The 103,346-nt window shown below is 49.8% G+C and overlaps 8 protein-coding genes and 4 non-coding genes across 21 annotated transcripts; 7 read left to right on the plus strand and 5 right to left on the minus strand.

The window, feature by feature from the left end:
- Positions 1–15,829: 15,829 nt before the first annotated feature.
- fgf20a (fibroblast growth factor 20a) lies at positions 15,830–17,286 on the minus strand. The gene is made up of 3 exons (XM_018735713.2): positions 16,987–17,286; positions 16,467–16,570; positions 15,830–16,075 (listed from the first exon to the last, which is right to left on the minus strand). The coding sequence occupies exons 1-3, from the start codon at positions 17,273–17,275 to the stop codon at positions 15,830–15,832; spliced, it is 639 nt and encodes a 212-aa protein (XP_018591229.2). The 5' UTR covers positions 17,276–17,286.
- Positions 17,287–20,008: 2,722 nt separating this feature from the next.
- On the plus strand, positions 20,009–41,107 carry micu3a (mitochondrial calcium uptake family, member 3a). Of its 2 annotated transcripts, XM_029258909.1 has the most exons (15): positions 20,009–20,568; positions 23,298–23,445; positions 26,024–26,055; positions 26,245–26,323; positions 29,020–29,067; positions 29,577–29,659; positions 30,343–30,414; positions 31,548–31,589; positions 34,305–34,400; positions 37,198–37,292; positions 37,422–37,593; positions 39,270–39,378; positions 39,481–39,638; positions 40,207–40,275; positions 41,028–41,106. In XM_029258909.1, the coding sequence occupies exons 1-14, from the start codon at positions 20,284–20,286 to the stop codon at positions 40,273–40,275; spliced, it is 1,488 nt and encodes a 495-aa protein (XP_029114742.1). In that variant the 5' UTR covers positions 20,009–20,283; the 3' UTR covers positions 41,028–41,106. The 2 variants fall into 2 exon arrangements, with proteins under 2 accessions (XP_029114742.1, XP_029114741.1); XM_029258908.1 differs by having other exon boundaries at positions 40,207–41,107.
- Positions 41,108–41,183: 76 nt separating this feature from the next.
- On the plus strand, positions 41,184–52,275 carry LOC108924466 (palmitoyltransferase ZDHHC2-like). Of its 3 annotated transcripts, none has more exons than XM_018735817.2 (13): positions 41,184–43,740; positions 45,398–45,424; positions 45,983–46,077; positions 46,219–46,339; positions 47,247–47,316; positions 47,519–47,551; positions 48,103–48,223; positions 48,926–49,058; positions 49,690–49,816; positions 49,902–49,994; positions 50,089–50,213; positions 50,766–50,846; positions 51,729–52,275. In XM_018735817.2, the coding sequence occupies exons 1-12, from the start codon at positions 43,215–43,217 to the stop codon at positions 50,804–50,806; spliced, it is 1,512 nt and encodes a 503-aa protein (XP_018591333.2). In that variant the 5' UTR covers positions 41,184–43,214; the 3' UTR covers positions 50,807–50,846; positions 51,729–52,275. The 3 variants fall into 3 exon arrangements, 2 of the variants coding, with proteins under 2 accessions (XP_018591333.2, XP_018591334.2); XM_018735818.2 differs by lacking the exon at positions 41,184–43,740 and adding an exon at positions 43,755–45,299; XR_003798233.1 differs by lacking the exons at positions 48,103–48,223; positions 51,729–52,275 and having other exon boundaries at positions 48,851–49,058.
- Positions 52,276–53,576: 1,301 nt separating this feature from the next.
- LOC108924323 (uncharacterized) lies at positions 53,577–60,352 on the minus strand. 3 transcript variants are annotated; one of them, XM_018735631.2, is made up of 7 exons: positions 60,282–60,352; positions 59,080–59,243; positions 57,548–57,636; positions 56,740–57,078; positions 54,903–55,199; positions 54,215–54,508; positions 53,577–54,124 (listed from the first exon to the last, which is right to left on the minus strand). In XM_018735631.2, the coding sequence occupies exons 3-7, from the start codon at positions 57,600–57,602 to the stop codon at positions 53,679–53,681; spliced, it is 1,431 nt and encodes a 476-aa protein (XP_018591147.2). In that variant the 5' UTR covers positions 57,603–57,636; positions 59,080–59,243; positions 60,282–60,352; the 3' UTR covers positions 53,577–53,678. The 3 variants fall into 3 exon arrangements, with proteins under 3 accessions (XP_018591147.2, XP_029114743.1, XP_029114744.1); XM_029258910.1 differs by having other exon boundaries at positions 59,080–59,284; XM_029258911.1 differs by lacking the exon at positions 59,080–59,243.
- Positions 60,353–62,024: 1,672 nt separating this feature from the next.
- trnak-uuu (transfer RNA lysine (anticodon UUU)) lies at positions 62,025–62,097 on the plus strand. Its single transcript has one exon. It is a non-coding gene; the product is annotated as a tRNA-Lys (tRNA).
- A 1,322-nt stretch (positions 62,098–63,419) lies between these two features.
- On the plus strand, positions 63,420–63,492 carry trnak-uuu (transfer RNA lysine (anticodon UUU)). The gene has a single exon. It is a non-coding gene; the product is annotated as a tRNA-Lys (tRNA).
- Positions 63,493–66,286: 2,794 nt separating this feature from the next.
- Positions 66,287–68,402, minus strand: LOC114912448 (uncharacterized). The gene is made up of 4 exons (XM_029259281.1): positions 68,045–68,402; positions 67,352–67,672; positions 66,731–67,024; positions 66,287–66,645 (listed from the first exon to the last, which is right to left on the minus strand). The coding sequence occupies exons 1-4, from the start codon at positions 68,400–68,402 to the stop codon at positions 66,287–66,289; spliced, it is 1,332 nt and encodes a 443-aa protein (XP_029115114.1).
- A 7,856-nt stretch (positions 68,403–76,258) lies between these two features.
- trnak-uuu (transfer RNA lysine (anticodon UUU)) lies at positions 76,259–76,331 on the plus strand. Its single transcript has one exon. It is a non-coding gene; the product is annotated as a tRNA-Lys (tRNA).
- Positions 76,332–78,290: 1,959 nt separating this feature from the next.
- trnak-uuu (transfer RNA lysine (anticodon UUU)) lies at positions 78,291–78,363 on the plus strand. Its single transcript has one exon. It is a non-coding gene; the product is annotated as a tRNA-Lys (tRNA).
- Positions 78,364–79,943: 1,580 nt separating this feature from the next.
- Positions 79,944–83,039, minus strand: LOC114912376 (uncharacterized). 3 transcript variants are annotated; one of them, XM_029258917.1, is made up of 6 exons: positions 82,898–83,039; positions 82,463–82,549; positions 81,573–81,893; positions 80,880–81,200; positions 80,259–80,552; positions 79,944–80,177 (listed from the first exon to the last, which is right to left on the minus strand). In XM_029258917.1, the coding sequence occupies exons 2-6, from the start codon at positions 82,518–82,520 to the stop codon at positions 80,095–80,097; spliced, it is 1,077 nt and encodes a 358-aa protein (XP_029114750.1). In that variant the 5' UTR covers positions 82,521–82,549; positions 82,898–83,039; the 3' UTR covers positions 79,944–80,094. The 3 variants fall into 3 exon arrangements, with proteins under 3 accessions (XP_029114750.1, XP_029114751.1, XP_029114752.1); XM_029258918.1 differs by having other exon boundaries at positions 82,463–82,568; XM_029258919.1 differs by lacking the exon at positions 82,898–83,039 and having other exon boundaries at positions 81,573–81,934; positions 82,463–82,514.
- A 2,184-nt stretch (positions 83,040–85,223) lies between these two features.
- Positions 85,224–89,733, plus strand: vps37a (VPS37A subunit of ESCRT-I). Its single transcript, XM_029258916.1, has 12 exons — positions 85,224–85,799; positions 86,046–86,120; positions 86,279–86,396; positions 86,490–86,590; positions 86,744–86,972; positions 87,103–87,173; positions 87,860–87,987; positions 88,480–88,538; positions 88,644–88,712; positions 88,876–89,019; positions 89,234–89,339; positions 89,463–89,733. Exons 1-11 carry the CDS (start codon positions 85,690–85,692, stop codon positions 89,312–89,314), a joined length of 1,185 nt encoding a protein of 394 aa, XP_029114749.1. The 5' UTR covers positions 85,224–85,689; the 3' UTR covers positions 89,315–89,339; positions 89,463–89,733.
- Positions 89,734–90,003: 270 nt separating this feature from the next.
- Positions 90,004–100,340, minus strand: mtmr7b (myotubularin related protein 7b). 3 transcript variants are annotated; one of them, XM_018736107.2, is made up of 15 exons: positions 100,325–100,340; positions 99,803–100,023; positions 98,726–98,848; positions 97,530–97,692; positions 97,093–97,250; positions 96,118–96,246; positions 95,855–95,989; positions 95,466–95,598; positions 94,796–94,905; positions 94,560–94,685; positions 93,956–94,005; positions 92,742–92,942; positions 92,488–92,622; positions 91,976–92,102; positions 90,004–91,600 (listed from the first exon to the last, which is right to left on the minus strand). In XM_018736107.2, exons 2-15 carry the CDS (start codon positions 99,824–99,826, stop codon positions 91,295–91,297), a joined length of 1,920 nt encoding a protein of 639 aa, XP_018591623.2. In that variant the 5' UTR covers positions 99,827–100,023; positions 100,325–100,340; the 3' UTR covers positions 90,004–91,294. The 3 variants fall into 3 exon arrangements, with proteins under 3 accessions (XP_018591623.2, XP_018591621.2, XP_018591624.2); XM_018736105.2 differs by lacking the exon at positions 100,325–100,340 and having other exon boundaries at positions 99,803–100,140; XM_018736108.2 differs by lacking the exon at positions 100,325–100,340 and having other exon boundaries at positions 91,447–91,600; positions 91,939–92,102; positions 99,803–100,142.
- Positions 100,341–103,346: the final 3,006 nt, after the last annotated feature.

The following is a 103,346-nucleotide window of genomic DNA, read 5'->3' on the forward strand; positions in this document are numbered from 1 at the left end:
GAACTTGTCCGCATCTCACCTGAGAGAGCAGCAGGTCCTGCCAATCCAACAATACTTTATGAACACTGACAGGTCCCCTGACTCTCTCTCATTGTTCACAGCTGTTCATTTGTGTGGCTTCGAATCCACGCCTTTGCTTCCCTTTAGAAATGTTTCCGTGGCTCTTGCCGGTCTGTACAAATTCGCAATCGTTCCCTTCGATCTCTGCAGCGCTCCTCCTATATAAAACAGCCATAATGAAACTAGCAGCACGCTTTCGTCCGTTATGCTTAATATTTACTGAGGAAATGGGTTGGAAATGCTTCAAAAGGACCTTGACTTCTAGACCAAAAAACACACACACACACACACAGGAATGCACAAGAACCTGAGGCCTGAAAGTGGGAGGCAGCATCTCTGATTGCAGAGACAATTAGAAATGCTGCAGTGTACTTATTAGACTTGAGTTCCTCTAAGATGCTATTCCTGTCTGGCAAGTCGGCCCCCAGATGGGTACGTTTCAATTACAAGAAAATGAAGTCTAAGCTTCTGAGGAGCACAGAGGGTAATTCTTCATGACTTCCTCAAGGGTTGCGATTCCGCACCGTAGGCCCCAGGCCAGAACAAGATCATATCAAACCACACCAGGTTTTTCACAAAGATTTTTAAGCAATTATTGTTTTCTTCTTTCTTAGAGAAAGTTTTTTTTTTTTATTAATTGGGCATACGAAAAGTTCAGACTGAAATAGGAACTGCAGGTGGCATCGTGGTTAAGGAACCACGAGCGCATGCCCGAGGGTGGTACAATTATCTCTCAGTACATGCCCTTGAGCAAAGTACGTATCCTGAAGTGCACCGTTAAATATACCGCAGTATAAACATGAATGCTTCAGTTAAGCAACAAAATAAAATAAAGTAACTCTAGAAAGCAGAGTGTGGAATAATGATGAGCTGGACTCTGTGTGCGCAGATAATTAGGATGACTGAAGGTGGCAGTGTAATTGATATAAGCTCACTTGCAAATCCCCCCTCCTGGATTCTACCACACGTACTTTGTGCTTGTAACGCTTCAGATTGCCCTTGTTCCTTCTCATTACAGGCCGAGTTTGCGCTGCCTGTGCCGTCTGCACTTAGTCTTCTTCGCAGGCTGCAAAGCAGCGGCTGAAAGGGCCTTCGGCCGCCCGCGGATTGAGGCTGAGGGCCAGCTCTCGGTTCTCGATTGCGGCCCGGGATGAGAATGTACAAATTACTTCCAGGATGCGAAGAACATCAGGAGGTTAAACGGGTTCTCAAAACAAACAAAACAAAAAACCCAAGAAGACGCCAAAATGAGAAGCTGCCAGAATGGACGAGATGTTATTAAAGCAGTGCAGCTCATGCAAAATGTAATCCTTCATATTAACACATGCAGATGACACAGCTTTGGGGTAAAGGCTGCGTGTTTATCAATGACTTTTCTGGCATTTTCTTTGCTGAAGAACGTGTGCTCCGGGGACCCTTGTCCTTTACGGTCCCTCGGTCCGGAATGACCTTTAACCGGCCACAAGGTCATTGTCATCTTGCGCGTTTGCGGCGACCGTCGGTGGCGCGCGGCTGACCTTTTCGCCCCCGGACTGGCCTGGGACCCGCGACCAGGGGCCTTTGTTATGGAATACGAGCCGGGTCTGGCAGCCGGAGCCCAAGCGGGTTTGACAGTCGGCGCACGTCCGCGGCCGTAATGAATTCTGTATGAGGGATTCACACAGGCACACCTTGCGCGGTCTGAGAAAACAAATGGAAATTGCTTCGGAATGCCACGGCTCATATTCATCACATTTTCTCTGTCGTGGTGTTACAGAGAGAGGGATTCGATCCAGGTCCACTCCTATTCCATCTTCACCTGGTATTTCACATGCTGCGCGGCTTCCCTCGGGCCGGCCTGCCACGTGAGCTCCGCTCGCTCCGCTCATTCCATTTGTTCAGGGGGCCCCGCAAGAGAAACGGAGCAGAGAAGGTGGTGACCTCCCGCTCCAGCAGTACCGTGGTAACTTACCGAGAAGAGCCGTTCTCTCCGTTTTTCCTCGCCCAGGACCATGAAGAGGACAGGCGTTGCAGTCATGTCATATGTGGAAAAAATACCCACATCAGCAGTTCCATCAGGTTTGAGGACAACATCCCGCTCAGCCGTGTTAAAGTGTCTCCTAGTGTAGCGTTTACCACGGTGTTCCCAACACTACGTGACCTTCGCAGATCGGCCGGGTTCCTGTTCGCAGGGTGCGTTCCCAGGTGCCGAATTTCTCGTCTGCTGACGCCAGGCTTACAGCCAGAGGTGCCGTTGAAAGGTGTTTTCAGTTTTCCAGCGTTGCAGTGGTGTAACAGGAGCACAAGTTAGCGCACTGGACCCGGTGGCTATAAAGGGGTAAATCAAGGTAAGGTCTGGCTGAGGGCAAAACCAAGAGATGGGCCAATGACGTTAAGTAGAGCAGGGACGACCCAATGCCAGAGACGCAGGCCGGTAGCAGAAGGTTCCACCAGGAAGGTACAGATCAACCTTAATACGTCCACAGGAGTTCTAAAAGTGGCCATTTGGGGACGCTGTCCTAATAACTGTAAACTCTCCATTTTCAGGCACTCTCTTTGGAAGCAGAAAAAAGACAAACGTGATGTATTCAGTTGTTCCCCTTTTATGCTCATAAATCTAGAATTAGCGGCCTGTCACTGAGATGTATGGCCGAGCCAAGAGGAGAACACAGCGTCACTGCTGTCCTCGCCGCTTCCTTGGGCTCCGGTCCTCGGTGTTGCGCTGCCCCCTGCAGGTCACTGCGGCTCCGCTCTCAAAATGGAGCGGCTTTGCACCGACAGGGGGCGCTGTTGACTGCTGGCCGTGTGAAAAGAGGAGTCGTCGTCCACAGCCGGGGGCATGAAGCGAGCGAACGGGAGGTGGCTCTGCGGTCGAGCTCCTCGGTAACTCCGCCCACCGTCTTCCTCTGTCCATCGGCTACTGATCACAGCGTTTACTTTGCTTTACGCTGTTTCCGCACGGCGCGGTGCTCGCGCTCCATCTCGCCTTGTGGAGTCACAGGACGCACACAGACACACGCAGCATCGGGAGCCTCGCGCCTGCAGAAAACGGGCTTTCCGACATGACGGGACACGTCTGCGGGATGCTGGGTATTTCCTCCCTGTGGCCCACTCTCCCACTCCCAGCCATTGTTCCCGAGTCGAGGGGGGGGGCGGGGGGGCCGGGTCGTCCATGGGTTCCCAGCAGCGCCAGGCGCCTCCTGCACATGGAGCACAGGACACAGATGAGGGATGATGTGTTGTGCTGGGGGAGGAATTCCACAGTGTGGGGTAACCTCAGTAGCCCCCCCACAGTGTGGGCTCCACTGATAGGTCACACCCTTCCTTAAATTTATTCCTTTATCTGCGGCAACATTTACGTTAATCTCCACTTTTCTCCAAGACGGCTGACAGTGTGAAGCTACTTACACTGATTTAGCCACTTATACAGCAGGGTCTTTATTACACTATCGGTTCAGGGTAAGTACCGTGATCATTTGTGATCATCTGATCATACGGTGGGATTTGAACCTGCAGCTTCTGAGTCCAAAGGCAGAAGCCCCAACCGCTGTGGTGCCTGCTGCCCTTTGCACCCCCCACTCGTGGGAGAAACGTGTGGACAGAGGATCACAGTGATGGTCTGTTATTCAAACCCAGGTGCACAGGTGCCACCCGCCCTCTGTAAAAACCAACACGCTCGTGACCACATATGGTTGCGGTGCAGTCCTGAGAGCAACCCCACATCACTATGGTGTTTGCCCAGAAAACACACGGCCAGCCTAGGTGGAGAGAAACACAAATCAGAGCTTTACTATGGTCCATGTGAACTGTGGGGCCATCGCCTTCAACTCAAAGGATCCAGGTTTGAATCACACTTCCTGCTGTAGTGCCCTTGATCAAGGTACTTACCTTGAACTGATAAAGTAAAAATGACCATGCTGTGTAAATGGGTAAATCGGTGTAAGTCATTTTGGAGGAAAGTGTCATGTAAATAAGGTTAACATTATTATTATTATTATTACTCCAGCAAGTACAAAGAGACCGTAACTGACATGTTCACACTGTGGCTGTGCGGTCCAGTCCGGTCCTGCGAACTAGACACGGTCTCATTACAGAACTTGGGTTCGTTTCTTCCGATCACGTGACGAGTGATGTCATTTCTTATTCATACAGCAAAACAGAGCAACTTACTTGTATAGCTTCAATAGGCCCAAATTAAAATTAATTAATGAGACGGTTGCGGGGGTCGGGGTGGGTGGGGGGGAGCTGGAGTTAAATAAATGTGCCCCGCAGGCGCCCTGGAAACGAACGCGATCACAGTGGGTCGCACAATTATGTTAATTGGCTCAAGTTTACAAACTAGGGAACATGTTTAATTGCACTGTGCAGTCATAATGAGTGATATTTGCATATTCAAATTGGGATCAGAATGAAACTTCTACCTCCACTGACCTCATTGCTTTTTGCCCCTAAAGGCTGAAAGACTAAAAGATATAACACTATTCCCCCACCCCCCCAAGTCAAAGTGGCATGTTGACAAATGTCTGCCCCCCCTCCCCCACTCCCTCACTTGCATTAGCAAAGTTAACCGTCATCTGCTTTCATTGCGGACAAAGCGCTACGTTTCCCAAAAGAGGAGAGAAGTGGTCGGGTCCTTCCAGGATTCTCTAAGCTTACAGTCCCCCCCACCCCACCCCACCCCACCCCACCCCACCCCACCCCAAGGCCCGTCTCTGAGCCCTGCGTGCGAACCGTGGGCGAGGACAGGTCTGCACTGCTATACTGCTGAACGAACGAAAGGTGCGCGGCAGCGAGTGGTCCAGTGGTCACGGTCAGCAACGTCTTCATCTCCATGGCAACATCCCAGGCACAGACAGGAACCGATTCCAGGTCGCCCTGACCGCGTGGATCCAACCGAACTCTGTTCTCAGTCAGGGACAATGACAGGCAGGCTGGGAGGGGGCTTGTATCAGCTGGGGGGGTCACCTCCCCTTCCCCCGTTGCTCTATAATTGGCAGGAAATGGCTAACAATGGCTGCCTTTGCAGAGGCTCCCCAGTCGAGTACATGGTGGCTTCCTGGAGGGTGTGGGGGACCTGTGTGTCGAACCCCCGCGCACGGCAGCAAATCGGTTTGGCAAATATGGGACTTACACACCTTCTCTCACCGGGACCCACCTGTAGGTGTCACACCAGCGTTGTTTCCTGGGAAAGTGGAGAAAGCGGATTGGAGGTTCACTGCACTCGATCGGGTCGGGTCGGAGAGGACGAGAGCAACTGAGTGCGACAGCAGGGGGCGTAGTGGTCACAGCTGCTGCCTGTGGACTCAAAAGACCTGGGTTTGAATCCCACCTCGAGTCAGTTTGAAGAAAAGTGTCAGATAAGTGTAAATACTGGCCACCAGACGCACCCGCAAAGCCCTTGACCATACTGCACTAGAGACCGCAGAATCGACCTGCTCTCTGTGTTCAATTGCTCTGGGACCGCGGGGGTCGACCAACTTCCCGACCGCGCTGCTGACCGACGCTTGCTAACAATAGGTGGCAATTGGTGGAAACGGCGTCTCTGTCCAGACAAAGTGGGACTCACCCGCCGTCAGTCGTCCCACGTCCCTCAGGGCCTTTGTGTCGGCCCGCCGGGGAGGACCACCCTGAGGCGCGGTGAAGAATGGAGCTGGCAAAGGGAGACTGCGAACGTGACCGCTGCCCGCCAAGCCCCACCTGCAGCACACGCTCGCAGCACAGGGCCAAATTTCCCCATGGAGGACGCTGTCCAAGCGGGACCGCTGACCCAAGACGTGCTTCGATAACAGAAGAGCGTCTGCAGTGTCCTGGATTCACTGACCAGTCAGTCCTCCTTTCTCGAGGTGGGGGGAAGGGGGGCAATGGATTTGAGCATGCAGAAGCTGCAGGATGCTGGGATTGGAGTGTCCTTCGCTGCCACGGCGGAGGGCAAGAAGAGTTCAGCACGACCGCACTGCGCTTAGTGGTGTCGCGTCCCTGTCACTTTGGACTGGATCCTACGTTTACGGTCGTTGACAGTAGAGTAACAAACAATCCCCAGTGTTTAACTGCCTCCTCATCACTTATTTCCTAAAATAGTCAATCAATCACTCACCCACCTATTGCTCCCTGAGGTGAGAGGTGGCAGCAAGGAGCACCCCAAGAGAAGAGGAGTGTGGGACCGCCCTGATTCAACTCGCTTCCACAGCGTTTACGGCTCATGTTTGCGCCAAACACTCCGCGCCGGACAGCAGTTTGTGAAAACAGCGGGTTTTGATTTTCTCTCAGGGTAAAAGAGTTTCACTTTTAATAGAGACTGAAGTTCATAACTTCTATAAAAAAAGTAAAATGCTGAATATTTTCAATTTTTTACCGCAAGGTCCCTGATGTTTTACAGTAGATAACCAGCAAATAATTCAAGGGGTATCTGCGGTGTTGTATGTGTGGTAAAAGTGGTGGTAAAAGTGGTGATAAAAGTGACTCTGGAGTTACGAACAACCTGAGGTTGGGACTGGGGGGGCCGTTCCTAGTGTCAGATCTACTAAGAACAGGCTCACACCTGATGAGGGGCGATGAGAGCCCGGAGCTCCGCAGGCCGGCACGCGCTCCTTCGCCGTCATCATCATCACCTCGGCACGTTCACAGGAAACGACCGGCCGGTGACTAAAGACGGGCCGTTGGCAGGCGTCTCACGCACGTGTTTCGGACGAGGCCGCCAGCCTGGGATTATCTCATCGTACGCATCTCATCACGGCTGAAGACATTGTGTTTGTGTGTGTGTGTGTGGGGAAGTGCAACACCTGTATGGCGTGTGTCCCGCCCAGATAATTCCTGCTTTTGATGTAGCACTAAGGAACATAAAGGGACAACTTCCAGAACTTTCCGAGCTCTCGACGCGTCGCGAACTTCAGATGCTGCTGTTTTACTGTTTACATTTACTGTTTGCATACTGTTTACCGTGTTGGGTCAGAATGAGCCCTGAATGCAGCTGCAGGCGCTTTTTGGAGACACACACATACACACGCGCACACGACACACAGGGAAACACACGGGATCTGCGTGTCCCACACGTGTTCCTACTCAGCGCTGATTAAAGCTCATGTGGCTGCACTTGTGGGCACAAACGGAAGCACTTTGGCAGAATTAGCAGGCGACCGGGGCCCGGACAAACACAGGGTGACACACGCACGCGCACACACACACACACACACACACACACACACACACACATACACACACACGGCTTGGCGTGACACTGAGCCGTTAGGGTTCAAACACGCTTGCCCTCCCCCTCCCTGTCGAGTGTAGAGAACACGGACGACTGCGAGGGATTTAAAAAGTCATCAGTCATACGTGTGTGTCGAACCCCCTGCCCCCACCACCAGATGGCACACCAGGCGTGGCCCCCCAGGGAGGATAAGGGTAGCGAACCCATGTGCACTGGGAACACATGGCGCCTCCTTGTTAACTTTCCCCAAGGGGGCGCCGTCAACAGGGTCGCAGCAGGTGAGCGAACGGCACAGCGGTGCAGCGGTGACACACCTGTCCGCTTTACGAGGGGCTTGTGGAAGTGGGGGGGCTGACGGTCTTTAACATCACATCACATCCCATAGTGGCGCGGGGGGGCACCCTCGGGTCTCTGCTGTGTGTGATGACTCAGGCCGGTGAGGCGTGTGTGATGACTGCAAACGTTTCAAAAAACCCCACATAGCGAGCGTGTTCCGCCCATCAGGCCACGCCCCCCATCCCTCCCCGGTGTCGGGCTCTTTCATGACACCATCTAGCTGGTGATCTCAGACAAGTTATGACTGTTTTCTCGGTCGATGGGCGTGGTGGGCGTCTGCCCATTGGGTCGGGGAGGAGCGGGACCCCTCGTCGTCTCTCGTGTCGCACAGTGGCGTCCTGATGGCGTCTGTCCAGCACGAGCTCATTGAGGGTCATTCTTGCCGGATGTTTTCGCCACTATTTTACGGGGTTCTGGTACAATAGGGGTCCCCGGAAGGAGCCTCCCAATTCCACCGCAGGCCCTCGAGGCACAACATCTGTCTTCTTCCTGTTACAGCAGGTCATCGAAACGTATCCCTCACCCCCACTAGCCCACTGACCCACTTGTCCTGATCGCAGTCCTGCAGCCCAGGTCACTGGTGTGCACTGTCCCTTTAAGAGACCCTGGACTCTTTAATGAACTATTGCAATAATGGTGGGGGGGGGATGGTCCGGTGGCGCAGCAGGTTTGGCCGGGTCCTGCTCTCCAGTGGGTCTGGGGCTCAAGTCCAGCTTGGGGTGCCTTGTGACAGACTGGTGTCCCGTCCTGGGTGTGTCCCCTCCCCCTCCAGCCCTACGCCCTGTGTTGCCGGGTTAGGCTCCGGCTCACCGCAATAAGCGGCTCCACCCAGTGTGTTCGTGTATAATAATGTGATGACACGATGAAGGCAAACGCTATACTAAGTCGATGGTTTTTGTTCAAAGAAATGACCCCACGAGTCACTCTATTTTTACATTAGTAAGGGTGGGCGTACAAGTAAGAACTTAATCCCACACCCTTCTGGATACAAACCCAGCTCCTTAAACATGAAGCCACCTGCTGGCCTTGAGAGGTACAGCTCAGGGAGTTAATCTTGAGTCATCAGTGATGGACCCACATCTTAGAGGGGCAGGTGGCGCTGCCTTCGCACATCAGAGGCTCGGCGGCTTTGACACCAGAGGGGGTGTTACTCGCGGCCCTTTGGTTCGAGCCGCCGCCGCCGTTGCTGCGCGAGGTGACGGAATTCCCCGTCGCCGTATCAAAGCACCTTGAGCCGCTCTCCAATTTTGCCTGCATTGAAGCAGCTTGTTTGAGTCGCAGATTTACGACTCCCAGTTTTGAACCCGTGCCCACAGGGCGCACGGCCTTCTGCTTTCAGCGCCGAGTTCAAAATGAGCGGAGAAGCCGGAGGATCAGAAAAAAAGCAGGTGAAGAAACGAGTCCGCAGTGCAGCTAAGGACAGAAAGAAGGTCCAGAACCTGGACGCTGCTCCACACACAGCTTGAGACACACACACACACACACACACACACACACACACACACACGGTGAACTTTCATTTCCAGCGCTTTGAGCAGCAGCCAATCAGAGCGAGCCGAACGCCCGCTGCCGGCCAATGGGAGCGCGAGCTGTGTCCGAAAGGAAGGCCCGCGACGAAGGTGCAGGTGGGTTCAGCTCAGAGAGCAAAGTCGGCAAAAACATGGTAAAACATGGTGCGGTGCTGTAAATACACGCAATAGTCAAGCATCAGTCACATGCGGTACAAAAAACAGTTGTGCCGTTACCGTGACGCCCCATGTTGGAGGAAGTTGCTTCGTAGTTATTTGGATTAAAACACTTTTTACTCACTTACGACACAGTGTTTATTCAGCCGACCGAGCCGTAAACACCGGGGAAGCGAGTTGAATTGAGGCGGTGCCGTGGCTCCCGTGTTCATCCACACCCCCGACGAGGAGGATGGAGATGAGCTTGAAGCCCTGCGGTTCTGGGAGGAAAACGGCCCGTGATCAGCGCGGTCGGGGCTACAGGAAGTGGAAGTCGGGTTCGAGGGAGCGGTACCGCGTGTCGCAGTATGTGCGAGTGGCAGAAAGCGGCTCCGCTCTGTGCCCCGACACACCCCCCGTCAGACACTCGGGTGCGAGAGGCAGCTCTCTGAGCTCTGGGCTCACATCCCAGCTCCGAGGTGTTTTCCTGCAGGGGGTGGATGTGTGGGTTCGCATCCCCCTCGTCCCGAGCTCCTCTGCCATGTCCTCACGTCTGCAGTCCGAGCAAGTCACGGAGACGTGTTTGGCTCCCCTTTGAAGTGCCCCACCCCACCAGGCGGCTCCTTGTTCATATCCCTCCCGCCTCCTTGACATCAGGCAGACAGGAAGCGTGGAGGTGGTGTGTTTGTAGACCGTTCACGCACGCGCACGCACGCAACCGCTTGTCCCATATGGGGTTGTGATGAGCCAGAGCCAAACCCAGCAACACAGGGCGAAGGGCTGGAGGGGGAGGGGACACACCCAGGGCGGGACGCCAGTCCATCGCAAGACACCCAAAGTGGGACTCAAACCCCAGACCCATTGGAGAGCAGAACCCGGTCCAACCTACTGCACTACCGCGCCACCGTGACCCCCCCATTTGTAGACCCGCAGAGTCTTATTAATAACTTATCTATTGATCAATGACAAAAGTGCATCACTAATCAATAGTACAGTTTAATTGGCTGTTCCCTCTCCTGAAGGCACTGTATTTTTGCAGTAATGGACCATACTCTGTGTGTGTGTGTGTGTGTGTGTGTGTGTGTGTGTGTGTGTTGCTCCGCTCCCAGCATGCCTTGGCTTGCCCCATGTGACAGCCTCCCTCCGAATCGCAGCTGGTCACAGGTCCTGATCATGGTCTCACTCTTAAGGAGGCAGACGAATCGAACGCGTACTGTACCGTACCACAGTAAGTTACACTTCAGGGTGACGGCAGGGGGTTCAGACCCGTAACCCCCCATAGAATATTTGGGAGTGCAGCACCCCCCAGAGTAGCCTCATGTTCTGCAGCTGACAGTCCACAGAAGTGTGTGTGTGTGCGTGTGCGTACGCTCACTGTTTGTGCTCCATTGCTGTGGTCATGGCCCGTTTCACCACGGTCACTTTCGGAAAGGAGGGACTTTGCACACTGCGATCAGGTTCCTGCAGCAAGAGCCCAAACGTGTCGATACGCAGAGATCAGCCAGTCGTCCGCAGCGCTGCTGACCAGCAAGGGGCCCCTGGGGGCCAAGAGGGTTGGAACACACTCGTTGGGAGCGCCCAGCTGATGTCGAACCTGCGCCACTTTGCTCAATTGCAGTTCCTCAGATCGATCAACGGCTTTCGGCAAGATCATCAATATGGTGCAGGATCTCTTCTGGAAACTTCTCCCGGTAATTATTGGGTTCAATACTCACCATGTTCGGCACACCTGGTTTGTTTCTCCTTAATTCATTCTTCATTTCAGTCGCCGACTCTGTGTTGGGCGTCACCTCCGCGCTCCCGTGTCCAGCGGTCCTGCTGCTCCAAAACCTGTACAAGTGTTCACACCCCCAGACTCCCAGGTTTCACCACATTGGCTTCCGATACATTTCACTGCGCCTTTCCAACCCTCGTCATGGCAAAAACACACTTTCACGTCACACCGGAGACATAGTCTTACAAAGGAGTGTTGAATTATATATATAATACTCTAAATTTCGGAGAGCAGAAGTATTCACACCCTTCAATGCAACACTCCGGAAACAGCTGTGATGCAACTTATATTCATTTTTCTCCAAACAAACTTACAATAATTTACCTATTTATACAGCTGGGTAATATTTCTTTGGGAGCAGTTTAGGGTAAGAGTTCTACAGCTGGAGGTGGGATCTGAACCTGTAACCTTTGGGTCAGCACTTCCAAAAGGCAGCAGATCTCACCATTATTTTATTACTTTTTATCCTCCGCTGACACTTTTATCCAATGGATCAAAATTTATCCCACTTACAGCCATTTATCCCATGCAAACAGCTGGATATTCGACTGAAGGAAAGTAGGTGTTGCTAAAGGTACAATGACAGGGAACCTCCTGGGCTTTGAACCAGCAGCCTTCGGGTTACAAGCAAGTCCTGAACTGCTGTGTGTTTTACCAACCATTAAGAGAAGAAGGAGCCGTGGAGGGAGGGTCAAGCACCCCTGCCCCACACACACACACACACACACACACACGGTCCTCCTTTTGTCGGGACACGGACCCCCTGCGCTCATTAGCAATTTAAAGGACCGCGATCCATAGCATCGACACGCATGTAAATTAGCGCTGGAAGGAGAAGCGTGTCCCGGGGGGGCGCAATGACAGCCGCCATCCATCTCCTGGTGCGGTCCCGTCCTGCGGCCCCTGCGTCCAAACGCGGTCATCCATGTGTCCGCAGTGTCTGAGATGTCCGCTGGGGTCCAGGGTACCATGTGTCCTCCAGTCCAGCTCCACTGCTTCACCAGCCGTGGACTCAGTGTGTGTGGAGCGTAACGGAAGGTTTGCTGAGCTGCTTACACTGATCTACCCATGTATGTAGCAGGGTGCATTTTTACTGGTACGGAGGTACTATAGCAGGAGTTGGGATGTGATCCCAGGACCATCTGACCATAAGGCTCTAACCACTAGGCTGCCTGTACAAGGTTACCTCTCAATGTGCTCCCACCTCCTCCCCCCCGCTGTCATCATGTTCTTAAAGTTCCTCTTTGTTGGAGGCGGGGCTCTGCTCTGCCTGGACCCTGAGCGGCGATTCGCACCTGTGCTGCTGCATGATGGGAAGCGATGGTGTTACACAGGGACAGGACCACATACCCCACAGTGCTTCCCCCATCAGTACTTTGCATTTGTGACGACGGGTGTTAGTGATGTGGGCGGAGCCTCGCATTCCTGCATCCAATGAGAGAGGTGAAAGGTGTGCTAATGAAGCGGGGTTATGACAGCCCCTCCACCGTCCAGATGTTTCTTGTGTTACATTTCAGATCGTGGTTCCATTCGGCCCGAATGCAACTATTAATTAGCATCATAACTAGTGATTAAGTTATCATTCTCATTTGAGAGATGGGAAATAGCAAAAAAAAGAGTGACCACTGGGGGGTGTGGTGATAAAACACTATGTTGTGTCTGTGGTAAAGGGACAAAAGTACATCTTATACCCCCCAACCCCCCCAGACCAGTGTTGTCCCCACAAGAACTTAAGAAGACAAAGCAATAAACAAACAAACAAACAAACAAAAAGCCTGTGACCCTGGATGACCTTACCGGGGTCATGAGTGTAAGAAGCCAAAAGGTTACAAAACTATTGCTACATTTAACGGTGGGGGGAATATGGGAAATACAGTAACAATGGAGGAAATATGGTACTTTTTGAATTGTGTTACAAAAAAGTGGTTCCCGTGGTGTGAAGGACCCTCAGCCCACCCGTAACACGGAACCCTTAACCGCACTACGCTGTGACCCCTGATGCTAGAGCACCTGCTTCTCCGTGTTATTTATTTAATGACGCGCCTCTGCACTTACTCAGTGTGACTTGAAAGGGTTACAAATCACAGAGTAAAACACAGTAAATGTGCTTTGCTACAGCAGCTCTGGCTCCATTATGGGATTAATCCATTACTGTGTGCTGGAGGATTCTGGGAAAACTGATGCCTTCGGGGCAAGAGAAGAGACCCGTGGGCGGGGCATCATTAGCGCGGTGGCTAACGTCTGCTGGGGGGGGGGGTCATATGTTCGGACGTGTGTGTGTGTGTGTGTGTGTGTGTGTGTCTCTCTCTCTCTCTCTCTCTCTCTCTCTCTCTCTCTCTCTCTCTCTCTCTCTCTCTCTCTCTCTCTGTCTCTCTGTCTCTCTGTCTGTCTGTCTGTCTCAGTCTCAGTCTCAGATGAGTCCACCACTTGCCCCCTGGCTGTGTCAGGGCCTCGAACCCCACCATGAGTCAGCATCCCCCAGGGTGTCCTCACTGTGCTCTGACGTGGACTGGACATCCGGCCCAGGTGTGTCAACACAGGTGAGCAGGACAGGAGCTGAGAGATTGGGGGGGGGGTGTCTGGAGCACAAACACACACATACGCACGCACTCATACCACACCTGAACCATCTGACTGCACCGCAAACACACACACACATATTTTTCTCCGACTGCAACGTATCAATAAATTGATTGATTTTCACCCTCATCGATTAGGAGTTTCTTAAACTCTTTTAATAATCTTTTATTAAATTGTACTTTGTTAAAATTTCCTTCTGCAGTTCAGCGGTTCTGCTGTGTTGCTCCGACAGTGTAGGGTCCCCGTGGCCCCGGGGCCTCTGCACCGCAGCTCTGGACCTCCCGACGCAACGACACGCGTGTTTCCCGTGTTCTGTGTCCTCGTCACCCTGGCAAATGGGGCTGATTGCAGAGGGGCCTGCACCATGTTTTTACCCTGTTTGCTGTCGTTTTCTCTCCTCTCACCCAGCTGTGGTAATGGGGATGAGCACCTTGCGGGGGGGGGGGGGGGTCTATAATCACCACCCCAGTGTCCTCAGCAGGACGTCCTCCTCTTCCTCGTCTGTACTTCGTTTTACAGCTTTTAAAAACACTTCCATTTGTGCCTCGCACGAGAAAACACACCTTTCACCATGCTTCACCATGTTTACCCGAGGAAACTTCTCTCCCCACCCCCATCCCTGTGCGCCGGGTTTTTTCGACATGGGAAAGCCCCGGTGTGAGTGAGACGCGGCGGATGCAGACGGTCAAGCTCCGCCCCCTCCCTGGCTCTGCATCAGAGGGACGGCGAGATCACAGGGCCTCGGATGACGGCGCGCGGGGACCCGACCCCAGAACCCCCTGCCTGCCGCTGCCGCAGACCCCACCTCCCCCACCCGCAGGACGGAACTGTTTCCCTCATGCGGGTGGCGGGACGTCTCGTCAGGGCGATCAGGAGAAGCCCCCATCGTACCCTGTTTTGGATCCGCTCGACGGAGCGAAGGTGTCCAAGTGCCGGGGGGACGGGGAGATGGTGAGATGGAGAGGAGCTGCGGCCAGGGATCCGGTGTCTCGGGATTTTTCGACACACCTGAGCTTGAGCCTCGAACCCGCGGAACCCACGGAACAGCGCAGCTGCAGTGAATCCCGGCTAAGCAGTTAGTTACAAAGTGGAAGTGGAGAGCGACCCCAACACCTACTGTCCACCGTCTCCGAGGCCTCCTGCTTGGGAAGTTGACTGTGTCTCAGGAGAACGAGGCCCAAAAGAAAAGGAATCTCTGCCCTGGGAACCTGGACACACACACACACACACACACAGGCTAACACATGTCTTTGGACTGTGGGAGGTAACCAGAGCACCCAAAAAAACCCACATGAGCACGGGGAGAACAAGCAAACTCCACACAGACTGAGTCAGAATCGATTCCACATCCAAACGCAGAGCCTCCGAGATGCAAAGGCACCGGCACTACCTGCCGTTCAACCCGACCCGGCGCTCACACGCTGCGCTGAATCACACACACACACAGTATTTGACAGGAATGAGGAGACAAAGCGCAGAACAGGAAACGGCAGGTGAGCAACGAAAAGGATTTTATTTCTCAGGTGAGCGAGCCCCGCGCTCCACACGGGCGTGAAACAGAGCGGGGGAAACACATTCGTCACGGCACACGCGTGACACTCCGCCACTGAATAACTCCTGTCCTCAAACCTTTTTCATTTTGAATATTCATCTTCAAAAAATATATTCTCAAATAAATAAATATCTAAAATAAATATATATGTCCAGGGGAAAAAAAGCATAAATAGAAGCCTTTGAAATGGAAACATCTGTGAGTCTCTTTCCCGGGGATTTCCCAGAGTCCTTTGCATAGTCCCGCCAGGTGTCGGGTCGCTTCACTACAATTCCTTCACAGTTCTCCTGGGAGCAGTGCATGTCCAGCGTCCAGCGTCCGGCGTCCGGCGTACTGTGGTACCAAAGTTAAAAGAGCGCAATCCGGCAGATCCTCCTCGTCTCTCTCCCCCCTACGAGGCACTGAGGTCGAACCCCAGCTCGCGTGGGGTCAAATTGCAGCCCACGCCTGAGTCCCACACAAAAGCCACCCGCGAGGGTCAAGGGTGCGACGTCCAGCCGTACGGCTCTGCGGTCCTCGCACCCGAGCGCATTACAGTCCACGGGCCCCTCCGTCATGTCCCACCTCACTCCCACCCGTCCCAGCGTCCCCTCTGGCCTTCAGCTGCCCTGCAGAGTCTAGATGCCCCCGTCCTGGGTTTCCATGGAAACAAGGAAGCTGCCGCGGGCGGCGCAACCTCAGCTGGGTCCCAGGATGTCTGCGTAGAGTTCCGGAACCCGCTCGGGGTCCACGGGCCGCGGCAGGAAGTGCGTGAAGCGCTGGTGGCGTCGTGACCTCGCGCCATCTCTCGACGTGCCGTCCTTGTTCAAGGCCACAAAGTAGTACGTGCCGCGCTCCCCGTGCCGGTACAGGTTCGAGGAGTACGTGTTGTACCAGTTCTCCTCAAACTGCTCGCGGAAGACGCACTCGGCGGTGAGCTTCTCCTGCAAGGGGACAGAGGGACGGCTGGTCAGAGACCTTCACGGGAGACACTTCCACAAGAGCTCCGACACTCGGGGGGGGGGGGGGTTGTGCGCCACCTGCTGGCCGATACAGGTATTGACGAGTTTGACAGGAGAGAAAGAGCTAATGAATGGAGTTTGAAAACACCTTGGTCCATATTTCTCACGCCACTAAAAGTAAAAAGGTGAGCAGATACTGAGATGGTACCTCTGCACGACCCCTGGAATCCAAGGGGACGGTTTCTTACATTATTACAGTGCTTCTTATTAACACAGGCTTGTGCATGAGGGACTGTGCTATGCTGGGCTGTGCTGGGCTGTGCTGCTCACAGGGGTATTTTACCACTGAGACACGGTACTGTACTGTACTTACCGAGCCATAGAGCTCTCCTCGGTCGTTCATGCCCAGGTACAGGCCGGTGTCCACTCCACGGATGCTCACCAGTCCCACAGCCAGGCTGATGAACTCCAGGATACCTGTGGGAACAAGGAGCGGTGATTTCGGGTCTCTCTCTCCACACCTCACACTTATTCAAACAGACACACACACACACACCATTTCCCTTTGCTTGGGGCATTAAATTTATATATTGCATACATATCGTGAATTAATTCTTTAAATAAACGCACAGGTGCAATAAAAGAGTTTTACAGAAACATTATTATATACATACGTACATACATATTTGTAAATATTGAGTGCATTAAAGATCAATTAAAGACATGAATGTAACGGGTGGTGACATAAAATAAGAGGGAATAAACACTTAAATGTAACGGATGGTTATATAAAGTAACACGCAACGAGCGCACATGTTCAGCACGCGCGGCGGCAAGAATAAGAGCAACACGGGGGACGCGGCGGTGCCCACGGCGTGGCCCACGGTACTGACCGAACCTGCTGTGGTCCCTCCTCGTGCCCCGCACCGTGCCGTCCGGCAGGATCTCCAGGTGGAAGCCGGTGCGACAGTACAGCTGCCTCCTGCGCAGGACGCCCTCCATGTGCGCCAGGTCCGGCGCCGCGCTACGCGACAGCCGCTCTGCCGCGGGTGCCAGGTGCTCGTGCAGCAGGGGGAGGGTGGCCCCGGTGGGCGCCATGCCCAGGTGGGGCCCCAGCGCGAGCCCGTCCAGCTCCAGCCCCTGGAAGAAGGGGCCCACCTCGCTCACGGGACCCATTGCCATCGGCAGGAAGAGGCGAAAGTGTTCGCGCGCGTTGCGCTCCGCGTGCCGATGCGTGCCACTGCCAGTCCCGCGCGCCAACTGCAACTCTGTCGTCGATGTCGCTCGCGCGCGCCTCGCGCCCCGTCGCCGCTCCCTCGTGCGCTCCTGCGGAATGAAGCGGTCACCCCGCGCTCCCTCTTTAAGTACGCGCTCTATGTAAATTGGCTCGAGACGTATTCTAATGAGGCTCTTTGTGGATCGTCTCGAGCGAAACTCGTGGATCCCCGCGCGCTACCGCCTTTGATGTGAACTTCTCACCTGGATGATGAGCAGGTCCCTCGCGCTGGAGGTGGTGGTGGTCGGCGGGGGGGTTCGCGAGCAGCGCTGTGCCTTCCAGCCTCGCGCATGAAGGATGAGGGTCCGAGGAGTCCTCAGATAGGAGCATCAGCACAGGGAGGCATGCGTGGACCCTTGGTTCCAGGAGCTGCTGCAGCAGGTGGGGGGTGGGGGGCGGTACTCCGAGTGCACAACCCCCCAACCACCCCCGCCCAACCAGCGCAGTGTTCAGTTTCATGTGAAACTAGGAGCTGAAACCCTGAGCGCCTCTTGTAGCCCAGCAGACTGATGAAGGACATTGAGTGATGAGTGAGGGAACATCTGGAGATGGGACACTGAGGACATCTGGAGATGAGACACTAGGGACATCTGGAGATGGGACACTGGGGACATCTGGAGACGAGACACTAGGGACATCTGGAGATGGGACATTTGGAGCTGACACTGCAGAAGGACTCGAAGCTCCACAGGTCTGGGATGAGCGCGGTGAGGAGGACAAGGAGGAGGAGGAGGAGGACCCTTCGACAATCAAAGAGCTGTTAGTGGAACCCGTGCCAAATCGCACTGCTGAGTGCAGGGCCGAAATCCCCCCCGCTCCCCCCCTCCCCCACGCCTTCCTTCACATGCAGGTGTGATTCATGCGACCCGACTTCTGTCATAACCCTGTAATGTGGTGCACTCCAAAACAAGCATCAGAGAGCACCACGGAGGTGTGTGAGCCCATCTGCGCAGATGCTGTCAGTGGCGAGTCAAACACACACTGATCAACCGCCCCCCCCCACTTTGAACAGCACAACCCTGATGGAGTCGTCAAAAAATCAAAGGGCCGCGATCAAAGTGGCGAAAGCGGAACCTCCGAGCTGCTCGTGTTTCACACACCGTCACTTATCAGCGGCACAACAGGCAGCAACCGGCCTCATTATGACCGCTCTGCTCCTCGAACCCTCGCAGTATCGCCCTGAACGTGCTGTGTCACATGACTCTCATGAAACTCAGTGGTGCAGGGAGCCCTTGATGAACAAACGACTATTTAACGAGGTCAGCAGAAGAACAATGGGAATATGAAGGAGATAAGAGAGCGAAACCAGAGCGGCCCAGCGATCTGGGGGTGTTCATTGCTGGGGGGGTTACACACCCAAAGCGCTGCGCCTTCGCTGCAGTGCTCCGCATCGATTCCTGCAGGATTCGAACCCCAGCGCGTCCTCAGGAGGCCATCGACCAGCTCGCGCCCACACATTGCTGATCCATCAGCAGAAATGTCCACGGAGGGCCTGTCCCTCCCCCGCCGCCCCCACCACCCCCACCTCCCCCGCCCTCATTAGTATTTATGATTCCCCCAAATACGTTAAAACGAAATCAATGTAGCCATTACTCCACATGAAGATGGATGGTGGAGAGCGAAGGTGTCAGATGCTCCGGGTTCTCGAGAAGGTGGAGCGAACATGTGTTTGGTCAGATAGATAGATAGATAGATAGATAGATATACTTTATTGATCCCACAAGGGAAATTATGTCAGATGTTCTTACGCTTATTTATTTACCTGATGCTTTTCTCCAAAGCAACTTACAGTGTTTACTTACTGACAGTTATTTACCATTTTACAGCTGGGTCATTAATTCAGGGTAAAGTACCTGTACCGGAGGTGGGATTCAAATCTACAACTTTTGGGTCCAGCTCTAATCACCTGTTGTCCCCCTTCTTCCTTAATAACTGTGTCTCATCCCACTTGGGGTTGGGTGGGTGGTGGGGGGAGGGGCGCACTGTGCAGGTAATCAGCCGCTAATAAACACATAAACAATATGTCATCATCATATCAGTGTGAGGGTTTCTTCCAGTTTCTGTTGCTTTCAGGCCCATTTGGACTGTTGAGGAAACGGCTGATTGATTTAACATCTCTGTGTCTATAGAGTCTGCGAGGGGGGGGAGGGGGGCACTAGGAAGCACAAATCCACCTTTTGGAAAAAAAATGTTTGGTTCGTCTTGGTTTAACTGTTCATGCTATGGTCAGTAATTTGTACACACACACACATATATATATCTATGTACACAGAATTCTTATTATATTGTATTTTTATTATATGCATAAGAAAAAATATATATCAAAAGACATGTTTGACATCCAAAGTCCTGGTACAGGTCCGAAAAAATTTGTCATTCAGCAATTAATTAAATTAAATTGCATTAAATTAAATTATATCAAGCCCAGAAATTAATCAAACATTAAAGCCGATTAAGAAATCAGTTACATGAAGTAACATTTAAAATGAAATGTATATGAAATAATGTCATACTTTAGTAAAAAACTGAGTACATAGAAATTGAAATAATGTGCAAGAATAAATTAAGTAAATAAAAAAAATAAGTGCATAAAAATAAAAAATAGAAACAAAATTAAAAAACAAATAGCCGAGCTGTGTGTGTGTCGGTGTTGTATTGTTACAGTGTTTTACTGTGTTTTTACTCTCAGCGTTATACTGTCGCAGTTCTGCGGTACCGGCTTACAGCGTTACCGTGTTTTACTGTCAGTGCCATACTCAGTCTGGTACAGCACTATAGTATTACCGCACCGCCGCCGTTACCGCGTCCCGCGCCGCACGTCTCGCGATGTGCGCGTTCTGCAGCATCATCACCGGCATCATCAGCATCATCATCGCGGCACCGACAGCCCGAGCCAGGCCCTCGCGCCGCAGCAATGGCCGCCGTCCGCAGGCTCCTGTCCTCGATCCGCCGATCGCGCGCTCTGCGCTTCCCGGAGCCGAACCCGGAGCCGAGCGCGAGCCGCGGGACTCGGAGGCGCGCGGTGGCCGCCGCCGCCGCCGCGTGCGTGGCGGCGGGGGGGGCCGCTCTCCTCTACTGGCGGCGCGCGGCGGAGGAGGTGCGGCGGGGGGATCGTCGTCATCATCACCGTGTGGCGCGCGGACTGCCGGCTTTGGGACCGCGCGCCGCCCTGCTGCCCGCGGTGGTGGCCGAAGACCGGGTACAGTACCGTGTTTTACCCGTGTACTCTCTCTCTCTGTCAGTCACTCAGTGCGCCGTACGGTATTTACTCCGACTGTGCGTGTGTCACTGTGTGTGTGTGTGTGTGTGTGTGTGTGTCCGTCAGTCAGTCAGTCAGTCCGTCCGTCCGTCCGTCCACACAGCGTGTGTGTCCTGGCTGCTCTTATTTTCTTGACACGCACTGACTCTCTGATCTCTTGGCTCCACCAGCAATAAGTTTCTCAGCTCCCCGATCGCCGCTGTTGGTGCGAGTCGCACGAACCAAGGTGTGTGACAGAGCCGGACACTGCGGGGAGGTGTTGCCCCCCCCCCCCGGGGCCATGACCACGACCACGACCACGACCACGACCACACACACTCACTCACTCACTCACTACAGAGAGCGTTTCCCACAGTGCACTGCAGTGACCCCGGGGAACCCACTTCAGGGAGAAACGCCCCCGGCGGAGTGTGTCTCTTCCCCTGTTTCCGGAACATTCTTAGCGGGTCACTTTGTAACGCCCATAAGGAGGGTTCAGTCCCCCCGAGGGAGGCTCGTGAGCGCCAGTCATGAACAATTTTGAAAATATGAATGTGCTCCGGTGTCCCCCCTGCAGCAGGACGCTTCACTGGACACAAGAGTTATTTACGAGAGAATATACCGGAATGTACCGGACACCGTACTAAGGTGGAGATATTTACCACAGGCGGGGGTGCGGTGGTGCGGTGGTGCAGCAGGTTTGGCCAGATCCTGCTCTCCGGTGGGTTTGGGGTTCGAGTCCCGAATGGGGTGCCTTGCGATGGACTGGCGTCCCGCCCCGGGTGCGTCCCCTCCCCTTCCGGCCTCGCGCCACATGTTGCCGGGTTAGGCTCCGGCTCCCCGCGATCCCGTATGGGACAATCAGTTTAAGACTGTCTGTGTGTGTATTTACCACAGTAACTATAGTAGGTATTACGTAGTTATTAAACATTAAATAATAGAACCCTTTATTATTATTAGTAATAGTAGTAGTGGTAGCGTGGACACTTATTACTATTATTTATGTAAACGTGCGGTTTTGTACACTGAGCCACTTACTCAAATACCCATTTCTATTCCTCAGTCATTTTTACTGCATCCGGTACCGTGTTTTACCTTGATCGAGTGACAGCGGCTTTCCAGCACAAGGCCCGCTGGCTGCAAAGTGACGCCTCTAACCGCTGCGCCCCCCGCTGGCCCTGAACAAACACTTCCTGCGACTCACTTTTAATGGCACCGTCTCCGTCGCGCAGGGAATATTAATATTGACCAAGTGATCATATTTGTGCTTTTTTTGCTTCTTTTTTCCACTTGGCGCAACGCTCTAATTTGCAAATCCGACCACATTGCGTCTGTAATGAGGGTCCCTCCTATTTTTACCATCATCTCTAATTACATCCTGAAGAGTGTGTGTGTGTGTGTGTGTGTGTGCGCGTGTGTGTGTGTGCGTGCGCCCTTCCTGCACTCTAATCGCCCCACTGTCGCCGTGGCACGGTTAACGCACCCTGCCCCGGCTATTCTTAGCGATGCAGAAATAGAAGGGGCCGAGGACACACTCTGAAGTGTCGAACCGCTGGGGTTCAGCGCGTCTCCGTGCGGCGCCCCACCCCCACCCAGGAAAAAGAGTCATATTTGCGGCTCCAGTTATTTTTGGTTGCCATGGAAGTCGGGCAAAACAGAGAGTGAGTCAGCAGCGGTCAGCGGCGTACGCGTCCAGCGGCGGGATCGGCTGAACTTGGCCCGTTTCGCCATCTGTGGACCCATAATAATAATAATAATAATAATAATAAATAAATTACATTTGCACAATGTGTAGCCGGTGCTTTTCTCCAAAGCAACTGACAGTGTTCAGCTACTTACACTTCTTAATACAGCAGGGTAATTTTTACTGCATCACTACAGGGTCCGTACCTTGATCAAGGGCACTACAGCAGGAGGTGGGACTTGAACCTATAACCTTCAGGTACAAGGCACCTACTACCCATAAAAATAATAGCAATGATGTCCTGAGAAGAATGTCGAGCTTGTCGTGAATCGTTCGTCTAATTTTCCAGAAAAAAAGCTGAGAAGCTGCTTATTAATACAGTGTCAAAATAAATACCACGGTACGATAAAGGCCACTGATTCTAACCGCCCCAGCAGTGTGAGTCTCTAGAAATGGTCCCGGGGTCTCTGGAAGAAGGGGTGTGGCCAGACCTGCCACAGGCTGGGGAGCACAGACACTGTATCTGTTTACCTGCTTTACCTGCAGTGTCCAAAGTGTACCGGTGTAACTCTGTCATGTTCTGCTGGCAGGGATTCGAACCTGCAGCCTTCAGGTTCCTCAGTCACAGCTCTGCTGTCTCAAAGAGAGTCGATGCTCCGTCGGGCTGTTTGTGTCTGAGGGGGGGTCGCACACTGACACCAGCTGCGTTCTCTTATCCTGAGAGCTGTCAGTCGGTGACGAGATGATGACAGTGTCACCTGCCAAGATGTGCAGCAGAGAGAGAGAGTCATGTATCGCTGTGATGACACACACTGACACGCACACGCTAACACCTCCTAGTGTCGGTGCTCCCGGCAGGGAGGCGGTTCCACTCGCGTCGCAGATACACCTGAACATTCGCTCACCTGTGCGTTTGCTTAAGAGCCCCTCCCCAGAGCACAGGTAGGCCACAGCCGGCGTTGCCGTGGCAACCAAAGGGGTGTCCGTCTGTGTGTCCACCCTGCAGGCCGGCGCGATGGAGTTCGACGACGCCGACGTCTACATGTCGTCCCACGAGCACCGATTCCACCTCTTCAGCTCGGTGGAGTACGAGGGCCAGCTGTACATGACCCCCGAGAACTTCATCGAGTCGGTGACGATGAGCGAACCCCGCGGTGAGCGCACCTTCCGGAAGGGGCCGTTGGCGATCGCTGGCATCGTGGTTTCTCTCCTCCCTTTCTCCCGCACCGATGAGGGGAGAGAGAACGAACGCTGTGATCCATCTCCGTCGGCGCTACGTTTCATATCCACGAGCGTAAACGTAGCAGTGAAAAAGATCTACCCCCCCCCCCCCCCCCCCCGACCTTTGACCTTCGTGCATGCGGTTCCTCTGCACCGAGTGTGTTCACTTTGTGCTACAGCAGCGCTGGGTTCGCCTTCCGAAGATTAATACATGTTCAGAAAACTCACTGAAGACCCCTGATGTACTGGGACGACACAGCTCTAATTACCATGGTAACGTTACCATGGACACCAGCAGTTTCATGTGGTATAGTGGTGTGTGTTATTGAGTAAAACTAACGTCTGAGCAGCATCTCTCTCAACTTCGTTCACTTAAAGGTGCAGAAAAAACTTTTAATAACAATAATAATAATAATGTATCATCATTAATAACTGCCAGATATCGGCACGCGTTGCAGGGAACGGGTTCGAATCTTCATAAGGTTATGGAAATATGATCGGCGCCATGAGCCTCTGCTCCCAGGGCGTTCGCGGCCCCAGTGGCGCGAGGCGAATACTGCAGGCCGCCGCTCAGACTTTGGGAAAATGTTTGTCGGCCACATCTGGGCCGTCGCCAGAGAGGGGCGGCTCGCGGACGCATGTTTCCGACGGATGGCTGCGGGTTCGCGTGGGTTCGTCGCCCCGGAGGAGGCGCTCCCGGGGTCTGGCCGAGGCGCTTCTTGTTGGAATGCCGTCCTCGTTCGGCGGAAGGGCGATAAGAGGCGGCCCTCCTGCGTGCCGAACTAAATAAAAATATGTATGATATCTCCACAAAGTCCCATTCGGTAGCGACAGTTGACTCGTTCATCCCATAAACGCTGACATCGTTGCTCGGCAACAGCAGGCAGGAGCTGTAAACACCGGGGAAGCGAGTTGAATGAAAGCGGTCCGTCCAGCTCTTTACATCCCGCTGTTGAGCCGGCGAATTTCAGAAAATAAAGTGAAGAAAACATGCAAATTTCCAGCAAAATAAATAAATAAATGGGGAGAAATGTCTGAAAATGGAAACAAGGAGCCGTTGTGTTCTGTTTCCGTTGCTTGTACCTCCCAGTGCACCTGGGACGGGTTCCCTTCAGCACCGCTGACTGTAGGGAAGCGTCGCGCTTGGACGATGAACTCGGCGGCGCTGTAATCGGAGGTATTAACCTCTAATCATCTCTCCTAGTATTAAATTGTATTTAATTTTTTTAAAATGAAGCACAAATTCATAGAGGAAAATCGAGTCTTTCGCTGACTTTTACTAACCCCTTCCATCTAAAATATGATTTGTATGCGATGCACAGCTGGTTGGACATGTGCAAAACCCCCGTGTCCCTTAGTTTCACCACAAAATGGTTATTTAGTGAGACTCAGTTTTTCTCATGTGACATAATAGGTGTGTAATAATAATAATAACAATAAGAGCTTTTGACATAATGAGTGTGTAACGACCAATTCTGTATGTTGCTTTACAGGAAATGATGTGTGTAACAGAAACACGCAAGTAGTTCAGGTGTAAAAATAAGTGAAGCCCAAGTTGTATCGGTAAAACCAAGTAGTAAGTGGAGTCAGGGGTGTAAATCACAGTCATTTACTCATTTTATAAGTGTAAGGTTTAACATTTGGATGTGATGAATTGATTTAGTAATGACCCTCCCTGTAGGGTTCACACGCGTTCATATAGACGGCGATGGGAGCAGACTGACGCCGCTCAGGTGACGCTGCATCTGCACCCAGATGTGCAGCTCTGTGCCCGTCGCTGGACGTGGAACTCCTCCAAGACAGCTCCCTTTTAAAATGTTGAATATAATAAAACATAAAATGGTCCCATATTTGCTGATTTACAGCTTCATCTGGAAGGGAAGAGGTTTCCTCACGTTGATCGTTGGCGCCATGACATCATGTACCTGCTCTTGGGCTCAGTGTCACCAGAAGACGACTGTCCCCTCTTTTCCATTCGTACCCAGGCCTCTTAGTGAGCTCTTAGTGAGCGGTTAACGCACCGCCCCCCTTAGCAGGCTAAACTCCACCGCTTTGGATCGGGTGTTGAGTTCCATGTCCCTCCTTCATGGGCTCATGATCTCCTCAGCCCTTTGGAGATGATCACCGTCCAACACTGGGGACTGGCTGGCTTTACACTTTTACCACACCCTACCGTGCTCCTTACCCCATGACCTCAGCCCTTCGCTCTTGGGGCACTTTGCTGAAGGACTCTGATTTCATTGTCCTTCGTTCAGTAGCATGTGTGTAGAGGTCACGATGGGGGTCACGGTGTTGGCTGCTGGAGCTCTGAGTGACACTGGTGTCCCTCACCGTAATTGTACCTTGTTTTTAAACTCTCCTTCTGCGTTCATCCCAAAGGTACTTTGAACGAGCAGGAGGCCCTCGCTTTGTGTGCGAAAGTGCCGTGAAATGAGTGACATGTTTACCCGCGACCGAGGACGTCGCCACGGCAGCACACCTCACACAATGGCCTCTTCTCTTCTTTTCCAGGCAAGAAGGCGTGGAGGTCCCTCAGCAAGCAGGTCGGGTCCTGTTGCGCTGCCGTCGCGCACGACGTGAATGGAAGCGCATCCCGAGACGCCTTGACCAATGACACAGCCGCTCACACACACACACACACACACACACACACACACACACACACAGAGCAGTGCGCCTTTCACAGTGTTTGTCTGCGTGTCTGAGCTCCCGTTCTTCTCTGTTCCCTGCAGGAGCTGGAGAAGATCCTGTCGGACACCCCTCCTGTGTGGAAGGGAACATCGAAGCTCTTCCGCAACTTGCGTAACCAGGGTGAGAGCTCAGCAACACCACGAAACCGAATGTGTGTGTGTGTGTGTGTGTGTGTTCTTGCACAGTGTCGCAGTCAGGGAGCAGGACCCAGCAGGGGGCGCAGTGGTTAGCGCTGCCACTGTTCACTCAAAGGACCTGGGTTCAGAGCCCATGTCCTGCTGCAGTACCCACGACCGTGGTACTTACCCTGAAGTGATACGGTAAACATGACCCAGCTGTATACATGAGTAAATCAGTGTAAGGAGCTTCACGCTGTAAGTCGCTTTGGGGAAAAGTGTCTGAAAAATGAGTGAATGTATCTGATGCTGATATGTGACTGGACTCTGCGTGGCTGTATGTGATGAGCGGCAACTCCATGCAGTCTGCGGGGGGTCAAGGGTCACACCGCGAGAAGGCCGTTCGAAAAGGGCTGCCCGCCGATGAGCGACTTGCATCGACAGGCCCCCGCCCTCGTACCCCAGCGACTCCACGCTCCCCGAAAACGTGGCTCGTCGCCGCAGGCCGCGCTCTTCGTGCGTCCAGATCACCGCGGTGTGAAGGAGGACGTTGTGTCTGTCTCTGCAGAAGTGCCCACGTGGGCGCGATTGTGAGGAATTAGACACCTGGCTAAATTAGCACGTTGCGCATAGTTAGAAATCTCCCCGGGGGCTCCGCTCCAATCCACCGGCGGTTAAAGCATTGGCTGCCGGCGTCGTTATGAGATCCAGTCTGTTTCTTCTGAACGTCCTGCGCTTTTCCCTTTGGTGCGAATCGCGCAAAAAAACACACGACGGAGCCCACGCGGCTGAGACCTCGCTAAGCCGCGATGTGCCCGAAACGGAGGAAGCGGAAGAGCGAGGCCGGGGACCGCCGTTCACCATAAAAGAGTGGCAGAAGCGGGGTGGCTGGGATGACGTGATTGGGCGTGGATTTGAACCAGAGTTTGATGTTCACGCAGGTTTCCTCCCACACGCTGTAAGCCAGAGCAATACTAGTGAATTACAGCAGTGACTGAACGTAACCGGTCACCTTGGAATGGAAAGGGGGGTCCTGGGGGGCCCCTGTGAGGCGTGCCAATGCAGGATGGGCCCTCGTCAGCCCCTCTCGCACCACGGAGCTCATTCCCACCCTCCCCTGGCGCACGATCCTTCCCCTTCGCGCCTGTTTTCTTTAGCGCAGCGCCAGCGCTCGCGTTCAGCCCTTTAATCCAGGTGTGAGATGTTGATTCCGCGAGTGGCAGCACTGATGGGCGAACAAAGCGGCGCGGTAAAAAGAGACGCTCCCCTTCCGAAAGGTCGGCTCCGTCGGATCCCTGCCGCCGGAACGGGGGCCCGGAGCAGGATTAGCTCGCGCCGCAGAGACACGGTGACGCGTCGCCCAGGAATTCGCCGCATTGTCCCGCCGCGTTCGCCGCGGAGCAGGATTGGTACCTCGGGCGCTTCCGCCGGCTCCGGCTTCCGGGTCCTCGCGAGGCTTTGAAGCGAATGCCCCCGCGGGACCGTGCGCTTCGGCCGAGTTCCACGCGCCGCGCAAAAGTATGTAAACGCAGTCGGCTTTCTCGTGAGTCGGGCCGTCGCTGGGAAATCCGGCGAAAGCTTTGAAGGCCTCGCACAGAAGACGTCGTGGTGGTCCTGGCCCTTCGGGGCCCGACGTGCATTAAGCCCCATTGAGAGCCGCCCCTGAGCCGAAATACCCATTTATTACAATTTGTTTTCTCACTCGCCGTTTTCCTTCTTCCTCCCCCCGGAGCTGAAAGCGTTCCGCCGTGTCAGTTTGGGCAGCCGCCCGGGGCTATCGGTGATGGGGTCGCCCCCCGTGGCCCTCCGCACAAAAGCCGGGGGATGCTTTCAGTGTGTGTCAGACAGCTGCGTTCGGATCGCCCCCCCCCCCGACGCCCCGTCACACAACAAAGGGATCGGCGGTGGCCCTCGCCGAGGCGCGGCCCGTGCGTGAGAGGCAACTCGAGACGGTTTTACACCTCCTTGCACAAACAGCACGGCTTCCCGAGCGGGCCCCCCGGGCCGGTCCTAATTGTGTTTGGGTTTGCGGTCGGGTCGCTCGCCCGCGACGCTCAGGACACCAGGGACGAGTGGAAAGGAACCTTTTTAGATGTTATCGACACGCGATGCGGGGCTTCGCTTCACTTCTGGTGAAAGTGCGCCCGGCGGCCTCGCCTTCGCAGCGCTCCCGGGAGAGTCGGCGAATGCTGTAAACGCTGCCGTGTTCCGGACGCACGTCAAAGGTGCGCCGGCACCACGCTCGGAGCTCCCGAGTGTTAAGAAAATGTGCTCTGACTGTTTCGCTTTTTCATTTGCATGTATTTACCTGCCAGACACTTTTCTCCAATGTGACATCCAGCTCAGAGTGAACAAAGAGCTTTAGACACAGACACTGGATCACGGACGCAGTTTGTGTGTGTTTGACACCGCCGTGTTGCTGGTTCACATCCTACAAAAGCGACATTCAGGTAGATAATACATAGATAATCGTAGCAGATGGTGTTGGACTCGTTTCTGGAGCTGTCAGGAGATCAGGAGAGAAGCAGCTCTGAAATAGAGGGGAGGGATTCAGCAGCTCTGAGGGACACGGGGAGTTCATTCCATCACATGAGGGACAGAACGAGTAGCGTACAGACTTGTGATGTTGGAGTCACCGGGGTCGGCGCTCTCGGAGGGGTGCGGCTGGTCTTTAAACGCTCGTTTTAATTTCTTCCCCAGGCATCATCGCCTACACGGAGTACCTCTTCCTGCTCTGCATTCTGACGAGTGAGTACGTTCACCCAGCGACGCGCTGTGCGAGCCGCCCTCACTGTACGCCGGAGCCATTAGCGGGGCGTCCCGCCCGGGCCCGCACAGAACGAGAGCGCGAAGAGCACGATGCGGCTGACAGCTAAATAAATGGACGCGGGGAATGTCGTGTTTTCCCCCTTCCTTGGCTCTTCGTGGTTCTGTTTACGCTGTCGGCTCGATCCGCCACTGAGCTGCGGGACTTTTTCTCCTCCTTCTTAAAACAAAACCCAGGGGAGCGAAAGTCCCCGAGTCCCGATAAAAGGGAACATCTTGATGAGGGTGCAGAGCGCAGGGCTGTGCGCGTTCGGCGCTCTCGCAGTGGCCTCACGCGAAGAAGAGTCGCTCGTCACACCTGTCCGAGGACCCGACCGCACGCTCGCGTTCATCGTTTAGCGTCGCTCTCGCTTTTACCGATCCCTTTAATTGCTTCGCACGGCGCTCCCTGACCGCCTAACGGTTCACAACGGCCTCTTGTCGCGTTCCAGAGCCGCACGCAGGATTCAAAATCGCATTCAACATGTTCGACGCCGACGGGAACCAGATGGTGGACAAGCGGGAGTTCCTCGTGGTAGGTATCACCCCGATATTCGCGCTTCTCCAGAAGTAAGGAAGCACTCGCAGAACATCACTCGCAGCTGTATCGACAACGGTACGAAATTTAAACGCGGAAACATCTCGACCTCAGGCCTCTCTTATCGCGTCAGAACGTAAAGAAATGACACGTACGGTGTCATGTGACTCACACTTTCGCGTAACACTGGAAATCATTGGACGTGGGATGGTACGCATTGACACGTGATTGGACGGAGGACAGCCAATGGCAAATTAGCTGTTTTCGGTTTGGTTTGGCTTTTGTCTAATAATGTAATCGGCTGATTTGTCATTGGTCGACTTCTGTCCAATCACACGCCTTCATGTATACCCCTCCGTGTCCAATGATTTTCCTCGTTCCATAAGCCTGCGAGACACACCACGTCGTGCTTTCCGTTCATTTGTGCCTTTCGTTAATGGCTGTTCGCGGCCGAAGGCCCGAGGGCAAGACGGGTTCCTGTTTGAATAGCATGTTTAAAGTTCATACCGTAATAAATACGCGCTCCTCCTAGCTGCGACGAGCGCAGATGATGTCTCTGACTTCACTCTTCGCCGAAGGCCACTTGGCTAGATCCCGATTTTGCCCTTGAATGTGGAAGAGGCCTCGGCCGTCCGCCTCCGCCGCCGCCTCTTTCCGAGCCCCTCTTTGTGCCCGTACAGCTGCAGGAAATCTTCCGAAAGAAGAACGAGAAGAAAGGCCGAAAAGGAGACGCCGAGAAGTCCGCGCAGCTGGTAAGACGGGGCTCGCAAGCCGTGTTTCCTGCATCGCCGAACAAACGGGCCGCCGGATACGAGTTGTGGTCAGAGGGGCTGTTGCCTTACGCCGGTCGTCACTATCGATATCTTGTCATCCTTATTCTCATTATTGTTATTAGTGCTTATAGTGTTTATACGACGCTCCCTCTCGCTAAAGTTAATTGTAGCTAACGCTAATTGGTAGCTAATGCTAATTGGTAAAGCATGAGGTAAATCGGCGCGCTACGGTACGCAGATCAGCGTATGGATGTTTACTGTGTTCCACCAGCCAGGTTTTAGCCAAGTGAACGCCACTCGGACGATGTGTGTGCGTGTACGTGTGTGTGTGAGCGAGAGAGAGAGAGAGAGAGGACTCCGAATGATGTTTAACGTAATGCAGAAACGAAGCGTGTTTTTTCCCTCCGAAAACAACAGGAAGTAGCGCTCAGTGGGCAGATGAGAGCGCAGCACCCGGAGTCGAGCGCGAGCACTCGACGCGCGGCGCTACGCTCTTCATCGCCTCCTTGTGGTCCTCGGTCGCTCTCGGTGGAGGCGGCTGCCAGTCAGGACGGCTTCCTTTGCTCTCAAGGGGTCAGGGGTCAGAGGTCATTCTCGGTGGCAAACTCGAGCTAACGGAGAGAAGGTCACCTGGGATATAAGTACTATGTTTTACAAAAACATGAATACCTTGTTTTGTGGCCAAGTTTACTGCATTTATCATGCACTGCCTTCAGTAATGTTGCAAATGTAATACTTTGCACACGAGGTTGAATTTTTTTTTGTCTATCCTAAAGCACGAAAAACATACCGTTCGTAACGGAATGAGACGAGGGACCAGGCCGATGAGCGCCAGCGTGTTTTGTAATGAAGGCAGCGCGCAGCAGGTGTGCGAGAGCAGCAGAGTGTGTGCCGTGTTGTGGCACAGCGAGGGAAGCGCTCCTCTGGCAGGGCTGCAGGATGAGCGATGCTCTTCGCTCGCGTGTCCCGGGGCAGCCGTGTCGCTCGCGGCGCCGCCCCGCTGGGGAGCAGAAGCAGTGTCGCCGAGCACGTCCTAACATGCTGTGTTCTTCTTCTCCCTCCTCTTCACCGCATGCCGTGCGCTCCGCTCCCTCCCTCTCACTGTGTGTAAGAGTTTGCAGCTGTACGGCTATCAGGTTGCCCCTGTGAACAGCGTATGTATCTCCTCTCCGTACCTCCCTTCCACCTCCTCGCACCCGTGTGTGTGTGTGTGTGTGTGTGTGTGTGTGTGTGTGTGTGTGTTGGGTGGGTACGTGAGCGTGCTTGCCCTGACACCACAGCTGTAAGGTGTGGGTAGAGAGTGGACTGTCATAGTGCAGACGCAGGAGCAGGCCTGAGTGCACGGGATCCAGTCAAACACCGTCCGGGGATTCGACCCAGCGACCTTCTGGTCGCACGTCCGCTTCCCTGATCCCTCGACTTGATTTATTTGTGCTTTGCGAAGGCAGGGAAACAGGAGAGGGGAGGGCGAACCTTTTCATCCTCAGATGACAAGAGGCGCTTCCTTGAAGACGAGCGCCTGGGCTTTCCCCACCGCTCTCATTACACACGGCGCTCTGTTCGCGATCCTTGGACGGGAACATCGGCGCGCATTAAAGGCTGCGGTCCTTATTAGCTGTCGGAGTGCCTCGTAAATCTTCCTGGCAGGATTCATGAAACACTTAGGAAGAGCCGTGTTTTATCAGGTGCGCTGGCGGTCGCTCTCCTGCGGGGAGGGGGGCGTGGAAAGGTGAGCCGTCACGGGGGAGATGTTGCAAAACGCAGCGGTGGGGTGGCACGTCGTGACGAGGCTCCGCTCGTACCCCGAACGTCTCGCATGTGCCAGGGAGACTTGTGCGATCCTATTTACAGTTAGCCTCGCTCCCCCGCGGTGTTTGACTGAACCCCTCTCCTGCCACCTGCTGCTCTTGTGATCCTCAGAGTCATTTGCATAGCAAATCAGTGCCATTTCACTGCGTGCTCAGAACCTGAAGGTCACATAGGTCCTCCGCCCTCGACTGAGCTTTACACACAGACCCCACACGCGCTTCTTATTACTTTCAGGCCCATCAGCCCATGAGAAATACTAACCTGCACAGTGTGTTTTAATGCTCTTGGTTCATTGTAGACCCCCCCCCAGCCATCACATGTTCCAGGGCGAAAAGGCAAACAACAAGACACACAATCAGCTTCTTCCCCTCCACCAGGGTCCCTGATGAACCTCCGAAGGGTAGATTTTAATCCATGTCCATACTTGAATGGACATTAAGATTCTACTATTGGCCTCCAGCTATAAGCTAATTTAATGTCAGTGAACTTTGCACTGGTAAATCAGTGTATATCTTGAAGTAATACTGTATATGGCACCTATTTGTATTGAGTCCCTCTGCTTTTTCCACCTCTGTGAACATATTACATAGATTTTCCCTCTAAATAATTGTACTGTTTGTGCAGTATTCATGGTTATTTTCTTCAAAATGTGTCACTGTCGACTTACTTTAATGTTGTTCTCCGTGTTAATTTGTTTGAATGAGCATCCGTCACACACATTCTGCTTATGCGCGAGCAGACTTGGGCATTAAAGTGTTAATGGAATGTCCAATATTTGCATTTTTACAAGGGGTGGACAAAATAGCAGAAACATTATTAAATAATGTACTCATGTAAAACATTAATATCAGCTGATATGGCACCTGGTCCTCTGAAATGCCCTCCTTCCCTGGCTGTGACACGACCATTGAGAGCAGTCGTCACACCCAGTGACCGCGCCACCACGGGTCCCCCGCCACGTTCCACAGCTGGAAACACACACTACGGGGCGAAGGCATCTTTGGCTTTTCTCCCAACTTAAACTGGTGCGGATGTTGCGAACGGTGGAAGGCGACTCGTCGGACCCCGTTACCGTTTCTCATCGCTCAGGGCTCCAGGGTTTGTGCTCCTTTTACCAGGTTTTACACCACGTTACGAGGCTTCTGAAAATCAGCCCTGCCGGAAATTGCTGCAGTCCTCGTTGACTCCGGGTCACCGAAGCGCTCATGTAATACCGTGGTAATTTCTGAGGCCGAAATTTTGGGGCATTGAGGAACTTACCTCCATCCGTCCCTGTCGATGTGCTTCCCCTCGCGACCCTTATTCGTCTTTGCCGATGCAGGTTACCACGTTTACCACACGCTGCCGTTGTTTTTGAGACTGTTCCTTGTGACACATTAGGTAATTGTGCAGTTTTTGTGACTGACGCACCTGTTATTTGGACATTGACTCTTTATCCTCTTGGAACTCTGTTTCCACACGTTGCTTTGAAAACTCGCAAATCAAAGCAATAATTGTCAGTTGAGCTTTTTTATAGCGACACACACACACACACACACACTACTAACTGGCAATAACCTAATATGACTCACCTCTGCAGCTGTGTTTGTAACTGTAATTTAGTCACTTCAGCTGCTTTTTCATTTGGTGTTTCCATTATTTTGTCCACCCCGTGTATTTGTCCGTTTTGTTCAAGACGTTTTTCAGTGATTGCTATATCGTAGCTTGGTCCATTTCTCATGCTAGTACATAAAACTTAGGCAGATGAACAGAGATATTCATCCTTTGGGACGAATGGGACCTCAGTTCCGGTGAAAGGGGACAACGGGGCGGAGCTTCAGCAACAACAGGGAAAATGGGCACGTTTTGCTATTTGGGGAATGTTGTCAAAAGTAGGGCTTTTGAACACATTATTTGCTGTTACAAATGATCTGAGAGAGAGAAGGTAGAGGCCATGGCACAAAGTAGATTTTCTAGGAGCTCATGTTCTCGCTGGGATTGATGTTTCTCTTGTTTGCCACTAATAGCTTTGCCTCTGAAACCCCCCCCACACCCCGACCCCAAACCCGACCCCCCAACAGGTTCTTAAAAAAGACCCCCAGGACTTTGCCCCCAGGAGCTACTGGGACGTCCTGAGGCGCAGGACGAGTCAGGCTTTGTTTTCGGACCTCGCCGAGGTACCACCGGCTGCCCCGCGAGCGGCCTTCAGCCCCGGACGCCCCGTTTCACCCCATCGTCCTTACGAAAGAGTAGTCGGAGAGCGTTCCCAATCCATGTCCGCTGTGGCACCTCCTGTGAATATGCTGCTTCACGTTAACATTCGGATTAAATGTAAAATGTACTGCCGCTACATGTTGCCATAGTGAGCAGTAAACAAATATTTCCTGCAGCGTCGTATTGAATCTGTATCGTTCAATACGTGAGTAAAGGTGCCAGTAAAAGCTGATAAATAAAACTTTTAAAAGAGAGCTAAAGGTCTGTATTGCGATTGCATTACATTTTGAATGGTTATTAAGAAGTATTACTTTTTCGTAAGGGTTCCTCCATCCCTACACCCAGCTCTATTTTTACCCCATTGTACCCCCATCCACAAAGTTGTGTTACCTGCACTAAACCATGTTTTCATTTTTTTTACCATGACATTTGCTTTTTTAATATCACGTCCAGTTCATTCGATGTGACCCGTCGTCCCGATGCGCTTCTGTGTCCGTGTCCGTGTGTCCCGATCGGCGGCCCCCTCGCCGTTAGACGCCCTCTCGGGGCCACGGTGCACATAGTCCGGAGAGCATTATGGGAGTGCTGGCACTGTGCCCGGGCTGCACAAGTACCAGTTTACACGTGTCTGGTGTAAGGATGACGTGTATTTGTCTCTTTATCATAGCAATTTTCCAAAAGTAATGAATGAGGGAGAATCAGAGATTAGAGATGGCTCCCGTCGACACGTCTCTTAGGACGGCCGTTCGTTTCATCCTCGAGTCACTCTGTGTAATGACGGTTGCGCTCGGCGTTACTCACCACCAGACACGGTTCGCCCGCACGTCCGTAATCACTGTTCTTCCCCGTGAGGCCACAGATCAAAGACTGTGCCTCAACCGCCGGCATGCGTGTTTTGGGGGGCGGGGCCACGGTCGCGGAGCGAGGCACCGAGCTCCTCTCTCAGACATCCAGGAATCTGGAGCGTAAACTGTGACCTCAGCATTTGGCAAACGGAAATGTACAGTGGGCATCAGGCTCGATATGAGAATATATTTAGTTTTTACAGCTGACAGGAGAATCAGCACATTGCAATTAAATTCCCTCACTACTGGATTTTTTTCCTCGCAATACAGCAGCTCTTAAACGAACACACAAATTGGGAGAAGAAGTCTGTTCATAACTCGTTCTGTCCTTATCTCCAGAGTCGCTTTAACCCCCAAGTCATCAGTAAGTCATTTCAATTATGAATGAAATAGCACAGAAATGCCTGGATTTCGGCACTGGATAGTTGTTTAAAAACCATTTATTTAGTGCTTTTTCTTTTTAAGACTTTTTAAGACTCATCCCATAAACTTGTGTATCGTTCCTCATTTTATTATTGATCACCGATACTCAAGAACACCGGACAGAAGCTGCAGACACTGTGGGCGCGAGCTAAATTCAGGCTGTCCCACAGTCATCTCGGCATCCTCTTTACTGCCATGTATCAGCTCGGAGGGTAAACACAGGTCACGTTTGCTCCATTGCTAATTTTAGAAAGTAGAGAAGTGAAGAAAAACCGGAAAGTGCTCTTCTTAACTCTTCGTTCTTAACTGTTTGTAACATGAGGAGCCAGTGTACAGAGAATCCCTCAGCGCTGCTCTACGTGAAGGTTTGCTTGTCTCCTGTGCTGCTTGACCCCATGTAAGAGAAGTAAACACCATGCATTGAAACTGACATCTGATTCCCGTAATGCAAACGTAGCACTGTGTTGGAGTCCGTTTTATATCCGATCAGTCCAATAGAACAATGCCTTCTCTCTTTCTTTTATTTGACCCTTCCTGCACCCCTAGGACTTTAGGCTAGAGGTATAGAAGTAGCATGAGCACAGAGAGTTTGATTGCAACCAGCCCATGGGGTTAGGACCGTGGTTTGCTGACGCGGTTTAGCATGGGTGGCACTCCTCTGCCAGGGGCATGGTAATTCAGTGAGCGGTCTCCACACGGCACCTTTATCCTAACGTGCCGTATCATTCGTCCACCTGTACCTGTTGACAGAACCCAAAAAGCTTCTCAGGAACATTCTCTGAGGGATTATGGTTACGTGTATCGCTGGATTTCAAACCTGATTGGTGTCAGAAGTGTAATCCTTTCAGATCGCAATCACGTGGTCATGACTGCTGGAGCCTAAAGCCAAACTGTTCACATTTGTGAACCTCGTAGTCCAAACTAAATCCTTTCTCTCAACTGCCTTCCGAAAATTTCCCAGTTGGATGTTTCTGTAAGGTTCGGTGTGACCTTTGCGACTGATCAGTTTGAGTCCGGCTCTACACGTCCCTGGCTGTGATTCCGGTCCATTTAGAGAATACCTCTTGCTTTTCGGATGCGTTGTCTCACGTGAGCGCAGGCGAGCGCTCGGTGAAGACAACATGTACGAGAGGCTGAGATTCCGCCGCTGGGAAAAGTGGAATCGGCGCTCATGCGGCACATCCCCGTATGTGCGCAGATGCATGGGACGCAGCTGAGTCTTTGCTCCATGTTGTGCGTTCCTGTGGCGCCTCGTGCTTTCTGTCTGTTGCCGTACGTGCACGCATGTGTCCGTGTGTGTTGCTGCAGCACGTTGCGTGCGGCCCGCTGTTGGAACATGTTTTGTCCGTCTGTCCAGAAGACCCGAATGTGTGTCCCTTACACTAAGAAGCTCTGCAGCCCATTCCGTTCCGTGACGTTTCCCGCAAGGGGTGGAGGATGTGGGCGTCGTTCCCTGTCACAGCCATGTTTTCCGACCCTTTCCCTCCCGCAGCGTGCAGACGAGAACATGATGATAGACACCACACTTCTGGTGCACTTCTTTGGCAAGAAAGGAAAAGCCGAGCTGACGTTTGACGACTTTTACAGGTAAGCCGCCAGTTTCCAGTTGGACGCAATCTCGTGTGAAGGCTCGTCTTGCCGAGTCCGGTGTGTCTGCGAGATGAAACCGACTTACTAGGTTACTCACTTTTCCACCCCTTACATGTTTCTTTTCAGATTCATGGACAACCTGCAGACAGAAGTGCTTGAGATCGAGTTCCTCTCCTACTCCAAGGGGATGACCACCATCAGCGAGGAGGACTTTGCCCGCATCCTCTTGCGTTACACCAACGTGGAGAACATCAGCAGCTACCTGGAGAATGTCCGACAGTGCATCCCAGACGAGAAGGTAACGCCCGATACCCCATTCTCACGGGGTTCCCGTTCCTGGTCGCCATGACCAGTCCAACGCTGCTACACTTGACCTCCCCTCAATGCTTTACTAATTCAATGATCTGAGGACACTTCCGATGCTTCTTTCCACTTTAGCCGTGTCCTTCACAGCTCTTATTTCCGCAAGGCTCATATAACGACCTGGTTCCTTACTTGTAACATGTGCAAGGCTGTTCCCACGTGGTATTTAACATTAAAAGTGTGCAATTGGGTTTATTTCATTGCGCTCTGTTTTAATGAATGTGTCTCATTGTTCCGTTTTCAGTCTGAACTGTTTAAGATGCCTGTATGCAAATGAGTTGTGCTATACTGAAAAATAGCTCTTTGTATTTCCGTGTGATTATTACTATGTATATTCAGAGATACTGCTGCAGCTTTCAATAGTGCACTGTATTCTGCATCGTTGAGTGGGTCTCGAGACCATATTCGAGTGCTTGTGCAGCAGACAACGTTGCACACGCCGTCTCACTGTGCGTCGCTGTTTGTTTTTCACGCTCGGGAAGAGACCACAGGTTTGTCCACTTAAATGTGCACATGGCTCTGCACTTTTCATCTCGTCCCCTTCCTCCTCCTCCTCCTCCTCCTCCTCCTCTTCGTAGCACCACCGGGAGGAAGCCCAAGGGTGTGCAGGGGTTGGGGTCGGTGATGCTCAGCGATCGCTTGTCACTGAGTTTGGTCCACTGGGGTAGAGACCAGATTTTATAGAGCAGTTCTCTCAGAAGGGACGTAGAAGACCCCCAGCCCTCGAGGCCTCCGAGCAGGAGGCAGAACATTCTGAAAGCTGCGCTTGGTTGAACATCAACAGGGCCTATGCTGGGGCTGCCTCCAGGCCAGGGGCCACCGAGCGGGATTCCAGCACTCTGTTTGTTTGTGTTTCTGTTAGTGTCATGTTCACCTGCCCGAGGTGTCGGCGAGCCAGCGAGCCATCGCGTCCGCACCAGGAAGTGCGCTGTGGCTCGCTCACCGCTCGGGGCTGGGCGGCTTTCCTGCCGTTTGTTGTCCTGTTGTCTTTAGCGGTGACCTCGGGGGTCAGGGGTCTCCCGATGGGCTTCCTCCTCCTTTCTGCGTGTTTGGTGGCTACACTCCTCTTATCTGGGACCAAGTGTAAGAAGGGCAGGTGGATTTGTCTTGTCGGCCAGAGTTCTAGAAGCATCCCCAATGTTGGAGGAGGTGGGGGGGGGGGGGGGGGTTGGCATGGCGGGATGGAGGGATCTGCATGCGTCTAGGGTGGGCAGAGCGGAAGGGAGGTGCCATGCATGTAGCCAAAGCTGAGTTGTGCCTATTTTTTTTTTTATTTTACATTTTTTCCTCCCTCCATAAGGAGACGACCACAAGGTCTGGCTGCTCTTTTTGGGTGTTTCTTCCGCATGGTGCTTGCCTTGTAAACCACAGTAATCTCAGGACATGCCAGCAGTGCCGGTTCTGTTCGGTGACCTCAGAAAAAACATGCTTTGAACACACGCGTGAGCACCGGATCATGCTGACTCCATCCGCCAGGCCATCCTACCTGTACTCCTTTCATGGTTCTGCAGCTGATTTTGCGGGCGCATTTAAATATGCAGATGCATTTCAACTGAGCTCATGTTTTATTTAGATGAATTATTTGATTTGTTGCTTTTCTTCACCCGGCAGGGCATCACTTTTGAAGAGTTCAGATCCTTTTTCCAGTTCCTCAACAACCTGGAGGACTTTGCCATCGCCATGCAGATGTACAACTTTGCCAGTCGCTCCATCGGCCAAGGTTGGTTCGCCTGCTTTGCCGCATTCTGAGGTCGAGGGGTGGGGACGCGGACACGTCGGCAGACTTTCTCCTTCAATTTCCCCGCAACGTCGCCCCCTGCAGACGAGTTTGCCCGCGCCGTGTACGTGGCGACGGGGCTGAAGCTCACGCGCCACCTGGTGAACACCATCTTCAAGATCTTCGACGTGGACCACGACGACCAGCTGAGCTACAAGGAGTTCATCGGCATCATGAAAGACCGGCTGCACCGCGGGGCTCGGGTGAGACACCAGGGGAGGGGGGGGCACGTTGATGGAGTAATGCCTTTTAAATCTGAACCGCTACATGGCTCTCTGTCGGCAACAATAATCCATGTAAATTTACACGGCAATAATGATGAGAAAGATTCATCTTCCAACAAGCGCGCTGTACCTGTACTCAGTGCCAATCGCATTATTGCCACCTAGTGGTGGGGGTTGACAGACACACTCAGTAGCAGAGCACCAGTCATTTCAGGGGTTTCTGTCTAATCAGCTGACGGAGACTTTCTTTTCAGCCATTGAACCTAAAATATTGTTTCCATGCATTTATACTTGGATTTTACCATTAAAGCGGACTGTGTCCACTTGTCTCACTTGATCCTGAATGTGAAACTGATGCAGTGATCCTCCGAGATGCTAACGCTCTTCATTAACCTCTCATGTTTCTTGTCTTCTCTCTGTGTAACCCACCGCCCTGCTCGGTCACCTTGCCTCTGCTTCGGTGTCTGCTGGCTTCCGTTTCCCACGTTTGACCCAAACCCCACCCGAACCGCTGCTTCCCCCCCGCAATTCCGCTCTCTAACACCAGGGGTACAAAACTGTAGAGCGGTTCACTTCCTTCAGATCCTGTCTGAAGAAGGAGCTGTCCAGCAGATAAGTATGTCCTCCACACACTCACCTGTACCTGCAGCGGTCACGACCCGCTCACCACACCTACCTGCCTGCCCTGATTGGCTGGAGAAATGAGTGACATTGACTCTATTTAACACACTTCTAACCTTGTAGGACTCGGTAACTAACACAGTGCACAGTAACAAAGGTACTTAACATCTGTGACTCCATCTATGCGACCAGTTATTGAACAGACTGCAGCTGTAGGTGTATTTCTGTGATATGATCCTCGTTTTGTTGGCATGAATATTTTTCATTAAGTCCTTAACCACTCAGTTCCCTAAGTAAACGTGTTGGTTGGTCACCCTGCAGGAACTTGTACACAGTTACCTTTTAGTTTCTTTAACCACATTCTGTAGTTTTTGTAGGTATGGCGTTGGGGGGGGTGCTGGGGTCAAGTCCCACCTCCTGCTGTAGTACCTTTCATCAAGGCACTTACCCTTACTGGTAATATAAGAATATAAGATTTATAAAAATTATACACTGTAAGTAAACTGAATAAATTGTAAAAAAGGAACTTATACATGGGCGAATGAGTGTAAGGGGAGTAGTGTACAAACTCAGGTAACTATTGGTAAAGAAATGTGATTGGAAACAGGTAAAAGGACAGAAGCCGCTGCACATGAAAGCACAGATCATGTGGACTGTAACGGTTATCAGATGTCAGATCCAACTGAGGTGCCTTTGTGCTACACGTCCACTTTACCTGTGTGACCTTTGCCCTCTGACCTCCACCAGGTAAGCGGCCTGCGCGGGGCGTCCTTCTCCTCTTGCGTACACGCCCAAGCCGGGAAACACCTGAGGCAGCTGTGGAGTAGGTTTGAGGAGAAGCCGTAGGGGGCGAACAAAGACCTTCTGTTTCCTGTAACGCGACCCCTGCGGAGCCCCCCCCCCCCCGACTCATTCATGAATATTCATCTCAGAAAATAATCGTGGACAGAGTTTTCATCCTCGCCGATCGGCAGTTCCTGCACAAGCCGTAATTTAAGTTGCGACTGCGTTCTAACCCAAATCAAAAGTGATGTTTCAGATTAGCATGGAGAGGCATCGTGTCCCCGAGGCGCCGGCATGCAGCAGCAGCACAAGAGCTCCTTCTCGCTCAACATGTGACCGCATCCTGGTCCTGAGCTCCCCAGCACCACCGTGGCTCCAGCTGTGTCCTCACCGTGGCCGAATCCAGCGTTACATCATCCTCCTGCAGCCTTGTGGGGATTTCTGTGCCTCCCCCACCCCTCACCCCCCACCCCCCAGGGAGCTAAACTGTCTTGTTTATTTAATCCCAGATGAAGCATTAACAGTGAAAGCAAAGCGACGCATCTGCGGTGGTGGGGGGGGTCTCCGCAACACGGACAGCGTGTCTTCTGGTCACACGATGGACACGGGTCCTTTGGGGGAGTCCCCGTGTCAGCATGATGTCCGACGTGGATACGATCGCTCCCGATTCCTAAGCGATGTGTGTTTATGTGCAGTTGGTGCGATGTTCCGCTCTTTAAAGGGACGAACAGTGGACGTTTGCCTTAAACTGACGACCTGCACGACCTGCATGTTTCTCAGCAACCGTCATCATGGGCAACCGAGTGTCCATGGTGCTATTAGAGGCATTCTCAAAACAAGTTTGTATTTTCAAACAGTGTAACAGATCTGCGGTGTGGGGGTTGGGGGGTTGGGGGGGTTGGGCAGGGCTGTATCGCCACTGCTGTGTGATTTGTCGCCTAAAGTGGTCACATGTCTGACATCTCCTTTCTAAGTTCATGCGGTAAAAGCAATAAGCTGATGCTGACAGTCTGGCGGGGGGGAGGGGCACAGGAGACAGGTGGGGGTCCCTCCCCCCACACCCCACCCCACCCCACCCCACTTCAACTCACCTCACCTCACCTCACCTCACCTGGACCGCATGTCAGCCTGCGCAGCCTTCGGGGCCTGGGTGCAGCGAGGGGTCCGTTTGGATCAGAACCCAGAGTGGCGTCTCCAGGGAGCCAAACACATTCCTGATATTTCATAGTAACAGAACACTTTGTACTCGTCTACAACTGCTACTGTATTTATTTTAATTACTCTGTTCGGGAATGGAAGCATTTTATGTAACAAATGAGAATGAGTAGAAACACAACAACAGTAGATGACCTCAGTAGCCTTGCAATGAAGTTCATTATTATTATTATTATTATTATTATTATTTTTATGTGTTTCATGTTTTAGGTCTCATTAGGCAGCATTGTGTATCTTTCTGCTCTTTACTGTTTGCGCTGCTTTATGCATCTCCATGACGAAACCGATATGCAATACATTTCACAAGCAAGAAGATGTTTAAAGACGCAATAAAACGATCCTCTGTGTGACAGGACACAAATAGACCATAATAACTGAATCTCTTTGTTCGTTTATGGGGTTTTTATTGTGAGCGAGACCTCGCTGGTGTGGGACTGAATGTTCCGGAAAGGCCGTCCGGGCCTCTCCGGACCCCGCGTCGCTGCTCTGTCTCTGCGTGACTCTCGTGGACAGTGTGTAGCGTGTGTCTAGCTGGCGTGTAGCTGTGTCACGCGTGCGCTGGGGTGCGGGCCCGAATGCTGCTCTCCAAACGTGTACGAATGCATGAATAAATGATTTTGAAAGGAGCAGGAAATCCGTCTGATCTGCTTTGTGCGTCACCTGTACAGTCCAGCGCTCACATGTGGTCGGGGTCATCACATCTATGAAATTATATTACAATTATATTTATTACACTTCAGTTTTCATTCGTCCACATTTGGTTTGATTCACAGAGAGCTGCTCCTCCCCCTGCAGTCTCAGGCCTTACGGTTTCCCCTCACTTTTTACTGCAGTACTTCGGGCTCTGCTGGCAGCACTGTAAATGTACTCTTCCTTAGGGGTAAGCTACCCTGTCACGTGACTGGCTGAGCCCCCAGGCCTAATAAACACAGCTACATGTCACACTTTCTCACAAACACCGAGAAAAAAAAAAGAGTCAGTCACGGAAAGCGGGACACGTGCCCGCCACGTGGCCACCGAGTCTACAAAGGGTGCGCGCGGGGCGGCGTCCGATGGGGACGTCATGGCAACGGGACGGAAAGCGAGGGCCGCGGCCGCAAGGGGGCGGAGCTTCGAGGGGGCGGAGCTTCGAGGGGCTGCACCGGACAGGCTGCTGCTGCTGCTGCTGCTGCTGCGGACCGAGCGCGCAGGAGACGGGAGGATCGGAAGCGCTGTGCGCTCGAGCTGCGGGGCCTCGCGTTCCGGGTTCCGAGTTCCGGGTTCCGGGTTCCGGGTTCGGCTCAGAAAGTTGCGCAGCCCGGGTGCTGGGATCCGGATCGATGCGAGTCCGGCCGGATGGCGCCGTCGGGCTCCGGAGCCGTGAGATCGGGCTGTCGGAGAGTTTTCTACTGGAGCCCCGTTCTGTTCATCAGCGCCATCGTGGTTTGGTCCTACTACGCGTTCGTGCTGCAGCTGTGCGTGGGTGAGCGTCCGCCCGTGGGAGGGTGGGGGTGAGAGTGAGAGGGGGAGGGGGAGTTCGAGCGATGATCACTAACTGGAGATGATCAGAGGGTTGACGATCAGATCAGCGCTGTCACTGTGTGACGCCTCCTCATCCTCCTCCTCCTCCTCCTCCTCGAGTCGCTGTCACTGGACGAGCTCAGTCCCCTAAAAGTTTTCTTTCTTCCTTCCTTAATTTCTTCATTTTTATATGTAACCTTGACCCAGAATACTCACTCATCTGGCCGTGCTCATCTCTAGATGCTCTACACCCAGCTCGCGGTGGTCCTGCTGCTCGCGGCGCTTCCTCGCTTCTCCAACCTTCTGAACCTTCTGCCCATCGAGTCCTGACCTCGTCGATACTCCGTTTCGTACTCCGCCGCAGCCCACGCTGTACGGGAAGCGCCCGGAAGAACCCCGGCCAGAGGAGATACGTACGGGACTCGGATGTTCGCCGACCCTCGCCTCCGGGTGGACGGCCGGCACGCGTCGACCGCTAACGGTCCTGCTGTCAGTCAGCGCCACGGAGGAGGTTGCTTTCGGGAAGCGGTTCAGGGTTCGGCGAGAACCGGGGTCCACCTTTCTTCTTCGTTCTTCTCGAAGGAGCGGGTGGCTTTGCCTGAGCTGTTGTTGGGCCGATCTCGTGGTCTTGGCCCGAGTCGAACCGGAACCGGACCGTGGAGCGAACGGCTGCGTCAGCCCCCCCCCCAGGATGAACCTGTCAGCCGGTCTGGTCTTCCTGTCTTTTACTCGATGCCGACCGATGATCGTCTGCTAAACTAAACCGCGGCGCCGCCTTTGACCCTCATTGCCCCTCCCCCGCGGTTCGCCGGCACCCCCCACCGAGTTTCCCCCAGCGGTCAATGCGACGTACTTGGTTGCCACAAGCCCGCGGTGTTGCGCAACACTGCAGCTTGAACCGGACCCAGGAACAAGCAGTCAATTGTTCCTCTGTGGGAGATTAGCGTTCCACCAAGCCCCCGGGATGCCGATTATGGAGAACTGAAGGGGGGGGGGCATGTCATGTGAGTGCAGCGTGGCCCGTTCCTGGTTGCCGGGGAGGTTTCGTGGTTCGCGAGGACGCGTGTCCTACGGTCCCCTCGGGGGGGACAGGGACGTCGCACAAACGCACCGCGAACGAGCGGCTCGTCCTCCGTAGGTTCTGGCAGTGGGTTCGAGGTTCGAGGTTCTCTCCTTGGGTCCGATCCCCTCCGGCACTGGCTTCCCGCTGCTGCCGTCCATCATATTTGGTCAGAATCTCGCAACTCATTTCCGACGTTCGTATTTCGTCGTCGCACGAGAGCGGCGCTTTATCCCCGACGTCACTTCGGAGTCGTCGTTCTCCCCGGGCATGGCACCCGCAAATACCCACAGGCCGCGGTGAAAAGTGCCGTAACGTTGCCGGTGGGCGCTTGGTGTTACCAGGGAATGGAGGGAATGGTTGACGCTCTCTGCGGTGCAGCTGGTCTTGGCGGACGGCCGGGTGACGGACCGTCGCGGAGGAGACGCCGGACGGCTGCACGCACGCGGCTCTCGAACGCGGTACAAGAAACTGGACGCTGGCGGCAGGCGTCTCCGTCGCATCGAGACGTTTCCCTTTTGGGACGAGTGTAATTTCTCTCTCTCTCTTTGTCTTTCAGAGTCCATTGACAGCGTTGCTCAGAAAGGTGAGACTGACTCAGGATAGGACTCTCACCTGGGCAAGTGGGGTCACTGACACCTGGCACACAACCCCCTCTTTCCCACACACTTGAGACCAGAAGTCTGTTCATAACTCATGTGTTCGTAACGACAGAGTCATTTTTTACCTGCGTCAGTAAGGTAAAAGCAGCTTCTCTCCACAAACTCCCATTCGGTGCTGGTTGTCGCCTGATTCATCCCATAAACATGTGGCGTTCTTCATCTTATCACTGATCGCCCACACGGGGAAACACTAGACATGAGCTGTAAACGCTGTGGGAGTGAGTTGCGCTGGGGGGGTCCCGCACTCCTGGGTGCTCTTTACTGCCACCTGTGTGTTCGACGGGTAAACAGCCGCTGCTACAAACAAATTTTGAAAATAGTGAAGAAAATACGACTAAAATAAACGAAGAGGAAAAATGTTTGTATCTTAGAAAGTTTGTAACTGCAAAGTTCACAAGATGAGAAGCTAGTGTATTTCCAGTCGTGATATATATGTGCTGAGTGCGTGTGTGTGTGTGTGTGTGTGTCTGCGTGCGTTGCAGTGGCCTACCTGCTGGTGTACCACGTCCTGCTGTTTATGTTCGTCTGGGCCTACTGGAGGACCATCTTCACCAGGCCCATGATGCCGCTTGAGGAGGTGAAGCCGCCGGCCCCCCGAAACGGGTCGTCCCCCCGACGACCCGTCCCTTCGGCATTCCTCGCCTCCCGCCCCACCCCATCTGTCCTCGGGGGGGGGCGCTGACGCCTATCTGTGTTCTCCGCGTCCCTCCCGACACAGTTCCACTTGCCCCCGGCGGACAGACAGCTGCTGGAGCGCGAAGACCGAGCAGAGTCCGTCCAGGAGGTGTTGAGGAGGGTAGCCAAAGAGCTGCCCGTGTACACGAGGACAGCGTCCGGAGGTACGGCCGCGTCGCCCCCACACTCATTTGCACCCATTTTCACTAGTATCAGTTGTAAATGGACTTAAAAGTCTTTTTTATTCTAGAATACCCAGGAGGAGAGGCAGCCGCTGGCACTTGGACCCCCAGAGTGTTTTTTTTTTTTTTTAAACTTTCCTCCGTGTCCGGTAGTCATACTTATAGCTTTAATAACTGCGTTGATAACGTATTACTCTAGTGCACAGTCAGCTGTCGTCTTTGTGTTACGCCTTTGTTCAGCGCTCCCTGTCATTGTGTGAGAAGAGCTCTATAAAAATGAATTGAATTGAATTGACACTCATTTACACTGATTTATGGCTTTATATTCAACTCCCAGTCACTCTTAATTATACAATACTAATAAAATTATTCACCCCCCAGGAGTTGACATGTTTTACAGCGCTGGGTCGCAGGAACTTAATGAGGCCGATTTGACGCGGCTCCGTTCAGTTCGCCTTTGTTTTCATTGTACATGTATGACAAAGTTAAATTGCTGCAAGTCCCAGAGTGTGATGCAAAATACAAATGCTGAACATTATACTGCAAAATATAAGACGAGTAAAATTCAGAATAAATAGGAGCAGCGAATAGTTTGTGGAGTTTGACACCATCTCTTCGATCCTCGCATTTTTAACTCGGAGTTCACTTGTCGGGATACGTTAAACGGTAACAAGCCCCTTGGGGGCGTGAACACTTTTTACCGTGCACATCTTGTAAACATCTGGGAACTCGCGGTAAAATAGCACAGAAGATTGAGTCGGTATTTTGGTTATGGTTTTGAGATTCTGACGCTTTGTTTCCTCTGGTCCACCGAGCGCTGAAGTGACGCCGTGACGGTAGTGTGCAGGAGCACTAACCGCGGTGACGGAGCGTGTGCTTCCCGTTTCAGCTATCCGCTTCTGCGACCGCTGTCACCTGGTCAAACCGGACCGCTGCCACCACTGCTCCGTCTGCAACAAGTACGGCGCCTTCCTCCTTGCCCTCAGACACGGGGCGGACCAGCCGCTCCTCGAACCCAATATTTAGTCCGCAGCGCGTGGATTTCGGTGTCGGCCGAACGCTCCTTCCGCAGGAGCTCCGCTGAGCTCGAACGGTATGAGGCTAAAATGACGATGTCCAGGTCCGCCGTGAACATGTCCTGTCCTCTGTGTTTCTCCTCAGGTGCATCCTAAAGATGGACCACCACTGTCCCTGGTGGGTGTCAGTCGTCTTCATCGCTCTTCATCGGTCATTCAGGGTTTTTAACCAGTGAGAAAATGTAGCTGCTACTTAGAGTAACTTGACACACCTGCTGCTGGTTGTCCTACGCAACAGATTAGTCTTCAGGAGAGCTGTGGAATATTCACTCTGCCCAAAAGTGCTTGTACAGTACCTAGAAAAGTATTCACCCCCACCGCGCATGGACTTTTTCATATTTTTTCACACTGACCAGTTGATTATTTTCTGTTTTATATTTGTGAAAAATGAATCTTGTGTGTAATGATGTGGTTTCACTTTTATGTGAGAGAGTGTTTTGTGCTGATCGGTGTCAAGAAACCAAATTAAATCCACCCTGATTCAATGTTGTAAAAACATAAAACGAGACAAAGTCCAAGGGCGTGAATACTTTTTTATAGGTGCTGTTTTTCAGCTTGTTTAGGGACTTGCTGGGGTGTGTGTGCGTGTGTGCATGTGTGCTTGCTCACGCATGTGAGGTCTCCGCTGGGAACACACAGTTTCTTGACTTTGTCCTTTGTCCTCCTCAGGGTGAACAACTGTGTGGGCTTCTCCAATTACAAGTTTTTCCTGCTTTTTCTGGCGTATTCTCTGCTCTACTGTCTTTTCATTACCGCCACAGACATGCCGTACTTCATCAGGTTCTGGACTGTAAGTGTTTCTCTCACGTTTCCTGTTGAAAGGTGGTGGAAACTCCACGTTTCGACTTCATCTCAAAAACGCGGTACTTTCAGGGTTTGCTACCGGATCATAACTGGGGTAGAATTCCAAATGCACTGACTCTTCCAGGTGTCCCCTCAATAATTACAATAATAACTCTAACTCCGTTGTTTCGAAACTCAGTTTCGTTGGCTGCTCTTTACTGCCATCTGTTGGCTCGGAGGCTAAACGCAGGTTGCGTTCATTCCACTGCAGACGAAGAAAATGTGAAAATATGCAAGTTAAATAATGCAGAAATTGTGTTTTCGAAAATGTGTGACACCTGTTAGTAACACGAGGAGCCCATGAGAACACAGAAGTGTTGGAGCGCTCTGTGTATTGTGTGCCAGCTGAAGGGAAACTTAATGCACTAAATGCTCTTCAATAATCGCCACGAAGCTGCTGCTGGATGGACCCTGTGAAAACTGCAGTGCACCTCTTTGGTAATATGTTCGAATCCCAAGCCCCCCCCCCCCCATCTGCTTGTGCCTCCCAAGATGTTAAAAATAATGTCATGTGCTTTATTGGTATTAAAAAACATCCCCTGCCGTTAGTTGCTTTTATTCATTTATTTATTAGGCCGAACCCCCGCGCGGCTGCAGTGGTCCCTACCGGTCCAGCAGATCGAACCCGTCTCTTTTGTGACGTCCTCAGAACAGCCTGCCGGACACCCAGGCCAAGTTCCACATCATGTTCCTGTTCTTTGCCGCCGCCATGTTCTTCATCAGCCTGTCTTCGCTGTTCAGCTACCACTGCTGGCTGGTGTGCAAGAACCGCTCCACCCTCGGTAAACCTCCACCCGCAGAGCTGCGCCGCCGCCACCTGCCGTTTCCCAGAACGAGCCCTTAATTCTCCACCGACAGATCTTTACAGAACGACGCCTTTTTCAGAGACTAATTTACAGCGGTCGGGTCTTCATCATCGTCACCACGACCCCCTATGGCTGAGCCAGCACCTTTCTGCTCCCTGCACAGCGCTTCTCCTTGGACCCGCTGGCCCTTTAAGGGCTGATGAATTGCCCACAGCTGCCCTATTGGACTGGAAAAGACACACATCGGTTCCAGAATAATTAGAGAGTCGGGTTATTGAGTGTTTGGGGGAAACGTACAGCGAGCGATCGATACGCCACATTTTATTTAAGAAATAAAAAAGCACATTGTTGTGGCAGAGCACTAATATTTCGACTCGGTAATAATGAGTGCTGACTTTCGCCCAGCAAATACGTGTCTAACGGGCTGTTTAGTGCGACAGCACAGTATGGTGGTGGTGGTGGTGGTGGTGATGATGATGATGGCGATGATGGCGATGACAGGCCTTTAAGGTTCCTGGCTGCGGGGGCTGTGTGGTGACCCCGCTCTGTGTCACGTGCTCAGAGTGGACGTGGACGTGTTGTACGGTGTGTTTTACCCTCCCGCCAGAGGCCTTCCGAGCCCCGGTGTTCCAGCATGGACCCAACAAGAACGGCTTCAGCCTGGGGGCGTCCAAGAACATCCGCCAGGTGTTTGGAGACGAGAAGAAGTACTGGGCGCTGCCCGTTTTCTCCAGGTAAACGCACTGCTCAGCCACAGCATCACACGCCATAGGTGGCGCATCGCAGCTCCACGCTCACTGACACTCCCCCTCCCCCCAGCCTCGGCGACGGCTGCTCCTTTCCCACGTGCCTGGTGAGCCAGGACCCGGAGCAGGCGCCCGTGCCGGCCGGGCAGCGCCCTCCAGTGGTTGGGTGAGGCTCTATATGGAAAAAAGTGACGATCGTGTCGTTCTGCTCTCTGGAAACATCTGGAAACACTGGTGTGTGTCTGTGCTTTGATTGACAGCCCTGGAGGAGCCCACCCATTCCCCCCCAGGCCAGCGAGGGGGTCCCAGACCTGGCTGTTGGGCGGCGGGTCGTCTGAGACCGAGAGCGATGGTGGCAAACAGAGGGACTCGCGGGGCAAGAGAGGTACGCTGGAGACGTAGATATAGAGGAACTAGATCGGCCTGCTTGTAGTGGCATCAGGTTCTTCCGGCAGTGAGTGTCCAGTATCCCGGTACAACAGTACTGGTTAAAAAAAAAAAAAAAAAAAAACAGCACAGACTAGCACCCCCCCCAGGTGCTCTGAGGGACCAGGACATGTACTGTAGCAGAAATCGGGGTTCATAGCAAGTTTGATTATCACATACTGCTTACAGTGTTAAAGTATCTGTGTGTGTGTAGAATAGAGTAAATAAACATTAATATTCACAGAATTAATGTACAGGGTCCACCCCTACCCCACCCCCCATGGGTGCCGAAAAGTCTGGATGGTAAAGCCCAGTGGTAGAAACGCTGTTCAGCGGCGCTCGGGGAGTGTCTTCTGTAGCCGGAGAGTCCGCAGTGTGAAAACGCACCTTCTGCTCACCTCGGGAACACAGCGTTTTACCACGAGGACCAGTCTGAAGGTTCGACACACTGGAGCGCAGAGCTGGGTCCCGTGCTGCCTCCTCTGACTCGCCCCATTGTTGCGTGTCGCAGGTACGAGCAACCCGGGAATGACGATCGAAAAGGAGACCTAACATGAAGGGGAGAATTTCAACCCCGGACAGAAGGTCAAAGGTCAGCGCTCTCCACCCTCCGCTGGATACATTTACACTTCTTCACTTTTCTAGATGTGCAAGTCGGTTTGAACAAAAGTGCATCAACAACAGACAAAAGAGCTTAGACACATTCGCTGGATTGTGGACACAGCTTGTGTATCTGACACCACCGTGTTGCTGGTTCACATCCCTCCAGTAGCTCCTATAGGAGTGACATTCAAATAGCAAATACATAGATATCATGGCAGATGGTGTTGGGTTCATTGATGGAGCTGTCAGGGGATCAGGAGACAAGTGGCTCTCAAAGAGATGGGTTCGAGACCCTTCTTCAATGTGGGAGGGATTCAGCAGTTCTGAGGAGGTTTTTAACTCATTGAAAAATATGCACTTACCTCTTAAATAAACCAGTTATCTTAGTTACTTAGTGACCAGTTACCAGACTGTCTCCACAACAGGAGGAGAGCAAAGGGTGTTTTTTCTTTATAAATTTACTCCAGTAAAGAGGCGTCAATTCGAAAAGCTACTCTGAAAAGTTTTGTTTCTGCAGAAAGGTATTTAAGGACATGTAACGGAGTTTTTGGTCCTCTGGTGAGTGGGACCACCTATGATCACGGCACCGTAAAGGATTTCGGGATGTGTGTCCATCAGCTAACATGCAGGAATGGTTGATTTCAGCAACCTCTCTCTGTGTGTGTGTGTGTGTGTGTGTGTGTGTGGTGGCGGCGGCAACGTGAAACAATCAGGTCCCTTGATCAGCTGGAGAACCCAAATATCCAGAGACCTCGGTCCCTCATGGAAAGGATCTCAGTGTAAAGAATTGGCTCACCATGGTAAGATTAGTAGGATGTACCAGTCCTAACTGGTCTTAATGTCCAACTGTTACACTCCTGTGTGTGTCCAGGTGTGATAGAACGGAGGAGGCGTCGGTCTGCAGGGCATCATCTTCTGTTTCACTGGGGACCCTTGATTTGGCAGAACCCGTTTGTCCGAATGGCCTCTTTGCCACCCTGTGCCCCGCCCGGCCTCGCGGGAACTCGGGCGGCAAGGCTGGAGAGCGGCTCCACGGAACGTCCGTTTACGGAAACGGATTCGGCCGATTTGAAGGGCGGAGGAGGACCCCGACCCGCGAGGATGCGCGTCCCGGCAGCCCGTCCCATCCGCAAGGAGCTCTTCTGGCCCTCGGGTTGCTCGCCCGATCACCCGAGAAGATCCGAGATCCACAGAAGCACTTCAGTCAAAAAAATTTTGTGTCCACGGGGTCGGGGGGCTGAGAGACCCCTTCAGAGTGACTCCCTGCAGAGGGACGAGACTGGGCTCCAACATTCGGCGTCCCTTGTCCCTGCGACTCAAACCTGCTACTGCCGCCAACAAAACGTGTGTCCATGCGCACGCACACACACGCACCAGCTTGTGGATTAAACAGCCTTGTTAGACAGAATTTAAACTGAGAAATGTGTATATTTTAAAAAGAAATAAAGCCTTTTTCTCAAATCCATACACTTCTGTACATCATTTCCAGCACAGACTTAACGTGGGCAGCGGCTGATGAACATGGGAACGGAAGCACAGTAACACACTAAAATACACACACCTCTTTGTAATGGAGTGTCTAAAAAAAATAACTGTAGAAGTAACGTATTTAAATATAAATTTGTATCCTACGGAGTTGAATCAACCGAGTGTCAGATAAAGACACTTATCATGTTTGTGTGGGATTTTTGTACAGGTGATGGTATAAAAAGATGTTTTCAGTGTCTTGACCTTCGAGTGTGTGCGAGTGAGTGATGGACCAGTGTCCCGTCCTCAGTGTATCCTCTCTCACTTTTGGTACTGGCAGTGGTCCAGCAGAACCCTACACTGGACCAGCAGTTACTGCCACTGTGCGTAACTAACACACACACACACACACACACACACACACACACACACACACACACACACACACACACACACACACACACACACACACACACCCCCCCCCCCCCCCCCCCCCAGCTCCTTCTGTAGTTCCCTTAATGAAGGTACTTACCCTGAAATGAAACAGTAAAAACATCTGCACTGTATAAATGGGTAAATCAGTGTTAAGTACATTACTACACATGACTTTGGAGAAAATGTCAAAGGAATAAATGTAAATATATATAAATAACAGCAAAGTCAGTAAAAGAAGAAAAAAGGTTGAATTTATTTTAAACGGGTTATTTCACAAAAACCCATAGACAAAATGACTCGGCTGTATAAATGCGGATGCGACACACAGACCGTTAAAGTGTCGGTGAAACAGGTTGAACAGCAGCGTTTCTCCTGCTCTACAGGACTGCGCAGAAGTCTTACACGCTTAGATGTTTAAGAGAAATATTTGTTTTACACACTTATTTAATGTCTTCTGCGTCGGTGTCAATGGGAAAATACGTATTTTAGATTTCCAAGCATTTCTTTTGCAAAAAGGTACAGTGTTACAGCAAGGGTTTTGTACATCGTTGAAGAAAAAGTATGTGCGCGCGCACGCACGCACGCACGCACGCACGCACGCACGCACACAGACCGCTTGTCCTGAGCAGGGTCGCGGCAAACCGGATCCTAAGCCGGCAACGCAGGGTGTAAGGCCGGAGGCGACGCACCCAGGACAGGACGCCAGTCCATCGCAAGGCACCCCAAGCAGCATTTGAACCCCTGACCCGCCAGAGAGCGGGACCCGGCCAAACCCGCCACGCCAAGCGGTTGCTGACAACGGATGGTTACTAAGCTTTGTAGGAAGTTAATTAATTAAGAGCATTATTTTTGGAAGCTTTTTTCTCTTTACAGCTTTTTTTGCCCAGTTCTGCACATGAAGTAACCGCAGTCGCGCCTTCTAGGCTTTGGCCTCGCCGTTCAGGGGACGAGAGGCCTCCTCATCACCCGGGCCCCCCATCACCTCCCGGGGAAGCCTTTTCTCCGGCAGCTTCTCAGCAGGGGGGGAGGAGCACACGCACGCAGAAGGCGCCGAAAGGCGCGCGTCATCCTTCGGCCTCCGAAACCCGGAGACGTGCGAACGCACCCACCGCCACGCCATCTTTCCACAAAACAGCAGCACCACCCCCATCACCAGCCCCATGATCACCCCCAGCAGGACCCCCCGCTCAACCTTCAGCTGCTGTCCTTCTAGCTGCACCTGATTAAATAGCACTACTGGCATCAACGACAGAACCATCGTCAGCAGCAGCCGCAGGTCCGGCCGGAGGATCAACATCTTGTCTTCAACCAGGCGGAGAAAAAATCCCAGGAAAAACCCCGCGATAAATCCTGCAAGTGTCCAATCTGTCCAAAGAGAAGGAGGGTGGGAGGGGGGTCATGTGACCAGTGTCCAACAGAAGGACAAATGAAGACATAACGGGGGACACGTCATACCTTCAATAACATCCACGGTGAAGATGCTGATGGTGTCGTTTGTCCTGCGGTCCATGACTCTGTACACACCTCTATCAGATGGTGACGCTTGCTGCAAATGGAGACTCCCGTTCTGGATGGACACCCTGTGGTTGTACTGTGTCTCACACCGCGGTAAACCTCCTTCCACCACGCACACAGACACGCCAGTCGACTGATCACCAGCGCTGGAGAACTGGACTCTCACTGGTTCTGTAGAGCGGAGCGGCAGGGTGATGGAATCACCCTCTAAGACAGTGAGGTTGTCCTCACGGGCTGAGAGGAGCAGAGCAGAGAAGGAGGTTATGAGTCCACCAGCAGGAGGAGAAGCGGTTAAGGAACTACACCTGTGACCAGTAGAAGGAACAGAAGGAAACTTTACATGGAGATATTTTAGAATGAGAAGAGCATCGATACATCAGCCAAGTGACATTTAGTACTAATATAGTTGTTAACTTTATGGTCTTTAAACCAGCAGGTTGGTGGTTCAGCTCCCACTTCCAACAACTGCTATGATAAATTTGAGCCCTGTAGTAATTAACCTGAACTGTAAAAAACACTCTGCTGTATAAATGAGAAAAATACTGCGAGTCTCTTTGTCAGCTAAGCAATGAGTTGCTCATAATTATTTATTATTCATAACAACACAAATAATTTTAATAATTAATACCTTTAACGGAGAGAACGATTATGTTTTTTTGCCCTTTTCCGCCGGAGAAGCATCGGAAGGTGCCCTGGTCCGACCCACGTGTCGTGTTGAAGGACAGGGACAGGTCACCATGTCGAATCCTGTCATTAGACAGAGTGACCCTGTCTTTGAACCCGGGACCATGATGGAAGGTTCCAGACTGAACCTCCACCACAACTTGTCTGTCCTTCTCCCAGCGGACGTGAAGCTGTCCGTCCACAGCGGCGTAGCAGGGGAGGGAAACGGGGTCCCCCACCAGCGCGGACACCTCTCTGGGCTCTAGGGGGACAGAGACGGGACAAGAGTGAGATCACTGGGACAGAAAGAGGAACAAAGGAGACAAAAGTATTTAAAGCAAACACAGCAGAGGACTCATTCATGTTCAAACTGTGTGACGTACATAAATATAACAACCTTTATTTTTCCGTACAGATACTATACACCTCGTCTGAGAACGAGGTTGAGGATCCCGTCCGGTCAGGCTTTTGAAAAGGCCACTCAGTGGAATCTGCTCTCTAGTCAGTGCTCAGCGCACTTAGCTCAACACATGCCGCACCTCTGCCATCTCTCCTCGTCCGTCTGGACCCGCTACCGCCCCTCGACGCGGTTAACAGTCTACTACTCTACACACGTAAAGACCTCGGTACCTCCGGCGCACAGCTGAACAGGTCCTCGAGTCTCCTTTCCTTCTATCTTCAGTACAGGAGTACCTCAGGGTTCAGTGCTGGGACCGCTCCCGTTCTCAACACACAGCACCTCTCACAGCTTTTCAAAGCACCTTCAAGCAGATGATGCCTAAACCGACATCTCCTTTCCTCCTTTCAATTCTCATGTCTCGGACTGCCTATCAGAAGGCATGCGTCTCTCAGACATGCCTTTTTGGATGGATGAGCATTATTTTAAACAATCTCTGCACAACTGACCTCCTCTGTCTACCTTCTGCAAATCCTTCCATAGACCAAGGAACTGGAAGGAAAACACCTCCAGTGCTCCCAGCTCTTTGCTTTTTCCCCAGTTCGTGAGCCTGGGAGGTTTTTGTTTTCCTCTCCTCAGCTGCCCGTGTCTGCATCTCAATGTAATTCATTAGCTGCTGCCTTCACTGCTTCTTTACTTTTTAACTGTGTGTCCCTGTGATGAGAAAAGTACTTTATGAAGAATTTAATGAACTGATAAACGATGCATTTGTGTTCCAGGCTCATTCTGTCCCTATTAAAATTGGACTTTTATCAGCTACCTGTCAGCCTTCTAAGCGCTTCTTGCCCTGTATAAAGTTACACAAATGCACAGCTCTATAAGGAACAATAATCAAAGTGAGCAATGATTTTGCTTAATTTTTCAGCAGATATCAAGTGACTAAACGAGGTGTGTGGACACACCGCTAACAATTCCCCCACAGGTATTCTACTGGGGCATTTCCTTCAACGTGTTTCGAAATTAACGGATTCATCCCGACAGCTCATGGAAACACCAAACGAAGAGCCGAAATCCTACGGACGGTCACACACAGCGGCATATCGGCACCAGCGCTGAGAAGCACTGCTCCAGCGCTCAAGGTAACACAGGTAGAAGGCTAACTTTGCAGGTTCACCCTGTAGTACAGTACTGTGGTAAATGAACAGTATGGCACAGTGGATGACCCTGCACTGGGTCAATGGTTGTTGATAACGGATGTATCAAATTTAATATAAGTATCAATCAACCTGTCCATGTAGTGATTTGAAGTTACAAGTAGTTATTCCAGTGTTTTACTGAAGTGTGATCTGTGGAGAGTCTCTGAATTTGGTCCCCGTTTAAAATAATTCCGAAAACAAAAACACACCTAACACTTCTAGTCGAACATCCCCGAAGTCCCGAAGTTCTGTTTCCTTCCCGGTCTTGATCATGCATCTGTAACTGAAAAAGTCTCCATCCATGTACTCGACAGGGCTGATGGTGAGGGAGAAGTTTCCGCTTTCAATCCCCTCCTTGGACAGATGGACTCTGTTCTCGAACCCGGGACCTGGTTCCAGTTTCCCTTGGTAGTAACGAGCGACTCGGACTCCGCCGTCCGACTCCCATACGACCGCGGTCAACTTGCTGCGGAAGGTCCCGTTGCAGGGCAGGGTGACCGTGCCGTTGGGGGTTGCGATCACATGAGTGAAAGACTGCGAGGGAGACCCTGAGAAGAGAAGCGCAGACCAGATCAGCAGCCGCAGACGTTTCGTGTCTCGGTTCTTTCGCGGCGGTTTACAGGTCCTCGGGGGACGTATTGCTCACGATTCTCCAAAACCCACACGCCCACTTCACCTTCCTCCCAGAATCTGCAATGAGCCTAAAAACAGGAGTCCATTCATCATGTGACTTACTACGGTATACAGTATACAGAAATATGTGTCGTACCTCCGACACACTGTGGTAAAATAAAACTGTCCTGCCGATATTTCACTATTTGTCACACTTGATAAATCAGTTTCCTCCATTAATGTGGAATGTCTGTTTTTCACTGGTGCGATTCAGGGTAAGTACCACTCTAGGGTTCAACGACAGGTTCCTTCAGTGGGATTTCAGATGGAAACCGGTTGGTTCGAAGCCTGTATCGCAAAGTGGTGCTGCCATACAGCGCACGCACGCACGGAGAGAGCGCTCACCTGTGAGACGGATGAAAGAGAGACAGAATACGATCAGCAGAGCGCTGGACTTCATGAGGACAGCAGAAGTGTGCGTCTCAGTGGGGCACCTGCAAAAGGACACTCGGCAGGTAAAAAGTGAACCACAAACACGGCTGGAATCACTGCCGCACCGATGGATGGGTTACCGAGAGCAAGTCCCCCGCCTTTCCCGGCACTTTTTAAAGACCCCCCACCATGCAGAGGAGCGCTGACACAGGATGTAAAGCAGCACAGTAACCAGGCAAGAACACATGACAAGTGCAGCTTTGGGGAAAAACTGGTTTGAAAAGATGGGGAGAAACACAAGTGGGAATTTCAATTTCAGCCCTCAACACACCTCAGTACGAAGATATTGCAACTTTTTGCCAAATACACGGCGAGAGCCGACAGACCCCAGAACGATGTGGCCTCAAGTGGTTCAGAACGTGTCCTAGAAGCAGAGGGTGCGAGACAGGGAACGGCAGTCCATCCCAGCAACATCACACACGGAGCAGGTGATCTGCAGCCACCAACCGACATGAAACGTGAACACGGAGGGAAACTCCACGGAGACCGAGCTGGATTCGAACCCGCGAACGAGAAGCTGTGAGGCACCAGCGCTACCTGCTGCACCACCACTCCAGCCCCTGTCCAGCACATTTACACTAATTTGTGTAACATGATGTGATCGTCGTGGGGCGGCAGGTGGCACAATGCTTAGAGGGGCCACATTCCACTTGAAGGACCTGGGTTTGAATGCCACCTTGTGCTCTAGTGCCCTTGATCAAGGTACTTTTCCAGAAGTGATGCAGTGAAAATGACCCAGCTGTATACACACACACACACACACACACACACACACACACACACACACACACACATTTTCAGAACCGCTTGTCCCTTACGGGGTCACGGGGAACCGGAGCCTACCCGGCAACACAGGGCGTAAGGCCGGAGGGGGAAGAGGACACACCCAGGACGGGACGCCAGTCCGCCACAAGGCACCCCAAGCAGGACTCGAACCCCAGACCCACCGGAGAGTAGGACTGCGGTCCAACCCACTACGCCACCGCACCCCCCTCCAGCTGTATATATTTGGCTAAATCAGTGTAAACACCTTAGGGGACAAATGCAACATTTTCAGTCACTGTGGACAAAAGCGAGAAACAGATGAAACAACAGGAACTAGAATTTGTCGTCGTTGTTTTACTGTCCAGCCTCACGTACGTCTGTGTCCACTGCATGAGACACTGATCAATACATCCGTCCGTCTCCAGCATCCAGGACGTAATCAGTTCACAACAATCACCTTAGAAATAAGCACAAAAGAAGGAAGTGGGCTGTGTGCGTGCTGCACCTTGACAGTGTGAGTCAACAGGGACGGGACAGGAGAGGACAAGACGGGACAGGAGAGGACTCGCTTGCCGTCTTTTCTCACACTTCCCAGGGAGACAAAGAAACATGTTGATCGGGTTTCATGGAGCGGCGAGAAACTGAGCGAAAGGTGCAAGGAAATGGCATTTCATCCACACCTGTACCGATTTCCCCTGCAGGTAAGAAGCGACCAGTTCCTCACTGCCTGCTCTCCATGTGACCTCAATGAGACCTTTGTGGACGGTGTGAGTGCAGGGCAGGATGGCGGAGCGTTTCACGTCAACAGCCACTCGACTCAGCGTTGTGGACTCCGAGAGATGAGCTGTGGAGACGCACGGAGTCACTGCACTGAAACTCATTTTACTGGGGAAAAATAAAAGAATATTTTGTCTAACTCAACTTCTGTCAGTCTTTTATTTTTTAATAATTGGAACAATAACTTGAAAATAACAGAACCTCCAAGCTATTTCGTGTTCTGATATCATACCGATAGACAAACAAGCGTAGAATTAATAGAAAATGTGTATTATACATAGAAGACTTTTTTTTGGAAATCAAATCCAAATCATAAGCACTTTGTAAAGTTTATAAATGTATATTAATCACATTTAAGGTTCTAGCCTAACCCCAACCCACCAGTTCAGCCCCTTGACAAAGTGACCTGCCATCATCCTCCTCCTCCTCATCATCATCATCATCCTCATGTTTCACCTGCACCATAACCACACACACGTACAACTTACCACATGTAATGATGAGAATAAGAAAAAAGGTCACTGTTACTGTCACTGTGTTGTATCTTTTATTGTTCTTTGATGTTGTGTGATTGATGATGAGCCGTAAAATCACGTAAACGGTTCAAAGCGCTACAATTTAGGATGCGATTCACAGAACTGCCAGCAGATGGTCGCATGTTATTAATTCTTTGTTGGAGAAAGTGCTAGAAGAACAGTTTACTGACTCGGTCGGTGTGTCGAGCGGAGGCGGAGCGTCGGACGTTTTTGCTGCTTTTTTCATTCAATGTAAATAACGCTGTTGTTGGAAAAATGAGAAACACAGAAGTCGGGCTCGTCATCAATTGTAGTAACAGCGTTACTTATATAATTATTAAGCACAAAAATCCGCAACGCCGCTCTTATTACCGACAGACAGACCGACCGACCCCCCGCAGGGCTCCGCTCCGCTCCGCTCCCCACCGGAGCCCACGCGCGCGCGCCACGGCTACCCAGACACGAATTCATACATGTTGCAGCGCGCGCGTGCATGCGTCACGCCTTCCCGTTCCACCTTTTTACTAGCCTAACAAAATGAGAGCAGTAAGATTAGTGTTTTACCACAATGTACCGGGCTGCACACTCACCGGTTAAAGCAGAAGACGCGCGCAGATCTGGGGGTTGGATTCAAGCGCGGAGTTTAATATTGATGAAGAGCCGTGAGGACGCAGCGCTTCCGCTGACGTCATCGTTATTGCGCAATGCCGGCACAAACCGCCCCCCCATGGTTCTGCTCATAAGTTTAATGCTCTTCACCGTGTGGCATGTTCTCCTGTCGGCACGCGGCCGCGGGTACTTTCCGCACGCCGTACTTACTTTACCGTGTTTTAAGCTCGCGCTTATTGTACACGATGCCCTCGGGTCCTCACGCTCACGTGGTTTTACACACGGTTTCACTTTTTTGCGGAGTGTTAAAAAAAATATATGTTCTAAATACTTTTCTTTGCACGTTTCGTTGACAAAATCGATAAAATTGTACAGGATAAAATCCGAACTCACAAAACAAGTCGAGGACTCAAAACTCTTGTTGTACATTTTCTCAAACATTGTCAGTGTAGATTCAATCTGCTGTCCAGAAGAATCCACATATCTTCTATTATATCTTCATAACGGTCATCATTATCTCAGCATCATCTTCCCATCAGTGGGGGGGGGGGTCATGTGACCAGTGCAATAAATAATAGGGTAATAGACAGAAATGATAACAGGGAGACCTTTCATACCTTCAGAGCCATGCTGTAAGATTCACGGCGACGAGGTCTGTGGTGTGGTGTAAAAATGAGGAGCACGAGGGGTTAATGGTGCTCTTTACACTGATGGGGTGTGTAAAACCGGGGTACCGGTCGTTTTCATGGCCTTCAGCAACTCTGCACTTGAGTGGCCTGAGTCACATTCAGTCCCTTCTTCTCCGGAAACATTGTGTCAGCGTAACAGGGGACAGCTGTCGTTGTACACTGAGTTACTTCTTCTTGGGCAGGATCCTCATCTCCTGCCCCCCCATCATTATGATCCTCATCAGCATCATCGTGAGCGATAACCAAACAAGGGGCTGCGTATCCGTCACATAGTGGCAGCTGGAAATGCGCCTTATGGGCTCAAAACCTGAAAGCTGCCGGTTTAATTCCCGCTTGCCACTCCTGTTGTGGTACCTTTGGAAAACATGGTCCGTTACCTGAACTGCCCCAGTAAAAATGCCCTGCTGTGTAAATGGGAGAAATGCTGCCAGGCTCTTTGCCAGTTCAGCAATAAATTAATAACAGAAAATCAATTAGAGAGAATCATTAAATGTGGTTGTGTTTCATTCATTTAACAATTTATTGATTTAATCACTGAATTCATTTAATCAGTTTTGGTGGATCTCCTGATCTGACATACAGTACCTATTATTATTATTATTGCTCGTGGTGATCAGTTGTTGTTTCTGTTATTACCTATAGAGGGCAGAAGTGTATGGTAGGTACAGGAAGGATACCTAGGCAGCAAGGAAGCAGATTTATCAGAGATACTAAAAAAGCACATGGTTGTGAAAACCCAGCGTGGACATTAAATGAGGCTACGTGCCAGTTAACAAAATCATTCTCAGTGTGTTTATTGAGTAAACACAACATTGCTGTCGTTGTTCACAACAAATGAAGTTCTTCACACTTGAGACACGAGGGGGCATAAAGGGGTAAAAAGGACGTGCAACTGTTTCTGTGCTAAATTCTGTGTTCTGTTCATTAGTTTCCCGTCTTTCACACGAGAACATGGACCGTCTGTACCCGGACAGGGAATGATCGCTGATCAGAGAGACTCTGTGTGTAGGAGTGTGTGTAGATACCTCATACAGAGCCCGGGTAGCTCAGTCGGTAGAGCATCAGACTTTTAATCTGAGGGTCCAGGGTTCAAGTCCCTGTTCGGGCGTCTGGCTTACTTTAGCGCTTCTCCGGGGTCTCATGGACACGACTGTCCTCACATCTTCTTCAACTTCTCAGAAAACACTGCAAAGCTGCGTCTCTCCTCTTCTCTCACATGGGCTTCAAACACATGGGCATCAGCGGCTTCTTCTCTTACCCTCAGGGCACAGAACCTGTAACCCGCCCCAAATGCTCCACACTTCATTCTTGCCTTCTTCTCACATGAGGACCCAGTGCAGCACAGAACCAGTACAGTCACCTGTCCTTCTCTAGTCAGTGCACCGCTAAGAGGTGGGTTCGCTACCTGGTTCCATAGTGTAATGGTCTGGACTGTGAACCGACTTTGAGTCTCGGTAGGACTTGATGCGGTTTTCTCATTCTAAACACACACTTCCGCTCTTTTCTCTCACTTTAAATAAAGAGAAAAACGCCTCAGACTCAGTTCTTCCCGCATCGACTGTTTCTTCTCCCTCTTTCTGTACATTGTTTCCAGCAGCCGGCGCGCGCGCGAACCGCGTTCCTTTAATGAAACAACACATTTAATGTTTGATGTTCTATTGCTATAGGGGAGCGTAGTAGCCCAGCGGGTTGGACCGGCTTCTGTTCTCCGGTGGGTCTGGGGTTCGAGTCCCGCTTGGGGTGCCTGGCGACGGACTGGCATCTTGTCCTGGGTGTGTCCCCTCCCCCTCCAGTCCTGCTCCCTGCGACCCCGTATGAGACAAGCGAATCAGAAAGTGTGCGTGTTCTGCTGCGTAATTTATTACAACGAAAATAACAGATTCACTTTTTTTTTTCCACAGAAACACATTTAATCATGTTCAGCATGAACTTCCACAATTCCATTTTTTTCTCTACATTAGACCTGAATAAAAAATGCTGAAAATAAGAGCTGACTGACTTACACACACACACACACACACACTTACATTTACACACACATTTACATTCAGACACACACACATTTACATATACATTTACATTGATTCATTTACCAGACGCTTTTGTCCAAAGCGACGTAAATCTCAGCAAAAGTACAATTAATGCATTACACGCATTCTAAAACTCAAAAAGCCCTGAAAACTAATGTTTTTCATAGGTTTGGGGGCAAACCTGTAAACCTTGGGAAACAATAAGTGTGTAACACATGATGTAAATCAGTGTAAACCTGGACTGTGATCAATATGTCTGTGTTCAGCATTTAAGTGGCGGGAACCAAACGGGTTTATATCATTGAAATCAGTGTCCTGTCCTTCACAGGAGAACATGGACCGTCTGTACCTGGACAGGAAGTGATCACTAATCAGAGAGACTCTCTCTCTCTCATACGGAGTCCGGGTAACTCAGTCGGTAGAGCATCAGACTTTTAATCTGAGGGTCGAGGGTTCAAGTCCCTGTTTGGGTGTCTTGCTCACTTTCTAGCGCTTCTCTGGTGTCTCAGGGACACAACTGTCCTCACATCTTCTTCAACTTTCACAAAACATTGCAAAGCTGCGCTGGAGGCCCATTGCAGTGGTGCTACATTACTGCTCTGTGTTACTACGTACTTTACTAATACTGTAACACCCCCACCCCACCCCACCCAACAGAACTACAGGATCAGGACTCTGGAAAAGTGCTCTTTATTTAACACACACACGTCTCTGATGGCAAACAGAGCATCGGTCGTGGGAGAACTACTCAGAATATAACAAAGACAATGTACATGAATGGACAGTAACTACACACATTTTCTGAACCGCTTGTACAGTAACTATTTACATTAATTTACAGCAGCCCCCCCCTTTACAATATTAACACCTGCTCTGTGTCACTGTGTTCTTCATTAATATTAATTTGTATCTTTCTGACGCTTTAATCCCAACAGACCTGCAGCGTTGCTCCATCGTTCAGATGAGTGTTTCACGGACCAGCTCACATGAAGGTCTCCGCTTCTCTTCCACCTCTTCTATGATTTTTTGGTAGTTTATGAACACTTCTCTGAATTGTAAAAATCCTACATATACTATTATATAATATAACAGCAATAAGAAAGGCACTGTAAGTGTTGTCTTCTATCATACATTAATACATGCTTTATAAATTTACAGCTCACTTATCTGTCAATATTTAATTTAAGAAGTTTATTTTTTTAATTTAATTAACAAATGTGGCTTTCACATTTGCAGCAAAGAGCACTCAAAAGAAACAGGAAGGGGGGACCGAATAAGTTCAGGTCACTTGCACAGTGTTTACAGCATCCCTTCCGATGTTTTTTTGTTCATTAATAACAGGATGATGACCTTTGCACACCTCTGTGGGATGAACTGGTAAACAGCCAGTGCTGAATTGTGGTTTATGGAGAGAATGTATTTTTAATGTCAGACATTTTAAGTTACTTCAACATTTTTATTTACATCTATTCATCCAGTAGATGCTTTTCTCCAAAGCGACATACTGTACATCTCAGAGAAAAGTACAGAGTGCATTACAGCAACAGAAGAATCAATCAGAATCAGAAAGAGCTTTATTGCCAAGTTTGTTCACACATACAAGAAATTTTTCTTGGTGACAGAAACTTCCACAGCACAGACAGGATGACAGTGACAAGACACAGATGAAAAAATAGAATAAGTGAATAAAAGATAAAAATATATAAAAACATAAAGGAGAGATTTGGACGCAAACACATGATTCTGGAGTTGAGTCAATCAGTCACATTCCACTGTATGAACCAGTTTACATATGCAGCTACTCATGTAATGTACTATAAATGTTTATTATATACGTGTGTATATATATATATATATATATATATATATATATACACACACACATATACATATTAGGAAAGTGATTAAGAATCATCGATATTTGGATAAAGCTTTATGCAGCTACTCGTGTGATGAACGTTGGTTCATATGATGGAAAGAAACAAACTAACTGCACTTAATAATCACGTCTGTATCTAAGTGTCTCTTTCTGCTAATGTAATGAACACATTGTATTTTCTATGAGATGTTCGTCGCTTTGGAGAAAAGAGTCCGATAAATGAATACATGTAAATTTTAATGCCCAAAGTTAATAAAATGTTAAAATTTCACACACACATTTTCTGTGCTGCTTGTCCCATTCGGGGTTGCAAAGAGCAAGAGCCTAACCTGACAACTCATGGCGTAAGGCCGGAGGGGTGGGGGACACACCCAGGACGGGACACCAGTCTGTCGCAAGGCGCCCCAAGCAGGACTCGAACCCCAGACCCACTGGAGAGCAGGACTGTGGTCCAACCCACCACGCCACTGCACCCCCTCTACAATGTTAAAATTAAAAGTCTTAAATACACACACACACATTTTCAGAACCGCTTGTCCCATATGGGGTCATGGGGAACCGGAGCCTACCCGGTAACACAGGGCGTAAGGCCAGAGGGGGACACACCCAGGACGGGACGCCAGTCCGTCGCAAGGCACCCCAAGTGGGACTCGAACCCCAGACCCACCAGAGAGCAGGGCTGCGGTCCAACCCACTGCGCCACCGCACCCCTTCACAGTCTTAAATATTTCTACTTATTTTCACTACGCCCTGCTGCATTTTTTACTGCTGCCATTTATTAATTTAAGAAGGTTTTTTCCTACTTTGTGCTTCAACAGAGAGGCTTTTGTCCCACTTTGTGTTTCCTCACGTTTTTCACAGATCATATCAGCTACATGTTGTACATTCTGGTTCAAAAGGTCCAGCTGGACACCTCAGCCACTCACTCATGTTACAACAGAGACACAGAAGATGCACGTCCACACCCACATCTCAACCAGCAGCTCCTGGCTTCGATTAAGCACCTGATGATATTCGGAGCTCTCGGCTTTAAAAGACACTCCTCGGCCCCTTCTCAGCCGTGGAACCTCATTGACGACCGTCAGGTGACAACTGGTCCCACTGCGCTAACAGCACTCACCACACGGGTCCCATGTCCTGTTCCCCTTTGTCCTCGTCTCCTGGCCTTCATTCCCTGGCTTCTGACCATTCGCCTCGCCTCCTCATTTCGACTACACATGTTCACTTTCACCTTGACCACCAACTGACCAACTCTTCACCCGTCGCCGACAACAAGAACACGTCTGATCCCTTAGTTCTAAATAAATGATCCTGCACTTCGGTCCAGCGTCCTCTGTTCACCAGGACAAAGTCACAGTAAAACACAGTGAAACAGTGTATCTCCTTTATTACTCAGCCATCCTCTGGATGTCAGTACTAGACTGTTCTGGACACAATGCAGACATGTGTCCAGGATCCCAGCAGCAGTCTGTGGTTTGAGTCACTGGTGGGGAGATGGGGGGGGAAGGGGCATTGATGGTCTCATGGCTGATAACTGGTCTGTAGATTTTCTGTAGCTCCTTCTTCTCTGGAGAAGAAAACTGGACTTCCTGTGTTTTACACTTATCTGTGTCCTTCTGGGTCCTGTTACCCAGCAGCACTTTGTTCTTTCTTTTCCTCCTCATCAACACCATCATCAGTATCAGAATCACCACCATCATCACCATCACCGCTGCCAGAGTCGCCCAAGGAGCATAAGGCTGTGTACCTGTCCGGGTCGGGAGGGGGAGTCATGTGACCAACATCCAACTAAAAGTTGAGTTTAAAAATTCCAACAAAGAGAAATTTCATACCTTCAATAAGATCCACAGAGAAAATGCTGATTATGTCATTTGTCCTGTGGTCCATGACTCTGTAGACACCTCTATCAGATGGTGACGCTTGCTGCAAATGGAGACTCCCGTTCTGGATGGACACCCTGTGCTTGTACTGTGTCTCACACCGCGGTAAACCTCCTTCCACCACACACACAGACACGCCAGTCGACTGATCACCAGCGCTGGAGAACTGGACTCTCACTGGTTCTGTAGAGTGGAGCGGCAGGGTGATGGAATCACCCTCTGAGACAGTGAGGTTGTCCTCACGGGCTGAGAGGAGCAGAGCAGAGAAGGAGGTTATGAGTCCACCAGCAGGAGGAGAAGCGGTTAAGGAACTACACCTGTGACCCGTAGACTGCAGGTTTAAACCCCCAGAAGGGACCAGCTGTGCTCCTCTGTAGCTCGATCAGCGATGAGGCCATCAGCTAAACCAAAGTTATTCTAGACTTTTCCAGTCAGTGAGACTCAGTTTCCTGAGCACTTGAACACATATCCAAGAATATTTGAACTGTAAACTATGTTCAATACAAGTTTTAAGACATTCAGACTAGAAGATCCTTCACAACAAATTCAAACAGGACATTAATCACACTGTACCTGTAAATGTAAGTTTAATTTCCTCAGGATCTCCTGCCGTTTTCTCCTTGTTGTAGAAGCACCTGTAGCTGCCGTGATCTGAGAAAAGCGTCGTGTTGAAGACCAGTGACAGGTCACCCTTTCTGATGTCCTCCTTAGACACACTGACCCTGTTTTCGAACCCGGAGCCCAGAGTGACGGACCCAGAATGAAGGTGCAGAACAACTTTTCCCTCCTTCTCCCAGCGCACATTAAGCTGACTGTCTTCTGTCTGTCTGTTGATGGGGGCGTAACAGGGGAGTTTGACACGGTCCCCTACTGGTACAGGGTCCACCGTGGGCGCTGAGGGAGTACAGGACAGGAACACGGTCAGGGGGACGTGGACAGGGAGAGGAAGAGGAGGACAGATGAAGACGGTCGGTGGACACAGACACAAGCAGGTAGACCTTCGACAGCCTGGGATTGGAGCCCAACTCATGTGTTACAGTGACACTGAGCTGCTCAGGACTCACTTTGGACACAGTGAACGAGGAACTTTACTCCGGTACACAGGAGTATTTTTCCCCTCAATGACACTGATCACATGTGATATCGAAACTTTGTAAAGTAAATGATACCGAACTCACACTGGAGATCAATCGTATGATCAACAATAAAACTGAAAGTGAAAAGTCTCTTTTGACAATCAAAAAGTCAATAAAATGTCAGACTTACCAAAAACTTCTAGTGTGACACCACAGAGCTGTACGTTGCTGCAGAAACAGCTGTAAACATCTGCATCATTGTACTCAACAGGATTGATGAAGAGGGAGAGGTTTCCGCCTTCAATCCCCTCCGTGGACAGATGGACTCTGCTCTCGAACCCAGGACCTACTGTGAGATTCCCCTGTAGGTAAGAAGCGACCAGTTCCTCACTGCCTGCTCTCCATGTGACCTCAGTGAGACCTTTGTGGACAGTGTGAGTGCAGGGCAGGATGGTGGAGTGTTTCACGTCAACAGCCACTCGACTCAGTGTTGTGGACTCCGAGAGATGAGCTGTGGAGACGCACGGAGTCACTGCACTGAAACTCATTTTACTGGGGAAAAATAAAAAAATATTTTGTCTAACCCAACTTCTGTCATTCTTTTATTTTTTAATAATTGGAACAATAACTTGAAAATAACAGAACCTCCAAGCTGTTTCTGTGCTCTGATATCATACTGATAGGCAAACAAGTGTAGAATTAATAGAAAAGGTATATAATATGATAACACCAAACCTTTTTTTGGAAATATAATCCAAATTGTCTGTGCTTTTTAAACTTTATAAATGTATATTAATCACATTAAGGTTCTAGCCTAACCCCAACCCAGCAGTTCAGCCCCTTGACAAAGTGACCTACCATCATCAGCATCATCATCATCACGTTTTACCTGCCCATAACCACATACTCATACAACTTACCACATGTAACGATGAGAAGAGGGAAGAAGGTCACTGGCAGCATTTTATAGCCCATCATGTAACAGCAATTCAATGTGTCCTCAGCACCTGGAAGGAGCAGGTAGAACTGAACCGCAGTGAGATGTATGTGTTTTTATCATGACACACAGAAAGTAAATACATGAGTGTACAGTGACTTACTGACACACACACAGCTGGGAAAGTGGGATTTCACATGTGCATTTATATTCATTTAAATTTTTATGTTTTACAGACAGCACCCACCCCCTCCCAGGAGGTGCTGCTGACACAGTAATGTTTGATGAAACACTGAACTTCCATCCTACAGATCATTCCTTCTCCCTTTATGATTTACTCCCTTTACACCCTTTTCCCATCCATCCATCCATCCATCCATCTTCCTCCGCTTTATCCGGGGCCGGGTCGCGGGGGCAGCAGTCCGAGCAGAGCCCCCCAGACTTCCCTCTCCCCGCAAACCTCCTCCAGCTCCTCTGGGGGAACCCCAAGGCGTTCCCAGGCCAGCCGGGAGACATAGTCTCTCCAACGTGTCCTGGGTCTGCCCCGAGGCCTCCTCCCAGTGGGACAAGCCCGGAACACCTCCCCAGGGAGGCGTCCAGGAGGCGTCCGGAACAGATGCCCGAGCCACCTCAACTGGCTCCTCTCGATGCGGAGGAGCAGCGGCTCTACTCCGAGCTCCTCCCGGGTGACTGAGCTCCTCACCCTAACCCTTTTCCCTTCCTTCCTTTTCCTTTTTCTGAGATTGATTCCACACTTCGTTCCTGTACATAGGAAGAATTTCCTTTGTTCTCTGTGTGTAACAGCAGTGTGGTAAACTGGCTTGTACGGTCTGTTACCATGGAAACAAAGTCACTGAGCCCACTGAACAACACGGCACTCTCTCAGCTTGCAGATGATAATAGAAAAAATGAAACGGGTCTCGTTCAAAGTTTCTTATGCTTTTATTGAACCTCATACAATAAATTCAATTGCAGCGCAGGGGCCTCGAACCTCCTACTTATCGAAGTACCAGTAGGCGAGCAGCTGCATCCAAATTCCAATTGTTGTGGTTTGGGCCTACTGGAGCCACTGCATCTGAACTCCAACAGTTTCAGTTCTAGCCTCCTCATGATTATGATCTGGAGCTGCTGTGCTGTCTCCCATCCTGCCAGTAGCAGTTTGGGTTTCACTTCAGCCTGTCATGTCTTCTGTCAAAAGTTCTTTCCTGAAACTGGTCCTGTGTTCATGGGTAAATAAGTGAAACAAGGAAAACTAATAAATGTTTCCGAAACTCGTACCCAGTTGTCCATCACGTGTTCAGTGATGTTCAAGAGTAACTTCATAGGTACATACCTGTATGTAGTGTATTGTGGAATATTAAAGATGCTTTTTCATAACTGTAGGCAATGATGAGTCCAGCTCTGTGTTACAGTCTGAGTTGACAATAAAGTGATTTGATAAAATATTTATGTATCTCCAAAAAAAAAAAACAAAATTAGTTGGAAGGTGATCGGAAATCGTCAATATTCTGAGTTTTTTGCAGCTACTCAAGGGAGGAACATTGGTTCATTTGCAGCACGTGGCACTCCGGGTTTGAATGGGGTGAAAAAGGACACACAAAGAACACTCACTATGAACGTTTATTAGGACAGCAGTGCAGGGAAATAAGGCTCTCGGTCCAAGGAACCTGGTTTCTCAAGGACCTGCTCTTTGAACAATCTTCCCAGTCTGCCCCTGCAGGATTTCCCTGTGGACTGGCAAACATGTTACCCCCCTTACCCCCTTATTTTCCCCGTAAGTCCCCCCAGTGGTTGCACACTGTATTCACATTTTCCCACAGTCCAACTATTTACAATAGACCCATTTCCAGGGGCGTAGCTAGAACTTTTATTCAGGGGTGGCCAAAAAAAAAATCACAACTGACTGTGACATGCTGGACCAAAAGCAAATTCTACAGACAGAAATTCTGCAAATTCACATACACATTTTCTGAACCGCTTGTCCCATTCAGGGTCACAGAGCCTAACCTGGCAACACAGGGCATAAGGCCGGAGGGGGAGGGGACACACCCAGGATGGGACGCCAGTCCATCGCAAGACACCCCAAGGGGGACTCGAATTCCAGACCCACCAGAGAGCAGGACCCAGTCCAACCCACTGCGCCACCACACCCCCTGTGTACAAAGTCTACAGAATTTATTTATTACAAATATACACAAGAAATTAGAGTGGCAGTACTTAGAAATGTCTGTAAAAACATTAGAATATCATTTAATACGATCCTTATTCTACATTATTTGTATATTTAGATGCTAATGATGCAAACTGGGTATTGGAAATTATTTTTTTATGTTTGCAGATACAGCTAATATAACCTACAAAGCTGGTGGGCAACGACTGACTACATGAGTGTTTTTGCTCATCTCTGATTCTGGTCTGATGTGTGTTGTGGCTGTAGAGCTTCTCCACAAGCTCCCTCTCGGACTGTATCTCTGCTTCCTCTTGTCTCTCTTAGCAGCACACTTTTCCCCTGCTTCTTCCCTCTCTGTAGCATTCATTTCCCTGCCTCTCTCTTCATCATTTTCAGTTTTACTGGCTCTAGTCCTCAGTTTGTAAAAAAGGAAAGTATTTTAACAACTCGCATTACTGTTTTGGGCGGGAAACTTGTTAAATGTAAATAGTTGCATTATGGGGAAAAATGTGAAATGTGGGTGTGCAACCATTGGGGGCACTTATGGGGGAAGTAATGGGGTGACCATGTCTAGGAGAGTGTTGGGAGAGAGGCTGGAAGTGTTAAGGAGGCTGGGGAGGCTTGCTGGTAGTGTAGGTCTTGAAGGAAAGGGGGTTTTTGGCTCAAGAGCATTATATTCTTGGTGCCGGTGTTCAAACAAATTGTTCCAGATGAGTGCTCCCTCTGTGTCTTTTCTCACCCCATCCAAACTCATGGTGTTGTGTGCTGCAGTATGTTCCTATTTCTTCCTGCTTTTATTTTCATGCTCTTATTTAGACAGACACAGCTATCAAGAAACACTTATTATTATTAAACTGAACAGCTAATTACAAAAAACAGTGATAGACTCATAATATAAGTGTATGATGTAGTAATGTTTATTAGCTAGCTAGCAGCTGCAGTAACTTTAGCTAACATTAGCTAAGTTATGCAACATTTAATGGTAAGCTAACATTTGTTTCTCATGATGAAACATCACAGTACCTCAACTTTAACAAACTTTCACAAAATTGTAGTGAATTGGAGGGGGGTGTGATGATGCGGTGGGTTTGGCTGAGTCCTGCTCTCCGGTGGGTCTGGGGTTCGAGTCCCACTTGGGGCGCCTTGCGACGGACTGGCATCCCGTCCTAGGTGTGTCCCCCCCCCAACCTCCAGCCTTACGCCCTGTGTTGCCGGGTTAGGCTCCGGCTACCCCACTTGGGACAAGCGGTTTCAGAGGGTGTGTATGTGTGGGTGGGGTAGTGAAATGCAGGAGAACAACACTGATTTTACTCTCCTCAACACCATATCCTCTTGCGTTGCTCACTTGTGCTGGACATGGCTGCAGTAATAGTACCAAAATTGAATTTTCCCGCTCCTCCCTCCTACACACAGAGATTTGTGCCATGCAGGCGGTTTGCAGCTCTTCAGCCTAATAGCGCCTCACGGAGCACTATGTGCGTCATGCAAGTTTGAGCGGCGATAAATAAAAGTTACCCGTCAGTGTGGCCACAGTGCTTTGTACAACAGGGGTGGCCAGAGGGGTGGACGAGCTTCAGTCAGGGGTGGCGCTGACCACCCACGGCCACCACGTAGCTACGCCCGTGTTAAGAATCACGTATTTGCGTCTATGTGTCTTTCTGCTGTTGAAATGAGTCTGTTTTCTATGAGATGTGTGTAACTTTGGAGAAAAGTGTCTGATAAATGAATATGCAAATATAGAAAGAGTTTATAGGTACATTACTTTATGTACTTAATAGTGTAAAATTAATATTTTGTCTTGTTGAAGCAGGTAGTGTAATTAATAATGTTGCATTATGCAATAAATGTTTTCTTCAGTTTAGACATTTAAGAGACAGAATGTCACTTACTGTGATTTTTACACAGGTCGCCCTCGAACCCGACCACGATGGCAGTGGCTTTTCGCCCAACAAAGGATTTGATGCTGTTGGACGAAAGTCTTCCTTTTTCTCAAAGAACCTTTTATATGAACCAAACACTTTTATTTCAGCTGTAGCTCAACAGACTGTCTGGTATTTACACCGGTATCGTTCTGTATAAATACTGCACTCCAAGGCTCCTCCCTACCTGCCCAGGTGAAAAAACCCCTGCAGGTTTTGCATGATTTTTGACAGTCAAAGTACAGCACATAACATGCTACTTTAATAATGCATAATTATAGACATTAGCTCTGCTCATGAAGGGTCCAAATCAGTTTTGAGCCCCGTGTGGCAAAACGAGCTCCTTTTGTTCCTCAGAGCTGCTGAATCCTTCCCATCTCTCTGAGAGCCACTTTTCCCCTGATCTCCTGACAGCTCAAACAATGAGTCCGACACCAGCTGCTGTGATTATGTATTTATTTGCTATTTGAATTCACTGCGATAGGAGCTACTGGAGGGCTGTGAACCAGCAACACGGTGGCGTCAGATACACAAGCTGTGTCCACAATCCAGTGTCTGAAGCTCTTAGGTCTTGATGCACTTTTGTTTAATCTGAGTTGTCTGGAGAAACATGTCTGCTAATTACAAAATATCACCAATAAAATAACAATAAGATTTAAATATTATTTATTGAGGGGTGCGGTGGCGCAGTGGGTTGGACCACAGTCCTGCTCTCCGGTGGGTCTGGGGTTCGAGTCCCGCTTGGGGTGCCTTGCGGCGGACTGGCGTCCCGTCCTGGGTGTGTCCCCTCCCCCTCTGGCCTTACGCCCTGTGTTGCCGGGTAGGCTCCGGTTCCCCGTGACCCCGTAAGGGACAAGCGGTTCTGAAAATGTGTGTGTGTGTGTGTGTATTATTTATTGTTATAATGAAAATAATAATAAAAGTAATGAAAATAAAGGTCCTCCTTTGTTCGAGTTGAAAGAGTTTGTTGCAGGTTCATGGAGTGACCAGGAGGAACAGAAGCCACAGGGGGTCCAGCTCAACTCAGCATTTCTCTCTCTCTCACACACACACACACACACACACACTGGCTGAAGCAACTTGTCCCATATGGGTGTGTCCCCTCCCCCTAACCCAGCAACAGAGGGTGTAAGGCTGGAGGGGGAGGGAACACACCCAGGCTGGGACACCAGTACATGAGAAGGCACCCCAAGCAGGACTCGAACCCCAGACCCACCAGAGAGTAGGACCTGGCCGAGCCCGCTGTGCCACCACGCCCCCCGTAACGCTGCATTTCCTCACATCAAATATGCAAAGAGCCGCTCAGGCAGGACATGTGCGTTTGCGCATTCCTCTGCCTTTGGCTTAGGTTCATGTCACACGTCAGTGTAGAGAAAAACTGCACCGTTTCCACCCCCATCTTTTGTCCCTGAAACAGGAATGAGGAAGAGTCTGTTTTGATGTCAAAGACCAGTCTAACTGGATACCAACAGGTCATCAGTCATCTCATGCCACCCATACAGATATGAAAAACAACAAGGAATTCACAGTAAAGTGAAACTTATAAAGGACACTGTAGAAAACATCACATTCACATTTCAAAATTCATACAACTATAAATGTAATGTGAATTGAATTTTTGGTGTGGAAACCCATCCATAAACACACACACACACAACTGGGAGCTACTGTACGTGTGTGAGAGGTGACCCATCAGCCCTTGCTGCTTTTTGGATTTTCTGAGTTATTAATGGTCAGAGACACGGCAGTAGAGTGTTTGGTTCTGGCGTTGGTGATGTTCTGCTCTGTTCCGTTCAGTCCATCTTAACTGTCGGCTCCTCCAGCGACACACAGCCGCGCAGCACCGAACTTGGAAGCGAGGCTGATGCCACCTGGCACAGGAGGGTTTCGTCTGGGGACGGCTTCAGGAGAGAGGCCCCTCCACCCCCCGTGTGCAGAAACAAGGGCACACGGTGTCTGTTGGTGTGTCTGTGTGTGCCTGTGTGTGCCTGTTTCACACTGCGCTATACAGTGTGTGTGTCTGAACATCGGTGTGATGTTGTGTGTATTATGTCCCCCTGTGTGCCCCAATCAGCTTCTCAGTAGTAGTACAGTATTCAGGGTAAATTCAGGAGGTGTTTGGTCCCTCCATTATTTTACAGCCCCCCCCCCATGACGCATTTATTTCATATTTACATTCACTTGCTTGATGATTTCCTCCAAGTACAATATGTACTGACACTAATTTACACTACAGGGTCATTTTTACTGTACGACACAGGGACTGTCAGCTGCTTCAGAGACGGGCAGGAGGACGAGGACAGGTGCCTGGTGAAGGCCTTCGATGGGTGGCCCAAATTGAATCAGCTGCAGCTCGACACTGGAACGACCAAGGAGATGGTGTTGGACTTCAGGAGGTCCAGGGGTTCGGTGTGCCCTGTGAGGATTGACGACATTGAGGTGGAGGTAGCGGGGGTGCACCTGGACAACAGGCTGGAGTGGACACTGAGTGTAACACTGAGGTCCTGTACAAGAAACAAGAGTCACCTTTACCTTCAGAGGAGACTCAGGTCCTTTGGAGCGTGCAGGTTACTGCTGGAGATGTTCCGGGTGCAGTAATAGAAATTATCATCTGTGATGTCAACAGGAACAATGAGTCCATCATGCTCAGTCCTGGGGTGGAGGCTGGACTTCCTGTGGACGTCTCATGGAAACAGACACCAAATACAGCTTGGTCCATCTTGGACAGCAGCGCAGACCTTCTGTACGTCTTTCTGGCTGAAGAGAGGAGAACCTTCCACAACAGGAGAACCCAGTTGAGGTGTCCTAAGGAGCTACTCGAGGTCATTTCCACCAGTAGATATCACGATCTACAGTGAGTGCTGCGGAGCTGCTCCGTACACCTTGTACCATCTCACCTTTCTCTGCCCACCCTTATGTAAAGACACACCCACTGTCTGAACCGCTTGTCCCCTGCAGGTTCGCAGGGAGCCAGAGCCTAAGCCACCCACGCAGGGTATAAGGATGGAGGGGGAGGGGACACACGTCCGTCGCAAGACACCCCAAATGGGACTTGAAGCCCAGACCCACCGGAGAGCAGGACCCAGGCCAACCCACCCCTTTCTTATGTAAGCATACTTCCTAATTTATAAACCTAAGTTGTTCATTCACATAACATATCTCCTGAACTCCTGTGTGTTCAATGTCTATGTGTGTTTGTGCGTCAGACTCACCGCTGAAGTTCTTCACAGATCAGCTCAAGAGATTTGAGGGGGCGCTCTGCCAGTTTACTTCCTACTTCACACAAGAACATGGGCCATCTCTACCTGGACAGGATGTGATCACTAATCAAAGACACTGTGTGAGTGTGTAGGAGCGCGGGGGAGTAGGGCTTAAAGAGCTTGGATAGTTCAGTTGATAAAGTGTCAGACTTTTAATCTGGGAGTCCAGGGTTCAAGTCCCTGTTTAGGCATCTTGCTCACTTTATAGCGCTTCTCTGGTGTCGCAGGGACACAACTGTCCTCGCATCTTCTTCCGTCTTCAACTTCTCACAAAACATTGCAAAGCTGCGTCTCTCCTCTCCTCTTCTCTCACATGGGCTTCAAACACATCGGCATCAGCGGCCTCTTCCCTTACCCTCAGGGCACCGAACCCATAACCCGCCCCAAATGCCCCCCTCTTCATTCTAAAGGCTTCCCTTCTTCTCACATGAGGACCCAGTGGAGCACAGAACCAGTCAGTGTAGTCACCTGTCCTATCCTTCTCCACTATACCGCTAAGAGTTGGGTTTGTCACCTGCTTCTAGGTGTAATGGTCTATGTTCGAGTCTCGGTAGGACCTCACGTGCTTCTCTTCTTTCAAACACATACTTCCGCTCTTTTCTCTCACTTTAAATAAAGAGAAAAACGCCTCAGTTCTTCACGCACCGCCTGTTTCTTCTCCCTCTTTCTGTTACATTGTATCCAGCATCCGGCGCGCGCGCGAACCGCATTCCTTTAATGAAACAACACATTTAATGTTTGATGTCCTGCTGCTGCGTAATTTATTACAACGAAAATAACAGATTGATTCACTTTTTTTTTCCACAGAAACACATTTAATGTTCAGCATGAACTTCCACAATTCCATTTTTTTCTCTATCCACATTAGACCTGAATAAAAATGCTGAAAATAAGAGCTGACTGACTTACACACACACACACACTTACATTTACACACACATTTACATTCACACACACACACATTTACATATACATTTACATTGATTCATTTAGCAGACGCTTTTGCCCAAAGCAACGTAAATCTCAGCAAAAGTACAATTAATGCAGCATTACACACACACCCAAAACCGCCTCTCTAAGTCAGGGTCCCGACGCCCCGGAGCCGATGAGGAAAATATGCAGCCGCCGGGCGCTACGACAGTTATGGTGGAACTTGGACGGGACTGCAGCCCATCGCAGAAGAATAAATAAAACATATTAATAAATCATTGAATTCAAACGACATAACTACCCGCCTGCGAAAGGAACAATGACGACATTTCCGTCCGTGCCATTTGGGGGGAGGGGGGGGCAGCTGGATCATGGTTCTGGAAAGGGGATGAGAATATTTTTCAACTTCAAGTAAGTAACATCATTTATAGCCTAAATTTCATAGGCGATTTAATGAACGAACTGAGTAGAGTGATCAGTGCCACCTGTGAGTTCTCCTTGCAAAGGACTATTATTATTATTATTATTATTGTTATTATTGTTGTTGTTGTTGTTGTTGTTGTAGGGGGCGCGGTGGCGCAGTGGGTTGGACCAGGTCCTACTCTCCAGTGGGTCTGGGGTTCGAGTCCCGCTTGGGGTGCCTTGCGGCGGACTGGCGTCCCGTCCTGGGTGCGTCCCCTCCCCCTCCGGCCTTACGCCCTGTGTTGCCGGGTAGGCTCCGGTTCCCCGTGACCCCATATGGGACAAGCGGTTCTGAAAATGTGTGTGTGTGTGTGTGTGTGTGTGTGTGTTGTTGTACTGTTTACCGGCACTGGAGTTAATCACGGTTCCAATAAAGATACACTAGGGGGCGCTGTCTGTCTCTCTCTCTCTCGCTGCACTGTGGCCATAAAGGTATTTTTTTTTGGCCCCGAAATCCTGTATCCGCAATTCTGAAACTCGAAAAGCCCTGAAAACTAAAGTTTTTCATAGGCTTGGGGGCAAACCTGTAAACCTTGGGAAACAAGTGTGTAACACATGATGTAAATCAGTGTAAACCTGGACTGTGATCAATATGTGTGTGTTCAGCATTTAAGTGGCGGGAACCAAACGGGTTTATATCACTGAAATCAGTGTCCTGTCCTTCACACGAGAACATGGACCGTCTGTACCTGGACAGGGAGTGATCGCTGATCAGAGAGACTCTGTGTGTGTAGGAGTGTGTAGATGCCTTATACAGAGCCTGGATAGCTCAGTCGGTAGAGCATCAGACTTTTAATCTGAGGGTCCAGGGTTCAAGTCCCTGTCTGGGCGTCTCGCTCACTTTATAGCGCTTCTCTGGTGTCTCAGGGACACGGCTGTCCTCACATCTTCCACCTTCAACTTCTCACAAAACATTGCAAAGCTGCGCTGGAGGCCCATTGCAGTGGTGCTACATTACTGCTCTGTGTTACTATGTACTTTACTAATACTGTAACACCCCCACCCCACCCAACAGAACTACAGGATCAGGACTCTGGAAAAGTGCTCTTTATTTAACACACACACATCTCTGATAGCAAACAGAGCATCGGTCGTGGGAGAACTACTCAGAATATAACAAAGACAATGTACATGAATGGACAGTAACTACACACATTTTCTGAACCGCTTGTACAGTAACTATTTACATTAATTTACAGCAGCCCCCCCCTTTACAATATTAACACCTGCTCTGTGTCACTGTGTTCTTTATTAATATTAATTTGTATCTTTCTGACGCTTTAATCCCAACAGACCTGCAGCGTTGCTCCATCGTTCAGATGAGTGTTTCACGGACCAGCTCACATGAAGGTCTCCGCTTCTCTTCCACCTCTTCTATGATTTTTTGGTAGTTTATGAACACTTCTCTGAATTGTAAAAATCCTACATATACTATTATATAATATAACAGCAATAAGAAAGGCACTGTAAGTGTTGTCTTCTATCATACATTAATACATGCTTTATAAATTTACAGCTCACTTATCTGTCAATATTTAATTTAAGAAGTTTATTTTTTTAATTTAATTAACAAATGTGGCTTTCACATTTGCAGCAAAGAGCACTCAAAAGAAACAGGAAGGGGGGGACCGAATAAGTTCAGGTCAATTGCACAGTGTTTACAGCATCCCTTCCGATACTTTTTGTTGATTAATAACAACATGATGATGACCTTTGCACACCTCTGTGAAATGAACTGGTAAAGATATTATAAAAAGTAATGTAAATGCTGTAAACGTAGCTAATTACATCCAGAGGGCAAAGTATGTCATCATCATCATCATCATCATTTACATTTAGTAGGAAAGTGGTTAAGAATCATCGATATTTGGATAAATTTTTATGCAGCTACTTGTGTGATGAACGTTGGTTCATATGATGGAAAGAAACAAACTAACTGCACTTAATAATCACGTCTGTATCTAAGTGTCTCTTTCTCCTCATGTAATGAACACATTTTATTTTCTATGAGATGTTCGTCACTTTGGAGAAACGCGCCTGATAAATGAAAAAATGTACATCACAGAAATAGCTGCATAAAAGTTTCAGTTTTAATGCTCAAGGTTAATAAAATGTTAAAATTCAAAGTCTTAAATATTTCTACCTACTCTCAATACGTCCTGCTGCATTTTTTCCCTTAGTTCTAAATAAACGATCCTGCACTTGGGTCCAGCCTTCCTCGCGTCCTCTGTTCACCATAATAAAGTCACAGTAAAACACAGTGAAACAGTGTATCTCCTTTACTACTCAACCATCCTCTGGACGTCAGTACTAGACTGTTCTGGACACAACGCAGACATGTGTCCAGGATCCCAGCAGCAGTCTGTGGTTTGGGTCACTGGTGGGGAGATGGGGGGGGGGGGGGGGGGGGGGGGGGGGGACATTGATGGTCTCATGGATGATAACTGGTCTGTAGATTTTCTGTAGCTTCTACTTCACCAGAGGAGAAAACTGGACTTCCTGTGTTTTACACTTATCTGTGTCCTTCTGGGTCCTGTTACCCAGCAGCACTTTGTTCTTTCTTCACCTCCTCATCAGCATCATCAGCACAATCACTATCCCCACCACCACTGCCAGAGTCACCCAAGGAAAATGAAACTGTGTACCTGTCCAGAGGGGGAGGGTCATGTGACCAACATCCAACTAAAAGTTGAATTTAAAAATTCCAACAAAGAGAAATTTCATACCTTCAATAAGATCCACGGTGAAGATGCTGATGATGTCATTTGTCCTGTGGTCCATGACTCTGTAGACACCTCTATCAGATGGTGACGCTTGCTGCAAATGGAGACTCCCGTTCTGGATGGACACCCTGTGCTTGTACTGTGTCTCACACCGCGGTAAACCTCCTTCCACCACACACACAGACACGCCAGTCGACTGATCACCAGCGCTGGAGAACTGGACTCTCACTGGTTCTGTAGAGTGGAGCGGCAGGGTGATGGAATCACCCTCTGAGACAGTGAGGTTGTCCTCACGGGCTGAGAGGAGCAGAGCAGAGAAGGAGGTTATGAGTCCACCAGCAGGAGGAGAAGCGGTTAAGGAACTACACCTGTGACCCGTAGACTGCAGGTTTAAACCCCCAGAAGGGACCAGCTGTGCTCCTCTGTAGCTCGATCAGCGATGAGGCCATCAGCTAAACCAAAGTTATTCTAGACTTTTCCAGTCAGTGAGACTCAGTTTCCTGAGCACTTGAACACATATCCAAGAATATTTGAACTGTAAACTATGTTCAATACAAGTTTTAAGACATTCAGACTAGAAGATCCTTCACAACAAATTCAAACAGGACGTTAATCACACTGTACCTGTAAATGTAAGTTTAATTTCCTCAGGATCTCCTGCCGTTTTCTCCTTGTTGTAGAAGCACCTGTAGCTGCCGTGATCTGAGAAAAGCGTCGTGTTGAAGACCAGTGACAGGTCACCCTTTCTGATGTCCTCCTTAGACACACTGACCCTGTTTTCGAACCCGGAGCCCAGAGTGACGGACCCAGAATGAAGGTGCAGAACAACTTTTCCCTCCTTCTCCCAGCGCACATTAAGCTGACTGTCTTCTGTCTGTCTGTTGATGGGGGCGTAACAGGGGAGTTTGACACGGTCCCCTACTGGTACAGGGTCCACCGTGGGCGCTGAGGGAGTACAGGACAGGAACACGGTCAGGGGGACGTGGACAGGGAGAGGAAGAGGAGGACAGATGAAGACGGTCGGTGGACACAGACACAAGCAGGTAGACCTTCGACAGCCTGGGATTGGAGCCCAACTCATGTGTTACAGTGACACTGAGCTGCTCAGGACTCACTTTGGACACAGTGAACGAGGAACTTTACTCCGGTACACAGGAGTATTTTTCCCCTCAATGACACTGATCACATGTGATATCGAAACTTTGTAAAGTAAATGATACCGAACTCACACTGGAGATCAATCGTATGATCAACAATAAAACTGAAAGTGAAAAGTCTCTTTTGACAATCAAAAAGTCAATAAAATGTCAGATTTACCAAAAACTTGTAGTCTGACATCACAAAGTTGAACGTTGTCGCTGGAACAGCTGTAAACATCTGCATCATTGTACTCAACAGAACTGATGATGAGGGAGAGGTTTCCGCCCTCAATCCCCTCCGTGGACAGATGGACTCTGCTCTCGAACCCAGGACCTACTGTGAGATTCCCCTGTAGGTAAGAAGCGACCAGTTCCTCACTGCCTGCTCTCCATGTGACCTCAGTGAGACCTTTGTGGACGGTGTGAGTGCAGGGCAGGATGGCGGAGCGTTTCACGTCAACAGCCACTCGACTCAGTGTTGTGGACTCCGAAAGATGAGCTGTGGAGACGCACGGAGTCACTGCACTGAAACTCATTTTACTGGGGAAAAATAAAAAAATATTTTGTCTAACTCAACTTCTGTCAGTCTTATTTTTTAATAATTGGAACAATAACTTGAAAATAACAGAACCTCCAAGCTATTTCGTGTTCTGATATCATACCGATAGACAAACAAGTGTAGAATTAATAGAAAATGTATATTATATATACGGCGGCGGCGGCGGACTGGCGTCCCGTCCTGGGTGTGTCCCCTCCCCCTCCAGCCTTACGCCCTGTGTTGCCGGGTAGGCTCCGGTTCCCCGTGACCCTGTATGGGACAAGCGGTTCTGAAAATGTATGTGTATGTGTGTGTGTATATTATATAATATATTTGTAACACAAAACTGTTTTGGAAATTGAATCCAAATCATCTGCACTTTTTAAGCTTCATAAATGTATGTTAATCACATTAAGGTTCTAGCCTAACCCCAACCCAGCAGTTCAGCCCCTTGACAAAGTGACCTACCATCATCAGCATCATCATCATCACGTTTTACCTGCCCATAACCACATACTCGTACAACTTACCACATGTAATGATGAGAAGAGGGAAGAAGGTCACTGGCAGCATTTTATAGCCCGTCATGTAACAGCAATTCAATGTGTCTTCCGCACCTGGAAGGAGCAGGTAGAACTGAACCGCAGTGAGATGTATGTGTTTTTATCATGACACACAGAAAGTAAATACATGAGTGTACAGTGACTTATTGACACACACAGCAGGAAAAGGGGGGTGATGTAGAAAACAGTGGGATTTCACATGTACATTTATATTTAATATTTATATGATGAAATGAATTCATGTAAATGTAAGAAAGAGCTTATAGGTACGTTACTTTATGTACTTAATAGTGTAAAATTAATATTTTGTCTTGTTGAAGCAGGTAGTGTAATTAATAATGTTGCATTATGCAATAAATGTTTTCTTCAATTTAGACATTTAAGAGACAGAATATCACTTACTGTGATTTTTACACAGGTCGCCCTCGAACCCGACCACGATGGCAGTGGCTTTTCGCCCAACAAAGGATTTGATGCTGTTGGACGAAAGTCTTCCTTTTTCTCAAGAACCTTTTGTATGAACCAAACACTTTTATTTCAGCTGTAGCTCAACAGACTGTCTGGTATTTACAACGGTATCGTTCTGTATAAATACTGCACTCCAAGGCTCCTCCCTACCTGCCCAGGTGGAAAAACCCCTGCAGGTTTTGCATGATTTTTGACAGTCAAAGTACAGCACATAACATGCTACGTTAATAATGCATAATTATAGACATTAGCTCTGCTCATGAAGGGTCCAAATCAGTTTTGAGCCCCGTGTGGCAAAACGAGCTCCTTTTGTTCCTCAGAGCTGCTGAATCCTTCCCATCTCTCTGAGAGCCACTTTTCCCCTGATCTCCTGACAGCTCAAACAATGAGTCCGACACCAGCTGCTGTGATTATCTATTTATTTGCTATTTGAATTCACTGCGATAGGAGCTACTGGAGGGCTGTGAACCAGCAACACGGTGGCGTCAGATACACAAGCTGTGTCCACAATCCAGTGTCTGAAGCTCTTAGGTCTTGATGCACTTTTGTTTAATCTGAGTTGTCTGGAGAAACATGTCTGCTAATTACAAAACATCACCAGTAAAATAACAACAATAAGATTTAAATATTATTTATTGTTATAATGAAAATAATAACAATAAAATTAATGAAAATAAAGGTCCTTCTTCGTTTGAGTCGAAAGAGTTTGATGCACACAGGGCTGTTGCAGGTTCGTGGAGCGACCAGGAAGAACAGAAGGTCTTGGATTTACATGCTGTTTTGTTTCTTCTTTGCATGTGAAAAAACACGTAGAGACACTTAAACCGAAAGGCACCTAAAGCTGTTGAAGCCAATCAATGACGGGAGAAACGGCTTCCAGCCCTCAGACAAAGCGATGAACAAACAAGAGGGCTGTAGGGTGAAGAGAAACCACAGGGGGTCCAGCTTTCTCTCTCACACACACACTGTGTGAGCGCATGTAAGTTCATACATCGCTCAGGTAGCTTAGTTGGTAAAACATCAGACTTTTAATCATGTGAGGGTTCAAGTCCCTTTTTGGGTGTCTAGTGACTTTACTCAGAATTTTCACACATTGATTGCTCCGCGGGGGTGCGGTGGCGCAGTGGGTTGGACCACAGTCTTGCTTTTCGGTGGGTTTGGGGTTCGAGTCCCGCTTGGGGTGCCTTGTGACGGACTGGCGTCCCGTCCTGGGTGCGTCCCGTCCTGGGTGCGTCCCCTCCCCCTCCGGCCTTACGCCCTGTGTTACCGGGTAGGCTCCGGTTCCCTGCAACCCCGTATGGGACAAGCGGTTCTGAAAGTGTGTGTGTGTGTGTGATTGCTCCGCACTACAAATGACAAAGTCACGCGCCACACTGAACGCGACTTCGTTACGTCACACAGTTTGCGCAATTCGCGAAAGGAAGAAACGAAGCGCGAGCTCGTGGTCACGAACCCGAACATCTTGACCCAAAAAGACTAAAGAGTCGAGTGTATAAAACCTCTGCTTCTTGACATTACCTCTTCTGTGACCCCGGAGAAACGTTTTAAAAGCTATTTGAAGTGATATATAAACCGAGTCTTTTTCCGAACATTTCACTCCATGAGTCGCGTGACCACGTGACTGGTGTGCGTGCAACGAGTTTCTCGATGGGCATGATCAATAAAGTATTATTATTACTAGTATTATTATTTCCGTTGCTGAGTGAGTATCCTGTTTGCTCGTGTTTGAACCTCTGACCTTCCTTTCTGTCGCTTTGAACGTTTGATTACATCCTCTACCTCGAGTGCTTATATGTTGTACAAAATCATGTAAAGATCTAGAAGACGACCCAGGTCTGCGCCATGGTATCACCTCTTGTTGAGGAGAATCAAGTAAAATACTTGAGTTGCCTGCAACACGTGGTCTGTTGTAATAATACATCATCATGTATTAATAACTGCCATAATAATCATAAAGCGCGCGCCCCTTGAATTTTGTCACAAAAGGCTTTCTGGAATTTGTGCATAACCTTAAAAGAGATCTCCTTAGCCTAGCAGCCGCGTTGATATTTTATATTTAACATATATATGTATATTTTATATGTCATATATATTTTAAAGTAAAATTTAAATCTAGAAACGAGTCTTTTCGGCTTCCTTACTCATCTTTACGTACTGACGTGATGACGTAAGAGGGGAGCGCGCTGCGCGTTGACGCCACAACAACAACAAAAAAAACGCGTATGCACGTACGGACGGTGCGTGCGGACGTTACGTCGTGACGCAGCGGACCCAGTGACACCGCCACAGAAGTGACACACGGTGTTGTTGTCTTCCTGGCTGTTCTCGGCTCGGACCGCAGGCCGCGCCGGGGTTGCGCGCGACGCTCGGACCCATGTTGGTGCCCGCGGACGCCGCGTGCTGACGCTCTGTGTGTGTGAGTGTGACACCACCGCGACTGACTCTGTCCACGCTGTTCTGACGGGCGGGCCGACAACATCATCATCATGTCTTCGGGCGAGTCGTAGCCGTAGCCGTTTCCGTCCCGGCTCTGACTGTGTCAGCGAGCGAGCGAGCGAGCGAGTGACTGTGTGTGTGTGTGTGTGTGTGAGAAAGAGGGAGTCAGCGTGTGTGCGAGCGAGTGGCTGCTCGCCGACGACGCCGGGCCGCCCGCCCGCCCAGGCTCTGAGGCTCTGAGGCTCCCTCCCGGGGGTTTCCTCCCTCCGGGGGCTTCCCTCCGCCGCACCATGAACTGGATCTTCCCGCTGTCGAAGGGCTCCGCGGCCCTGCCGCCCCTCACCAGCCTGCAGCAGCAGCGCCAGCGGCAGATCGAGTCCCTGAAGGCCGCTCACCCCACGTGAGGATTAAAGTCTTACTCTGTCTGTTTACCTCTCGCTTGATCCTCCTTCCCTCCCTGCCTTCAGCCTTCTTCGTCCGCTTCCTCCTTCCTCGCTAACACGTGAGACGGGCAGCGGTGAAGGCCGCGGACGAGTTGTTGTAACCCAGAGGTTGTGGGTTCGAGCGAGTCCCATCGCCTCCTCCTCCTCCTCCTCCTGTGTGCTAACGGCGTGTAACGTGTGTGTGTGTATCGCTCTGTGCTCAGAATTGCGGAGATCCAGAAGGACGTGGAGTACAGGGTCCCGTTCACGGTCAACAACACGACCATCAGCGTGAACATGTGAGCCACCGGTCACGTGTGTGTGCGCGCGCGCGCCCTGCGGGTGTTTTTATCACTCTGCTGTGTGTTTGATGAAGATGTCATTCATTCATTCACTCACTGACACACGCAAGCTCTCGTGAGACTTTGATCCCCCCCCACCTCCTCCTCCCCCGCAGCCTCCTGCCGCCGCAGTTTCCGCAGGAGAAGCCCGTGGTGAGCGTGTACCCCCCCGTGGGCCATCACCTGGTCGACAGTACCAACGGCACTATGGTCACGAGCCCCCTCGTCACCAACGTGAGCGTCCGGCCGATGCTCTTCCGACCGTCGCCTCTGCGGCAGCTCCCTCGCGTGCGTGAGCTTCTAACGGAAACAACGTTCTGCTTTCAGTTTGCGATGCACTCGGATTTGGGCAAAACCGTACAGAGCATCCTGGATGAGTTCTGGAAGAGTCCGCCCGCCGTCATCCCGGGACCCCCTAGCTTCCCCTTGTGAGTGTGACCGGGGGGGACGTGGCTCGTAACCTGGGCCCTCATTAGATGCCCGTAGATGGGTCCGGTCAGGGGATCCAGCGGGTGAAGGTCGAAACCCTAAACCGAAACGGGGCCCTAACCCAACTTTTCTCCTGGCTCCGCTCCTCGCAGCCCCACCCACGTGAGCAGTATGTACAAGGCATCGGGAATAGCCGCCTACACGGCCCCCCCGGGTTTCCATTTCCTCCCCGCGTTCCCGCCCCAAGAGGGCACTCGTCCCGTGGGCCCCGCACCCTTGCCCCACCCTGGGACGGAACCCCACGCCACCCCCCGGGCCGCGGCACCTGCTTACGGCCTCATCACGGACCTGCCGCTGCCCGTGCCCACCGCCGACTCCCAGGTAGGTTTCCCCAAGAGCAATGCACGTTGGGTAAGAGTCACATTTTATTTTCTTTGTTCCCTTTTTATGTAATTGTGACATATTTAATAGCTCGTTCTTATAACTGTCACTGTGTTCTCTTGTATTTTAGGCAGGGCTCAATGGTCACTTGTACAAGATGCCGGAAATTCCCGACACCTTTCCAGAGCTTTCTGAAATGAGGTAAACTTCCACTTTCACTTCTCACTGCGCTGATTTCATTATGCTGTGAACAATGAGGCTGGTGTTCTCTCTGAGGATGTTTCATTTCGCGTCGAGGTGTCGGCGCTGGTGGTCGAGTTCATGGTAAACGGCCCGCTGCTGCTGGATGTGCCGCTAAATATGAGTCACATGCTTACTGTATTAATGGGAGGTAACTATTTTTCGTGTGATTTGGCTCTATAGATCAGCTTTTTAAATTGTATTTATAGCAGTTCACCATGTAGAACTTTACTGGATTTACATGTAATAGACCAAAGAACTGGAGTCTGACTCAAACTACATATTCTTACATTTAAGTTTAATGACAGTTTATTAATTTAGCCGACACTGAGAAAAAAGCAGCTTGCAGTGATTTTCCCCTTTATACAGCTGGGTAATTTTTGCTGTATTACTTCATGGTAACTACCTTGGTCAAGGGAACTACCAGCTCGACTGCAGATTTGAACTCGGGTGCTTTGTGGGTAACGGCTCCAGCGCCTGCCTCCTCTTTCGACTCGAATGAATTGTACACGAATTTCGACCCAAAACAGTCTGACCACAACGCTGTACAATAAATGTATCTTGGTTTATTACGGGGTTATGCAGGATGTAGGTGTAAATGCGCTGGGTGGTCGCTCATCACCGCTCTGCTCCTGTCCTGTCCTCAGTATTTCTCAGCTGAAGGACTTGAACGAGCAGGACCCCCCCATGCTGGACTTCTTCATGTGTCTGCCCCAGCTCAAGCAGGTGTGTTCGGACAAAGAGGAGCTGGTCGGCAGCATCGTGGACATGGCCAGTGAGTAGCAGGAACAGTCGCTGAGTCACCGCCCTGTTGGTGCCTCAAAGTATCCAAAGGATCCAGAAGCACTGCAAGAACTTTGATCAGTCAAGCAGATTAAAGTGAAGGTTTGGCAGATTAACCACTATGCTGTCTATAGGCAAAGAACTGGTAACAGAATAAAACCCATGCAGGGAAATTATAATTAAAAACACTTTCTCATTTGCATATCTTGATAAAGAAGTTGTACAAGGTAATAGTGTTGGCAAATCCTCTAACCACATTTACAACAGGACAACTCAGTGTAAATGGTAATATTATAGGGGTACGAACATTATTGTACCTACAGCAGGGTTATTTACAAAAGCCGTTTAGAGTGGCTGGGCTTTGAGCCTAGAACTCTGTGCTGAAAAGTTCAGTCCCCTGTGACTTTGGTGACAGTGAACACAGTACCATCTGAAGGAGTAAAGCCTTCCACACTCAACATCCTGGTTCTGTCTGCTCCCACAGAAAGGAACCTGCTCCTTGAACCCCAGCTAGAAGGGAAGAGGCAGGAGATGCTGTTCAAAGTGAGTGACCACTTGGATGTGGGGCTACAGAAAAAAAATGCGAAAGCAAATCCTCAGGGGGTGGGCCTTACAGAAAAAACACCAGTGTTCACTGCTGTTTTTCAGTACGAGCAGCTCACCCAGATGAAGTCCGCCTTCGAGACAAAGATGCAGCGGCAGCACGAACTGGCTGAGGTGAGACTTGTGCCACACATTCAAACCCACATTGCGGAAGGTGGTCAGCAGCAGGTCTTCTCCGTAGCGTAGGATCTCACGTTGGGATTGTTCCTGTACTCATCGTCTTGGTTTGTGGCGCCAGAGGAACCGAGCTCATGGTAACGTGGACGTTCTCTCACAGAGCTGCAGTCTGAGCGCCCTGCAGGCCCGGCTGAAGGTGGCAGCCCACCAGGCTGAGGAAGAGTCGGAGAAAACGGCCGAGGACTTCCTGAACGGCAAGAGCGAGATCGACAACTTCCTCACCAGCTTCATGGAGAAGAGGACGGTAAGATGACTGTTCTTCAGAGGGTAACAGAGGTGATGTATCTGTCTGGTGTGTATGTTATGGAGGTGACGTTTCTGGCTCTCAAATTAGGAAAGAGAATGATTGCTTCTGTAACAGAGGTGACGGTTTTCTGTGTAACCCGTCTATAACGGTGGTGTATGAAAGAGACCTGACTGTGCGTAACTCAGGTATTGTCTGCTTCTCTGTACTGCAGCTCTGTCACTGTAGGCGGGCGAAGGAAGAGAAGCTTCAGCAGGCCATCAACACCCATGGGCCATATCACACTTCACATTAGGCTGTTACATCTCTACTTTTATAAGGTAAAGGCCTGATGATGTAGATGTGGTGTCTTACAATGTTCAGGATTATACACTATATACAAAATGTGCAAAACTTTTGTTCCATTTCTGTGCGTTTTTTTTTTTTTCCCTCCCCTCTGACAGAGATGACATCCAGAGGAGACACACAAACTGATGCAAGGAAGCTCTTTGCAATTGTTTCAGAATTAGAAATTTTTCAGAAGATGTTTTCAGATGAGTGTTCGAGGGAGATGACTTAATTTACTTGAATTCAATCTGAGTGTTTGCGCAATGCCTCCCTACCCCAAATACTGTATTTAAGTAATGTTAATAGGCTTTATTATAATCAGAGACAATGTATTATATGTTATTTAATTTGTTAGGTAATAAACATTAACACTGTTGGTTCAGTGAAGAATCTTTTGAATTGTTTTTAATTTAGGATTTTTTTTTTTTTGTATTGATGGGCTGCTGCCAGCACAAGCTTGCTGGTTTCAGTGCCCCACTCAAATACTTCAGTCACACAAAAGCCCTCATGTGATGCTTTCAGGGCAATGCTATTAGTCATCCATCCAAATATGGTTTTAAATATGGTTCTGTTGGATTGTTTTAATGCTGACTTTTCTGTTGTACTATAGATAAGTTAGGAAAAGCTACTGGATATTTAAATTCAAAACATGCTGCATTGAGTTTATTTTTTACTTACAATACAATATTGAATACATTATAACAGAACCAGTTTGATACAGATTTAACTTGAATCGTTAGATAAGTATTAGCGTTAGAATAGTAACAAGACTACCACTTCAACTTATATACTGTAACAAGGGATAAAAATGTAATTTGATTATAGGTAACAAATGAACTGATCTCATTTGTTACAAGAATGCTGTTTACAACATAAAAGGAACAACTTTCTGAAATGCGATGCTAAAATCCCACTTGTAGGTTTGTCCACAAGATTTTAAAAGATTACATGATTTGTCGTTCAAAAGTCCTAAGCAACACGTAGATCCTTTAAGGAAAGACAAGGAATTAAGTACAAAACAGGAAAAACCCCAAGCTTTTCACATGGACGGTGTGTTGGCTGTGAAAATATGAACACTACACCATGGTACGAAGAGATGGGCCTTATCCCCATCACTAAACACACATTTCACTACAAAATGGATTACCTTGAAAAAAAACAACTAAGTGTGTCTCCAGTGTTCTCGCTCGCTACAGGGGAAAGCAGAATGTGGGTTTGTACTAGAAACAGGCAGGGAAAGCTGCTGCAAACCTGAGGATGCTCCCAGTGCTGTATGGCCCCACCCACCCTCTGCGGAACAGGCTGATTTACATTTTGGTATCAGAACCCTGTGTGTGTCCAAATAAACATCCATGGCCCTTACAGCTACCCTGCGGAGAATTTAGCTGTTACACACCTCCATCCTTCAGTTGAGCTTAAAATACAAGATCTTCACCCACCCTCACTCCAAGGGAGGTGATTTATTTGGTGGGTGTTCACCATAGAACTAGCGGGGGGGGGGGGTCCTTTATTTTTGGTATCTCCGAGTCCACTTCCCCACAACTGAGAACTACCTGCTAAAAGTGCATAACAGAGAACATAAAATATTGCACCAAAATATATTTTGCCCTTCACTTTTGTAAACATTTTCCTATGGGTGTGGTTTGCTTTATTCTTTGTCTGCTCACATTCTTCTATACGCACTTACCCAGTGTGAAATGGATAAAACATTTAAATGGTGTTAAAAGCTGGCTAAGGGGATTCACTGTTCACACCCAAAATAAACATGGTAAAATCGTCCAGTTTTAGACTGCTTCCTCTCATCTCAGGCTGTACTTCAGACTGGTCCATCCCTTTACTTCAGTATATGTGTACAGTAAGAAATTATTGAATTCCTCACTCGCAGGCATCTTAGCTTACCCATGATGCCCTTGTGTTTCCCTGATGATCATTAGTGTGCCCCCTGCAGTCAGGCAGTAGAGTAAGCGGCCTCGTCCGAGTCCGGGTCCTTCACGCTGTCTTCTCCGCTGCTTGGCGACAGGCAACTCAGGTCGGTCACTCCGGACTCCTGGTCGCTGTTGGTTGAAAGGTCAGGGTCGGAGCTCTTGAGCTTGTTGCGGGCCACTCCCTGCAGCAGGCTCTCTGGCTCCCCCCGGTGGCAAGGGAAACGGCCTGGTTTGTCCCATGGGGAGCCAGATGTCAGCCTGCTCTCATTCACTGTGCTCATCTTGGGAATGACGCTCATCGTACGCATCTTTCCCAAAATCGCCATTTTCTGCAATTTCATAAAAAGGGACAAGTCAAAATACATTTAAGTAAGTAAAATATACAATGTAAAGCGCATAGCTTCTGGTGCACAACTCCTTTTTAGACACCCACTATTTCCATCTTACACATCATTAAGAAACATGACAAGACAGGCTAAGAGGCAAAAGAGCTGATTGTTTTTGTTTTTCCAGTTAGCTTTCACGTTAACATAGCTGTTAATAACAAATGATCAGTTTTGAATTCACCAAGTTAAAACGATCCTATAATGCCTGAGAAAGTCAGAGCATTTCAGGGGTGATGTCTAGAAAGGGGTGTGCCACCGGCATGTGCTACATCTGCGTGTGCCTTGTTCGCTGGCAGGGTGGGCCGTCCCCCGCGGTACCTCCTGTTGGGCGCTAAGCTCCGCCTCCAGCTGCTGGGACTCCTCCCTCACGGTCGTCAGGACATCCGTCACCGTGGGTGGCCGCTGGTGGACCTGCTCCGAGCGGCAGTACATGCCCCTCCAGAACCTGAACAGAAACAGGTTTGAACTGGTACCTCTTCCCAGCTCAGTAAGTTCTCTCCCAGCAACACTGAGCCCCTCCCATCTGCTCCACTGCATGAACTCAGAACAGGAATACACTGCACAGGTGAACGGATTTAATCACTTATACAGCTACACTCCACTTCCCTCTGTGTCCCACAGAGGCAATGCAGAATAATGTAGAAAAGCTCCATTTAATGACCCCAAATCATTAATCACTTCTCTTCTCTAACCTACACATTTACATTTATTCATTTAGCAGACATACATCTCATAGAAAATACAATTCGTGCATTACATTAGTAGAAAGAGACACCACATGAAGGTGACAAAGGTTATGAGTTTGGATTAGAATTGGAAGCATTTCCCACTTGAAGCAGTAGGGGGCGGTGGCAGGCCGCAGCACTCCCTGGGTCTGGCTGTGGTCTGGCCTGTATAAAGGGTTGATGTAGTCAGCCCTGTTCATCCACAGATGAGCCCAGACTGAATGGGTCCTCTCCCTGACCCTATCAGAATAAAACTAATTACTGACACGAAGTATTCTGGTCAAGATGCAAAATGGTCTTTAACGAGACAAGAACCCAAAAGTGCCAGGGTGCAAGCACAAATTACTCTGGTCCCCCACCTGAGCTCCTCCCGCTCCTTCTGGCTGTTTCCCAAGAAGTTTCCAAACTGGCAGGAGTGAATCTGCTCGTGGAGGTGAAGGAGGAAGCGTTCGTTGTACTCAAAGGCACAGGGAAACTGGAGTGAGAGCTGCCATACACACTCCAGGAACTGGTCCATTACTGGAGATACTTCGCGAGGGTCACCATCCAGGTGGCCGTACCTGGTGATAGGGGAAGGGCCGCCTGAACAGTACTTCAAATACACTGGTTTCTTCTGCTGCACACAACTGAATTACGAATTTTAGAAGACAGTTTATCTAACTTCATTTTGTTCACATCTATTTTCTAAAACTTCTAAAGCATTTGCTGCAAACACAATCTATGTTTTAAGCCTGTGAGATGAGAGATGGTCCCAGAACAATAAACAGCAAATGAACGGAGTACGGGCAGAGGACCACCTTAATTCAGATCTCTTGGACCATCAGAGATTTGTTTTTGTTGTATTTTTTGCAGCTGGGAATTTGTTTTACTCTCCTCAGCTGCCTGATCTAAATAGCTAACTATGGCTGTTGCCATAATAACTGGATATCTGCATTGTTCCATTTCCATCTCTGATGTAGCACTCTTTGAAATATGTTCAAGGAGTAAGAAGAGTGCTCTTTAAAAATAAACTAAATAGAACCTGAAAACGGTTTGTGGGGACTATATAAGTAATTTTTAACGCATTAAAATAAGTAATTTAAAGTCAGAGGTCTTAATTTTTAAACTTCTGTTGATTGTGACTAGGGGGCGTGGTGGCGCAGTGGGCTTGGCCAGGTCCTGCTCTTTGGCAGGTCTGGGGTTTGAGTCCTGCTTGGGTTGCCTTGTGATGGACTGGTGTCCCATCCTGGATGCGTCCACTCCCCCTCCAGCCTTATACCCTGTGTTGCTGGGTTAGGCTCCAGCTCACCGTGACCCTGCTTGGGACAAGCGGCTTCAGCCAATGTGTGTGTGTGATTCTAAGTGGTTCAAGTGACTTTGGATTTACAATGAAACAGTTACAGACAGGCTTCCAATCTCTGCTGTGTTTGTATGTTGAGGAGCCAGTGTACAAATACTTTTCTATTTTCAGACTAAAGCACATTGTGAAAAGTCTAAAATAAAAAAAATCAGCCTCCTAACTGATGACTATAATACAAAAAGCAAGCAGTAATAATGCCCAAACGGATGAATAGCATAGGTTTCATATCCTCACCTGTGGGAAAACTTGTGCCCAAATGAGACCCAATCCCTCTCAATGAGTACCTGAGGTGAGAAGAAGCTCTTATTCCTTCACACTCCACAGACTCCATTGTGTTTTAGTAAAGAGATATAGATTATAGAAGAACTTCAACTTTTCTCCTCTGAGGAAGAGGAAACAGCAGGAAACTGACGAAACCCTCAATAATATCTCAAATCATATCAGTGTCAAACTTCTTAGGGTTGATAATTTTCAATGTCTCTAAACAGCACAAATTCATGTTATGATTAAGAACCTAAATGCTCATACGTTGAAAGCACTTTTTTCAGATTTCAACAGTACACATGTATAAACTCTCAGAGCTGACTCACATTCCAAAATCGTTTCTTGCCGTGGACATAGGTAAGAGCAAGGCCCAAAACTCATGATCTCTAACTGAAAAACACCACGACACATCCTCAAGTATTCACATGCCTTTTCTAAGAAATACAGCAATTGCATCATAGTGCCACTCTCTACCCAACTGTTACTGCAGAAAGAAGGTTAGTTAAAGATGGTTAAAACTCATTCAGATCAGGCCATGGGGAACAGTGATCTGGTGCTGTGGTGGAAACGCTACCATGAGTCCCTTCAAGGTCCGGTAGAAAGGATCCAGGAGAAGGCTGGCCACAGAACACGCTTGGGCGGTCCGGTCCCAGCCATCTGAACAGTGGACGAGCACACTGACGCCCTCCTCTGCTACTGCCTGCACATGGGAGACAAAGAAGGTAAACATGTAGACAGACAGACAGACACACACGATGCTGTCCACTGCCTGATGGCAACCCTGCTCCTAGAGCCCACCCAGGCACTCACTCTTGCAATGAAGACACCTGCATCCAGGATGGCCTTTATGTGCTTCAGCCAGCCTGAGTTCTCCAGTCCCCAGAGAAAGTCTGTCATGGTGGGTGAGCGAAGGTCACACACTGTAGGGGACACCACACAGCAAGAGAGGCTGGGCTTAGAAAGCTGCATCACTGGTCTTCACTGCCCTTGTTGACACATCCAGAGTCTTCTGTTCATCCCCCCTACTCACACACAAGCAGTGTGTAAGAGTCCAAATACTCCAGAGAACACAAGAGTCTTTTACACACCAGCAGAGAGGAGGAATTCTAAAGACCTCAATTCACTATACAAAACTGAGACCAGAATCTCTACTGCTCTCTCATGCAGTGTCATGCTCTCTGTCTGGAAACTTGAGGTTTCAGTGATCCACGAAGAAATTCAACCGCAGTAACTGACCAACACACTGAAGTGGATAAAATTACGACACAGAAAACACTGGCAAACATCTAAAAACTACACAGTTTGCATTCTTTTAAGGCCGCATGAGTCAAATGTCCTAAGTTGCGCAACTGGTGGTGTAAACTGCACTCTGCAAAGTGCTGTTCAGCATAAAACAAAAATGTCCACTAAATTTTTCAAAGCGGGGCAAAAGTTCAGAGTCAGCAGGCATGCTGCCTTCGTAACCCTGTGAAGATAATACCTTCGAACATCTTCTGCTGGCTGCTCCTCATCACGTGGATGTTCTCAATGCCAAGGAACTGGAATCTGATGTTGGAATAATTATCTTCATTTTCGTAGCCCTTTCCTGCTGCTCGATTGGCCATGGCATTCAGCTGCACATCAGAGAACGGGAACCAGATTCTCCGTCATCGTTCACGTTCCTCTGGAATGCTAAACTCTCTAGATTACTCCTATGAAAGACTTCCCAAATCCCTGAATAGACTGAACAAAAATTTACATGCTAATATAACATGTAACGTATACCCTCTTCTCTTTAGACAAGGACTACAGCCCTGAATACTGCCTCCATAGGCCCCTCATCCGCAGTGGTACCACTAAAGATGTGTTTCACTACTAGACAGATCTCACCTTGGGCCTGGTGTCCACCACGTACATGAACGAGCTGCCTGGGTTCGAGCTGGTGATGGCCTGCAGCATTTGCTCGTCTTCCAGGCAGCGTGCACTAAAGCCTGACAGCGGCTGGCTGCTGCGGCAGATGGTGGCCTGCATAGGGGGAGGGAAAGAGTCAACTTATGACACGGGGTACAGTCATGGTAACACACTTCTGTACTACTGGCTTGGAAGGCCAAGTGAGGAAGCAGTGGAGAGTGGCGAAGTGCAGCGACTCTCACATGGTTGTCCCGGTGGTAGTAGGTCAGCGTGGGGAACCGGCCCCTGCTGCGAAACTTGGAGCTCCCAACCACGATGGGGGTCGTGACTGACTTTGGGACGTACAGGTCGCTGGGATATGTGTCACACACCTGGGGAAAGAGTTATCTCAGTCTGTGCACAGAACGAGAGACAAAACTTTTCCCCGATAACAGCAGCTTGTACTTGCAGCCTTACTATAAACACTTGCTAGTCCTTTTATAATCAGTGTAAAACCATAACAGGTAATTACATTTACTTATTTAGTTGACGCTTTTATCCGAAGCAACTTACAATGTTAAGGTATTTACAATCATTTAGCCATTTATGCACCTGGTTAATATTACTGCAGCAATTTAGGGTAAGTACCTTGCTCAAGGGTAGTACAGCCAGAGGGGGGATCAAACCTGTGACCCCTGGGTCCAAAGGCAGCAGCTCTAACCACAACGCTACCAGCTGTCTCATTACTTAAGGCATTCTTGAGTGTAAAAATACAGATGAGACCCTCTAAAATCCAGAAACTTACTATCGGTGTAAAAATAAGAATGAATCATATGTAGAAAAGCTTTCATACTGCCAAAATTCTAATGAATATCCAAGCACAGAAAACATAAGTGAACTGGCTTTGCTATGAAGCAAGAGAATAGCTGTTATCTGCTCACCTATGACTAAGCACTTTTTCCAGCCTGAATCACTTTCTCAGAGCACGATGGCACTGAGCACACAGAGCTCGGGTGTGACGGTACCAACCCTGTAGGCTCTCAAGAGCTTTGCTGTGATAGTACTGACCACACAGTCAATCACAGAGACAGTAGTGACCCTGTAGTCCATGACACGGTTTTGCTATAACGATAACAATCATGTAGTCACTTACAGAGCTTTGATGTCACAGTACAGACTCTGTACATACCATACAGAGCTATGGCAAGACAGTACTGACCATACAGCTACACACTGACCCTGTAGTCCCGATTGGCCATCGTGAGCTGCCAGAGGTGGTTAGGAAGCCCCATGCGGCGGTATTCCGCCTGGAGATCAATGGCGCTCCAGCCTTCCTCACGAGCCTCCTTATCCGTATTGGGGTTGAAGGAAAAACAGTAGAGCTCTGCATATCGCTCTGGATGGATGGAGTAACAAAGGTGAGGAGAAGCTCATGTGAGACACAGTTTTGACTGATGACCATTGGTCACAAAAGGACCTCAGCAACTCAAGTGATTATTGCATGCAAGGGGGGGGAGAAAAAAAAAAAAAAAAAAAAAACATTTCATAGTGTTAGAAATACTGTGTTCGACCCATAAAAGCAGGACCTGCATCAGTAAACGCCCATCTCTAAAAATGAGGCCTGCTGACCAACTCAGCAGCACAGTAACAAACTGACAGAGACATCCCTTCTGACCTGGTCGTGAGAGGCGTGTGAGTGAGGCGTGGACATCCTGGCAGTCCTTCTCCTGGGGGATGATAAACTGGAACACCTGGAAGTTTCTGCAGCGAAGGAGTAAGGGGCATCCAGCCGGGGTTGTGGGAAGCTTCTCGACCAGACACACCAAGCTGTGCAGCACCTTCACACCACGGACACAACAGAAGGTGCCAGAGATTATGCTCGTCTATAGGATAACAAGGACTGTCCCTAAGGTCACGGGGACAACCATGCCAAGGTCTCAGATCATGGGGGTAAAAATGGCAGTTTCTCGGGATGGCCATCGGATCAGCTTGTGCCAGTGAAAAAGCATCACACCCAGAACTATCCCAGTAAACAAAGCTGAAGCGATGAGTAATGTGTGCAATTTGTACAATTTCCTGTGAACTCTAAATAATTCATAATTAAAATGACGAACTACTGTCTTTGTCAACCATCAAATTAGGAGAAACGTTACACATTTTACATTACATGTATTTATTTAGCAAACGCTTTTCTCCAAAGCAACTTCCAATGAGCTCTATGTAGTGTTATCAGCCTACACACCTTATTCACTAGGGTAACTTACCCTGCTAGATACACTACTTACAATGGGTCACTCATCCATAAATCAGTGGAACACACTCTCTCTGTCACTAACACACTATGGGTGAACCTGAACAGCATACCTTTGGACTGTGGGAGGAAACCCACAGAAACACAGGGAGAACATGCAAACTCCACACAAACTGAGTTGGGATCGAACCCACGTCCTCTCGCACCACCCAAGTGCTGTGAGACAACAGCGCTACTCACTGTGCCGCCCGTGCATTTTTGGCTTAATCACACACGTCATATTTAATACATCCCTTTTATTCCCTAACAAAAGCATCAAAGGATAGGATCCCATCCAGGGTGTACCCAGCCTCAGAGCCTACATTTTCAGGAGAGACTCTGGACAAGTGGTTACTGAGGATGGATGGACGGAGGGACGGACAGATGGATGGACAGAATGGCAACACAGCAGTTTAACACACACAAGCAGCTGTAAGTTTACAACTCAAACATCACATGACGGTGAAACTCAAGGAAAGCAGAAGGTCCACCAAGGCCCTAAATGCTCTTCATTCTTCAAGAGCTGCAGGGAGGTGCGTGCGAAAGCAGAGCAGCGCCGCCGTGTCCCGGAGCCCATTTACCCAGGTCTCCCGGTGCCGCTCGGCGTCGTGCTCCACGAAGATGGAGTGACTGGCGGTCAGGTAGAGAGTTCCTACGCAGGGCTTCCTGGGAGATGCCCTGTCAATCAAACTGACATGTTCTACCTGGAAACAGAGAGAAAGAGAAGTAAACACACATTTGATTTCCACAAACAGCACAAACTCAAATGGCCACACTGAGCAGCCACCTGAACAGAGCAAAACGCAATTAAAATATTCACACTCACAGTGTGAGTCACCTCACTTTTCAGACTGTTACACGTGGACTGAGGTGCAGCGCTCTGGTGAAGGACCCTACGCCTGTTATGGAACTGCTGCAGAAACGCGTCACGGTCACGGTCACCCACCAACGGCGGGAGCGCGCGCCCTGCCCGCTCCCTCAACCGCTGCACTCAAATGATACGGGTGAAATGTGACGTGTGTGCACGAGCCGCAGAGAGAGCCCGGCGGGCGCGCGCACCCTCACCGGCTCGTGCAGGTACGACGTCACGAGCCGGCGAAAGGCAGGCATCGGGGTGGGGGGGGAGAAAAGAAAAAAGCGCAGCCTCGCGCCGCCACGCGGCACAGGTTCGCATCGCCATGTTTTTGTTATCGCGCCCTCATAAAATATCGTATTCATTTTTTTTTTTCTATCTGACGCGAATGTTACACGCGTTATCGAGCTAATCGCCTCAGATATTCTTCACACGTAAACGAATCGTCACTGTCACGACATGGCCGGCCTCCGTCCACACGCAAATAATAAATAGATATGTTATGTACACGAAACAGGAAAATTGTGCTCGTTTATGACGCAAACGATTATGTTTAAGCCCTGCTGAAAGTAACGCTGAAATAATCATGTGGGTACGAGGCGTCGGAACCTGAACAATAATGAATGGTGGCGAACTCAGTTCGTCGATGCGCAGCGCCCGGGCGGCGTTTTCTTAGGAAAACCTTAGTGAGACGTTAAATTAGTACAATTTAAAGAATAAAATAAAACATTAAAAAAACCTTCCTCACACAGTGACGGCTTCGTCATTCTATGACATTAGATGAGGAGAAGGCGGTTATTCGTACCTTTGGTGTTCGGATGTGCTCCATGATTGGCGGACCGGTCGCGCTCACATCGAGGGACGCGTCGGGATGGATGATGATGATTATTATTATTATGAAGAATATTCCTGAGTACGATGACCGAAGATGAGTGACGATGCTCTCTGCTCATGGAGTCGCGGGTCCTGCAGGTCCAGTCGTCGGGCGCCCGCGCGAGGATGCGAGGCTCGTGGTAGAACCCGGCTCTGCGCGGCGGGAGGAGAAGCGGGGGGGGCTGCTCACGTGCTCCTCTCGTTACATTTATTATACATGATATTGCCACACGTTATACCCACGCATGACTGTTTATTTTACTACAGTTATTTCTGAAAACGTAAATTACATCCAACTGCCAATGAAATGAGCCACATCATAATAATTATGATAATTATCGACATCCTATATTATGGGTAGGTTTACAGAATAGTCATTTTTACACGTTCCTAATTCATGTCCTGATTTATCATATTGTGTGACTAGAGGAACTTGAAGGCGCGAGATGTGCACCTGTAACCTTCCGCCCAGTATTTGGGTTTAACTACAGCGCTACTTGTTGACACTCTAGGGTAAAATGACCATGTTTTGTCATTCATTGTCCATTTCCTGGTATTCTTAGAGTTTATGAAATTTTAATCCACCGCCACCCCCCCCTCAGGAATCAGGTGCGTTCCGTGCGGCGCACTCCCAGCAGCCCTATCCGTCCGATACGGACACGTCACGTGGGGCGTCTCCACCAATCAGAAGGACGTGCGCAAATTCGGTCATATTTCTGCTACAATGTAGCCGCCGTTATATAATTTCAGAAATAGGCTCACGACAGCAGGTGGCGCCTGAGTGCTCGTTCGGTGAACATGCGGGCATCATTCAGACTCAAAGTGTGCTGCATCTCCTCTTTTTTCTCACACGTGCTGTAAAATTCCGTAGCGAAGGGAGGATCGAGTAGTGCATTTTTTTCGAAGCTCCTTCTCACGTGCGCGTTGGCGTCATGCGTCACGATTCTACGGACAGTGGAAACTGCACGTTGGGCGCTGAAAGATCCGGGACGTAAATAATTGGGCTACTTTTGCAATAAAGGTAGTGTCCAGGAGATGGCGCAGTGGGACTGCTTTTCATCATTGGGACAGCTGGTTAGAGGAGCGGGATTCCTCAGTCGTTGCCTGGACTGGTCTCTGGACCTCCAGCACAGCTGTCATATCCCCCTTCGTACTAAATCAAGGGGTTAATTTCTACCTTTCAAACTTTGGAATTGCTCCAGAAATTGCCCACATACCACAGCTGGGGGTCTTACTGTCACCCCTACTTCATTCCTTGTTTCCTGCTCTAGGAACTGCTTTGCCTTTCTTCTTCAGTAGTCACTGCAGAAATTTTTGCTGATTATTACTGGGATTAAGATAAAAGCTGCTTCCTGTACTCATCCATACTTTTGGCATCATTCACTGAAATTACTGCTTCCACTTACCAGGGAGCACTTTTCATTGCCTTGGGCAGCGTTGATTGGGAAAGCTGGGGCCCATAGCAAGTTAGGCTTCATTGGTCAGTGCAGGGTTGGCGGGGGGGAGGAGTGTCATAGTTCAATGGAAGGCCTGAGCAGAATCTTATTGGGTAAGAGCAGGATGGGTTTCATTGGTCAGGGTTTCATTGATTGTGATGACCTGAGGTTTCATTGATTAACTGCACTGACTGGCAGGAGCAAAAAGCTTGTGCTTTACTGTAGGTCTCAGAATTGACCAATAGCCATGTAATATTTAGCATGTTTGTTCACTTTAAAATGGACATTATCAAATTGTGTACAGTTATTGCTTTGACACACTTTAAAGAGTAAAGAAATGTGCACTTTGCCAACAAGGGGAGGTGTAAAGATATGATTCACAAAGTCAGAAAGTGCAATTCCACCACGTTTGTCATCATACCCATCTGTGTAATTGAGAGGGAATCAATCTTCGACAGGGAGGGCTGTGAAAAGTAGACCACATAGATCAGGAGAGAATGAATCTCACGGAAATGGGGTTTGAGGATTTTCTTGAATACCGATAAAGGTTCGCTTCCGAGAGTTCATTGCACCATATTGGACAGAAACACACACAAAACACACACACATAACACACACACATGCCATATGTACCCTACGTAGTCGCAGCGAGCCAGAGCCTAAGCCGGCAACACAGGGTGTAAGGCTGGAGGAGGAGGAGGGGACAGACTGCCACAAGGCACCCCAAATGGAACTCAAACCCCAGACCTGCCAGAGAGCAGGACCCAGCCAAAGCCACTGTGCCCCCTCAAAACAGAACCTCTGGACTTATTTTGGATCTTCCATATGGGACCACCAAGCACCTAGAGGTGCATGAGTATAGCAAGAAATGTCTCACAGGAATCAGATCCCTTAATGTTCTTGTAGGTTGTAACCAGAGTGGTGAAGATGATGCAGGCAGTTACAGGAAGCCTATGGAGGAGGCAAGGAGGAATATATGGGAACACTTTGGGAGGTCAAACAACTCATGCAGCAGCATTACAAATCAGCTGGAAAGGTTTGATGACAGAGGTTGCAAGACCACCAGGTAAGTTTCAGTAGTAAAGCAGGGATCTCACCATGGTGTGGACCAGAAGCTGTGTATAGTTTGTGATAAGGGTGGATCCTGCAGATGTTCTAGAGGACATCTTATGGCTCCACTGTGTTGAGAGAAGCAGAGATTTGAATTGATGGTCTCAGGCTCTTGGCCAATGAAGCAGGTAAAATGAGCAGGTTGTCCTTTTTGATAGCAGTTTCCCAACAGGTTGGTTGACCAGCTGGGAGGGGAGCGGATTTTGGTCTTTGAGAAGTTGATTTGTAGGTGGTGATCAGACATCTGAGCAGAGATTCAAGAGGCAAGCTGCAATATGTGAGGACATGTCTGCAGCAGCTGGAGGAAGAGAGCTTGGTATCTGCAGCACAGCAGTGACAATCTGCTGGAGATCATGATAGAACTGAGGGAAGAGATGTAGATGAGACTGGGGCCCAAGCACTGAGCCCTGTGGAACACCAACTAAACCTGTTCATACCATCTTTAGTAACTGACAGCTTAATGGAGGCTGGCAGCAATCTGTACAAGTGCATCACAAAGATGACAAGCATATATAGAATGTTACATAATACATTTATTGATTGCATATTTTGATATATTCAGTTTTTGCACAACCAATACATAATACTTACACCTTTTTTTTTTTTTTTTTTAACCCCACTTTGAATCATGAAGATGCATTTCTGCACAAAAGCTTTAAAGCTAGATTCTTCATTCTGGCCTGGTCAGTGCTTACTTGTACCAAGCCATGTGAGATGCAGTGGTGGATCAGGTTACAGGTTGGGTCATGCTGGGTCCAATGGGTGAGATTGACCTCTTGGTGCAGTGCAAGGTGATTCCCCCCCCCAATGCAGTACAACTCACACACACGTGAACAGGCATTCACCTCTGACTTTCAATCCAGTCAAAACTCACGCAATTCCTGATGGACAGAAAGGGCATCCATGTCATTGGCAACACAGGCCAAGCTT

This window comes from Scleropages formosus, chromosome 16, assembly GCF_900964775.1.
Source record: "Scleropages formosus chromosome 16, fSclFor1.1, whole genome shotgun sequence".
NCBI classification, from domain to species: Eukaryota; Metazoa; Chordata; class Actinopteri; order Osteoglossiformes; family Osteoglossidae; genus Scleropages; species Scleropages formosus.

Bases quoted from the DNA above. Each gene is read 5' to 3' on its own strand.
- fgf20a (XM_018735713.2), bottom strand. From the start codon at position 17,275: ATGGCAATGGGTCCCGTGAGCGAGGTGGGCCCCTTCTTCCAGGGGCTG. The intron at 16,571-16,986 runs GTCAGTACCGTG...TTGTTCCCACAG, and splicing joins GAGGGACCACAGCAGGTTCG to GTATCCTGGAGTTCATCAGC. The intron at 16,076-16,466 runs GTAAGTACAGTA...GTCCCCTTGCAG, and splicing joins GAGGAGAGCTCTATGGCTCG to GAGAAGCTCACCGCCGAGTG.
- micu3a (XM_029258908.1), top strand. From the start codon at position 20,284: ATGGCCGCCGTCCGCAGGCTCCTGTCCTCGATCCGCCGATCGCGCGCT. The intron at 23,446-26,023 runs GTGAGCGCACCT...CTTCTTTTCCAG, and splicing joins GACGATGAGCGAACCCCGCG to GCAAGAAGGCGTGGAGGTCC. The intron at 37,293-37,421 runs GTAAGCCGCCAG...GTTTCTTTTCAG, and splicing joins ACGTTTGACGACTTTTACAG to ATTCATGGACAACCTGCAGA.
- LOC108924466 (XM_018735817.2), top strand. From the start codon at position 43,215: ATGTCACACTTTCTCACAAACACCGAGAAAAAAAAAAGAGTCAGTCAC. The intron at 47,552-48,102 runs GTGGGTGTCAGT...TGTCCTCCTCAG, and splicing joins ATGGACCACCACTGTCCCTG to GGTGAACAACTGTGTGGGCT. The intron at 49,995-50,088 runs GTGAGGCTCTAT...TTTGATTGACAG, and splicing joins CAGCGCCCTCCAGTGGTTGG to CCCTGGAGGAGCCCACCCAT.
- LOC108924323 (XM_029258911.1), bottom strand. From the start codon at position 57,602: ATGAAGTCCAGCGCTCTGCTGATCGTATTCTGTCTCTCTTTCATCCGT. The intron at 57,079-57,547 runs GTGAGCGCTCTC...TTCTCTTCTCAG, and splicing joins CTCTTTCATCCGTCTCACAG to GGTCTCCCTCGCAGTCTTTC. The intron at 55,200-56,739 runs GTGTGTTTTTGT...CTGTCCCCCTAG, and splicing joins TGTTCGACTAGAAGTGTTAG to AGCCCAGAGAGGTGTCCGCG.
- LOC114912448 (XM_029259281.1), bottom strand. From the start codon at position 68,402: ATGAGTTTCAGTGCAGTGACTCCGTGCGTCTCCACAGCTCATCTCTCG. The intron at 67,673-68,044 runs GTAAGTCTGACA...GTACTCCCTCAG, and splicing joins TGTCACACTAGAAGTTTTTG to CGCCCACGGTGGACCCTGTA. The intron at 67,025-67,351 runs GTACAGTGTGAT...TGCTCCTCTCAG, and splicing joins AATTAAACTTACATTTACAG to CCCGTGAGGACAACCTCACT.
- LOC114912376 (XM_029258917.1), bottom strand. From the start codon at position 82,520: ATGACGGGCTATAAAATGCTGCCAGTGACCTTCTTCCCTCTTCTCATC. The intron at 81,201-81,572 runs GTAAATCTGACA...GTACTCCCTCAG, and splicing joins TGTCAGACTACAAGTTTTTG to CGCCCACGGTGGACCCTGTA. The intron at 80,553-80,879 runs GTACAGTGTGAT...TGCTCCTCTCAG, and splicing joins AATTAAACTTACATTTACAG to CCCGTGAGGACAACCTCACT.
- vps37a (XM_029258916.1), top strand. From the start codon at position 85,690: ATGAACTGGATCTTCCCGCTGTCGAAGGGCTCCGCGGCCCTGCCGCCC. The intron at 86,591-86,743 runs GTGAGTGTGACC...CGCTCCTCGCAG, and splicing joins GGACCCCCTAGCTTCCCCTT to CCCCACCCACGTGAGCAGTA. The intron at 87,174-87,859 runs GTAAACTTCCAC...TCCTGTCCTCAG, and splicing joins CCAGAGCTTTCTGAAATGAG to TATTTCTCAGCTGAAGGACT.
- mtmr7b (XM_018736107.2), bottom strand. From the start codon at position 99,826: ATGGAGCACATCCGAACACCAAAG. The intron at 94,686-94,795 runs GTGAGTGCCTGG...TCCCATGTGCAG, and splicing joins CAGGTGTCTTCATTGCAAGA to GCAGTAGCAGAGGAGGGCGT. The intron at 94,006-94,559 runs GTAGCGTTTCCA...TTCTCACCTCAG, and splicing joins GGACCTTGAAGGGACTCATG to GTACTCATTGAGAGGGATTG.